This window comes from Ranitomeya imitator, chromosome 8, assembly GCF_032444005.1.
Source record: "Ranitomeya imitator isolate aRanImi1 chromosome 8, aRanImi1.pri, whole genome shotgun sequence".
NCBI lineage: Eukaryota > Metazoa > Chordata > Amphibia > Anura > Dendrobatidae > Ranitomeya > Ranitomeya imitator.
Window position 1 is genome coordinate 42093777 of NC_091289.1, and position 144179 is coordinate 42237955.

Below are 144179 nucleotides of genomic sequence, written 5' to 3' on the forward strand. Positions count from 1 at the left end.
GCTTCCTCACTGTGCAGATTTATACTTCGTTGGAGCCATCCTTGTATATGCCCTCATCCTTGCATATGCTCCCCTATCCTTTTGTATGCCCCCTATCATTGTATATGCCCACCAACATTGTCTATGCCCTCCATCCTTGAATATGCCCCATTCTTGTATATGCTCCCGAACGTTGTATATGTCCCCATTGTTGTATATGCCCATCCATTCTTGTATGCTCCCCATCATTGTACTGTATATGCCCCCCATCGTTGTATACAGTATGCCCATCCATCCTTGTATATGCCCCATCATTGTATATGCTCCCCATCCTTGTATATGCTCCCCCATTCTTGTATATGCCCCATCCTTGTATAAGCCTCCCATCCTTGTATATGCTCCCCATCCTTGTATATGCCTCCCATCCTTTTATATGCTCCCTGTCCTTGCATATGCTCCCCATCCTTGTATGCCTCCCATCCTTGTATATGTCCCCCATCCTTGTTTATGCTCTCCCATTCTTGTATATGCTCCCCTATCCTTGTATATGCCCTCCATCGTTGTACAGTATATGCTCCCCATCCTTGTATATACTCCCCATCGCTGTATATGCCCCCATCCTGGTATATGCCGCCCATCCTTGTATATGCTCCACATCGTTGTATATGCCACTATCCTGGTATATGCCCCCCATCCTGGTATATGTCCCCATCATTGTACATGCTCCCCATCCTTGTTTATGCCCTCTATCATTGTATATGCCCACCATCGATATACATGCCCCCATCCTGGTATATGTCCCCCATCATTATACATGCACCCCTTCCTTGTTTATGCCCCCTATCATTGTATATGCCCCCCCCCCATCGATGTACATGCCCCTATCCTGGTATATGTCCCCCATCCTGCAGGCGCTGCTCTTGTTCAACGCATAGAGAAAAAAAAACACAATAAACACTCCTACTCCCCTTCCTTCATTTCTCCTGCCGCGCCATGTCGTCTTCTGAAACCGGCAGCTGACATTAGCATTTAAGTGATGGGGGAGCATGACATCACTGCCATGCGACCAGTCACGTGTACGCTGACGTCAGATGCTGGCCTCTGACTGGCCGGCAGTGTGTATTGCGGAGCATGGACTCTGCAAGTCCGTGCGCTGCAATACACTTCAGCAAGATGTTCGCCCATGGTTTATAGGTTCGCCACCACTATGTTAGACTATGGGTTGAACTTGATGTACTTAAGTCTACCTTCAACCTTGTAAACTATGAAACTATTTATACTGCTCTACGCCAGTCCATACACCATGCCATTTGTAAGAGAGTTTATAGATATTGTGAACTGGTAAAAAATAACTGAACTTAGTTCTTTAAAGACTCGTTGATGTAAATCACGTGCTCTCAATGCTTCTGTTACATATACGTTATTAAACTTTGCTTAAAGAGAACTTGTCATGGGATTCATGAGGCCAAAACCACAGGCAGCGTGAATCACAGCCTTGCTGCACAATTGCCACCATGAGCAAGACAAAAAAACAGATGGGAATCTGGAAAAAATGGAGTGTAAAATGTTATGAACTGGGGATTCAGAACCACAATGGACCTGGTGAATACGAGCACAGAAAATGACCTGATAGTTGCTAATCACATAGGACGAGCTCTGAGACGTGGGAACTCTGCTGACCGCAATCCCTAATCCTATCACACCACACTAAAGGTAGCCGTGGAGCGCTCCTGACCAGACCTAGGCGCCTCGGGCACAGCCTGAGAAACTAGCTAGCCCTGAAGATAGAAAAATAAGCCTACCTTGCCTCAGAGAAATTCCCCAAAGGAAAAGGCAGCCCCCACATATAATGACTGTGAGTAAAGATGAAAATACAAACACAGAGATGAAATAGATTTTAGCAAAGTGAGGCCCGACTTACTGAATAGACCGAGGATAGGAAAGATAGCTTTGCGGTCAGCACAAAAACCTACAAACAACCACGCAGAGGGCGCAAAAAGACCCTCCGCACCGACTAACGGTACGGAGGTGCTTCCTCTGCGTCCCAGGGCTTCCAGCAAGCAAGACAAACCAATATAGCAAGCTGGACAGAAAAAATAGCAAACAAAAGTAACACAAGCAGAACTTAGCTTATGCAGGGCAGACAGGCCACAAGAACGATCCAGGAGAGAGCAAGACCAATACTGGAACATTGACTGGAGGCCAGGAACAAAGAACTAGGTGGAGTTAAATAGAGCAGCACCTAACGACTTAACCTCGTCACCTGGGGAAGGAAACTCAGAAGCCGCAGCCCCACTCACATCCACCAAAGGAAGCTCATGGACAGAACCAGCCGAAGTACCACTCATGACCACAGGAGGGAGTTCGACCACAGAATTCACAACAGTACCCCCCCTTGAGGAGGGGTCACTGAACCCTCACCAGAGCCCCCAGGCCGACCAGGATGAGCCAAATGAAAGGCACGAACCAGATCGGCAGCATGAACATCAGAGGCAAAGACCCAGGAATTATCTTCCTGACCATAACCCTTCCACTTAACCAGGTACTGGAGTTTCCGTCTCGAAATACGAGAATCCAAAATCTTCTCCACTATATACTCCAACTCCCCCTCAACCAAGACCGGGGCAGGAGGATCAACGGATGGAACCACAGGTGCCACGTATCTCCGCAACAATGACCTATGGAATACATTATGGATGGAAAAAGAAGCTGGAAGGGTCAAACGAAAAGACACAGGATTAAGAACCTCAGAAATCCTATACGGACCAATGAACCGAGGCTTAAACTTAGGAGAGGAAACTTTCATAGGAATATAACGAGACGACAACCAAACTAAATCCCCAACACGAAGTCGGGGACCCACACAGCGCCTGCGGTTAGCGAAACGTTGAGCCTTCTCCTGGGACAATGTCAAATTGTCCACTACATGAGTCCAAATCTGCTGCAACCTATCCACCACAGTATCCACACCAGGACAGTCCGAAGACTCAACCTGCCCTGAAGAGAAACGAGGATGGAAACCAGAATTGCAGAAAAACGGCGAAACCAAAGTAGCCGAGCTGGCCCGATTACTAAGGGCGAACTCAGCCAAAGGCAAAAAGGACACCCAATCATCCTGATCAGCAGAAACAAAACATCTCAGATATGTTTCCAAGGTCTGATTGGTTCGTTCAGTTTGGCCATTTGTCTGAGGATGGAAAGCCGAGGAAAAAGACAAATCAATGCCCATCCTAGCACAAAAGGCTCGCCAAAACCTCGAAACAAACTGGGAACCTCTGTCAGAAACGATGTTCTCCGGAATGCCATGTAAACGAACCACATGCTGGAAAAACAATGGCACCAAATCAGAGGAGGAAGGCAATTTAGACAAGGGTACCAAATGGACCATCTTAGAGAAGCGATCACAAACCACCCAAATGACCGACATCTTTTGAGAGATGGGGAGATCCGAAATAAAATCCATAGAGATATGTGTCCAAGGCCTCTTCGGGACCAGCAAGGACAAAAGCAACCCACTGGCACGAGAACAGCAGGGCTTAGCCCGAGCACAAATCCCACAGGACTGCACAAACGAACGCACATCCCGCGACAGAGACGGCCACCAAAAGGATCTAGCCACCAAATCTCTGGTACCAAAGATTCCAGGATGACCAGCCAACACCGAACAATGAACCTCAGAGATAACTCTACTCGTCCATTTATCAGGGACAAACAGTTTCTCCATTGGGCAACGGTCAGGTCTATTAGCCTGAAATTTTTGCAGCACCCGCCGCAAATCAGGGGAGATGGCAGACAAAATTACCCCCTCTTTGAGAATACCCGCCGGCTCAGGCAAACCCGGAGAGTCGGGCACAAAACTCCTAGACAGGGCATCCGCCTTCACATTTTTAGAGCCCGGAAGGTACGAAACCACAAAGTCAAAACGGGAGAAAAACAGCGACCAACGAGCCTGTCTAGGATTCAACCGTTTGGCAGACTCAGGATAAGTCAAGTTCTTGTGATCAGTCAAGACCACCACGCGATGCTTAGCTCCTTCAAGCCAATGACGCCACTCCTCGAATGCCCACTTCATGGCCAGCAACTCTCGATTGCTAACATCATAATTACGCTCAGCAGGTGAAAACTTCCTGGAAAAGAAGGCACATGGTTTCATCACTGAGCCATCAGAACTTCTTTGCGACAAAACAGCCCCTGCTCCAATTTCAGAAGCATCCACCTCGACCTGGAACGGGAGCGAAACATCTGGCTGGCACAACACAGGGGCAGAAGAAAAACGACGCTTCAACTCCTGAAAAGCTTCCACAGCAGCAGAAGACCAATTGACCACATCAGCACCCTTCTTGGTTAAATCAGTCAACGGTTTAGCAATACTAGAAAAATTATTGATGAAGCGACGATAAAAATTAGCAAAGCCCAGGAACTTTTGCAGACTCTTCAGAGATGTCGGCCGAGTCCAATCATAAATGGCCTGAACTTTAACAGGGTCCATCTCGATAGTAGAAGGGGAAAAAATGATACCCAAAAATGAAATCTTCTGAACACCAAAGAGACACTTTGACCCCTTCACAAACAAAGAATTCGCACGCAGGACCTGGAACACCATTCTAACCTGCTTCACGTGCGACTCCCAATCATCCGAGAAGACCAAAATATCATCCAAGTATACAATCAGGAATTTATCCAGGTACTCTCGGAAGATGTCATGCATAAAGGACTGAAATACTGATGGAGCATTGGAAAGCCCGAATGGCATAACCAGGTACTCAAAATGGCCCTCGGGCATATTAAATGCTGTTTTCCATTCATCGCCCCGTTTAATACGCACAAGATTATACGCACCACGAAGATTTATCTTGGTGAACCAACTAGCCCCCTTAATCCGAGCAAACAAATCAGACAGCAGCGGCAAGGGGTACTGAAATTTGACTGTGATTTTATTTAGAAGGCGGTAATCAATACAAGGTCTCAACGAACCATCCTTCTTTGCCACAAAAAAGAACCCTGCCCCCAATGGCGACGACGACGGGCGAATATGACCCTTCTCCAAGGATTCCTTTACGTAACTCCGCATAGCGGCGTGCTCAGGCACCGACAAATCAAACAGTCGACCTCTAGGAAACTTACTACCAGGAATCAAATCGATAGCACAATCACAATCCCTATGCGGAGGTAGGGCATTGGACTTGGGCTCATCAAATACATCCCGGTAATCTGACAAGAACTCTGGGACCTCAGAAGGGGTGGATGACGAAATAGACAGAAATGGAACATCACCATGTACCCCCTGACAACCCCAGCTGGACACAGACATTGATTTCCAATCCAATACCGGGTTATGGACTTGTAGCCATAGCAACCCCAACACGACCACATCATGCAGATTATGCAACACCAAAAAGCGAATATCCTCCTGGTGCGCAGGAGCCATGCACATGGTCAGCTGGGTCCAGTACTGAGGCTTATTCTTGGCCAAAGGCGTGGCATCAATTCCTCTCAATGGAATAGGACACTGCAAGGGCTCCAAGAAAAACCCACAACGCCTAGCATACTCCAAGTCCATCAAATTCAGGGCAGCGCCTGAATCCACAAATGCCATGACAGAATAGGATGACAAAGAGCAGATCAAAGTAATGGACAAAAGAAATTTCGACTGTACTGTACCAATGGTGGCAGACCTAGCGAACCGCTTAGTGCGCTTAGGACAATCGGAGATAGCATGAGTGGAATCACCACAGTAGAAACACAGCCCATTCTGACGTCTGTGTTCTTGCCGTTCAGCTCTGGTCAAAGCCCTATCGCACTGCATAGGCTCAGGTTTATGCTCAGATAATACCGCCAAATGGTGCACAGATTTACGCTCGCGCAAGCGTCGACCGATCTGAATGGCCAAAGACATAGACTCATTCAGACAAGCAGTCATAGGAAATCCCACCATGACATCCTTAAGGGCTTCAGAGAGACCCTTTCTGAAAATTGCTGCCAGAGCAATGCCCCCTGACGAAGGTTGTTTTCCGAAATGCGCGTTGGGGCGGAGGCGTGTTCCAGGAGTGTCTTCCCATACTGCAGTGGGTAAACATCGATATCTGTCTCATTATTCTATTATTTCTGCTGTGTTTCTCTTTGATTGTGAAACGGCTTTCATTAATGACTAATGGCTGCAGTGCACGGCTCCCACTATGAGTGTGATGCAATATCTGTGTGAATCCCATACCTATAGTGATTAATGTTTAATTGTTGGGTATATATGACTTCATTATTCCATCTTTCTTGCCCATATAATTAGTGTAACAATATGTTTGGTAGGTGACATCCGGGGTGGGATTACATCTTGACCTCCTGTCACATGCCTCCTGCCATTGTTTATGCAGCACTGTTTTAGACATCGCTCTGTGTATTACCTCTTTATACCTGTTGTCATTTTTTAATAATAAAGTTTTGATGTTTTATATTTCACTATCAGACCTAGTATCATCCTTTTTTGGGGTATATATTCCACATTAGGGTGATCAGTATAATCCATTCAGAAAGGAAGCAGTTAACGGCTGCTAGATTACACTGTGCGGGTCTCAGTTTCATGGCTTAGAAAGTGTAACACAATCTTCGTTATATGAGAGGGACTGTCACACAACCATTGTGGAGCATCTCTACAGCAGACGCCAAAGAAACTTTCACAGGTTCCTATAAAGCAGAAGTAGAGCACGTAACGGTAGGTAAGTCTTATTACTTTTTAGGAATAACTGTTGTATGATGTAATCTAGGGACAATGTTTAGTAATAAACACAGTACCAGTCATTCTGTTCAGAGGGATCTATAGTTTTGTAAAGTGGGGCTCCTTTCTCAAAGCACTACAGAGGATCTAACTTTACTATATTTTTTATTTGAACGGCCTTCATTTCGATCTTGAGCCATGACGACTTGATGGATGAATGCTCTGTCGGAAGATCTTGTGCAAACCTAGATAGGTTCTTCAGGGTCTTCTCCATCATCATCTTGATTGTATCAAGACATCGGGTTGCTGGTCTTCCTCTTCGCCTTGTTCCTTCTATTCTTCTGACCATGATTTCATTCTCCAGTGATGTGTCAAGATTAGGCAAGTAATAATTTGGTGATTCTTGCTTCGATTGATATGTGTGGCTTGATTAGTTCCAAAACTGATTTGTTTGTTCTTCTTGCCATCCAGGGTATTGATAACATCCTTCCCAAGCACCACATTTTGAAGGCTGCAAACCTTCTTCTGTTTTGTTTCTTTATCATCCATGTTTTGCTTCTATATGTTTCTACAGAAAAGACCGAGCTATGGTCTATTTATTTCATACATATTGTCAAAATGACCTAGAGATGGGTCAAATGATGAGGGCTTGTCCATATAACACTGTGTATGGATGTGCGCTTCTGTAGGCGCCATTAATCTCTGCAACTAGCCCTATTTTATAAAATCATTAAAATATGTTTATGTAACGTAAAGAGGACCCTGATTAAAAGGTTTTATTAGCAAAACGTAACAATGGAAATTTGTCATATTTCTTTTGTAAATTTGCACCTCTTTTTCAGTTAACTCTTGGGTTCATTTGCTTTTTGTGTCTCGTTATTGGCGTGGTTTTGTTTATACAAATGTAATAGCCTAATTTATCATTTGTGACCTTTTCAAAATATCGTGAAATTTTGTCAACTGACCTTCAGTTACCCCAATAAAGTGCAAAACGTGTTATTATTTTAAAGTTTATTGATAGAATTCTGTGACTTTTTACTAGATAAAAAAAAATAATAAAGCATAAGAGGAAAAATAAATAGCATCTTTGAATTTGCACCAATACATCAAACATTGGATGCTCATTTTAATTAATTTGGCTTAAAATTGAACAGCACAAAAATAAAAGCCAGAGCAAAAAATGACTTAAAACACCCTAAATAATAAATGGGCCCTTATTTTTGTTATTGAAATTAGTCGTAAGTGCACAAAAATGCTATTCATCTTGATTTCAGTCATCATATAATACAAAATTTATTATACCAATTTTGGAAAACATTTTTCCCTTTAATCAATACCTAGGTTAAGGAAAATTAGAAATGCATTCCTGACATCTAAATTGACACAATGAGTTATGTCTTTCCTAAGTGAAGTTTATTTCCTATTGTTTGATACTTGACAATGAATAATAATTACATGAGTCATTTTTCAGCTAGACATTTAGACATCGATTCCTCCCCATCACCCACTCATGATGCATGATCATAGGTGGGCATTATTCTCGAAGGGTCTGCTCTAGCATTGTTTGTGATCAGTCTGGTCTCATGCATTTTTTTTACCCGCAGTAGCCAGATGGTAGGTGGCTGTGGGCTGGAATTAAAAAAAAAACTCTATTCACACTATGAAACACAAAACCACTTGATTTTTGGGGGGGAAAGATGGATTTTTTTTTTCAGTACACAGTGTTCTGTATCCTTTTGTGGGAAAACCACATGCAAAATCCAGTAATTGAGCCAAAATGTCTAAAGAAATCAATGCTTTATAATTCATAGCACTTTTTGGGTAAAGTGGTGTCCTAATGAGTTATCAAGGCTCCAAATACAGATGATTTGGTAATTATTGGGATTTTTGTCTAATCTGCAGATTACTGTACGTATTTTGCAACATAACAATATATTATCCATCCCCCCCAGAACAAGGTCCTTCTGTTCCATATAAAGGGGGTTTTCTTTGCTGTCAGTGTTTATATCGTATGATCACTGATATATGAGAAAATAAATCCGCTATGTTTCTTGCAGGCCACGGTCATTTGACTTCTTTGTTATAACATGGAGTATTGTTATTTGCAAACTCGTATGTTATCGATAGATTTTTCTACCAAGTCCATCATAAACATGCATGTCAGGTTCAGGTTTATTTTTATGGGTTAGCAGACTAAAAGCCCCCATGTTGAGGTTCACTCTCTCTAGTAGGCATTAAGCCTTAAGTAGCGTTCACACAGGCAATGCAGTTTTGCTTCAAACACGTAGTTTTTATTTCACTGCACAGGTTGCAGAGCACCAAAACAAACTCATAGACATAAATCCCTAGCCTTGTAAAAGCGCAAAGTAAACAGTACAGACCCTGGCTACTCAGACACGGCTGAACTAGCTCCAATCCAGTCAAATAACACAGCAATTGTCCATAGCAACCACTGATACTTGCAGTTCTCTGCACACGGCCTGTGCAAACTCTTCTCAGAGAGGGATTCCGTCCTGTCTCTCTCCCCAAGACACATCCAGTCTGGTCAGCCTCCTCAGCAGACTGCCTTAGATGATCACCTGGCCTGTTTATATACAAAGATAACCAAAGATTACCTGGCATTGCTACACCCCATACACATGTTGTTGGCTGAACTGTTGTTTGGCTGACAACTATCTTCTCCAACTCCTCCATATGCAAGAACGCTCAGTTCAGCCGCTTCTCTATGAAAGAATCACAGACAGACCCCTCAAACAGTGGCTTATCTCACAGAGAACAAAAAATTGGCTGTTGGAAATCTAACGGAACAGATCCCTCTATTCCGGACATCATCTGTCAAAGGAGAGTTGGGAGGCCCTCATGCACATTAAACTGTTGGACGATCCCACCAATATCAGTGGGCTCAGCAAAATTCAGTCTAAAGTACCATCACACTCAGCAACTTTGCAACGAGAACGACAACGATCCGTGACGTTGCAGCGTCCTGGATAGCGATCTCGTTGTGTTTGACACGCAGCAGCGATCTGGATCCCGCTGTGCCATCGCTGGTCGGAGCTAGAAGGCCAGAACTTTATTTCGTCGTCAGGTCGGCGTGATTCGTCATGTTTGACATCAAAAGCAACGACGCCAGCAACGTTTTACATGGAGCTAACAACCAGCGAGAACGATAAGTGAGTCGCCGTTACGTCACAGGATCACTCCTGCATCGTTCTGGAGTTCCTGTGTTTGACGTCTCTACAGCGACCTAAACAGCGACGCTCCAGCGATCGGCTCGTTGTCTATATCGCCGCAGCGTCGCTGAGTGTGACGGTACCTTAATGTGAATGGGGTTTCCCGAAACTCCCCCTTGACAAACGATTCTGGGATAGAGAAGGATCTTGACACTTTAGATTTCCAATAGCTGATACTTTGTTCACTGGGAGATAAGAAACTGCAAGACTCCTCTAGGCACAGGCTTATCTCCTTGGGAAACAAGTGATGGAGCATGTTGAAATTTGCATGTCCTATTCCTTTTCCCTCTCAATCTATTGTTAATGGACAGTTGAGAGACCCATGTACAAATACAAGTACTCATACACCCACATACACCATATGTATGACATTGTTGCCTAAGTAAGCTGATATCACTAGGATATGGAATGTTGAAATTCAGCATGCCTTGTCCTGCTTTACCCTACAGATCCCTATATTTACGAAGTTGTCTTACAATTGTCAAATCTTATTTTATAATTCAATACTTTATTTCTTTTTTAACGACCTTCAGCTCGATATCGAGTCATGGCGACTTGATGGATGAACGATCTGTAAGAATATCAATCTTGATCAAGTCTAGATAGGTCTATCAGGGTCTACGCTGCCATTATCTTGATAGTATCAAGCCGTCAAGTTGGTCTTCCTCTTCACCTTCTTCCTTGAACTCTCCTTAACATGATGTCCTTCTCCAGTGATTGCTCTCTTCATATGATGCATCTAAAGTAGGCAAGTCGTAGTTTGGTAGGCAAGTATACCTCACTGTACAAGGGGCAATTTTTATTTTTCACATTAAACAAAAAATTGTCATAAACTTTTTGTTCCATGTTTAGCCTGGTTCTCAGATACGCCGAAAAAAAGCTTTGGACCAGACCTGTAACTTATAACACCTCCCTTCCCATGTAGCTTTATTTAGGGTCTTTGAACTCTATTGGTCCTAGGACTTCTGTGCATATAGGTTCTCCAGAAAGGTACTGAGTACAAGGAACAATGCTAGGGAGCGTTAAATGGATCAGTACTCTACGACTCCTAATTACCTAGCAGAAGAAGATCCACAACGACATGTGCAATGCAAAAACAAAAAACAGAGGCGTAGTGCCAAACATCCAGAAGTTAAGGGCAGTTAAAAGGCAAAGGATAGAGCAAGTGAACACAAATGTTATATGGGCAAAATCAGTTGCTGCATTCTGTACGCATAGAAATTAACAAAAGCATGGGACTAGTGCACAGTTATGAAAGTAGTTTACTTTTTATGTTTTGCTTTAACATTGGAAAATTGATAATTTTACATCCATGCAGGTATCTACAAATAAACATGTGACACGTGCAGGAGTGAACATACATTACTCATAAATTTTCATTGTTTTCCAGGCAGTACAAAGTGACAAGACATGGAAAGTGCATTTGCATTATGGGAGACAGATGTCCCTTCCGATACTGATACTGAACCCGTTACTGTACCGATAGAGGATGAGATAATCATTGACCGAGATGGTTCAGCATCCCTGACTGAGGACGCAACCCAACGTTTTGAAAACTCACTGGAAATAAAGATGAGGGACATGATGAATCTGGACACTACTGGTCAAGACTTTGTGATTCTTCAACATTCTCATGTACGAACAGGCGGGAGAGATGATGAAGTTACATTAGAAGAAGAACCCAAAATGTGCAATGAAAGGACAGCCACATATTGGACAGGAGGTGGAGCGGAGAACCTAAACGAAGAAGAATTTCCAACGTTCGTAGATGACACAAAGTTGGATGTTGACGAGACAAATCCCCAACTCACAGAACAAATGGAACCAGTACAAAGCAATGCTAGAATTTACCTTCCACTTAAAAAGACTTTGAGAAACCTCAGACTTCTTGACTTGAAGCTGAAATACAATACTCAACATTTATCTCATCCAGAATGTTCAGTATCAGAATGTAATAATGACTCATCTTCAAGCTCAGACGAAAGTGAATCAAAGTTCCCAGAGCCAAGAGAACTAGAAGAAAATCCACGGGGAAATGACGGCGAGGCAGACAATTCCTACATGATTGATCTACTTTCCCAGTGTCAATTCAAGCTAGTACAAATGGAAGAGCTAAAACATTACTGCCGGAAACTCAGTAGTCGTGTAAGTTTGGTTTTCTTGTTTTGGAAACCACACACACACTCAAAAAGTCATTTTCTTGTATCAATGATGTTTCTACTGATCTTTTGATCAGCACTTTGGAAGGGGTTAGAAGTGTAAAGCCAGCCACATGCATAAGATAGTTTGGCAAAAGTGTCTTCAATGAAGAGAAAAGAGTGAGCCACTGCCAGATACTTCTGGCAGTAGCTTTTTTCTTCATGCCAACAAAGGTACCAACATGTTGAAATCCCCAAACCTTCCTCCCACTGACATCTATCTTAGGGTGCTGTTATAAATGTTACATCAATGGCCAATCCTATTGGTACAATTAACTTATTGTCGACTTTTGATTTTTTTTTTAATATGCACTTCCACTGCCGGTCCCAAACTGCCACTAGAGTGATATGGACGTGGTCCTGTTGTACACTGTTTTATGTTGCACAGTAACATTCCTGTATTTTAAAATTAACTTTTATTTTACAGTGTTTCATATGTTAATGAGGTAGGAGTAGTCTGGTAAGACATCTCCCCCCCTCTCCCGGACTAGTCCTGCTTTGGATATTCTAATCACGCCTCCCTCCCCCTGATCATGATTGACAGCCTGCGTTCAGTCCTCATTACAATAAGATCTTCAGCACTCGAGCGCATGCGTGAGTTTTTAAGCTAGAGTCAAATGGATGCACCAGAAACATGGAGGATGGCAAAACAGGTTTATTATTTGTATACCTGAAAGTGTTGAAGGTCTTATGGTCGATGAACTAATAACAATAATCATTAACAGTTAATGTAGTTAAACTCACTTGCATATTTTAATGTTGATTTTTTTTTACCTTCATAACCAAACATGAAAGGCCATACTCTTATTTGCACTGGTTTTTTTAAAGTATTATTCTAAAAACAATTTTTTTTTACATTTCCTACCATGTTGATGCTGTAAAGTCTGTGCAGCTCTTTTAGGTAGCAGGCTGTGCTGCTGTACTTCTGACAGTACACCTCTACCTCTGATTTCTGACAGTTCTGCTGTCCGCTCTATATTCTGTCTTCCACTTCCCTTCTCTCGGTGTTAGAGAAACCAGTGTGGAGGATGTTAAAGCTAATAGTGAGAAAGCAGTGGGTCTTTTTAAAACATTTCCAAATATTTGGTTGATGTAAAGTCTTTGCAGCTTCTTCACTTAGCTGCTGGTCCTGCTGTCTCTAACACTGAGAATGGAGGGAGAGCAAAGAGACGCATCGATAGCAGTGATGCGTCTCTTTGCTCTCCCTCCATTCTCAGTGTTAGAGATAGCAGCAGGGAGGCAGAGAAGATTGTAAATGGCAGGGTCGAGTGTGTGGGGAAGAAGGAAAGCATCTACATCTTCAGGGATGTCAGACCACACAGGAGTATAGCGATGACAATGTACACAGGTAAATCTGTAGAAGAGAGAGGATGATGACGACAATCTGTCTACCAATATAGAGAGTGGAAAACACCCATGGCAGACACTATAGAGGAAAAGGGAAACCACACACTCCTCCACATCTGTGTCTATCAGCACAAAGTAGAGGAGTTCCCTCTTGGGTTGTAGATGGGAAAAGCAGCACAGGAATGAAGCTGTGCTGCTGCAAACAGATCACATCCAGCATGTATTACAGATAGTGACGCTCCCACAAGAGAAAAGTCAAATACTAGAAGCAGGCTGAAAACTATCTATAATGTTATCTCAAAGTTATTAACTTAAATTGACATCTTATACTGAAATCTTTTCCTGTGTCAAACTTATCCATAGCCTTTATTCATGTATAAGTAGTTTTACTGTGTGTTCATTTAGCAGGAAATAAGATTAGAGAATTACATAAATAACCAGATACTAAGATGTAAACTAAAATAATAAGATGTAAAAATAATAATTTCATACATCATTCTCAAAATGGTAGCTAATGGAGGAGCATGTAAGCACACTTTTCTTTCAATGTAAAAATTGCTTTCTCAGTTGGAGTGTAAGGCGGTGGAGAGCACTGAAGGTCGAACTTTGAACATCGTACGGGGCTGGGCATCTGCCATGGTGACCAAGAGACACAAGTGAACATGGCCATTGCTTCCAGTGTAGACATGCGGTACAGAGTGTGGGGAGCACACATAGAATATTAAGTTGCTGTTAAAAACTTGTGGTCTAGGGGGAAAGACCGGTGACCCTCGTTCGTGCCAGTATAGTAATCGGAACAGCTTAAAGAGCTATTGTAGTGACAGACCTATCGTTGTGAGTGCTGCCCATGAAAGTTAAAGCGGAAAGGCATTATAGCGCCGTTCGTGCTGAACGACCGCTAGATAAAACAGAATAATACTGAAACTGAATTATCACCATTATTGCTAATAGTGTATGACTTGATACCCTCTACCCGAACAACTGACTTTGCATAATTAACACCTTCGTTTCAGTGTTGGCAACAAAAATAGCTTAGTTGGTTACTTCTCTCATCTCATCCTGCGTGTTGCGTTCTAGTAACCTGTTCGCAGTAGAACAGTTCGGTCACATGCTTCTTCATCAAATGCCTTGTCCAGAACAGGAGTGCTTTGCAGTGTATGGCCGGGGTCACACTTGCGAGTGCAATGCGGGAAACTCGTGCGAGTCTCTCGCATCGGTGCCCGGCACTGCCGCCGGCACTCGGGATCGGACTGTGCGGCTCCATGTATTTCTATCCCGATTGCCGGGGACAGTGACGGGCGTTGATGCGAGGGACTCACGAGTAACTCGCATTGCACTCACAAGTGTGACCCCCGACCTAAAAGGAAGACTCTATTCTAGTAATGCATTTGTAGACTTTGTAATGCATTTGTAGACTTTACACGTGCTGCGCCGATTCTTTGGAATGCACTACCTAGGTTAATACGATTAATCCCCAATCCCCACAGTTTTAAGCGTGCCCTAAAAACTCATTTGTTCAGACTGGCCTACCGCCTCAATGCATTAACCTAACGATCCCTGTGTGGCCTATTTATAATAAAAAAAAAAAAAAAGGTTCCTCGCATCATGTTCTCATACACTTTATGCAGTATTAGCCCTCTGTGTCTGTACTGCTACATACTTAGGCAGGTAACTGGTTCATGCAGCTTTACATGAACACCTGAGCCTTACACTATAGCTGGTCCGAATAACTAAAGCAATTGTTACCATCCACCTCTCGTGTCTCCCCTTTTCCTCATAGTTTGTAAGCTTGCGAGCAGGGCCCTCACTCCTCCTGGTATCTGTTTTGAACTGTATTTCTGTTATGCTGTAATGTCTATTGTCTGTACAAGTCCCCTCTATAATTTGTAAAGCGCTGCGGAATATGTTGGCGCTATATAAATAAAATTATTATTATTATTATTATTATTAAATATAAACACTTCCCACGGCGACAGCTGGAGTACTCCCAGTAATAGGTCTTGCCAGCATGTTTAATTCATGCAAAAAATACACACTTACTTTATCCTCTAGCCTGGCTCAAGATTTCTTTTTTTCTTGAACATAAAAAATGGACCTTTTTTCATTAATCTTTGGCCCATGTATCCGCTTGTACCATCAGTGTGGAATCCGTTTTTCTCTAATGGAAGAACAAAATTCCAAGCTTTAAAGGGAACCAGTCATCAGGAATAACGCTGTTAACCTGCAGATAAGAGATTAATCTGCAGGTTAACAGAGTTATTATGCTGCCCGGTGCCTGCATGCAGACGAATGCAGTGGGGAGAAAATGATCTTTATTCTTCCCGCCAGCATTCGGTATTCAGTCATAGATTCATAACTGCGCCCTAGATCTGACTGACAGCCGGCAGCAACGTAGAGCCAGTGTCCGTCTGGGCCGGGGGCACAGTCACAGCAGCCGCTCTGTATACTCAGAACGGTGACTGAACCGGCGCCGCCCCGCCTCCATGACTGAATACCGATGGCACCTTTATTATTCTATCAACTTATCAGTGTCTTTCCCTTCTTGAGTGGGAGAGTTCTAATAACTCACCCGGTGAGGAGGATTCTCTAAGACGTAGGTCTGCATGAGCAGCACGGCCAAAGGAAGTAGTGCAGGGGGAGCAGGTTTTGATGGATGACATGTTGATCAACAAGGACCAAAACAACAAGATATGCAGGACGGCAGACAAACAAGCAGAGCAGTTAGCACAGATAAAACAGAGCTAGGTGTGCGGATACACACGAAAAAAGTAAGAGTATAAGAAAGTGGTATCTTCCTGCAGGCATACAGTTAATCACAGGAATGCAGTCTGATATCTTGCAGCACAAGCAATGGTTAATTAGGAATGACCGAGAAATAAATGCAGTCTGGTGTTTTCCAGAGGGCAATGGTTAACCACAGGAATAACAGAGAAGTAAACACACTAGGATATCTTGCAGCATGGAGAGGTTAATAGCAGCAATTTTTGCAAACTAGGACTTATTGAAAGGAAATGGTTAACCGTAGGATAGCAGTGAATTATAGGCAAACTGGAGACTTACTTGAAGAGATACGTTACCTTGATTGCTGCAGTCAGGAGTGAACAGGACTTATAACAAATTTTAGTTGGTAACTTGCTTGCTGAGAATTATTATTATTTCATGAAAAAACAACACAAGAAATAGACCATAAAAGGGGATCACCCAAGGCAATGGATTAAATATGAAAATTACAAATTTTATTAGAATAACACTCATGGACATAGGAAACAACCACATGGAGCACACAATTAAAAGCATTTAAAATTGGTCACACATAGGACCTAGAAACATGAACAAATGGCCCATAATAGAACCCTCCTCCTAGATGCGATCCCTCCCCAAACACACTGTAATGGCTAATAATAATATATAGTACAGTGTAAGATGTCTGCATGAACAGCACTATTGGAATATAGGGTAAAGCAACACAACCTAAGAAGTATAGTTGTGACCATGATATATAATGCACTGACGAAGCCACTGGTGTGGCGACACGCGTAGGGTCTCTGCTCCTCCTGTTGATACCCCCCTTGGCTATGTACAGAGCTTGAACAGCTCCTGGGTTTGCATACTGGTTTCTTGTTATTGGTGATCTGAATCCTCACTCCTCAGCAGATCTTTTTATTTCCCTTACTATGGGAGCTTTTGCAATTTAATGGCACAGGTTATATACCACGTTAGACTAGACCAGTGGAAGCGCTACACAACTAACTCTGCATTATATACAACTCTATACCTTAATGGAGTAGACCTACATGCTATATGTGTGGTTTGGGATCAATCTGATTCACTGTGTATGCTTTATTAAGCTTTTGTCTATGTCTTATGTTATTGCAAAAAGGTTATTTTTTTTTATTTTTTTTTTTTGCATATCTGCTTATTTGTGTTACATAGGTAATCCTGCTGGTGTGAGGTATTCACAGACTGGTGCATTATATATCATGGTCACAACTATACTTCTTAGGTTGTGTTGCTTTACCCTATATTCCAATAGTGCTGTTCATGCAGACATCTTACACTGTACTATATATTATTATTAGCCATTACAGTGTGTTTGGGGAGGGATCGCATCTAGGAGGAGGGTTCTATTATGGGCCATTTGTTCATGTTTCTAGGTCCTATGTGTGACCAATTTTAAATGCTTTTAATTGTGTGCTCCATGTGGTTGTTTCCTATGTCCATGAGTGTTATTCTAATAAAATTTGTAATTTTCATATTTAATCCATTGCCTTGGGTGATCCCCTTTTATGGTCTATTTCTTGTGTTGTTTTTTCATGGCTTAGTATAGTATAGACCAGGTTGGATCCCCGTTTCCTATGTGGTGCCCCCGCTCTAGTTATTAGAATTATTATTATTTATTATAGCACCATTTATTCCATGGCGCTTTACATGTGAGGAGGGGTATACATAATAAAAACAAGTACAATAATCTTGTACAATACAAGTCACAACTGGTACAGGAGGAGAGAGGACCCTGCCCGCGAGGGCTCACAATCTACAAGGGATGGGTGAGGATACAGTAGGTGAAGATAGAGCTAGTCGTTCAGAGGTTTGGTCGATCGGTGGTTACTGCAGGTTGTAGGCTTGTCGGAAGAGCTAGGTCTTCAGGTTTTTTTTGAAGGTTTCGATGGTAGGTGAGAGTCTGATGTGTTGTGGTAAAGAGTTTCAGAGTAGGGGTGATGCGCAAGAGAAATCTTGTATACGATTGTGGGAAGAGGAGATAAGAGGGGAGTAGAGAATGAGATCTTGTGAGGATCGGAGGTTGCGTGCAGGAAAGTACCGGGAGACGAGGTCACAGAAGTATGGAGGAGACAGGTTGTGGATGGCTTTGTATGTCATGGTTAGGGTTTTGTACTGGAGTCTCTGGGTAATGGGGAGCCAGTGCAGGGATTGACAGAGGGGAGAGGCCGGGGAATAGCGGGGGGACAGGTGGATTAGTCGGGCAGCAGAGTTTAGAATAGATTGGAGGGGTGCAAGAGTGTTAGAGGGGAGGCCACAGAGCAGGAGGTTACAGTAGTCGAGGCGGGAGATGATGAGGGCACCCGCATGGACTAGGGTTTTTGCAGATTTTGGGTTTAGGAATGTACGGATCCATGAAATATTTTTGAGTTGAAGGTGGCAGGAAGTGGAAAGGGTTTGGATATTTGGTTTGAAGGAGAGATCAGTGTCAGCGAGAATCAAGTGTGGACAACACCAAGAAAGCTGGGGTGAGCTTGTAAATAATGTTAGCTGTAGCATGGAAGTCAGGCGTAAAAGATGAGATGACAGACGCCTGTTGGGAGCTGAGCCTAGTAAAGTAGTAGCAAACTCCTGACAATTTGAGCAGCTGTAGAAAATGCTACATAATACCCAAGCAACTAAATTCTGCCTGACAAATGAAAAGACTATAAGTCGGCACCACCAGTAATTGCAATCAAATTAATGGAGTAACATATGGACATAATTATCATTGTTCAAGTCCTGAGTGAGATACAACATAGCCACATGTGGTGCTCAGCAGGAGAAATTCAACATCAAAAATTGGCACCGAAAAAAAACCTGTCGCACTCACCCCGTAGCCAAAAGGTTTTCCTTTATTACTTTCCAGGTGGAGGATACAGATAGACAGAAAAATAGAGCAATGGTCATTTCACGCTGCCAAGTGCTTCATCGAGGATCCAAGTCCTAAATGAAGCAATTGACAGTGTGAAACGGTCGTTGCTCTTTTTTCTGTCTCCTCTACCCGGTAGGTAATAAAAGAATAACTTTTTAGTTGTAGGGTGAGTGTGTAAGTTTTTTCTCTATTCCAAATTTTGAACTCTGCCTAAGTCGACTTCAAAGGGATTAGGATATTGATCTCAGAGGAGTTTGCTGGTTACATGAGAAACCCAGTGTGGACTATTGCTTGGGTGTCCGGCCATACGACAAGGGATCAAAGACCAGCGCTGGAGCCGGGACCGGTGAACATACCATGAAAAGACTAGAATTCTGTACTCAACAGAGAACAGACTGCAGTATTTGGCAGTCTGGATTCTGATGAAGGGTAATAATAGATATAGTAGATATTCGATGTACTTGATACACTTTAATATTTTTTTTTATCTTAGTAGCCTCTAAATCTTCACATCGCAGATCGTTTAATCTTCTGGGGTTTTTTTGTTGCAGTTATGGGAAGCTCAGGAAACTATCGAGTATTTCAAAGAAAAAGTAGCCGAGCTTCACCGAGAAAATGTAAGGAAAGAAGAGGACGTTTTCCTGCTGACGGAAGAGGTCATAAAATACCGCAGCCTCTTATGCCAGATATCTGAGAAAACACCGATTGGCGACCATGGAGAGACCCGACAGACACGGCACGAAATTGCCTCAATTTACAAAATAAATGACCAGTTATCAGAAATGACTGAAACCGGAAAAAAAAACAATTCGAAGATCTGTGTGATTTTGTAAGTTTTGTTAATACATTTTTTTTTCTTTTAGAAATAAAATATGTTCAATTTCTAAATCGATGTTTATCATTTTTCTTTTTAATCTATCAGCTGTATTTGAATTACTATATTCCTCAATTAATGAAAATTCAACACCAAGAAAGAAAAGTAGAATTATAAAAATTACAGGATGGATAGATATGGTAATGATGAAAAAAAATGGAATCAAAATTTTCTAAACGTCTTGATTTATTCAGTGAGAGCCACATGCAGGAATCCCCGCGCTTACAGCCTTGGCTGCTATTAGTTATGAGGTTATTAATGGTTCTGCTACTCTGAGGGCACTTGGGCAAATCATCAAGATCCGCTGCTGGCAGCTGCCTTTGTAATTACCCAACAATGACATCCCAGATGTGCTGGGTGGGAGACAAGTCTGGAGACGCTGCAGGCCACGTTTAGGCCATACAGGCTGCTCACAGTAGTACAAGCCACATGCAGCCTGGGGTTATCGTGTTGAGAAAAGCTCTTGGGGCACTTTGGAGAAATAGCCGTATCACAACCAAATCAATGGTTAGTGGACTTGGAATGAAGACTAGAGAGGTCCGGCTACCTCCAACCATGCAGTTTTTGAGGCAGATATCTGAGCCAAACATGGGAATAGAGGAAAAAGAGAACAGTATTCGGCTTTCTTTAATACTTTTTTGTCCTCCTAGATCCATTTCTGGCTCAAAAATCAGTAACAAAAACCACATGATTCCAGCTTTAAAGGGCTTGTTTCATTAGAGCTTGTGTAAATCAGATTTTTATGTGAACTATAATGAAAAAAAGGGTCATGTTTTTTTTTTTTTTTAATTTTCCATATCACAGTTTATTAGAGATGTTGCTAATTGGTTCATCTGTCGGGTCAGTGATCTGTGGCCACCGGACGGGAGCCCTGAGAGCCGCGTCCTACCTTCTAGCATTCGCGACTCTTCTTTTGGCATGACATTATTATTATGGAGTGATGCACATGTGATATCGCAACAGGTCGACTAACTAAAACAAAAAGCCACGGATGACATCAGTAAGGAGGTGATTCTCACAGTTCCCACCCTGCAGACACAGATAACTAACATGGCAGCTGGACTGGATCATGCAAACCGATTTACCCCAAATCTACGATTTATACATAGAAATATCAGAATTCTTAGGCTGTGTGCCCACGTTGCGTTTTTTATGCGTTTCTGCCACGTTTTTTGCTGCAGCGGAAACGCATAAAAACGCTTATAAACCCATTCCCATGCAATCCTATGGGATTCCGCAGTTGCTGTGCCCATGCTGTGGATTTTCCTGCTGTGGAATCGCATAGCAGTAAAATCTGCAGCATGTTCATTATTTCTGCAGAATCGCGGCGATTCCTCAGCCATAGGATTGAATTCAATGCTCACTTTACGCATGTGGCTATGCCCACCATGCGTAAAGTGAGCGCTTCATGTGCGGATGGTACCCGGGTCTGGAGGAGAGGAGACTCACCTCCAGGCCCTGGGTACAATATCCCTGGAAAAAAAAAGAATTAAAATAAAAAAATAGGGTTATACTTATCTTCTGATGGCCCCCGGAGTCCTCCCGCTTCTCTGCGGTGCACACAGCGGCTTCCGTTCTCAGGGATGCATTGTGCGAAAGGCCTGAGATGACGTCACAAAGGTCCTTCGCACACAGCATCCCTGGGAACGGAACGCACCGGGCGCGCCGCTGAGGAGAGTGAGAATAACCATATTTTTTATTTTTTTAAATTATTTTTAACAATCTTTTACTATTGATGCTGCATAGGCGAATTCCGCATGCGTTTTACCCGCGGCAGGGAGTTGCGGAAATGCTGCGGACATTTCCGCAGCATTTCTGCAACATGGGCACATAGCCTTAAAGTTTTCACATTGGCCTTTAGGCCTTATATTAGACTCATACTTCCAAGATCTGCCATTCATAATAGACGATAGTCACCAAATGTAAGGTTATAGACTGAAAAAATAAACTGCACAATTATGTACTAAGTGTTGAAACAATGGGATAAACGGTCACTAATAGAAGACTTAGGGCTCATTCAGATGTCTCTGGACCTCGGTCTGATCATGGAATGCAATGCATGGGCTGGCCACGGGTCGCCTGACATGACATGTATTTTTATGAGGCTGTGATGCTCCAGTCAGGAGACGCACGGCCAGTCTGTGCAATGTGGTCTGTGATCGGAACCAAGATCCACGGACGTCTGAATGAGCCCTTAGACTTAATATACACGAGCAGATATTCTGTTGAACGATCAACGATCATATCTTATGATGAGTAAAAAACTATGTCAGACAAGTATTCATTCTAAAGGTGCGAAAACGTCGGAGTTTGTTTCTAACACGCTTCCTAGGTCTCCAGTCCCCGTATTCGTACCCAGTATAACTGTCCTGTACGTCAGCCCGCCTGCCTGTCTGTACCGAACCACAGTGTGCGCTGCTTCCTTATTTGGACTACTACATGCAAGGTTTGGTATATGCCTGTGGAAGCTCCATTGCACCCAGACTCTTCCCACACTGAACGTGCTGCTCTATTTTTCTATTTCTTAGCTAGTTAGATAGATGATAGATAGATAGATAGATAGACAATAGATAAATAGATGGCTAGATGATAGATAGATAATAGATAGATAGATATGAGATCGATAGATGGATAGATAATAGATAGATATGAGATCGATAGATGGATAGATAATAGATAGATAATAGATAAATAGATGGATAGATGATAGATAATAAATAGATAATAGATGATAGATACAATAGACAGGAGACAGATAATCAGACATAATATTCTCTACATAGAATGAATACTGTAGTAAGCAGTGACTCTGCACTGCACTATTACTTGCCGGCAGCAGATGGCGCTGAGCCCGGCGGGAACAACATGACTTCATCTCTGTGCGCCGCCCTTGTGTCGTCATTTCCGGTGCGCCGGTCCGGCTCTGTGCGGCTGCCGAAGCGCTGCTGTCAGTGTTCCGAGGATGGTAAGCTGTGACTGCCGGTGTACGGGCACTGTTCTCGGTGATAAGCGGCTGCGTGGGACTATAGGTCTCAGCATGTCCTGATAACGCCGGCTGTCATTGTGCGGGTGACCTTCGCCTCTGGTCGCCGTTCACATGTGTTATACAGCTCTGTGTACCATTCAGCTCTCGGTGTCTGCTGTACCCGCTGATACCGGGGACCCTCCGCCGTGGCTGTAGTGTGGTACAGAGAGCAGCCGCGGCCACAGATTTAATTCTTTATAGACCGCAACATTTTCTTTGTTTTGCGTTTTCGTATTTCCTCACCTTCTGCCCATAACCTGTGGTGACCTGTGCGATGGCGTGGAAACCGTGTACGATGGCGTGGCACCCTGTGCGGTGGCGTGGCGCCCTGTGTCGGCCTGTGCTGTGGCGTGGCGCCCTGTCTCGGCCTGTGCTGTGGCGTGGCGCCCTGTGTCGGCCTGTGCGGTGGCGTGGCGCCCTGTGTCGGCCTGTGCGGTGGCGTGGCGCCCTGTGTCGGCCTGTGCGGTGGCGTGGCGCCCTGTGTCGGCCTGTGCGGTGGCGTGGCGCCCTGTGTCTGCCTGTGCGGTGGCGTGGCGCCCTGTGTCTGCCTGTGCGGTGGCGTGGCGCCCTGTGTCGGCCTGTGCGGTGGCGTGGCGCGCTGTGTCGGCCTGTGCGGTGGCGTGGCGCGCTGTGTCGGCCTGTGCGGTGGCGTGGCGCGCTGTCGGCCTGTGCGGTGGCGTGGCGCGCTGTCGGCCTGTGCGGTGGCGTGGCGCGCTGTCGGCCTGTGCGGTGGCGTGGCGCGCTGTCGGCCTGTGCGGTGGCGTGGCGCGCTGTGTCGGCCTGTGCGGTGGCGTGGCGCCCTGTGTCGGCCTGTGCGGTGGCGCGCTGTGTCGGCCTGTGCGGTGGCGCCCTGTGTCGGCCTGTGCGGTGGCGTGGCGCCCTGTGTCGGCCTGTGCGGTGGCGTGGCGCCCTGTGTCGGCCTGTGCGGTGGCGTGGCGCGCTGTGTCGGCCTGTGCGGTGGCGTGGCGCGCTGTGTCGGCCTGTGCGGTGGCGTGGCGTGCTGTGTCGGCCTGTGCGGTGGCGTGGCGCCCTGTGTGCCAGTGTAGTGTTCGGTGTTTTTGTCTTTCCATAACTTCTTATTCTTCCATTCACCTGGCAGTGTGAGGACTGGTATTATTGTGGGACGGGTTGTTGTTTTCAGTGACGCTCTTCATTTTACCATTTAATGTGCTGAGAAAGAGGTAAAATAAGTCTTAAAGGGCCACTGTCCCCCCCTCCAGCCGTTATAAACTTAAAGAGCCACCTTGTGCAGCAGTAATGCTGCATTCTAACAAGGTGGCTCTTTTAGTTCTTGGTGCAGTTATTGCCAAAATAAAGCGTTTTATAATTTCGCCAAAATACCTTTCTTTAGCCAGGGAGGCAGGTCTTAACCCCCTGCTGGAGATGCCACACTGCCGTCACTCAAATCTTCAGGGGCTCCGGGCGCCGCCCCCTCCGCGCTGTTTTCCCATGAAATCCGGCGCCTGCGCTGTTTAGTACTGGCTGGTGCAGGCGCAGTGAGTTCTGGCCGTCTGACATCACATGCAGTCTTGCAGACTGCGCCTGTGCGGCCAGTACTCTCAAAAGATAAGCATCACATAGCTTCACTCACTAAAAACTGAACACGCTGTGTGTCCCAGAAAATGGCGACACAACCCCCCAAATTAATTTTACAAGCTTCTGGACATGTTTGGTATCGCAGTAATCATACTGATGAGAAGAATCATTTTGCAGGGTTGGTTTTAGCACACAAAGTGCACAGTAAAAACTTATTCCCAAAAAACAGTGTCAGAATTGCACTTTTTTTCACAATTTCATTGCACTTGGAACGTCCTTTTCCCATTTTTCAGTACACTGTGGTAAAATGAATGGTGTCCTTCAAAAATACAACTCAAGCCCTCATGTATGTGGACACAAAAATGAAAAAAAAAAGGTGTGGCTCTGGGAAAGAAGGGGAGAAAAAAAAAACAATGATGCAAAAATTAAAATTGGCTGCATCAGGAAAGGGTTAATGGTTAGGCAGCAGTGACCAGAGAGCTATGGTCAGATGCTACAACATAACAGAGCCCCTATGTATGGACTCGACCCGGCTGCTGGACCTGCGCCAGACTCCCCCAACCTGACATAGAACAAACTAGTACTGACTAGGGTTGATGAAGAAATTGCATGTAACTGTAATGATGCATTTTCTCCTTGAATTTTCTAATTTTTGTTTATTTTTTTCCTTCCTCAATACCAGGCTCGCAATGCAGAGAAAGCCATGTAAGTGTCTGATTACTTACTATTCACATCTTCAGAAAGGTAGATTTGGGCAGGTCGTGTGTCTTTAGACTAAGGTCACCCAGTGTGCAATGTGAATGTTGTAATTCTCCAATAGGTTTCATGGCGTCCTGGTTGTTTATAAAGTCAGCACTAGTGATGAGCGCAAGTGCTCGATACTCAAGTTTGCTTAGGGTGCTCAGGTTTGCACGGAGTATCGTGGGTGCTTGAATTACATGTTCGAGATCCTGCGGCCGCATGTTTGGCGGATGTTAGACAGCTACAAAACATGCAGCCGCGGGGACTCGAACATGTCACTTGAGCACCCGCATTACTTGGTGCATGCCCGAGCACTTGCGCTCATCCCTATTCAGCACCCTCTTTACTGCCTTCTGGTGCTTTAGCCCAAATTCACTACCTACCTCGATAGGACCTTAGTCCAGAAGGGGCTTTGCTGATTTTATAATGCCTGTAGAATAGTTATGAGGGAACGTACTGGGATAAGGTGTTATCTGAGCATGCTCAGGTGCTGAGTGTCTTCAGCGTGCTTGAAAAATATGTTCAAGTCCCCGCGGCTGCCTGTCTCGCGGCTGTTCGACAGCCACAGTACATGCAGGGATTGCCTAACAAACAGGAAATTCCTTCATGTGCTGCGGTTATCTAACAGTCGTGAGACATGCAGCCGCGTAGTCTCGAACATATTTTTCGAGTACACTGAAGACACTCGTTTAGCACCCGAGTATGCTCAGATAACACCTTATCCCAGCACGTTCGCTCATCAATTGCAGAGCTTTTTGGAAGCCCCACCAAGCGAGACACAAGTTTGTTGTCCTCCCTTCTCCTGATTAGTACACATGTGGGAACCTGTAGATATGAGATACTTAGAGGAATAAATGTCTGAGTTGGGAATAATATCCCTTTAACCTCTGCTAGACAAGTGAAATCTGCTGATTAGCTGCTTCAGCCATCTGCTCCAGTTCTTACACGTCAGACACTGTAGATTTTGTCTTTTTCAAAAGCGTCTTGTATTATACTAACTGATTAAACTTTTTTCTTGCAGGACGGCTTTGGCGAGGTTTCGCCAAGCCCAACTTGAAGAAGGGAAAGTTAAGGTAAGGCTGTGAAATTGTTTCTGTCAGTAGATGAAGACTTGGATAAGACAAGTGACGATTTCAGACGTACTCCATTGGAGTACGAGTGATGTTGTGTTACTTGGCACCAAAAGTCTGTGAGCCCCACAGAAAGCTGCTAATTTGTCTGGAGATAATGTAGGCTGCATAGCACCTGCACTGGGATATGTGCTATTACATGGCGTCTGTCTGCTCTGGCTCAGAGGAGGTTTACATTTCAAGACAGCTAGGTTTACATGGTACTGTAAACTCATGGAAAACAGCTGCGAAGCCGCAGCGTCAAAATCCGCAGCGTGTGCACATAGCCTTAATCTCCGAGCAGTCATAAATACTCGGAGACCACCTGAGCATGCTCGGTAAACCCCGAGCAACGAGTACACTCGCTCATCACTAATAAATAAGCGCGTCGCACAGAGCAAACAAATAAGTTTTCTCCAGTGGTTAAAATAACTCTTAAAACATTTATGACGATTTTAAGAATTCTTGTGAGAGCTAGAGTAATCGGTCTTTATTGGGATAATCGCCCGTGGACAAATAACTTCTGAAGATGGAAATAACCTTTAAAGGTGGAAACAAGCTCATATCGCAGATAATGATGATGACTGCACGGTGCCTGTCACACAGTTGTAAGAGAGAAAATCACAGTTCAGCCTCCCTTACTAAATACTTATGAACTACTAGGTTATTTAGGAGAATATAAATGGAAAGATAAATCCATTTCCTCCTTTACTCTGACTGTTTTACGGGAACATGAAAGAAATCCTGAAGACTGAAATCGTGGACAAAATTCTCTTGTTTAATTGCATTTTTTTATTTCCAGGTTTAGTTCTTTTTTACACAGTTAGCAAAACTTTTGGGTTATTCACACGGGATGGAAATGTTGCAGATTTTCCATATCTCATTTAATGCTATGTAAAAAAACAAACTGTAGCATAAATTTACGTTTGATGCAGATTTTTGTCACCGATTTCGCCCTTTGCAATTTGAGTAGGTAAATCAGCAGCATTGCTAGGATGAAATTCAAAGTAAAAGTGGCATGTCCGGCGTGGACATACTATTAGGGTGTGTCGGCTCCTTCTGTTATCTTATTCCTGGAAATACAATTAAAATGCTGTGATTGGGGTTCAGTCTCTGATATACGGACTGAAATATATTCCTGCCAAGTTGTAATTGTTTTCTCAGCATAATCATTTTCTTCAAACAGGAAAGGCGGCCATTTCTTGCCTCTGAATGTAATGAATTGCCAAAAGCAGAGAAGTGGAGACGACAGGTATGTGATCTGCTTTTTTGTATGGTTAAAGGAGGTATAAAAAAAACTCAATCTGACTCTTCCAAGGGAACAAATTCTGAATATCCGTCGTATGAGCGTATAATGAATGAATTTAAAAAAAAATCTGTTAAATGTGGGAATGAGTTAAAAGGGTCGTCCAAGACTTTAATATCGAGGAACTTAGGATGGGTCATCATTATCTGATTGGTGGGTATCTTACACATGATACCCCTGATATTTAGCTCTAAGCACTTCCCATGACTTCAAGATGTTGACTGTGTACGACGCCCGAACGCCCCAGCTGTGCACACTGTGTAGTGGCCATTTTCCAGTGCTGCTCCTGCTGAAATGCGTGGGAGGTGTAGTACCGCAGAATGGCCACTAGATAGTGTTGAGAGCTACGCACACACTGTACAGCTGGCTTCTGTGGGAGCTTTTCTCATTAGAGGGGCCGTCAGACACCCACTCATCTGATAGTGTTGACCTATACTAAAGTGGAATGAGTTGGAGGATGTATTCTGGTGAAAGATGCAGAAATTTCTCATGGCTGTTTTGCTGGAGAGTAAAACTATGTTCCCACGATGAGCATTTGGTGAATAGTTTTTACCATCAGTGTTTAATCAGGTTTTTTTTTTTGCATACAAGAACGTTTTTCAGGCTTCTGCTATCAAACATGGGGCCTAAAGGGTAACATTTCTCCTTGTGGAGAGTGACAAGCCAAGCCCGGCATGTCAGAGTGAGGAGACTTATAAGCCATGCATGCTCCTCTGGGAAATTAACTATGCAAACATGAAAATTGGAGCGCACTTGGGTGCAATTAGTATGGCATCCGAGTGCTGCCCGAGCTTTCCCAGGGCTTATACACTCGCATTGGCCTGTTTGAACGTATTAAAGGATCAAAAACTATACGTCCCTTTTTGTTTTTTTTACCCAGACCACAAAAAAAGTGAGTGTCTAAGTTCTGTCCGTGGGGATCGTGGGCGTCTGAATGAGCCCTTTGTGAGATTTTTTGCTTTTCTCTTCTAAATTTGACTAATATTTGTCTACTAATTTAGATCATTGGTGAGATCTCAAAGAAAGTGGCACAGATTCAGAACGGTAAGATTCTGTGGAACACGCAATGTTATATTTTTTTGTATTTAATGTTTTGTTTTTTTTTATATTTGATTTCTTTAAACAAATTTTCACTTTTTCATGACCGTGTTACAAAACTCAACACTGAAAATATTTTATAAATTGAAAACATTTTAATTATTTGTACCCATCTCTAACAAGTGTTTTTTTTTTTTATTTAGTCCAAGATTTTAACATTTTCAATATAAACGATAAATGAAAACGAACATTTTTTTTTTTAATTTTAAAAACAAGACATCCACAAATGAAATATATTTTTACATGTTTGATTCAAAAGAGAATAAAACTGACCATTACAGGCAGGACCATGAACGTCCAAGTCCCTGGATCCCACAATGCTATCCTACCTCCTGAGTCATATGTGGTGTCCGGATATGAGATCTTGCGGCTTTGACTAAAGGAACCCTGTCTGAAGCATTAAAGCAGCAGTGACTGATCAGAAATGAAGATGACATCAAACCTGCAAGATCTCTCATTGTGACATCAAATGCCGGCGTGGAGACTAGAATTGAGCGAATATGTTCGGAACCGGTCACCGAATCTGAATTTGCCATATTTGTGTCATATTGGTAGCCTATTCGTGCCGACTTTGTTTGATGATCGATTCCGAACATATTCGTTCATTTCTACTCCCATTGACTCCAATGACGTTCAGCTGTGTTCGGCGAATTCAAAATACAATATTTGCCGCCAATTGGAATCAAATTTAGAAAATTTGCTGAACTGTAATGGAGACTTGCGGGATGCCTGTTAGCATTCTGGGATCCCACAGTCCGTTTGGTTTGGGGCTGCCCATTTGTTTCTTTCTGCCACCAAATTTCAAGCGCAAGTCCACAATAACATACCCACGTGTAACACTATAATTTTGCAGCATTTCCATGCTGCTACACGATAGGTGGTTAATAGAAATTGTCAAGTTGCAGATTTTTAACAGATACAGGAGGAGCGAGGTCTCTGCTCGCAAACTTATAATCTATCCTCAGTGCAGTGACCAAGTGCTATTAGGTGCATGGAGGATGGGGAGACAGATGAGTATGAGACATCAGATTCTGAGTAAAATTTAGAAAGAGGTAATGGGCGAGTTAGGTTAGTATAGTGAGGTGATGGGCTTCTCTAAAGAGATGTTTTTAAAGCACTCTTAAAAATATGGGGACCATGTATTAGTTGGATTGTTTGGGGTTGTACATTCCAGAAAACTGATGCAGCGCGGGAGAAGTCTTGGAGATGGAATTGCAGGTTCCGATTATAGAGGATGATCGTCTAAGATCAGTTGTGGAGCTTGGAGCACGGGTAGGGCGAGAGACAGAGAGGAGATATAGGGTGGTGATGTGTGGAGGGCTTTGTTGGTGAGTGAGATGAGTTAGTATTGTATTCTGTAGTGAATGGGTAACAAGTGCAACGACTGGCACAGGGTGGAGGCATCGGTGTAGCAGCTGGACAGAAATACGACTCTGCCGCATTCAGGATGGATTGGAGATGGATTAGTAGAGTTGCAGTAGTGCAGACGAGCGACTTAAAGAGTTTTTTTTGCAGTTTCAAAGGTGAGATTTTGTTGTGCATTTTACCTGCTCATATATACAGGTAAAATGGACAGCATTCCTGTCTCTTGTGGGTCTACCCTTAGGGTATATTCACAAACAGAAAATGTGACCTGTTCTGTACATCTGAACGGTTTTGTTTCTGCAGCACGTACATGGATTTCTGAAAGCCTCATTTAATAAATGAGCTGCAGGAATGTTTGCTACGTGGATTTGGCCTTATAGCGCTAAAGCTTTAGTTTGTAGGTAACATGATGTCTCTGAGATTGCCCCATCTGCTTTCAAAGGCAACCAACTGGATTTTAAAAGCAGCTATGGGCGCAAGTGTAGAAAAAATACACATGAAAACCCCTTTTACAAAAAACAAAACACAAAACTAACCCCAAAACTGCAAAGTTACTAAAATGTGCTTGTAGATTTCGCCTAAGAGATGTTGTGGTCTGATTACACTGCACACGTCTCATCTGGTTTGTCTCATCTGGTTTCTCTCGACACCACCCAGCACATTCTTCAGATTGCTCTTCTGAATTTTCTACATTCTTTTGCTCCTCGGGTCTTGGAATTTAAGATGGACTGTTTTCTTCTTATAAATGTCAATTTTAATTTTATTTTTTCTTGCGCAAACACATATCAAATTGGCAAGCCATTAATATAGAATATTTTGCAGGATGAGCTGTAGTTTTTGGCCCATTTTAGGGTGGATACGACCGTTATTCGTGATGGAATATTTTGTGTCCGTTTTTTTTTAAATAGCTAAGGGTATCTTTAGAAAAGTTAATGTGTGTGTATGTATACATAATGTGTGTGTGTGTGTACACTGTGTATATATTGCTAAAAACTTAAGGGAACAGAAAAAAAGCACATCTGGTCTCTGAGTGAGAGCGGCAGGTTGAAAATCTTTACTGATATAAATTGTGTAAGTCAATGAAAAAGATGACCTGTCAATGGAAACAAAACTAATTAATCAATAGATGTCTGGATTGCAAATCATCCGAAAATTTTGCTAAAAACTTGAGCTCACCGGCAGATCCAATCTGAGTGCATTTGATTGTAGCAGCTCATTATGTGACTAGTAGTAATAATGGTACATATGAGTGTCGCTGCCTGGATGCCCCCCTGACATGGTCTGTTGTCCGGTCATTTTTACCGCAACATGAAAACTAAACCCAAAAGACCATTACTAATGAAGCGATGTGTCCAACAACGGTAACTCTCCGCTGTAATACTATAATTTGTCTCTTTTCTTTTAGCTGGTCTTGGAGAATTCAGAATCCGTGACCTAAACGATGAAATAAACAAGCTGATCCGAGAAAAGGGTCACTGGGAGTCCCGAATTAAAGAGTTGGGTGGTCCTGATTATTGGGTAAGTAAAACTTACACTGGCCGCACACAAGGAGATGTTTCTGCAGATAACCTGTAAGATAAGGGGAGTGTATATCTTACAATGACTGTCTTATAAAGACCTTGTCTGTCCGTTTGGTATATTGGGGCATTCGGATGACACGGTAGGAGTCGTCCTTCCTCCTGCTCAGCATCCACACTAGGAGTCCAACCTCAGCATCCCCACTAGGAGTCCCCACTAGGAGTCCGTCCCCCCTTGCTCAGGGTCTCCCCTCACCTACCCCCAGCTCAGAGTCCCCACTAGTAGTCTCCTCAACAGGGTCCCTGCTAGAAGTCCTATTCTGGCACACTCAGTCTGTTCCTGTGATGGTACAATTTTGCCGAAGGCGTCTGTGGTGACCGTGTCTACATACATTGTATGTGTGACATTCATGACTTCAGATTAAAGTTCTTTCTGGAAATAAAATAAAACTAATATATATATATTTTAACCCCTTCTCGGCCCTAGAAACAAAAAAGCTGAAGCCTTGATCTAAGGCTGCAACTTGCAGGACTCCAGCTTTTGTGAAGCTGCAGCTCCCGGCATGCCCTCGCTATAGGCCGTCCGATGGCTGTAAGGACATGCTGGGAGTTGTAATTTCACAACAGCTTTAGTGCCGCAGGTCGTTGACCTCTGGTCTAAGGAAATTTCTTTAGAGAATTGTCTTTATCTGAGCTTTAAAACGTAAGTTGCCATGGTTAAAGGAGTTGACCTGGGTTAGAAAAACATGACTGCTTGCTTTCTTTCAGCAACAGCACCACCCCTAGGTTGTGTTTGGTATTGCAGTTTACTTCTATTGACTTCTATAGGGCAAAGATGTAATATCTGACACAACCCACTGTTGAAGTTTATGCTGAAAAAAAAGTCTTAGAAACCCCTTTAAGTATGTTCTCTAGAAATTCTTTGATGACATGCTATGTACAACATGCACTGAAGAATGCAGAATTCTGCATGAAGGTGCAATATGGCTGTCTGATCTGATTGCTGGAGATGTCTTTGACAGCAACCTCTTCCCACCCATACTGCCCGATCCTTATCTTCCTTCCATTATCTGTCATGGAGAGTCAGGAGGTTCCCCGTACAGATGGTTTGCCAATCGCCCCAAAACCAGCAGCTAAGGTTGTGTATGGGGGTCCGTAATGTGATCCCAAACTGTGTCATATCTACTTTACCGGTGTGAAAAGAGCATGCGTAGGAACGCTCATTCCCAATCATCGGCTCGTCTAAACAGGGCAGAAAATGCTCCATAAACAAGTAAAAATGCAAGTTAAAAATTGTTACACTCGGCAGCACATTGATAATATGAACAGTTGCATTAACGATCTATCTGTGTTCACAGAGGTGCGGTCGGACCGTCTAAGCAGGCCATGAAACGACCGGCAGTCAATCAGTGGTCGTTATAACTAAATCCATCATGTACTTGCACCCTCTGGATCGAAGTTCAGAGAATGAATCGAGACGCATGTCCAGATTTGCAATCTACTCTGTGCTCTTAGTATTATTTATAATGCCTTGGGGGACAGAACGTCTTGTGAAAGATCTTCAGTATCTCGTTCGTTTTATTGCTGGTCGTCCCCTTTCAAATGTTGTACTACCTTTTGGTTGCAGAGGTCTAAAATAAGAAGCGCAAGCTGTATTTTGTTGATCGGTTGCAGAGGTGTCTTTATCACTCATAACCGCTGCAGTAAATCACTGAACTCGGTGGTTAATGCAGTCTACATCAGCAGAATTGCTGAGCCCAGTGATTGGCTGCAGCGGTTATTAGCGAGGTAGATCTGATCTTAGAGATGCAGCCAATCAATACAAGCGGCAGCAGAGAGAGAGAGCGTTGGATCCTGTGAGGGTGAGTAGCGGCCCCGATTGTTAGTTTAGACCTTTGCAACGCTTTTTAGAATATTTTTAATGCTCCGTCTCCTTTCAGGTGTCCATGTTGCTTGAATGTCATCCAGATCCACCGATTGTGGGCCGAACCAGTGCTCACTTAATGTGTATGGGGGGTGTCCTAACTTCCCTAATATGTGTTTAATCTGCAGGTCTCTGGCAACATACACATCATGCTCAGCCGGTCGTTCCCCCTTTGATGTTTGGCTATTACAGTGCCACATTTATCTTAATTTTGCTCTTTCATGTTAGCGCATAGGTCCCAAGATGCTTGACCATGAAGGCAAGGAAGTGCCAGGGAACAGAGGCTACAAGTACTTTGGAGCCGCTAAAGACCTGCCTGGGGTTCGGGAGCTGTTTGAAAAAGAACGTAAGTCTTTTTAAGGCCCATTTAGACAAGCCGACGGCAACCATTAATCACCTGTCCATTGACTATAGTGAAACCGATCGGCGGTCGTGTACTGGCCGTACACATGAGCTGTGTGCACAGAACGATTGTTAATAAGATCGTTCTGCGCGTACAGAAGATTATCATTGGCAGGACGTGGCCTGTTTACACGGACAATGTGCTGCCTATAATGATTGCTTTCGAACAGTCCCCTCCCCTGCTTGGGCCACCCACTAGAAGTCCCTGAGGTCCCCTCTCAATGAATCCACATACTCCTCGTTCGTTGTATTATTGCCGGCCTGTTCCCAATAATCAGGAACAAGTGTACTATGAATTGTCGCTTCCTGATTCTTAGCTTGTTTACAGGGGCTCTTAGATTTCAAAAGTAGTCACCGACACATTACAATCCATCGTGAGTACATCCGCAACATATGTACCAATGCTGAGATACAGGCTGTCTTACAGTCCAGAGCTGCACTCGCCATTCCTTGCTGTCTCTATGGCACATGCTCTGGTGATTGGCATATGGTGTGACATAGTACACTTTATTACTAGCAGTGAAGGGGGATTCACGTCTACCTCCATCACAGAGTTTGGGAAAAATACAAACGCATGCAGCACAATTTTCTTTTCTGGTAACATAAGACCTAACAGGCCCCATTACAGTCATTGAGGACCTGCGGACCTCAGTCATGCTACAGATCTGGCGCTGATGTTACTTTAGGCTTTCTATTCAAACAATGGAACAGAAAACCAAAAATATGACGACGCGGATGTGATCTCAACCTTGCATTTTTCTGTGCTTTTTATTCCCCTCCCCATCCGTCTAATGGCCCCATACACATTAGTGTAAAGTCAGACGACCCTGCTGATATTGACGGGTTCAGTCGACCATCTGAATATGGGGGTCCTCGATAGACTGTGTTGGGGGAGGTAAGGATCCGGCCTATCCGACTTTAGAATTCCAATCCTTTTGTGGTCAGAGTTCTGGTAACATCCGTTCCAGCATTTTAATTAACATTCCTCGAGCTGTAATACAATCATGTGATTTTAATTGGATTAATTAAAATTGAATGGTTTCATTTGTCCACTATAAGGAAGTTTATTATTGAATTTGGATAAAACAACTATATTGGATGAGCCGCTCGCTGATTGCCGAGATGCTGCATCACGCTGGACATTTACTGCAACAGCTCTGTCACATGAGACAGTGACCTTGTCATTAGTCCACTAATCAGTATGGTCCTACAACTCTTATACATAGTTATTGGAGGGATCCCAGGGGAACAAAGGCATTTTAGGGACTAGTGTAAGGTGCGACGTATGTACATACAAGGGTTAGGCTTGTGCACATAGGCTTCAATATGTCTACAAAGACACTAACCATTCCCCGCACCTACAACAGATTGGATAAACTGCAAGAATACCCTGCAATATTTTGGTTCCTATCCTGCTGTCAGGTCCCCAGCAGCACCAAGACTGATATGTTACATACGTGCCCTAGTTTGTGCTACTGGCCATTTTAACAATGCCCTGACAGTAAATTTGTTCCAACTTTTTTTGGCAGTAATTCAATTAAACTTTGAGCCTGAATGCATAGATGTGATATCTGCAACCTTTGGATCTATGCGGGTCACTTTTGTAAGTGTTGTCCTTAATTAGTGCATACGGTCAGCATAGAGCGGGTGGAACCCTAATCCAGGACACCACTCTATGAGCCTGAGCTCACAAAAAACAATTCTCGCTCTATAGGACCCATATACTCAACTAGCGGGTACATTTTCCCTGCAAATTCCATTGCAGTTGGCCAGACACCCCTTCCCCTGCTAATTCCAGCTGATAATAGGTGGGTTTCAGAAGCCAGATTTTCTATAATCTGCTTATTTATATGAAAAAGAAAAGTGTCTTGATGAGGCGGTGTTACATAACACTCAGCTAATTGTAATCGCCACTAGTGCCCCCCGGGGTCTTTCATACTAAATGCAAGTGTGTCTTTTAAAAAAAAAAAAAAAAAAAAAAGTAAGACTTTGTGAAATGGTGCTTCTTGTCTTCCTTGTGTTGTAAACCACAAAAGCCTTGAAGCTGTTACTTTTTTATTTTTAAATAATTAACTGTCTTTTGTATATGATTGTATTTTCTATTTTAGCTGCTCCTCCACCCCGGAAAACTCGTGCTGAGCTGATGAAAGAGATTGATGCAGAATATTATGGGTACAGAGATGAAGATGATGGTGTGTTGGTCCCTCTGGAGCTGGAGGAGGAGAAGCAAGGTACAGTAATGCTTTTCACACTGTGGATGCTCAACATTCACAAAGCTTCAAAACATCATGGCAGGAGTTCTGATACTTAGGTTTTCCATCTTCCTCGCAGAATGGCAAAAACGTTATAATTGAGACTTTTTTGTGTATGTATAGACACTTATTTTAGCTTATTTAGCTTGTTTTTCAGCTATAGCTCAGGACGTGGAAAAATGGAGACTAGAGAAGGAAGCCCGTCTGGCCTCTGGGGAGAAGAATGAGGAGGAGGAAGAAGTGAATATCTATGCAGTGACTGCTGATGACGTAGGTGCACTTTTCAGTTTAGCTCTTTCATGACCAATGACATATTTACATCATTGTGTCCTTGCCTTTGATGCAGGCTCACGCGCTGAGCCCGCGTTTTTCCCCTCACTTGCTGTCTGATTTAATCAGCCATCAAATGCCTCTAACTGACACTGTTAACCAGTTAAATGCCACTGTCAATCACTGACAGTGGCATTTAACAAGCGCAGACAGGAAGCTCGTCATTGATCTTGCCCATCGGCGGCCCTGTCGCATGATTGTGGAGCGCCGATGGGTTGTCATGGCAGCCGTAGGTCTTCTAAAGACCCCTATGCCTGTCATCATTATCTTCCTGTGAACGCCGGCCCCTGGCCGGTGTTTGTAGATCGTAAATTTTGCTATACATAGCAAGGCTGAAAAACTGCTATGTATGGAAGAGAGGCGATCAGATGATCGCAGCTTCAAGTCTCCAAAGGGGATTATTGCAGTCTGTAAAAATCATCCGATTTTGGCCCATTAATAAAGTGTTAAAACATTTTTAAAAAAATACACATTTGTTATTGTTGTGTTCGTAAAAGTTCGATGTATCAAAATATAAAGTAAATTAATCTAATCGGTAAACGGTGTAACGAGGAAAAAATCTAAATGTCAGAATTACGTTTTTTGGTCACCGCAAAGTTGCCATAAAATGTAAAATGAGGTGCTCAAAATGTCGTGTCTACCCCAATACAGTATCAGTAAAAATGTCAGCTCAAGGCACCAATAATAAGCCCTCAGAGCCGCAGATCCCGAAAAATGAAACCATTACGGGTCTCTGAAAAATGGCAACAAAGGCGAATTTTGTTTTTGACAAATTTCTGAGTCCTTAAGAGGTTAAACATTGGGAAAAGACCACATAAAGTTCAGTTTAATAATGAAGGGTTCATTCCGGGAGAGGAAAGAGGCGAGCGTATGCCTCCAGTTACTTTATTATGTTGTCAGTGGCTGCTATAAAATCAGAATCTGCTTTACGGAATAATAATGAAGTTACATGCAGCCAGGGGTGGATTAAGGGTAGGCAGGGCCTCGGGCTGTTCAGACACTGTGGGAACACCCGGTCATGTGACGGGGGGTCATGTGATGGGGGTCATGTTATACCTGAACCAGATTATTCCAGAAAAATGGCCGGGCCCTACTCTACTGTAACCTATTAAATATTTGTTAAAATCAGCAATACAATGTAGGTATATTTTGACCAATAATATCACATACAAGGAACAAATACCACTGCACCATGTCAAGACCACATATTACCACCACTTGGTGACCAAATAGCACATACAAGAGACAAATACCGCAACACCACTTCCAGACCACATATTACCACCACATAGTGACTGAATACTACAATACTGATCAGTAGTGTTGAGCATTCCGATACCGCAAGTATCGGGTATCGGCCGATATTTGCGGTATCGGAATTCCGATACCGAGATCCGATACTTTTGTGGTATCGGGTATCGGTATCGGATACATAGAGATGTGTAAAATAAAGAATTAAAATAAAAAATATTGATATATTTACCTCTCCGGCGGCCCCTGGTGAGTCCGCGGGTAACCGGCAGGCTTCGTTGTTCAAAATCAGCGCTTTTAGGACCTGAGAAACACGTCCCGGCTTCTGATTGGTCGCGGGCCGCCCATGTGACCGCCACGCGACCAATCACAAGCCGCGACGTCACCGCAAGCTATTAGCGCGCTCATTTTTGAAAAATGAGCGCGTTAATGACTTTCAAAGACGTAGCGGCTTGTGATTGGTCGCGGCCACGCGACCAATCACAAGCCGCGACGTCACCGCAAGCTATTGACGCGCTCATTTTTAAAAATGAGCGCGTTAATGGCTTTGAAAGACATAGCGGCTTGTGATTGGTCGCGTGGCCGCGACCAATCACAACCCGCTACGTCTTTGAAAGCCATTAACGCGCTCATTTTTAAAAATGAGCGCGCTAATAGCTTGCGGTGACGTCGCGGCTTGTGATTGGTCGCATGGCGGTCACATGGGCGGCCCGCGACCAATCAGAAGCCGGGACGTGTTTCTCAGGTCCTAAAAGCGCTGATTTTGAACAAAGAAGCCTGCCGGTTACCCGCGCTGAGTTCAGGGGCCGCCGGAGAGGTAAATATATCAATATTTTTTATTTTTATTCTTTATTTTACACCTCCCTATGGATCCCAGGGCCTGAAGGAGAGTTTCCTCTCCTTCAGACCCTGGGAACCATGAGAATACCTTCCGATACTTGATGTCCCATTGACTTGTATTGGTATCGGATATCGGTATCGGCGATATCCGATATTTTTCGGGTATCGGCCGATACTATCCGATACCGATACTTTCAAGTATCGGACGGTATCGCTCAACACTACTGATCAGTAATAAAAAAACAAAAAACACAATACTATCACCATAAGTGCCAGTATTCACAGGAGATCTGTACTTAGTATGCAGTGTCTGTGTAGAGGTAATACAGAGATCACTGGTGATATTATACACAGGAGCTCTATATAGTATACAGTGTATAGTGTCAGTGTATAGGTAACACTGACTCACCAGTGACGTCTCTAGGTGAAGTCCTTCATCTTTCATCCAGCACAGACCGCCATCATTTCTTCCAGCCAGGACTCGTTTCTGCAGGAAATAACACAGCTATCTCGAGCTCCGCTTGCAGAACACATTATTTAATTTTTCACAACTTCTACATTACACCACATGAAGAAAAAAAGGCGATATAGTGTCACTCTGCACAGTAACAGGACCACCCCCCCCCCCCCATTTAAAACAGTATACTCAAAAAATAAAATAAATACATCACTGCAGTAATAATATCCCTTAATTAGCCCCTATGGTAATAACATTCCCCATCCTGGCCTTGTGTGTCTCATTCCTGGCTCCAGCCATATGTTCTCGCATCCTGCCCTCATGAGTATCCATTCTACCCCATATGATCTCCCCATCCTGCCCCATCTGTCTCCATCGTATCCATCCTGCCCCATGATCCAATCCTGCCCCATGTCTTTCATTCTGCCCTGTGTCTCCAATCATGTCCCGTATCTACATTCTGCCCATTCCTCCAGTCCTACCCCCAGTGTGTCCAGCATATTACCCCCAGTGTGTCCAGCATATTGCCCCAGTATGTCCAGCATATTGCCCCAGTGTGTCCAGCAATCTGCCCCAGTGTGTCCAGCAATCTGCCCCAGTGTGTCCAGCAATCTGCCCCAGTGTGTCCAGCAATCTGCCCCAGTGTCCAGCAATCTGCCCCAGTGTGTCCAGCAATCTGCCCCAGTGTGTCCAGCAATCTGCCCCAGTGTGTCCAGCAATCTGCCCCAGTGTGTCCAGCAATCTGCCCCAGTGTGTCCAGCAATCTGCCCCAGTGTGTCCAGCAATCTGCCCCAGTGTGTCCAGCAATCTGCCCCAGTGTGTCCAGCAATCTGCCCCAGTGTGTCCAGCAATCTGCCCCAGTGTGTCCAGCAATCTGCCCCAGTGTGTCCAGCAATCTGCCCCAGTGTGTCCAGCAATCTGCCCCAGTGTCTCCAGCATTGTCCCAGTCTCTCCAGCATTGCCCTAGTGTCTCCAGCAATCATCTGCCCCAGTGTGTCCTCCAGCATTGCCCCCAGTGTCTCCAGCATTGCCCCAGTGTGTCCTCCGGCTCCAGCATATTGCCCCCAGTCAGTGTCCAGCATTCTGGCCCGCCCGGATTGCCGTTAGGTTATCAAAAAACAAAAAAACAAACAAACAGAGTTCTCCTCACCTGACCAGCGCTCCAGGCGGCCAGCTCCCTCCAGCAGCGCGCACTCGCCAGCGACTGACAGTGACGTCAGATGCCTGCGGCCGACTTCAGCTGCCAGCCTCCAATTGGCTGGCGGCTGTTAAGTATTGACGTGCGGGCGCGCGCCCGCATGTCAATAGGAAACCGCCGCAGCGCCGGTAGGGGCCGGGTGAGCAGATGAGACTGGGCCCCCTCTCTCTGCCCACCGGGTCCGGGGGCCCATAAATGACCCGCCAGTCTGACAGGGGCACGTGCAGTAATGCCCTGATGGCGGCGGCCGGCGGGAAATCTGTGCGGTAGCCCAGGGCCCCCCCCCCCCCCCCCACACCACTGGGTTCTGGGCTACCGCCCAGATTGACCCTCTTATAATCCGCCCCTGCATGCAGCTCATGACCGGGAGACAGCAGCTTCTTGCATGTGTTGATAGAACTCACTGTTGGGTTATGTGCACACAACATCTTTCAGGCAGGACTGCTACGAGACCCACCTGAAAAAGTGCCCAGAAAACACTCAAAAGAATGAACATACGCATTTGTATCAGACTTTTGAGGGTCTTTTAACCATCTTGACCATTCTTCAGGTGGCTTCTGCTTTAAAGAAAGCAATTTTAATATTGTTGGAGATAAAAAAAAAAAACAAAGAAACTTATGGAAAATGTCATTTGAGACGATGCAGCAAAAAAGTTGCCAGCAGTCAGAAAAGTGTTCAGGAAACCAGCAAACTCATCATAGTTTCTTCTTGAATAAGTCGCCGTTCAGCCCCCTGAGATGAACTACATGTGCTGCACATATACATAGGCTTCGTTCACATACGAGTGATATCGGAGTTTTTCACAGATACAATGCATACCTATTATAGTCCATGGGTCTGTTCACATGTTCGTATACTTATGCGGACTGAGTGATTTGCACCAAAAAATTTAGACGTCTAATTTTGATCCATGTCATGGATGAAACCACCCAATGCAAGTCTGTGGGTCTGTGAAAAAATCTGACAGCACTTGGATGATTTCCTTATGCTATCCATGTGGTGTTTTTCAATGATGGTTTTAATATCAAGATTCTCGATAACAGGACAGGGTTTTATATTAAAGTTTGCTCCTAAAAATGGGCTATGGCTGATTTTCAGGCGATGTCGGTTTTTTTCCCCCATGAGTAACAATCCACATTTATTCAAGAACAAAAAAAAAAATCAACATTTATTCAAATATAATGTTAAAATTGCAAAAAGGAGAATGGGCCGATGCAAAAGTTTGAGCACTCTGCATGATTAGTACCCAGTACAGGACTTGTTTAAAAAAATGCATCAGGCTTGTTTAGATGTCCTTTTGCATGCTTCAGAGTCTGAATTTTATGGTGAGGACGCAGAAGAGGTTTTCTTCTGATGACTTTTCCATGAAGGCCATTTTTGCGCAGGTGTCTCTGAACAGTAGAATAATGTACCATAACTCCTGAGTCTGCTAACTCTTTCTGAAGGTCTTTTGCAGTCAAGCAGGGGTTCTGATTTGCCTCTGTAGCAATCCTCCCGGCAGACCTCACTGAAATTTTGCTTGGTCTTCTAGATCTTCTCTTGACCCCCACTGTTCCTTTTAACTGCCATTTCTTAATTACATTTCAAACTGAAGAAAGGGTGACTTGAAAATGCTTTGCATCTTCTGAAAGCCTTCTGCATTGTGGGCCTCCACTGTTTTCATTTTCAGAGTTTTGGCAGCTGCTTAGAAGAACCTACAGTTTGTATGGAAAGTATTCAGACCCCTTTAAATTTTTCACTCTTTGTTACATTGCAGCCATTTGGTAAATTAAAAAAAAACTTCATTTTTTTCACATTAATGTACACTCTGGGCCCCATCTTGACTGATAAAAAACAGAAATGTAGAAATTTTTGCAAATTTATTAAAAAAAAAAAAAAATCACATGGTCATAAGTATTCAGACTCTTTGCTCAGACACTAATATTTAAGTTGCATGCTATTTCCTTGCGATCCTCATTAAGATGGTTCTACTCCCTTCATTGGAGTCCAGATGTGTTAAATTTAAACTGATAGGACTTGATTTGGAAAGGCGCACACCTGTCTATATAAGACCTCACAGTTCATGTCAGACCAAATGAGAATCATGAGGTCAAGGGAACTGGCCAAGGAGCACAGAGACTGAATTGTGGCAAGGCACAGATCTGGCCAAGGTTACAACAGAATTTCTGCAGTACTCAAGATTCCTAAGAGCACAGTGGCCTCCATAATCCTTAAATGGAAGAAGTTTGGGACCAGCAGAAGTCTTCCTAGACCTGGCCGTCCAGCCAAACTGAGCAATCGTGGGAGAAGAGCTTTTGTAAGAGAGGTAAAGAATAACCCCAAGATCACTGTGGCTGAGCTCCAGAGATGCAGTAGGGAGATGGGAGAAAGTTCCAGAAAGTCAACTATCACTGCAGCCCTCCACCAGTCAGGCCTTTATGGCAGAGTGGCCCAACGGAAGCTTCTCCTCAGTGCAAGACATATGAAAGCCCGCATAGAGTTTGCTAAAAAAAACACATGAAGGACTCTCCGACTATGACAAATTAGATTCTCTGGTCTGATGAGATGAAGATAGATCTTTTTGGTGATAATTCTAAGCAGTATGTGTGGAGAAAACCAGGCACTGCTCATCACCTGCCCAATACAATCCCAACAGTGAAACATGGTGGTGGCAGCATCATGCTATGGGGGTGTTTTTGGCTGCAGGGACAGGACGACCGGTTGTTATTGAAGGAAACATGAATGCGGCCAAGTACAGAGATATCCTGGATGAAAACCTCTTCCAGAGTGCTCTGGACCTCAGACCTGGCCAAAGGTTAATTTTCCAACAAGACAATGACCCTAAGCACACAGCTAAAATAACAAAGGACTGGCTTCAGAACAACTCTGTGACCATTCTTGACTGGCCCAGCCAGAGTCCTGACCTAAACCCAATTGAGCATCTCTGGAGAGACCTGAAAATGGCGTCCACCAACGTTCACCATCCAACCTGACGGAACTGGAGAGGATCTGCAAGGAAGAATGGCAGAGGATGCCCAAATCCAGGTGTGAAAAACTTGTTGCATCATTACCAAGAAGACTCATGGCTGTACTAGCTCAAAAGGGGCTTCTACTCAATACTGAGCAAAGGGGCTGAATACTTATGACCATGTGATATTTCAGTTATTTTTTAATACATTTGCAAAAATTACTACATTGCTGTTTGTTTTTTTGTATATTAATGAGAAAAATATGAATTTTTGAATTTACCAAATGGCTGCAATGAAACAGAGTGAAAAAATTTAAAATGAAAAAAGTGACAATGTACGTACGTGTGTATGTATGTGTGTGTGTGTGTATATATATATATATATATATATATATATATATATATATATATATATATAATTATTGCCCAGCCACGTAGTATATTGCCCAGCCACGTAGTATATTGCCCAGCCACGTAGTATATTGCCCAGCCACGTAGTATATTGCCCAGCCACGTAGTATATTGCCCAGCCACGTAGTATATTGCCCAGCCACGTAGTATATTGCCCAGCCACGTAGTATATTGCCCAGCCACGTAGTATATTGCCCAGCCACGTAGTATATTGCCCAGCCACGTAGTATACAGCACAGAGCCACGTAGTATATTGCCCAGTGACGTAGTATATTGCCCAGTGACGTAGTATACAGCACAGAGCCACGTAGTATATTGCCCAGCTACGTAGTATATTGCCCAGCTACGTAGTATATTGCCCAGCCAGGTTTGTCACAGTTTAAAAAATAAACATATACTCACCTTTCCGAGGGCCCCCTGTAGTCCACGGCAGCTTCCGCTCCCAGGGTTAGTATGAGCGCAGGACCTGTGATGACGTCGCGGTCACATGACCGTGACATCATGGCTGGTCCTTCTCGCGCAGGAGTAAGGAGCGGCCATTTTCTTCCGGACTGTGCCCGTCGCTGACTGGTCGCGGCAGCCATGACAGGCAGCTGGCGACACCAATCGGCGAATGAATAACCGTGATAGAAAGACGGAAGGGACCCTTAGACAAATATATATATAATTTATTTGACTTTTGACCGGGAGTGCCCAAACGTTTACATGTATATTTTTATAATATTATGTGACCTGTGCTGTTTCCTGATGGAGTCTTGAACTCTGAAACGCGTAGAATAATAAAGCCACATGTACTAATAATTCTGGAATTTTAGTGATTCGGCAGCGCAGAAATTTACCACAATTTTCCCAATAGATATCACTGAATGAAATATTTCAGTTGTAAATCTTTATTCATTACATAGTGGAATGTGTTGAGAAGAATAAAACCTAAAAATGATCAACGTAAATCACAACTAATATCCTACGGAGGTCTGGAGTTGGAATGATGCTCAAAATCAAAGTGGAAAATGAAGTTACAGGCTGATCCAACTTCAGAGGAAATGCCTCAAGACAAGGAAATGATGCTCAGTAGTGTGTGTGGCATCCACATGCCTGTATGACCTTCCTACAACACCTGGGCATGCTCCTGATGAGGCGGTGGATGGTCTCCTGAGGGATCTACTCCCAGACCTGGACTGAAGCATCCGCCAACTCCTGGACAGTCTGTGGTGCAACTTGACGTTGGTGGATGGTGCGAGACATGATGTCCCAGATGTGTTCAATCGGATTCAGGTCTGGGGAACGGGCGGGCCAGTCCATAGCTTCAATGCTTTCATCTTGCAGGAACTGCTGACACATTCCAGCCACATGAGGTCTGGCATTGTCCTGCATTAGGATGAACCCAGGGCCAACCACACCAGCATATGGTCTCACAAGGGGTCTGAGGATCTCATCTCGGTACCTAATGGCAGTCATGCTACCTCTGGCAAGCACATGGAGGGCTGTGCAGCTCTCCAAAGAAATGCCACCCCACACCATTACTGACCCACTGCCTAACCGTTCACGCTGAAGGATGTTGCAGGCAGTAGATCGCTCTCCACGGCATCTCCAGACTCTGTCACATGTGCTCAGTGTGAACCTGCTTTCATCTGAGAAGAGCACAGGGTGCTAGTGTAGAATTTGCCTATCCTGGTGTTCTGTGACAATTGCCAAGCGTCCTGCACGGTGTTGGGCTGTGAGCACAACCCCCATCTGTGGACGTCAGGCACTCAGACTATCCTCATGGAGTCGGTTTCTAACAGTTTGTGCAGACACATGCACATTTGTGGCCTGCTGGAGGTCGTTTTGCAGGGCTCTGGCAGTGCTCCTCCTGTTCCTCCTTGCACAAAGGCTGAGGTAGCAGTCCTGCTGCTGGGTTGTTGCCCTCTTACGGCCCCCTCCACGTCTCATGGTGTACTGGCCTGTCTCCTGGTAACGCCTCAGGACACTACGCTGACAAACACAGCAAACCACTTTACCACAGCTCGCATTGATGTGCCATCCTGGATGAGCTGCACTACCTGAGCCACTTGTGTGGGTTGTAGAGTCCGTCTCATGCTACCACGAGTGTGAAAGCACAACCAACATTCAAAAGTGACCAAAACCAGCCAGAAAGCATTGGTACTGAGATGTGGTCTGTGGTCCCCACCTGCAGAACCACTCCTTTATTGAGGGTGTCTTGATAATTGCCAATAATTTCCATCTGTTGCCTATTCCATTTGCACAACAGCATGTGAAATTGATTGTCAATCAGTGTTGCTTCCTAAGTGGACAGTTTGATTTCCCGGAAGTTTGATTTACTTGGAGTTAGTTACATTCTGTTGTTTAAGTGTTCCGTGTATTTCAAGCATACTCCAAAAATCCTGTAAAATCATGCTAGGACTTATTTTCAGTGTAGATCTTATTTTCAGGGAAACAGGAATGGAGCAGACTGAACAACACAGTAAAACTCGGCCCTTAAGTTGGGTGCTGTGGCGCACACCTGTAATCCTAGTTACCATGAGAGGCTTGGGCTGTGGGATCACTGGTGCTTGTCAGTTCTGGTCCTACCTGTGCTGTGTGGATCAGGGGTCTTCTCTGTCCTCAGCATCAATATGGTGACTCTGGGCCAGCTGCTTGGAAGACACTAAGTTGATAGAGGAGAGGGTGTCCTTGATAAAAAAAAAAAAAAAAATCCCATAATGGATGATAAAAGCACTTAATAGATATATTAACCACAGACTGGTCTTATCTGTCTAATGCTGAAATCACAATTTATTTCACGTCATATTGATGGCCTGGTATGTGAGCATCCCTTATCTGGGAACATAATGACATCCAGATGCTCTATGCGAAAAAGAGGCAATATGACTCTGTGTATGCTGAAAATCTTGGGTCCTGGCTTTATATAGAAGCTACTGACCTACATCAATGTCCTAAACATTCAGACCAAGGACACATGGTCCTAATGGCACTGGCCAATTTCAGTAGAATAATGCAGCCTAGAAAAAGTCAGATCACCCCCTCCCAACAGATGATCGAAATGAGTCTAAGCAAAACCTTTGCCCTTTTAGGAGTATTGTAGCACAGGTCGCCAGCCCCGAAAAGTCATGTGTCCAAAATGTGATTCTGAACGTAACACAAAGCACCGACACAGGTCATAGAATTAGGGCACAACGTGACCAGAACGTGAACCCAGAACAAAGCTTCATGAGACAGATTGACACGATGGTCATGAAAATGCTGCGTGTCCATCAGTTACTCAATGTTTATTGATCCTAAGACTTAGGCAATGTGTATGCCATGCTTTATCTCTTATTGTGTGCACTATATGGATGTATGTTTACCGCAGCCCACATGACCAAAACTAAACCACCTGGGCTCCTGTGAAAAGTCCACAGTGATATTGTAGAGAGTTATAGAGACTTTCCTGTAGAAGGCCAGGCTCACACATCTTGCGTCACGCATGAGGGCCCGACCCCAGTTTAGCGCTTCTCGCACATTCCTAGAAGCGCTCCACATACTCTCGGCGGCCATCTTGAATACGAGGAGCTTCAGGACGCCAGCTGCACCTTCTCCTCCCCGTCACAGTGCTGCGACAGGACCTGGGTAGATGTGCTGCACACTGACACAGGCCCTCCAACTCCTGCACACAGTGCTCAGCTTTTTTAGCTGCACAAGTTCCCCACATCAGCCCTGCACGGAGGTTAACAGTACAACATGTCTCTGCCTAAACCCTCCAAGAAATCTGCAAAAACACATACGGTGTTCTTCACTTCTTGTACCTGCTGTCAGGCTGCGCTACCAAGCGGGCATACTGCTCCACTCTGTAATGCTTGTTACCCTAAATGCGCTCAGGAGCCCCCGCCGCAAATGAGCGCACGGTGACCAGACCCCCTGAGTGGGCTTTGTCACTTTCGCAATCTATGGCTTCTTTGACTAAAGCTATCGAGTCCCTTCAGGATCCAACCAGGAGCAGGACCACTAATCTGCCTATTCAGGAAACTTCACCTACGGCTGCGGAATGTTCAGCCTGCAGGGGCCGCTCTCATTCTAAGCACAAGTGGCCATCTAGGAAGCGCGTCCGTAGCTCGTCCACCAGGCCCTCTGGTGCCTCGGCGTCCATTAGCTCCACTTCCCGCTCTCGCTCCCCAGGCACCTCTTCCGACCAGGACTCTGAATCTGAGTCTGATGGGCCTCTTGATCTGGAGTCGCCAGGTTATCTGAGCACTATAGATAGTCTCATTGAGGCCGTCAACCAGTCCCTTCAGGTTGATGAGGAATCGGCAACCTCCCGTACAGATAATTCGGTGTCCTTCAAAAGGACCAAACGTACTCATAGGGTGTTTGCCAATCACCCGGAGTTCCACAACATAGTCCAGCGACATAGGGAGCGTCCGGACAAACGTTTTGCAGGCAAAAGATCTCTGGAGTCCAAATATCCTTTTCTCCCTATTTCCGCAAACAATGGTCAGAATCCCTACCTGTGGATCCTCAAGTTTCACGTTTGTCCTCTAAAACTCTCCTATCCGTGCCGGATGGATCTTCTATCAAAGATCCCACAGATTGCCTAGTGGACAGTCTCACCCGTTCAGCCTTTGAGGCTTCAGGCTCGGCACCCTTTCCCTCCTTCCCTGCTACCTGGGTAGCCAAAGCCGTGACTTGTTGGGCAGCCTCTCTGCATAAGGCCTTACAGAACAGTGATCTTCCTTCTGACATAGCAGAGCTAGCAAATCAAATTTCATTGGCTGGCGATTACTTAGTAATCGCTTCCCTGGACGCAGCGAAATGCTCTGCACTTACAGCTTCAAACGCTGTGGCGATTAGGAGAGCACTATGCTTGAGGAACTGGCGAGCGGACTCAGCATTTCAAAAGTCCCTCACGTCCCTGCCATATCTCGGTGGCCGACTATTTGGTGAAAAGTTGTACAAGCTGATTTCAGACACTACAGTGGGAAAAAGTACTTCCCTTCCCCAGCAGAGATTCAGACAAACGTTCCGACGACAGCTGCAGGCTCGCTTTCGGCCCTTTCGTGGAAATTAAGCATGGCATTCCTCGGCCAGTTCCCCTAGTTCGGGGTGCCGCGCCGGCAGAGACAAAGGCCCTCCGGCCTCGTACAGGCCCAACCATTCCTGGAGGGGCCGCACCACGCAGTCTAGGTCCAGGGGATCCAGACCCCAACCATCTTCTAAATGACTCACAACCTCGTCCAGACGACACCAGCAAAGTAGGCGGATGCCTTCTCTTGTTTCGTCATGCCTGGCTCGCAGTCGTACAGGACAAGTGGGTCAGGGATCTGGTGTTCTTCGGTTACAAAATCGATTTTTCTCCCCCCCCCCCCAACTCGGTTTTTCGCTTCCCACCCTCTGGCTTTTTCCCAGGCCATCGAGTTGCTCCGCCAAGACGGAGTTATTGTCCCTGTCCCAGAGGACGAATGGTTCCACGGTTTTTATTCAAATCTGTTCATGGTCCCCAAAAAGGATGGAACAGACAGGCCCATCCTGGATCTAAAGCTTTTGTACAGATTTGTCAAAGTCCGTCATTTCAGGATGGAATCCCTCCATTCCGTCATTGCCTCGATGGAACAAGGCAAATTCTTAGCATCCATCGACATCCGGGATGCGTACCTCCTCATCCCAATATAGTAACATAGTAACATAGTTAGTAAGGCCGAAAAAAGACATTTGTCCATCCAGTTCAGCCTATATTCCATCATAATAAATCCCCAGATCTACGTCCTTCTACAGAACCTAATAATTGTATGATACAATATTGTTCTGCTCCAGGAAGACATCCAGGCCTCTCTTGAACCCCTCGACTGAGTTCGCCATCACCACCTCCTCAGGCAAGCAATTCCAGATTCTCACTGCCCTAACAGTAACGAATCCTCTTCTATGTTGGTGGAAAAACCTTCTCTCCTCCAGACGCAAAGAATGCCCCCTTGTGCCCGTCACCTTCCTTGGTATAAACAGATCCTCAGCGAGATATTTGTATTGTCCCCTTATATACTTATACATGGTTATTAGATCGCCCCTCAGTCGTCTTTTTTCTAGACTAAATAATCCTAATTTCGCTAATCTATCTGGGTATTGTAGTTCTCCCATCCCCTTTATTAATTTTGTTGCCCTCCTTTGTACTCTCTCTAGTTCCATTATATCCTTCCTGAGCACCGGTGCCCAAAACTGGACACAGTACTCCATGTGCGGTCTAACTAGGGATTTGTACAGAGGCAGTATAATGCTCTCATCATGTGTATCCAGACCTCTTTTAATGCACCCCATGATCCTGTTTGCCCTGGCAGCTGCTGCCTGGCACTGGCTGCTCCAGGTAAGTTTATCATTAACTAGGATCCCCAAGTCCTTCTCCCTGTCAGATTTACCCAGTGGTTTCCCATTCAGTGTGTAATGGTGATATTGATTTCTTCTTCCCATGTGTATAACCTTACATTTATCATTGTTAAACCTCATCTGCCACCTTTCAGCCCAAGTTTCCAACTTATCCAGATCCATCTGTAGCAGAATACTATCTTCTCTTGTATTAACGGCTTTACATAGTTTTGTATCATCTGCAAATATCGATATTTTACTGTGTAAACCTTCTACCAGATCATTAATGAATATGTTGAAGAAAACAGGTCCCAATACTGACCCCTGCGGTACCCCACTGGTCACAGCGACCCAGTTAGAGACCAATCTTCCCACCCCACCAAAGATTTCTTCGCTTCACCGTCAGAGAGGAACATTTTCAGTTCACGGCCTTGCCTTTCGGCATCGCCACCGCCCCCAGAGTTTTCGCGGCGGTCATGGCCATTCTGCATTCTTGGGGTCTAGTCGTGCTTCCCTACCTAGACGACTTACTGGTCAAAGGCCCATCTTTCCAAGCCTGCGAGGAGTGCGTCCACATCTCCTTAGATACTCTTTCTCGGCTGGGCTGGTTGATCAATTTAAAAAAAATCATCTCCTGTTCCGGCTCAACGGATCTCCTTCCTGGGCATGACCCTGGACGCCTCCCTAGGGTTGGTGCGTCTTCCTCGGGACAAGGTCCTGGCTCTTCAACAGGGGGTCTGGAAGCTTCTCCAGGCATCCCCCTGTACCATCCGTTTTGGCATGAGGATTCTCGGGAACATGGTGGCCGCAATGGAGGCGATTCCATTTGCGCAACTACACCTCCGTCCCCTTCAGCACGCTCTGCTGGGCGCATGGGACGGGAGTCCATTTTCCCTCGACCGACTGTGTCCTCTCTCTCCTCGGGTCAAGCAGACACTCCAATGGTGGATGATCCAAACCTCTCTTCTCCAAAGGAGGTCCTTCCTCCCAGTCCATTGGCTTGTAAACACTACCGATGCCAGCCTCCTCGGCTGGGGAGCGGTCTTTCGCCATCACACTGCGCAGGGAACCTGGACTCATCACGAGTCTCGCCTTCCAATCATTATTGTGGAGATACGTGTGATTTGGCTGTCCCTAAAGCGGTTCCATCATCTCCTAGCAGGCCACCCCATCCATATTCAGTCGGACAATGCCACGGCTGTGGCTTATATAAATCATCAGGGGGGCACCTGCAGCAGTGCTGCAATGCCGTGGTAGAGCACATCCTTCGCTGGGCCAAAAACAACCACTCTGTCATATCGGCTGTTCACATTCCAGGAGTGGAGAATTGGGCCGTGGACTTCCTGAGCTGGCAAGGTCTTGCCTCAGGAGAGTGGTCTCTCCATCAGGACATATTCCAACAAATCTGCCTTCGTTGGGGTACTCCGGACGTAGACTTGATGGCTTCCTGGTTCAATGCCAAGGTACAGGGACCCGAGAGCAATCGGGGTGGATGCGCTGGTTCTTCCTTGGAGTCAGTTTCGCCTTCCTTACCTGTTTCCCCCCCTGCCACTGCTTCCCAGAGTCATCAGGAAGATCAGGGCAGAGGGTGTCCCGGAGGTTCTCATCGCCCCGGATTGGCCTCACCAGGCGTGGTATGCAGAGCTGGTCTAACTCATCGCAGACGTTCCTTGGCGCCTACCAGATCGTCCGGATCTACTTACTCAGGGCCCTGCGTTTGATGGCTTGGCCGTTGAATCCTGGGTTCTGACTCAAGCAGGTTTTTCCCGTGAGGTAGTTTCCACTTTGATCAGTGTCCGAAAGCCGGTGTCATTGCGCATCTACCATCGGACCTGGAAGATCTAATTTGAATGGTGCAGAAGCAGAGGTCGCCCTGTTTTTTTTCGACATCCATACCATCCTGGATTTCCTCCAATCCAGTCTGGACTTGGGGCTTTTGCCAAATTCCCTTAAAGGGCAGGTCTTGGCCTTGTCAGTCCCTTTTCAACGGAAAATTGCTTCCAAACCCCACCTCAGAACATACTTTCAGGGAGTCTCTGACGTGGTGCCTCCCTACATAGTACCTCTAGAGGCTTGGGACCTTAATCTGGTCCTAGGTGTCCTGCAGGAATATCCCTTCGAGCCGTTGCAGGACATCTCTCTACGTCTCCTTTCATGGAAGGTGGCTTTTCTGGTCGCTATTACCTCGATCAGACGAGTATCGGAGTTGGCTGCCCTTTCCTGTCGGACGCCATTCCATACATTCCACCGAGACAAGGTGGTCCTCAGACCATCTTCTACCTTCCTCCCAAAGGTGGTGTCTTCCTTCCACCTCAACGAGGATATCGTGCTTCCGTCATTTTGTCCTTCTCCAATGCACCGTGTGGAGAAGGCTCTTCACTCCCTGCATCTTATGAGAGCTCTCAGGAAGTACATGTCTAGGTCGGCACCTTTTCGACAGAAGGAAGCTCTGTTCGTGCTCCCGGCGGGACACCGGAAGGGACTGGCCGCTTCTAAGTCGACAATCGCCAGATGGATTCGGTCGACTATTCAAGAGGCTTACCGCATCAGAGGCAAGCCTATCCCTGCAGGCCTCAGGGCACACCCCGCTCGGTCGGTGGGTGCTTCCTGGACCATTCGGAATCAAGCGTCTGCAGAGCAAGTTTGCAAAACTGCGACCTGGTCTAGCCTGCCCACTTTCTCAAAGCATTACAATGTCCATAATCGGGCATCTTCAGATGCAAGCCTGGGTAGGCGTATTCTGCAGGCAGCGGTAGCTCACCTGTAGACAGCAGGTGCCATAAATTTACACTGTTGGGTTGTTATTTCCCGCCCAGGGACTGCTTTTGGACGTCCCACGGTCCTGTGTCCCTCAATGTGGTGATGGAGAAATGGGGATTTTTGTGTACTCACTGTAAAATCCTTTTCTCCGAGCCACTCATTGGGGGGACACAGCACCCACCCCTGTTTGGCTTGTTGCCTATGATGAGTGTTTTAGTCTCTGACATGTTGTTCCTACGGTTAAATTTTGTTAATCTCCTACTGCTTTGCTACCGAACTGGTATTATCCGGAACCAATGGGCGGTGTATACTGTAGAGGAGGAGCTAAACCTTTTTGTATTTACTTAGTGTCAGCCTCCTAGTGGCAGCAACATGCACCCACGGTCCTCTGTCCCCCAATGAGTGGCTCGGAGGAAAGGATTTTACGGTGAGTACACAAAAATCCTTATATTTATGGTGCTTCTGCATTACAAAAAGTGAAATTTGCAGCACAGATTGACCTACATGATCTCGTTTCTCCAAACTTCAACTACTTTTTTTTGCAACTGTTATTTACTGCAGATTTGTAAATCCAGACATACAATCCTCATTCTGTCTACCTTGAGCCAAGACGTTACCTAGTGCAACTAGATAGATAGATAGATAGATAGATAGATAGATAGATTGATTTTTGCCAAGTGGCCTGAAGCTCGTTTTGAGGATGGTGCTCCATGATTTTCCTAATTAGAAGTATAAAGAAAAAAAAAATCATTTACCAACAGCCATGTACATCGGACATCTTGTAACTAACAGTCGTATTATAAATTGTGTTTCAGTCTGGAGAAGACAGCGACAATGACAATGAAGGAGACGAGGGACAGCAGAAATTCATAGCACATGTTCCAGTACCTTCTCAAAAAGAGGTAAGAATCTCAAATGATCATAAATGGGTAAAATGGCTTGTAAAAAAACTTTGCAATTTAGGTATGTGCACACAACGTCTTTCGCGCAGGAAGACGCCTGAAAAAGCACTTAAAGGGAACCTATCGGCAGGTTTTTAGACCTTACACTAATAAATGTTGATAATGTTTATTCCTTTGTATTATAAGACTGTTTCTCTGTTTTCTAGGAATCTGTTGGCAAATTTATGCAGATGAGGTCACAAGTGCAGGGGCTTGGACCGTAAATACAGCTCACCGACGTGTCCAGCCTCTTTCTCCTCCCAGCGCCGGCCTCTAGTCTGTGATTGACAGGTCACTCTTCTCTGTGACCAGCCCGAGATCTCGCACAAGTGGCGCATGGGAAGTAAGATCCTAATGACATTACGAGATCCAGATTATTGACCTGCGCGTGTGTCGCCCTGAGGAATGACAGCACCTGCGTGAAATCTCGGGATAGGGAGCAGGTCACAGAGAAGAGTGACCTGTCCATCACTGGCAGGAGGAGAAAGAGGCTGGGGAGCTGTAATTGCAGATCAAGCACCCTGCACAAAAATTCACCAACGTATTCCTAGAAAAGTGACTTTTAATACAAAGGTATAGACTTAACATTTCAGATGCTTTCCATAGATAACCTTTGGGGTCTAAAAACATGTTTTAATAAAAAAAGAAAAGAAAAAAGGCTGAACACATTCACTGTAATGTCAAAGCGACTTGCTGCGCACATGTTTAGTCTTTCAAGCTTCTTTTAGTCCAGACTTTGAAAGCCTTGAAGCGTCTAAAAGAAAGAAGAAAGTAAGTGACCTGACGATTCTACTGCTCTGATCACTAGTTTATATATAAAGTTTAAGAAAAAAAGCCGCTGTCAGCAGGCCAGCTGACCAGATAGATGGCAAAGAAGATGCTTCAGGAAAAACTCCACCGACTTCAAAAACCCAGCCGATGTGCCGGCATTAAAGTTACATTGTGCACAAACCTTATTGAAAATGTCCTGTTTTTTTATTTTTTATTTTAAAGCTTGCAGCCTACGTTACCGGCCCAAGCTGCTATTTCAGAGGTGGCCGGTTTCCTAGGCAAGGAGCGCAGTGCTTGTAAGCATTGCATCCAGTTCCAGAGCCCCTGTGCACCTTCTAGGCTGCAATTTGCAGACTGATAATCAGCGAAGAAGCTGTCATTAACTTCCATAAAATCATTGTTGTCTGCCTCTTATCCCCCCCATGAAAACAAAGATGTGCTGCCGACAATATGCAAAATGTGCGGTGACAGAACAATCACAGTAACGATTGTGCTGCCCCCATACAGTTATTGGTCTGTGTGAATGGACCTTTAAACGAGCGAGAAAAAAAGAGAAAGAAAAAAAAAACACAAATGTGATCATTCTTGCCAAATACTCCTGTACCTCTTTTTTTATTTAATTGCATCATGTTGGCTTTCAGTTGGTTATTGGCAGTTAAACTCCACATTAAATATAGTAATGATTAATCTAAGTTTGTTCTTCTATATTTACCATCAAATAAAGATCCAGTGCTCTATTTTCATTCCAGTAGTCATAATACATTTTTTAAGTGAACAAATTTCCTTACAGAGAACCTGTCGCCAGGTTTTTGCTTCCCCATCTGAGAGCAGCATAATGCAGAGAGAGACCCTGATTCCACAGATGTGTCACTTACTGCGCTGCTTGCTTTAGTTTTGATTATCTGCGCTGACGAAACATTGATTTTATCACTAGAGGACTAGTGAACCCGCTGCCTTGTAGTCCTCCATATTTATGAGGGATGTATCACCCCGCCCCCACCGCTGATGGACAGCTTTCTGCCTATGCACAGTGTTCATGGAAAGCTGCCAATCGAGGTTGTGGGTGGGGTTATACAGAGCTCCGCATTCAGAGAACTGCTAGATCTGCAGCAGAGAAAACTTTGATTTTATCAAAACTGCAGCAAGCAGCCCAGTAGGTGACACCACTGGAATCAGGATCTTTGCCCCTACATCATACTGCTTTCAGGTAGACTAGCCAGAACTTGGGGACAGTGGGGCTGCTCATCACCAGGGAAATCAAAGGATCTGATGGGTACAAATCACACCTGTTTGATCCATCTTTTTTTTTCTATGTGATGATGCATATTTAAAGGGTTTTCTGGTTTTGGAAAACAAACGTGTCTCAGCTGAAGTTTGTGTAACCCCTTTCTGCCAGCTGACGGAATAGTACGTCGGCTGGCAGTATTCCCCTCTTTGAGGTGGGCTCACCACCGGTGAGCCCACCTCAAAGCCACGACATATCGGCTGTTTTCAACAGCTGACATGTGACCGCAATGGGTGGTAGCAGAATCGCGATCTGCCCGCACCCATTAACTAGTTAAATGTTGCTGTCAAACTCTTGACAGCGGCATTTGACAAGCGCTGCCAGCCACGCGGCCGGAAGTACGAGTACTCCTGACCCCCGCCACATGATCGGGGGTCATCGGTGCGTTGCCATCACAACCAGAGGTTCTCCTGAAGACCTCTATGGTTGTTGATGAAGGATTGCTATGAGCGCCACCCTGTGGTCGGCGCTCATAGCAATGCTGAAATTCTGCTGCATAGAGGTGATCTGTGTATCACCTCTATGTAGCAGAGGCGATCGAGTAGTGGATGCCTCTAGCCTCCCATGAGAGACTACTGAAGCATGCCAATTTTTTTTTAAAAAGTATTTAAAAATATAAAAGTTCAAATCACCCCCCTTTCGCCCCAATCAAAATAAAGCAATAAAAAAATCAAACCTACACATATTTGGTATTGCCGTGTTCAGAATCGCCCGATCTATCAATAAAAAAAGAATTAACCTGATCGCTAAACGGCGTAGCGAGAAAAAAAAATCAAACAGCCAAAATTAAGTTTTTTTTGGTCGCCGTGACATTGCATTAAAATGCAATAACGGGCGATCAAAAGAACGTATCTGCACAAAAGTGGTATCGGAAAATTGCGCAATTTTTTTATTTTTTTATTTATTTATTTATTAGAAATTTTGGAATTTTTTTTTTTTACCACTTAGATAAGAGAACCTAGACATGTTTGTTGTCTATGAACTCATAATGACGAGGAGAATCACACTGGCAGGTCAGTTTTAGCACTTAGTGAACCTAGCAAAAAAGCCAAAAAAAAAAACAAGTGTGGGACTGCACTTTTTTTTTTTTTTTGCAATTTCATCACATTTGGAATTTTTTTTCCTGTTTTCTGTTACACGACATGGTAAAAACCAATGGTATCAATCAAAAGTACAACTCGTCCTGCAAAAAATAAGCCCTCACATGGCCGTATTGATGGAAACATAAAAAAGTTATGGCTCTGGAAAGAAGGGGAGCGGAGAATGAAAAAACAAAAAAAGCTCCGGAGGTTAAGGGGTTAAAAAAAACACAAAACCAAAAAAAATTCTGCCATACTTAGTTTTGGGTCCAGTACTAAATCTCTGCAGCTGCTCCCCATGTCCATTATTGCTAGCAACAGATGACCGGCTTTGCCATCATCTCAGGTAGAGCCGCAGAGCTCATCAGTGTGACCATTATCAGACATTCAGAGAAGCGATGGAGACTCTGCACTGGACCCAGGGAGGGTGAGTAAAGCACAGGGTTATATATATATATATATATATATATATATATATATATATATATATTTATATTGCATCTGGAGGACAGGGGATTACCAAAGCTGGAAAACTCTTTGAATTATTAAATGCAAGCAATCCTCTTTACATCGGCCATGCTTGCTGATCTCAGCTAGACCTGACAATCTTCTGTCGTGGGCGAGTCAGGAGGTCCTGTACACAACATTTCACCAGGGTAATGAAGGATCTACCACATTGCAGTTTACTGCCTTTATTATTTTTATTCAGCCATATATCCTTTAAAAACGTGCACACTCGGTCAAATTACAGGGTTGTTCTCATCTCCAAGATCCTATTTTAATATGTAGTAGGTTCAATAATAATATTGGCATATATCTCCAATTAGAAGTGTAGTGTAGTTCTTCTGATTCGCTATGTCGCTTACCTCATGAGCAGGAAGCTTAGGTATCCATGGATACGACCACTAACAGCTAACTTACTGTCACTATATGAGTGGTCGTAACCATGGGTACCTAAATTACTGCAATGCCTGCATGTGGGGTAAGCGACATAGCGAATCAGAAGAACTATACTACATTTCTAATTGGAGGTATTTTCTAAAATTATTATTACACCTACTACATATTAGGATATTTTAGGTGGGAATTGACCTTTTTAGTATGCATTTATATCAGGGGGAAAGAACTTGTCAAAGGTGCCTTGGTGCCTAAAGAAAATAAGTGTCTACAGATCTGATAATAAATGCTACTGATCAGTCAGTTTATGAATGGGTCGTGCAGAAATTTCCATAATGTGTCATGTGAACATGCGCTAGTTGTTACCGCTCTGCACACACATGTGATGGAGATGCATGCGTGGTAATAGATGACAGTCGCACGGTGTGTATGCTCCTGTACAGTGATCCTGTGCGTTATTCTTCCAGATCGAGGAAGCCCTCCTCCGACGAAAGAAGATGGAACTTCTCCAGAAGTACGCCAGCGAGGCGCTCATGGCTCAGAGCGAAGATGCCAAACGACTTTTAGGCGTCTAAAATTGTAAATACCTGCAGCTGCCCCCCAGACCCCTGTAAATTCCCATTTTGTTACATTTTGTACAGAAAATTAAAAATATAATACTGATTTTGTACAAAACCAGTTTGGTCACATGGGTGATTATTGTGGTTGAGGGGTGATATCAGGTACGGTCTCCCAGCGGTGCCTGCGCAAGCAACATGGTGATGTGGTGATATGTAATATCAGCTGCGCAGCAAGAACACCACCGAAAATACAACGCTCGTGCGTTTAGGAGGTCTAGGAGTGTAAACATTGACTGAAGCTTGCTAATAAAAAACTTAAGTCGCTAATCATATACAGCACTCCAGAGCTTAAAGGGGTTTCCCATCTCCAAGATCCTCTCCCATTATGTAGTAAGTTGTAATATGCATTCAAATAAACATGTATAGTTCTTCTGATAAGCTATGTTGTTTACCCCATGTGCAGGGCATTGCAGTAGCTTAGGTATCCATGGTTACAACCCTCATATAGTTAGTTATTAGTGGTTCTAACCATGGATACCTAAGCTACTGCAATGCCCAGCATATGGGGTAAGTGACATGGTTTATCAGAAGAACTGTACCCTATTTCTAATTCAAGGTAACCTTGCAGGCTGCAAAATGCTTATCTGTCGGGTGAAACGATTTTTAGGTTTACCCAACCAAACAGGAGCCGAGCTGCTGAGAACAATGGACTGGCAAATGTTACTGGTCGGCGGTAGTGTTGGCGTTGCTCCTCATGCAGTGTAAATGCACCCGAAAGCCAAGTTTCCGCAGTGAGTACTCTGTGCCTTTTTGATGCTGCAGAGTTTTGCACCTATCAGCTAATTTAGGCGACTTTTTTTTTCGCAGTGAATTTATTATTTTTTTTTCTACATTTGTTTTTTTGATAAAGCTGCTTTGCTTTGGATTCTTCCTGCTACTTTGCTTCAATAAAACTGTGTGGATTATTTGCGGCTTCACTGCATTTCCGCTATGGATATGCACTAAAAGCTAATATATATATATATATATATATATATATATATATATATATATATATAATTATTATTATTATTATTATTATTATTATTATTATTATTATTATTATTAAAATATATATATATATATATATATATATATTTATTTATTTATTTATTATTATATATTTTTTTTTTTTATTTGTGGATTTTCTACATCTTGTTCAAGTCAATGGGGAAAATCCACAAATAAAATGCACATTTCCTGCAAGAGAAAGTGACGTGTTACCATTTACAAAACTGCACCTCTGGTCAATTAATGCAGTATTACAAAAAAAATAAATAAAAAGTAAAATTTAAAAAAACCCCACAGTGGCCACGTGATTTACATAGACCTTATACACTTTCCCGATGCTGTAATATGCAGAATTTTTTTGATAGCAGGTAAAAATGCACCAAATGTTCATTGTGGGAACGAAACCCAAGACTCCTTGCATCCAATACAGGCAGACGGGTTACTAGACGGCTCATGTAGGTTTGTGTATGGAAGGGTGGACAGGGCCAGGAACTGGTATAAAACCAATTCTCGCTGCGCCGGCCGCCTCGCTGCCCGCCGTCCAGTCTTCTTCCTGCTGAGGGATATCTCGCCTGGTGGCTTATGTCCATGAGAATAACACGATCGGCAGTCTGAAATCGGACAAGCCTGATCAGCGTCTTCCCCAATAATATATTATCCAGGGTGCCCATAAACTTTACATTGTCCACCAAAGCGGTCAATATTGGCGGAGGGTGGGGGGTCCGCAGACACTTGTCTATTCTGGGATGTAAGTGGGCAGAATATACCAATGCTGATTACTCTGACAGACCTTCAGTCCCCCAATGTTCCACAGCTTTGTCTCCTTTTCACCCCCTGCAGGTATCTGTGATAAGGAGATGCAGATCATAGCAGGGATGTGGCCTGGTGGTCTCGCACCCCTGTGTGATCGGAGCCCCCCTGCTGTGTCCGCTCACTACCATCACAGGATTAAACATTTAACATCTGGACGGAGTCTTTACAATGGACCTTTCTTTTAGATTATTTCTGTTTGTTCCTCCCATCATGGTAATTTCAGGGGTTGTGGAATTACATCTCTGTCCTACAAGGTAGAGTTTAGAGCTGAAGGATCGCTTTCCAAAAACATGTACAAAAGTAATGATCACTCTTAAAGGTACAGGCTTGTCCTGCTGTAAAAGTGTTGGTATGGCATGCGCTTTTGATGCGTTAACGCACTGAAAATGCGTGTGTGTATATAATATATTGGAGTGTGTGAGGGTACATACATGTAGTGTGTATATATATATATATATATTGATATTTGTTGCATTTCGCCTCCGTTGTCCTCCCGTGGAGGTGCACAGAGCCGTGACTCCGGGACCGCTGCTGCCCGTCACCTCCTCCCGCCGCCGCCGCTGTTATTGTCTCTGGCGGAAGTGTCTCCCGTCCCCATATAGGGGCTGGTTCTGGGCGGGACCCGTGTGCGTGCTCTGATTGGTTGGTTGTAATCGTGCAGTTGTCGCTGATTGGCTGGGGTCCGCGCACAGCTGAGCTATATCCCGGGAGTCGCTACACATCAGCAGCAGATCAGTGACCCCGATCACACCGGGACCCCGCTCCCTCCCTGGTAACGGCGCTGATATCGGAGGCTCCCGGGGTCGCCTGCTCAGACACGGAGCGCTACAGTCTACAGAGCCCGGAGGTGAAGGCGTCCCGCACAGGATGAAGGGGCTGTGGCCTTACTGTCGGGGGCTGCGGCTTCTCAGTACACGTGGAGCCATTACGGGGCAGCCCCGGGCCGGGATCTGTCTGGCCACCGACGAGCCGCAGGTAACGCCGACGGGTGTAGCTCCATTCACCATCCTTATAGCTCAGATATACGAGGTGAGGGAGGGTCGGGGGCTTCCGGCTATCGCGATAGTGAGATCGTTACTGACCTGCAGGAAATGATGCGTTGTAGTATGGGGGTATAGAGTATAAGAGCAGTGTGAATGATGTCCGTGCACAGTGAGAGCTGGTCCTGTATGTACAGAGCTCAGGATCCAAAGAGGTGATCCTGGTAATGGGGTATAGGCAGGAGAGGGGCAACATGCCGTGCCTGGGACCACCACAATACCCCCGGCCAATGGTGCCATGTCCGGGACCACCATAATGCCACAGGCCACTTGTATTGTGCCCCGGACCACCGCAATGCCCCCCTGCCAGTGGTACCGGGACCACCACATTATCGCCAGTAATGCCATGCCTGGGACCACCACAATACCCCCGGACAGTGGTGCCATGTCCGGGACCACCATAATGCCACAGGCCACTCGTATTGTGCCCCGGACCACCGCAATGCCCCCCTGCCAGTGGTACCGGGACCACCACATTATCGCCAGTCATGCCATGCCCGGGACTACCACAATACCCCTGGCCAGTGGTGCCATGTCCGGGACCACTGCAATGCTGCAGGCCACTCGTATTGTGCCACGGACCACCGCAATGCCCCCCTGCCAGTGGTACCGGGACCACCACATTATCGCCAGTAATGCCATGCCTGGGACCACCACAATACCCCCGGACAGTGGTGCCATGTCCGGGACCACCATAATGCCACAGGCCACTCGTATTGTGCCCCGGACCACCGCAATGCCCCCCTGCCAGTGGTACCGGGACCACCACATTATCGCCAGTCATGCCATGCCCGGGACTACCACAATACCCCTGGCCAGTGGTGCCATGTCCGGGACCACTGCAATGCTGCAGGCCACTCGTATTGTGCCACGGACCACCGCAATGCCCCCCTGCCAGTGGTACCGGGACCACCACATTATCGCCAGTAATGCCATGCCCGGGACTACCACAATACCCCTGGCCAGTGGTGCCATGTCCGGGACCACTGCAATGCTGCAGGCCACTCGTATTGTGCCACGGACCACTGCAATGCCCCCCTGCCATTGGTACCGGGACCACTACATTATCTCCAGCCAGTCAGGCCGTGCCCGGGACCATCGCAATACTCTCGGCCAGTGGTGCCGTGCCTGGGACCACCACAATACCTCCGGCTAGTGGTGCTGTGCCCAGGACCACCACAATACCCTACCCCTGCCAGTGGTACCGGGACCACCACGTTATCTCCAGCCAGTCATGTCGTGCCTGGGACCACCACAGTACTTCTATCAGACTGGGACCACCATGGTACCCCTGGCCTGTAATGATGCTCCCTCTACTGCCCATAGAAAGGTGGTCTTCCTTAGTGCCCTTATACATGTTAGAGATCAGCCCATAAGTCCTTGCGACCCTGCAGTCTCTTTGATGCCCCCAGTCCGCCTGCTGATATCTCGTCCTCAATTTAAATTGATTGAAAATTGCCAATTTGTCATCTGGCCAGAGGTGATAACAAGTGATTGGTGGGGTGGTGGATGGCGTGACCTGTAGGATGACCTACCCTGAGGATAAATCATCAGTATTGTGAGGCTGAGACAGCCCCTCTAAGCCCCCAATAAGCCTCACACTGCACCGGGGGCTCTGCTGATAATCTAACACTCATGGGGGCGGACATGTCATTGGTGCAGCAGCTCTGGGGCCCATGAGATAAGGGGCCATTACCCCCTCAAGGCAGCGGGAATTGCACAGTATGAGTTATGGGACTGCACAGGGCCCCTATACTGTTCTTGCACAGGGGCCCTCTGTCTGTGGCTGCTCCTGGGCCATCACAGTTGTCAGATGTCAGCGGGTCTTCCTGCCTTGTTAAAAGGATCGGGGCAAGAGCCACTGATGGTGCTGAGCTGAGGGACATATGTTACTGATCGTAGTAAATGTCCTTTGTAATGATGCAGTCAGACGGCCGTATAAATCTGACCGTGATGGGAGCGCAGTACTCGGACTGGCCGGCGGCTCTACCTACCCGAGCTTCATAGATTTCTGTCTCTATCGGGCCGGGAGAGCCGCCGGCCAGTCCGGTTATTGTGGTCTGATTTTTATATGGCCGTCTGGCTGCACCGTAATGGTTAGTAATGAAATGATTGACGGTTGTTTTGTAGGTCGTGTCTTTCCACTTCGTGGGCCGGCTTTTATTTTTCTGTGACCTGTGATGTTTCCAGCTCTGACATCTCTTCTCCGGGAGGTTCGTCTCCCACCGGACAGTAATTATGTAATCTGTGACATCGGCAGGTTGTAAGGAGGCCGAGCATCTCCCGCTCTGACAGCCGCTCGCCTCCGATCAGCGTCATAGTCTGCACATTACAGAATTGTTTAGTGAACTAACAAGCGTCATCCAGATCTTCACTTCTATCCAAAGAAAATACCTGATTTATCCAAAATAGACCCCCCCCTCCCCCAATCATTCATGCAGTGAGGACCCCCCACCACCAGTAAGTGATTCACAGCTGCCTCTATATATGTGCCCTCAACAGTAACATACCCCACATGAAGTATGATGCCCCTCAGCACCCCACATAAAATAGGATGTCCCTACAGCCCCCCCCCCCCCCACATCGTTGTCTCAACGCACAGCATGATGCCCTCACAACCAACCCCACACAGTACGATTTCCCCTCCAGGCACGATATCCTGCAACCCAGGAGCAGAACGAAGTAGTAATCTGATGGCTCCCGACTCCACCATTGTATTCATCTGTATCTGTATGCTAAGGACATAAATGTTCACTGCTCCGAAAAATAAAGGGAACACTCAAATAACACATCCTAGATCTGAATGAATGAAATATTCTCATTGAATACTTTCTGTACAAAGTTGAATGTGCTGACAACAAAATCACACAAACATCATCAATGGAAATTTATTAACCAATGGAGGTCTGGATTTGGAGTCACACACAAAATTAAAGTGGAATGTAATGTCCTTAAAACAAGTCAAAATGATGCTCAGTAGTGTGTGGCCTCCACGTGCCTTTATGATCCTGATGAGGCGGCGGATGGTCTCCTGAGGGAGCTCCTCCCAGACCTGGACTAAAGCATCCGCCAACTCCTGGACAGTCTGTGGTGCAACGTGACGTTGGTGGATGGTGCGAGACATGATGCCCCACATGTGTTCACTCAGATTCAGGTCTGGGGAACGGGCGGGCCAGTCCATAGCTTCAATGCCTTCATCTTGCAGGAACTGCTGACATACTCCAGCCACATGAGGTCTGGCATTGTCCTGCATTAGAAGGAACCCAGGGCCAACCACACCAGCATATGGCCTCACAAGGGGTCTGAGGATCTCACCTCGGTACCTAATGGCAGTCAGGCTACCTCTGGTGAGCACATAGAGGGCTGTGCAGCCCTCCAAAGAAATGCCACCCCACACCATTACTGACCCACTGCCAAACTGGTCATGCTGAAGGATGTTGCAGGCAGCAGATCGCTCTCCACGGCGTCTCCAGTGTGAACCTGCTTTCATCTGTGAAGAGCACAGGGCGCTAGTGGTGAATTTGCCAATCCCCGAGTTCTGTAGCAAATGCCAAGCGTCCTGCACGGTGTTGGGCTGTGAGCACAACCCCCATCTGTGGACGTCGGGCACTCAGACCATCCTCATGGAGTCGGTTTCTAACAGTTTGTACAAACACATGCACATTTGTGGCCTGCTGGAGGTCATTTTGCAGGGCTCTGGCAGTGCTCCTCCTGTTCCTCCTTGCACAAAGGCTGAGGTAGCGGTCCTGCTGCTGGGTTGTTACCCTCCTACGGCCCCCTCCATGTCTCTTGGTAGCGCCTCCAGCCTCTGGACACTATGCTGACAGACACAGCAAACCTTCTTGCCACAGCTCGCATTGATGTGCCATCCTGGATGAGCTGCACTACCTGAGCCACTTGTGTGGGTTGTAGAGTCTGTCTCATGCTACCACGAGTGTGAAAGCACAACCAACATTCAAGTGACCAAAACATCAGCCAGAAAGCATTGGTACTGAGATGTGGTTGTGGTCCCCACCTGCAGAACTGCTCCTTTATTGAGGGTGTCTTGATAATTGCCAGTAATTTCCATCTGTTGTCTATTCCATTTGCACAACAGCATGTGAAATTGTCAATCAGTGTTGCTTCCTAAGTGGACCGTTTGATTTCACAGAAGTGTGATGTACTTGGTTCTGTTATTTAAGTGTTCCCTTTATTTTTTTTGAGCAGTGTATTTGGTGTGGATACATGCGCCCTTCATAATGACCTTTGCACACGCTCATTAGATGCTTCAATGTAAAACGCTTAACGAAGGAAACTTTGAAACCATTTCCTTTCTGTGTAAGTCATGATGATTTCCTCCTGTCCGTTCCTTATCTGGGGCTTTTACTTTAAAGCCATCTGATCTTCTCATGTGATTGGATTATAGTAATATTCATTGCCTTTATGATCTTTCCTGCAGTGATCAAGAGATTACTACAGACTATTAGGGATTATTGTAACAATCTCAAAGCAAACAACCACCTGTAATGAGACACAAGTGTGTGTCAAATTTAGAAATCTTGCAAGTTTTACATTGCGATTTCTTAGATTGATTCTTGTGTCAGGAAACAACACATGTACATGACAATGAAGAGACTCTTGCCCTGTCTTTTGCATTGAAGTATGTAATGAACTTATGCAAATGCCATTGTGAAGGGAGGAGGAGCTGTGACATCCTGTGTTATCAGTCATTGTAATCCTGCCTCTGCTGACAGTGAGCCTGTTAAACTTCCTGAAATAGCAGAAGAAATTCGCCAAAGTTTATGAAAAATACACGTAACACAAAAACCTGCTTTAACTTTCTGATCTCTTCCTTTAATGGTCATTTATACCGGATGACCCCAGCCATTAAAGGGAACCTGTCACCTGAATTTGGCGGGACCGGTTTTCGGTCATATGGGCGGAGTTTTCAGGTGTTTGATTCACCCTTTCCTTACATGCTGGCTGCATGCTGGCCGCAATATTGGATTGAAGTTCATTCTCTGTCCTCCGTAGTACACGCCTGCGCAAGGCAAGATTGACAGAGAATGACCGAAAACCGGTCCCGCCAAATTCAGTTGACAGGTTCCCTTTAAACAGCTGACTATCTCCTATAGATGGACAGAACATTCGTTGGTATGATCATTATCGCCTGCTTACATGGGACAAAATGCTGGCGATAACCATTTTAATATTGGCGTGAATGATCCAATCACCTAACAAAGGAGCGTTTTGTTCCTTCATTGGGTGACTGCTAACATTTTATACAAGCGTTCCTGATTCTTGGCTCTTCTAATTAGGCCTTTCATTTATTCCATCACTAACTTTTTTTTTTTTTAAACTTTATATAATTTGAGGCTTTTATTTTCCCAAGAAGCAGACAATCTTTTGTAAAGGCTGTTTCCTTTCTCAAATATTCATAACTCTACTGGGAATATCTGTGTCTACAGTTAGGGCCAGAAATATTTGGACAGTGACACAATTTTCGCGAGTTGGGCTGTGCATGCCACCACATTGGATTTGAAATGAAACCTCTACAACAGAATTCAAGTGCAGATTGTAACGTTTAATTTGAAGGGTTGAACAAAAATATCTGATAGAAAATGTAGGAATTGTACACATTTCTTTACAAACACTCCACATTTTAGGAGGTCAAAAGTAATTGGACAAATAAACATAACCCAAACAAAATATTTTTATTTTCAATATTTTGTTGCAAATCCTTTGGAGGCAATCACTGCCTTAAGTCTGGAACCCATGGACATCACCAAACGCTGGGTTTCCTCCTTCTTAATGCTTTGCCAGGCCTTTACAGCCGCAGCCTTCAGGTCTTGCTTGTTTGTGGGTCTTTCCGTCTTAAGTCTGGATTTGAGCAAGTGAAATGCATGCTCAATTGGGTTTTGATCTGGAGATTGACTTGGTCATTGCAGAATGTTCCACTTTTTGGCACTCATGAACTCCTGGGTAGCTTTGGCTGTATGCTTGGGGTCATTGTCCATCTGTACTATGAAGCGCCGTCCAATCAACTTTGCAGCATTTGGCTGAATCTGGGCTGAAAGTATATCCCGGTACACTTCAGAATTCATCCGGCTACTCTTGTCTGCTCTTATGTCATCAATAAACACAAGTGACCCAGTGCCATTGAAAGCCATGCATGCCCATGCCATCACGTTGCCTCCACCATGTTTTACAGAGGATGTGGTGTGCCTTGGATCATGTGCCGTTCCCTTTCTTCTCCAAACTTTTTTCTTCCCATCATTCTGGTACAGGTTTATCTTTGTCTCATCTGTCCATAGAATACTTTTCCAGAACTGAGCTGGCTTCTTGAGGTGTTTTTCTGCAAATTTAACTCTGGCCTGTCTATTTTTGGTATTGATGAATGGTTTGCATCTAGATGTGAACCCTTTGTATTTACTGTCATGGAGTCTTCTCTTTACTGTTGACTTAGAGACAGATACACCTACTTCACTGAGAGTGTTCTGGACTTCAGTTGATGTTGTGAACGGGTTCTTCTTCACCAAATTAAGTATGCGGCGATCATCCACCACTGTTGTCATCCGTGGACGCCCAGGCCTTTTTGAGTTCCCAAGCTCACCAGTCAATTCCTTTTTTCTCAGAATGTACCCAACTGTTGATTTTGCTACTCCAAGCATGTCTGCTATCTCTCTGATGGATTTTTTTCTTTTTTTTCAGCCTCAGGATGTTCTGCTTCACCTCAATTGAGAGTTCCTTTGACCGCATGTTGTCTGCTCACAGCAACAGCTTCCAAATGCAAAACCACACACCTGGAATCCACCCCTGACCTTTCAACTACTTCATTGATTACAGGTTAACGAGGGAGACGCCTTCAGAGTTAATTGCAGCCCTTAGAGTCCATTGTCCAATTACTTTTGGTCCCTTGAAAAAGAGGACGCTATGCATTACAGAGCTATGATTCCTAAACCCTTTCTCCGATTTGGATGTGGAAACTATCATATTGCAGCTGGGAGTGTGCACTTTCAGCCCATATTATATATACAATTGTATTTCTGAACATGTTTTTGTAAACAGCTAAAATAACAAAACTTGTGTCACTGTCCAAATATTTCTGGCCCTAACTGTATATGCCGGGCTGGCCTCAGGTGGTGAGATGATGGACACGGCTTGGTGCATTGCGCTGCACTGCTTCCGTCTCACTGTCCACTTGTGGCCGGCATACAGACACTGATATTCCTTTTTGGCCAAGAATCGCTGGTGTTGAGAGAAACCTTTTTTAAGGTTCTGTAAACACACTTACACTGTGGATTACATTTTTACAGTGGAAACCACACGGCATTGCCAGATTCACGTACGATGGACCCAAGTGATTTCTGCCTGGCACCGCCAACACAGTCTCAGATAATATTGTGTGTATATATATATATATATATATATATATATATATATATATATATATATATATATATATATTTTACACACTCTAGATAGTGGCCCGATTCTAACGCATTGGGTATTCCAGAATATGTATTTATGTATGTATATAGCAGCCACATGGTATAGCACAGGCCACGTAGTATATAGGAGCCATGTAGTATATAGCAGACAAATACTATGTGGCCTGTGCTATACACTATGTGGCTGCTATATACAAACATATTGTAGAATACTCGGTGCGTTAATACAGCCCACGCAGTATGTAACAGCCCACGCAGTATATAGCAGCCACGCGGTATCTAACACAGCCCACGTAGTATACAGCAGTGTGGGCACCATATCCCTGTTAAAAAAAAAAATAATAATAATTAAAATAAAAATGGTTATATACTCACCCCCTGGGATCCACCGAAGCTTTGGCGATACGCGCGCGGCTGCCGCCATTTTCCATTCCCAAGATGCATTGCGAAATTACCCAGATGACCTGGCGGTCTCGCGAGCGCATCGTCGGACGACGGCAGGTGAGAATAGCAGGTTTTTTTTAATTATTATTTTTAACATTACATGTTTTTACTATTGATGCTGCATAGGGAGCATCAATAGTAAAAAAGTTGGGGACACACAGGGTTAATAGCAGCGGTAACTGAGTGCGGTACCCGCGGCCCGTTCCCGCTGGCATTAACCCTGTGTGAGTGCTGATTGGAGGGGATTACGGAGCGGGGCCGGGCACTGACTGTAGGGGAGGGACTAATCAGACTGTGCCTGTCGTGGCTGCCACGACCAATCAGCGACGCAGGATTTCCGTTACGGAAGTTGCCGATAGAAAGACGGAAGTACCCCTTAGACAATTATATTTATTACTCCCCCACTCAACCCAGATCATTACATGAATGCAGAACCAGAACAACTGTCAGTACATGTGTATTTCACAGAATACCTAGGGATGGATTGAAGTCGCACATCCCATCTATTTATATCCTCCACCACTATATATACTCTCCAGGAGTGTGACCTCCTCACATTACAGGACCTTTGCTCCAGGGCTGGTTTATGACGTGGGGGGGCTGCTGCCATAAAGGATTTATGTAACTTTGAGGCCTAGTAAAATAGCACCCAAGGTAATGGTTCACAGGTGGAAATGCTGGGAGAATGCAGCCTACAAATTGTGTGATCAGTTCAGTGCACTGGTTTCCTTTCCATAGAACAAAAGAACATTTGTATGTCGGGTCTGGAGCTCTGTGTATATACATATGCAGCATCAATAGTAAAAAGTTGGTCACACATGGTTAATAGCTGCGTAACTGGAGTGCGTTACACCGCGCTCCGGTAATGCTGGCATTAACCCTGTGTGAGGGATGACTGGAGGGGAGTATGGAGCGGGCACTGACTGCGAGGAGGAAAGAGCGGCCATATTCCTGCCGGACTGTGGTCGTCGCTGATTGGTCGTGGGCAAATCAGCGACTTGGATTCCATGACAGACCGAGGCCGCAACCATTGAATATCTGTGACAGACGGACAGACAGAAAGATGGAAGTGACCCTTAGAAAATTATATAGTAGATATTGAGCCTTATTTTTCAAGACTTCTGCCCTTCGCCCTGATACCTGGATATCATCTTCTGGGCCAAATCCTGACTGATGACCGACCGCCCATTCTTGCCTAATCAGTGCTTGGAGTTTGACATAACGTTGGCACAAGCTAATGTATCCATCCCAGGAACACTATGTATCCCTCCCTAAACTATAATAGTATAATTTACACCAATTAGTACAAGTCAAAGGGTTCAAATAATGCAATGCTTGGATTTACAGGTTTCCTTCTAATTACATAGTAAACCACTTTACCCTGGAGTCTCGTACATGATGATTGCCAAATTAGGATTTATCAAGGCCAAGTGCACTCGAATCACCCCAGAAGACACGATCATGTACAGTCATGACCAAAAGGTTAGAGACTAAGTTTGCTGCTTTTGTGATTTAAAAAAAAAAAAATCTTCTAGTTGGATGTTTCTTTGGTAATTGAAGTACAATTATCAGAATTTCAAAAGATTTTACCACTTTATCCAACAATTTTATGTAAAAATGAAATATTTACTGTGTTGACCGTCCTTTTTCACGACTTTTGCCCTTCGCCCTGACAGTGGGATTGATTATCATCTTCTGGGTTAAATCCTGACACGGAGTTTATCACCATTTCTGTATTTTTGTTTGTCCATGGTCATTCTTACAGATGTCCCAAACAGTCTGAAGGGGGCTTCCTCAGAGAAAATAACTACTCTATTCCAATCTCTGTGCTTCCTGAAAAGTTATTGTCTCTCCTATAGCCCCCTTCAGACTGTTTGGGACATCTAGAGGAATGATTGTTCGGAGAAGGAAAGATGGGCGATACCATGAGTCCTGTGTCATTCTAACAGTTAAGCCTCCTGAGAACATTCATGTGTGGGGGCTTTTCATCCATGGAGGAGGCTCGCTCACAATTTTGCCAAAGATCACTGCTATGAATATAGAATGGGATCTAGGCCTCCCCCAAGAGCAACTTTTCCCAACGATCCAGCAGCAATTTGGTGATCAGAGATGCTTTTTCCAGCACGATGGAGACCACGTCACAAAGCAAAGGTCATAACTGAGTGGCTCGGTCAACAAAACATGACATTTTAATTCTAACCAGAAAGGTCCCTTTGAGAACCTGCAGTCAATCTTGAAAAATTTGGTGGACAAACAAAAACACCGAAATTGTGGTAAACTCCAAGCAATGATGAGACAAGAATGAACGGTCATCAGTCAAGATTTGGCCCAGAAGATGATATCCAGCTTCCAGGGCGAAGGGCACAAGACTTGAAAAATAAGGAAAAAGACTGTAAATATTGAGGCTTTGCATTGTTAAAGGTTTAAATGCTTATAAAATGCTGATAATTGTACTTCAGTAACAATAAAAACATCAGAGTAAAAGATCTAAGAACATCGAAGAAGCAAACTTTGAAAACCAAGACTTTGTCCGTCTCTCCTTTTGGCCATGACTGTACATGATTGTGTCTTCTGGGGTGATTCGCGTGCACTTGGCTTAGGAGCCTTGAGATATCCTAATTTGGCAGCTATTGTGCACCAGGCTCCAGCGTAAAGTGGTTTAGTCCGGTTTACTATGTAATTATAAGGAAAAACAATCATTATATATTGCATTATTTGAACCCTTTGTCTTGTACAGATTGGCGTAAATTATGTAATTCTGTACGGATGCATGGTGTTCCTAGGATGCGAACATTAGAAGACCTGAGAATCCAAAAAATGTATCCTTATGGATGAATAGACTTTTTGAAGGATGTAGGCAGGTCAGTACTGCAGGTAATGAGGCGCACAGGGCTATTGATCAGAAATGTGAAAAATGGCATCAAACATTGCCTCACTGATGACCCATTATGGCATATGCATGTGAGACCCTCCCCCGTCTTGTAGGCTAGCCGTACACCTAAGATTAATGTTGGCTAAGCCCATTAATTTTGCCTTGACCAGCCACACATCGAAGTGTACAAGGGCTTCCTAACTGTACCGTAATGGCCGATATTGGGGGAGAGGACAATTCACCTGTTGGGTTTCAACCTGCCCCCCTCTCTTAGGAGCGGTAGGCCATGTTTTTTTGTTTTTTCTTTCCCCCTTTCCAATCCAGAATACATACACTTTTGGCCGTTATAGGCAAGAGGGAGATTATGATTGCCAGCTGAAGTAGCCAACAGGTATCTAATGTGCATGGTTGGACTTTTTAAGGTGAAGAACCACAAGCAAAGAGAAGCTCCGAAATCTGGTGACTCCCACCTTTCCATAGACTTATGTAATGCTGGATTTTAATGGCTGGCATGTTATTGTACTTTGTTGTATGGCCAACAGTAGTTTTCCCTGGCTACGACCGTTGACCCAAGGCATTTGTTTATTTTCAGTCAAGTTTCCAGCCGACGTTTGGACTGTTATTTGACATTGATGGAGTACTGGTCCGAGGAAAGACCCCAATTCCTGCAGCAAAAAAAGCCTTTCAGAAGTTGGTGAACAGCCAAGGACAATTCTTGGTGCCGGTCGTCTTTGTCACTAATGCTGGAAACTGCCTTCGTCAAACCAAAGCCGATCAGTTGTCGGACATACTTGGTGTGCCGGTGAGTGGATCTTCTCACCTTCATTGTGTAGAAGATGAGATATGTAATATGAGTTGCTTTGTTCATAGGCCCACAGCTTAAAAATACAGGTGACTTTTTTTTTTTCAACTACAAGACCTATACAGTATTTTTTTTTTTTTTTTTAAGTTTTACATTAGTTTGCACTATTATATATGGTTGTGTGATATCACTGCTTATTATTGTTTCTTTTACTACTTCCAGATTTCACAGGATCAGGTGATGATGTCTCACAGTCCTCTGCGCATCTTCAGACAGTATCACGATAAATGTGTACTGGTGTCGGGACAAGGACCCGTTCTGGATATTGCAAAGTAGTATCCTTTCTTCTGTGGGATCACATGAGCAAAACTTGATTTAGTTGGTTGTACTTGTTGGCCACCATACCTTGTAAATGGGGGGGGGGGGGGGTAGTTTCCTGCTAGTTCCGGAGACAGATATTTATGTGGAGAATTTGTCATCCCTACGGACAAATACAGTATTCTGTTATTTTAAGATCTACTATATGCACGCACAAGACGTCCTGTTCTGTTACAAGGTTGTTTTCAAGATCCATGAATCTTCAGGAGCAAACCGCTCCCCTGCCTCCCGGCTTCCTGCTGGCCTGGGGGCAATGTGCTTCTGAAGATTGACTGGCTAACAACATGGCTGAGCTGCTGGCCTGTATTGTGTCCTCTCCAGTGCTGCTAGTAGGGGAGTCATCGGAGACCATATCCAGCCAGTTTCAGAGCTGCGCTTGCATGCTGTATAGCAAGTGCTGTGCTCATTGCCGTCCGTCTCTGCTAGGCTGCACAGGCGGCCAGTAACCTATGTAACAAGTAGTAAATAGTGATGAGTGTGCTCAGATGAAGTGTTATCCGAGCATGCCCAGATGCTCTATCCCTTTTTAATATTATCCCCCCCACATTCAGCAGAAAGCTAGACCTGTCCGAGAATGACACCTGTTAACCGTCCTCCCGCAGCATTGCCGTCATGGTTGGCCTTCTAAAAGAGAATTTGCTATATAATTTCTCACATCACTTATGACAATTAAACTCTATAGTCATTGTTTGACCCTAACCTGGGGGATTACGTTAGGAACATTTGGGGTCTGCGATGCTTTAAAACCTTTGGTTCCCACAGGTTATGCCAAGATTCTCCCATTGGGACCTGCATCTTATCTGGTGAGCAGGGCCTTATCGTGCACCACCAGGATTGGAGAGTAGGTGGCCACCAATGTGTGTGTGTGTGTGTGTCTGTCTTCATTCTCTTGTATGGGAATTTTGAAAGTCATCCGGCAAGTGTGCTCAGAAATGGAGAGAGCTGACCATGTGTGGACACCTTCACTGATGACTGAGCATGATGGGGCCCTGTTCTCCAAAAAGGTGTAAGACCTTCAAGTATTTGGATTCAGGCTACCACAACCTCTGCACACTGATCATAGACCACCTTGCCTATTTATTATGAAGTATTCTTTATACTCACTGATTCTTGGCCTACAGATGTTTGATTGACCTTAAATGATCTTAACCTCCAATAATAGAAGCAGTGTGTTTTGGGAGATGACCTGTCGACCCATGAGTGATGTCCTCTTCCAATCTCACATTAATCCTCCTATGGATCTCCAGACATGGCAGTGTAGACTACTGAGCAAGTATTGACATGGAGACCGTCACGGGTCAGTCGCTGATCTAGATTTCCCGGGTAATAATCTCTCTAAGTCCTAAACAAATGAGGATAATCCTTCTTTTTTTTCTAGTGAACATTTACGAGAAGTGGTAAATTCCAGCTCTAATGGTCCTCGTGTCTCCAAGCTTTAGAGTTCCAGCAGCTGGGAGAGGACAAGGTTCAAGTTTTTCTAAACCAATTCTTGGAGGACTGTTCCACGCTTGCGGTCGAGCTGTAGGTGGCCACTAGGCAATCCTTGCATGGGTTGCGTCTGCCGAACAGCTGCGGGGACTCGAACATATTATTCGAGCCTGCTGCAGACCCTCGGTTAGCACCCGAGCATGCTCAAATATCACCTTATCCCAGCACGGTCGCTCATTAGTAGACGCCACCAATTGCCACATTCCACCTTCCCTTGTTTTCCTACGGAAACAAGTGATGAAACTCTGGTAAAAAGTGACACTGATCAAAAAACACTGACACTCAACTTATTCTTAATTTTTTTTTTTTTTTTTTTTTTTTGCATGCGAGAAAAATTATCGACGTGAATGAGTCAATAATCATCACTGCCATCATCTGTACTCCACAAGAGTTTGCTCTGATGTCAGTGCAGCTAAAGGAAGGCAAATAGACTGCGGAAAGTCAGGGTTTGGAAGCCACTTGCATTTGTGTATTATTATTTTATTTTTTTTTTGTTTTATTTTTTGCCTGCATCCGTTTTCCTTAATCTATCATTCAGTTTAGGATTTTCGAATCCTATCACAATAGACTCTGTGCGGGAGTCTTACCCCTTCCTGGACATGGTGGACCATAGGAGACGACCTAAAATTCTGGTGAATATTGAGCATTTCTATTTTTCATCTTTTGGATGACGAATCGTTCATACCATGCCCCCCATGTGTGTTTGTGTCTACCTTCTTACATTGCCGTTTCTAGTTTTCAGTGTCGCTGTGACCTGGTGCCAGCCGGATTCTCAGCCTTGGACATAATTTCGGTTCCCCTCAGGCTGTGACCTTTACTTTAGCCATAAAACCTGTTCTGTTTTGTGTGTTTAAAAAAGCAGAAAAAAAACCCAAAACTTTTTAACATGTTCATGAGAAGTAACTTGCCTTGATGTCTCTTGTGTTTTGTCTTTGAAAGCCATCTACAGCGGTGGAACTTCCCAAAATAGAAGGTATGCTATTCTTGTGTTTTTCTTGTTTGTTTTTTTAATTTTTATTAATCTATCAATTGTTCTTGATCCATAAATATTATTCATTTTTTTTTGTTTGTGCAGTTGCGTTTTGTGTCGAAATGAGCGCACAATGTTGGATGCAGTGGTACAAGTTCAAATGCTTTTTTTGGGGGTTTGTTTTTTTTCTCGGGTTTTTTTTTTTTCTAATAGGTTTTTTTAAAGCTTAAAAAGTAGGGAAAAAAGTAGATCACTAGGGAACCGGAATAGAATTACGCACAAATTTAGCTGCATTTTGAAATGTTGCACATGATGGAAAAACATCAGGGTAAGCAAAACCCAGCAACTGCAGAATGCAGAACAAGCAACAAAAGTAAAAAAAAAACAAAGTTAACTTAAAAAAAAAAAAAGAGTGAATAAAAAAATAAAAATAAAGCACAAAGTCAATATTGGAACCAATTTTACTCCACAAAATAAAGTTGTACATGCAATGAAGAATGGGCCCCATAGTACTAAAGTGTGTTGTCCACCTATGGGGACTCCTTTTTGTTTTTCTGGGGGGGGTAATTTTTTTGTAATTGGGTTTTGTTAACTTTTGCACTGTTTAGCTTTTCTAGGCTTTTTGTTTCGCTTTGCTGTGGTTATAAATGAGCTGAGAGAACATCTGGAAAAGACAGATATAAAAGGGTATTTCTCTCATTGGAAAGTCAGAGTGCGCTTACTGAGGGATTCTCAGTTAATTCATTCTGCAGCCAGCAATATACAATGCAACACAGAGGCCATAAAAGGCAAACGGGGCAAAATTTGCACTTGAACCCAATTACAAAAAGCTTAATGTTAGCCCAAAACTTATCCACAAGCTCCTGATACCAGGAACATATTAACCATAGGGATGATTATAATCATGCTAATATCTGGTGGCAATGACAGAGCTACACAAGGAGCTGTGTTATTTTAGGCTTTTAAAACCTTATTATTCTCTGAGTTTGGTCTATTACCAGTATCATTACTTCTGTTGTCCTCAGCAAGACGGAAAATATGTGGAATTGTGTAAATCATAGGATGGATAGATATGGTAATGATGGTCAAATGAAACCATGGAAACAAAATAATAAAAAAAAAAAATGTATGGAGTATGAGGGTCACATGTAGAAATCACCGCACTTACAGCCTTGGCTGCTTTCAGTGAGGATATTAATGGAAGGTTCTGCCACACTGAATCATCAAGATCTGCTGCTGGCAGCTCCTTTTGCAATTGCTGACCAAGGACGACCCAGATGTATTTGATGGGAGACAAGTCCCGGAGACTCTGCAGGCCATGGTAGCATGATCAGTGGGCACAGGATGCTCATAGCAGCACGAGCAACATGCAGCCTGTGGCGGTAATGTTGAACAATGGCTCCTTGGACACTTTCATGTTACCTCGTGGAGGCCTGTTTATGGCCTTGTTCACGTGATCTGCTATCATCACATCCAAGACAATAGCAGGACTACTTGTTGAAGAGTACAGACCTCCCACTTCAGCCTCCATTGCCGTCTTGCTCTCCACCCTGAAGGCATCTGAGATCGGTGGTGGGAAGTCAATGGAGAACCTGTAGATGGACGTCTGGCTCGTAGCCTAATGTCATGTAAACTGCTTCTGATGGTTTGTGTGAACACTGATACCCCATGATTGGTATGTGACGTCCAATTGCAGTGCAGAATGGATCAGTCGTAGAACCAGTAGTACGGCTTCTTCTCCAAAGTGTCCCAGGAGCCTTTTTTATTTCCTTATTTTTTCAACACGACAACTTCTGGTCGCATATCGCTGGTGCTACTGCGAGCAACCTGCATGGCCTAAACATGCTACCATCCCCTGCAGCGATTCCAGACTTGTTTCCCATTCGTCTGCGATTGCAAAGGCAGCTGCCAGCAGTGGATCTTTCCTATTCAGTTCCTTGTGTTACGGTTTTCAATTTTTAGGCATATATAATCTTTTATTTTTTTACCATACAATCGTGCCTAGTTATTAATTCTGGTCATGTTCTGTTCTCTTCTTTCAGCGGTGATTCTTTTTGGAGAGCCTATTAGATGGGAAACCAACCTTCAGATAATCATTGATGTTTTACTGACTGGTGGTCACCCCGCCAACCCCCATCAACCTGATAATAATCCACACATCCCTCTACTGGCTTGTAATATGGATCTGATGTGGATGGCTGAGGCCCGTTCACCCAGGCAAGAGTTTTACCAATTATAGTTAGTTACTTTCTGTGACTATTTTATCAAACTCTTCTTTTTAAAAGGAGTTGTCTCGCTATACTCAAGCAGTGAAAACCACCTGGGCCGTCCATCACAATGCATCTGTTCTACAACTTGTTTCTCACCCCAGGCACTCTTGTAGGACATCCCATGATTTCTAAGTCCCCCAATGAGGTTTCCAGGAAAAGAGAATTTTTCCTGTCACCCATGACAGCACCAATGAATATAAGGGTGCTGTCATGGGTTCTGTAAAAACACATTACCAGTAAGTAATATACGTGTTTTCCTGTCATCCATGACAGCACCCTTATATTCATTGGTGCTGTCATGGGTTCCGTAAAAACACATCACCGGTAAGTAATATACGTGTTTTCCTGTCACCCATGACAGCACCCTTATATTTGTTGGTGCTGTCATGGGTTCCGTAAAAACACATTACCGGTAAGTAATATACATGTTTTGGTACTCTCCCATAAAAATCTTCCTTGTAGCATTCATTGGGGGACTAAGCACTCTCCTTTGTTTGCCCGTTTTCTTTGCGTGCATTAGCATTTCTCGGTCTCCCATGACAGCACTACGGAGAGAGGGGATCCGCCCTTCAGGGACAGGAAACCTACAGATAAAAGGGCGGTACCTCTCCCTCGCATCAGTTGGTTTCCTGTCCCTGAACAGGGAACCTCTTTCCGGTGGTACCTGTATGAAGACCGATGGACCGGGACCAGGCGGTCGAGTACCGGCAGCGAGGAGGCTCCTGCCGCGGCTTGTCCGGCTCCCGAAGCCGCCACCGCTGGAACCGAGGGGTTCTCCAGGGTGAGCGGAGGGAGAACGCCGCCGATTCCGAGGGATGAAGGGGCGCTGGATCACCCGGAGCTCCTGTGCCGGTAAGCGCACGCTCCGGGTGTACTAAGATGGCCGCCGCTCCGGAAATGCGGCTGGACTTCCGGGTCATCGCCGCGCGCCTGCGCGGTAGCTTCTTTTCTCCCTGGACGTGACGCAGGACCGGAAGTGCGGGGGAACGCCGGAGGTGGCGCCAAATACAAATAGGGAGATGGTGCACACACAGTTGTCGCACCATCTCCCTGTAAATCATGGAGGACAGCGATCCACAGGAGCTGCAGCCTAGGCAGCAGCACCACAAGAAGACAGACCCTAAGAGCGCCAGGAGTGGGTCTAGCAGCCGTTCTACACAGCGCAGCAGGTCTGCTGCGAAGACTAGTTCACCTCCTCGGGAACCTTCCATTCCAGACCCAGGGCCCCCTCCAGAACCAGTACCTGCCTGCACGTCCGAATGGTGAGTTGATCTTCGTGAATGTATTATAACAGGGCTCCCTCTTCTCCCTTAATAGGGAAAGAAGAAGCTGGAGAAAAGGAAAAACAAATCCTGCCCCATCTGTGACAAAGCTTTACCAGTAGCCTGGGACAAAAAGCTTTGTAAATCCTGTATCCAGCGTGTGCTATGTGAGGAGACTCCCGACTTTGCATCAGAGCTAAAAAATATTATTAGATCTGAGGTTCAGAATGCTGTATCTTCCTCCAAAAAAGGAAAAGATAAAGTAAAGGAAACAGTACAATCCCACTCTGTCCGATCCTCATCTGATGACGCAGATTCGGACGATTCTGACTCCTCCCTATCCTCCTCCGAGGAAGATTCAGGCCGACATTGTTTTCCTCTCGAGGAAGTGGATGCCTTAGTGAGAGCTGTTAGGGCTACTATGGGGGTGGAGGAGCCTAAACCTGACAAAACAGCCCAAGACGTTATGTTTGGTGGCTTGGGACAAAAAAAACGGAAAACCTTCCCTTTAAATCCCAATGTCCAATCCCTAATTAAAAAAGAATGGGAAAAACCTGATGGGAGAAACTCTTCAGTGCCCTCGCTTAAAAGAAAGTATCCCTTCGATGATGACGCATCCACTTCCTGGGATAAGGCACCAAAGTTGGATGTAGCGGTGGCAAAAGCCTCGAAAAAAATTTGCGCTCCCGTTCGAGGACATGGGTACCCTCAGAGACCCTTTAGATAAAAAAGCAGACACATTTCTTAAAGGGGCATGGGAATCGGCTGGGGGTAGCTTGAGGCCTACTGTTGCGGCTACTTGCACCTCCAGATCTCTGATGGTATGGATCGATCAATTAGAGAGTCAAATTAGAGACGGGCTACCCAGGAATAAATTACTAGATTCTATCCCTGCAATCAGAGCAGCAGCAGCATTCCTGGCGGACTCCTCGGCAGACTCCGTACGGTTAACATCTAAGGCCGCTGCTCTCTCCAACGCAGCCAGAAGAACCTTATGGCTCAAAAGCTGGCCTGGGGATCTCCAGACAAAGCTGAAGCTATGTTCTATTCCGTGTGAAGGAAATTTTCTGTTTGGAGAGACCCTGGATGACATTCTCCAAAAAGCAGGAGACAAAAAGAAAGGGTTTCCAAATCTGGGCCCAGCCCCATTCAGGCAGTCCTTTCGGAATCGGAGATTTTTCCGCCGCAGACCACCCAGGGAGCAGAATAAATGGGAAGAAGGCAGGAGAAGGGATAGAGGTTACCTCTTTGGCAACACCTCTCGTGACAAAAAACCCGCCAAATGACATTGTGCCTACGGTAGGGGGAAGACTCACATCTTTCCTTCCCGCCTGGGAGAAAATATCCAACAACACCTGGATTCTAAACATCATACAGTACGGTCTAAAAATAGATTTTATTTCTTTTTCCTCCCCGGAAGTACATAGAAACAAAAATAAGATCTTCAGTGGCAGAACAAGCAGCTTTAGAGAAAGAAATCATTTCCCTACTGCAAAAGTCTGTAGTTCAAGAAATCCCTCCTCAGGAAGTAGGAGAAGGGTTTTTCTCCCCTCTTTTTTTGGTACCAAAACCCGACGGGTCCTTTCGGACCATTATAAATCTAAAAAACCTGAACAAATACGTAAAAAATTACAAATTCAAAATGGAAACAATAAAGTCCACCATAAAAATCCTGTTTCCAAATTGCTACATGGTCGTGATAGACCTAACCGATGCATATTATCATGTGCCCATCCACAATCAGTCTCAAAAATTCCTGAGATTGGCAGTTCCCATAAAAGGACAATTAAGGTTTTTTCAGTACAGAGCTCTTCCGTTCGGAATCTCTATAGCCCCTCGAATATTCACGAAGGTAATAGCGGAAATGATGGCCCACATAAGGGAACAAAATATATTAATAGTCCCTTACCTAGACGATTTTCTCATCGTAAGCAACTCGGTCCAAAGTTGCAAAGAACAGAGGGACCGGGTGATGACTATTTTGACGGACTTGGGGTGGCTCATAAACTTAAAAAAATCAAAGTTGGAACCCTGTCAGGCACAGGAGTTCCTAGGTCTGACATTAGACTCCCGAGTCCAAGAATGTCGACTTCCAAACCCCAAAAAAGACAACATATTAGCCATGATAACGCAAACTTTTCACCATCCTTCCATGACTCTAAGGAGAGCAATGTCGCTACTAGGCTCTCTGTCCTCATGCCTACCAGCGATACCCTTCGCACAGTTCCACACAAGAGAACTTCAGTGGCACGTGCTCGAATGGCAGTCAATACTAAAGGACAACTTGGAAGGTCGAATCACCCTGAATTCCTCAGTTATTCATTCCCTTCGTTGGTGGGGGGAGACCCAAAACTTATCAAAGGGAGTTCCTTGGGTGACACAAATATCCCGGGTGATAACAACCGATGCGAGTCCCACAGGGTGGGGGGCTCACATGGGAGACAGAGTGGCTCAGGGAACCTGGTCAGTCCAGGAGCTATCAGCATCCTCAAACCAAAAAGAACTTTGGGCAGTGCTTCAGGCTCTTCTTTCTTTTCTGACCCATATTCAGGGACATCACGTCCGAATCTTTTCGGACAACAAAGTGACTAGCGTATATAAACCACCAGGGAGGAACAAGGTCTCAGGCACTCATGAGTTCTTCGGCCAAAATTTTCAACCTGCGGAAGAAAATCTATTATCCCTCTCTGCGCTACACATTCAGGGTTCAAACAACGAGAGAGCAGATTACCTGAGTCGATCACTGTTAAAACAAGGCGAGTGGTCCCTAAACCAATCCATCTACGATCAGATCACAAAAATGTGGGGAACACCGACAATAGATCTATTCGCAAATCACAAAAACAAAAAGGTGAACAAATTCTGCTCTCTGAACCGGGTAGGGAATCCACAGGCTCTAGATGCCTTTATGATTCCGTGGACTCAAAAATTAACTTATGCCTTTCCTCCAACTATTCTGATCCCGGCAGTCATTCGGAAAGTCAGAGAGGACAAAGCGAAAATGATTCTCATAGCCCCGTTCTGGCCAAAAAGGACATGGTTCTCCTGGCTGAGGATGCTTTCGATCTCGGACCCATGGGTCCTGCCGAATATTCCAGACCTTCTACATCAAGGGCCGATCTTCCACCCACAGGAATCGAACTTACATTTGACAGCCTGGTTTTTGAACGGGGACTATTAAAAGAAAGGGGTTTCTCAGATAACTTAGTCTCCACGTTGTTAAAAAGTAGAAAACCCATCACTACTAAAATATATGGGAAAACTTGGAAAAAATTTCTGTCCGTCTCCAAAGTAAAAGTCCAAGATGGGCCCTCAATTCCTAAAATACTGGAGTTCCTACAAAAAGGTCTGGAACAGGGGTTGTCGGTTAGTACTCTTAAAGTACAAATAGCAGCTCTAGGAGCACTCTATAACCATAATATTGCGGCCAACCCATGGATAATTAGATTTGTTAAGGCGGTGACAAGATCAAAGCCACTAGTCGCTCAGAAAGTGCCCTCATGGGACTTAAATTTAGTCCTCTCGGCGTTAACGGGTCCTCCATTCGAACCCATAGAGACGATTTCCATTAAAACTCTATCACTTAAAACCATTCTCTTGGTAGCGTTAACATCCGCACGCAGAATAAGTGACATTCAAGCCTTATCCTCTAATCCACCCTTCACTAAAATATTAGATGATAGAGTCACTCTTAGACCTGACCCGGCCTATTTGCCAAAAGTGGCATCAAAATTCCATAGGTCACAAGAAGTCTCCCTGCCATCCTTTTGTCCAAACCCAAAAAATGAGAAAGAGCAAAACTTCCATAATCTAGACGTCAGAAGGTGCCTAATCCAATACTTAGATTCCACCAGAGAGTATAGGAAGGAAGGCTCTCTGTTTGTCTGTTTCCAGGGTCCCAGAAAAGGTTTTCGGGCATCCAAGGGTACTTTGGCGAGGTGGATAAAGGAGGCGATAGTCTTGGCATATTCATCCTCGGGGAATGAGATCCCAGATGGTATAAGAGCACATTCCACAAGAGCAGTAGCTACCTCATGGGCTGAAAGGTCAGAGGTATCAATAGAGCAAATCTGTAAAGCGGCCACCTGGTCATCACCATCGACCTTTTTTAGACACTATAGATTAAATCTAGCCTCTGTGTCTGACTTAACCTTCGGACGAAGGGTTCTTGAGGCGGTGGTCCCTCCCTAAGCTTAGTCTCTGCAATTCTCTCCGTAGTGCTGTCATGGGAGACCGAGAAAGTCGTAGTTACTCACCGATAACGGTGTTTCTCGGAGCCCATGACAGCACTCGCTTATTCCCTCCCATCACGTGTGCGGTGAGCACCTTTAATTACATATAATTTATATACTGTATATAGTTTGAGTATAGGCACGGGGTTCCTCTTTTAAGAAATGTTGTAATATGATTTTTTCTCTGTTGTAAACTAACCTGGAGGTCCTCCGATGCTCTGTAAACCAACTGATGCGAGGGAGAGGTACCGCCAGGAAACATCTGTAGGTTTCCTGTCCCTGAAGGGCGGATCCCCTCTTTCCGTAGTGCTGTCATGGGCTCCGAGAAACACAGTTATCGGTGAGTAACTACGACTTTTTCTCCTCTGGGTGGTTGTCTTCTTTCGTTCTCTTTCTTCTTCTACTACTTTCTTTCTAATGTAGTAGCCAGTAGGCCAGATGTAGCTGTGCGGTAGCTGACTTTTTTTTTTTTTATGTATATGCTTAGTGTTAGCCTTCTGGTGGTAGCAACCCTTACCCATGGCTCTTGTAGGCCCCAAAGAAGGCCATGAAACAGCATTTATAGCGAGTACCAAATATGCTATTTCTCTTATGGCTATGCAGACAGGTAAAAAAAAGTCTCTTGGAAGAAGGGGGGGGGGGGGGGAGGTGAATGGGCAAAAATTAAAATTGGTTCAGTGGAAAGGGGTTAAAATATTTTAAGTTTCCAATATACTTCGTATCAAATCTTAGCGAACAACATTTGAAGAAAGTCTCAAGCTGCTAATTTTTCTTGCAGGTTTGGCCATGGGATCTTCATGGTTTGTTTAGAGAACATCTATAAGAAGATAACCGGGAAGGAGCTGAAATATGAGGCCTTGATGGGAAAACCCAGCGAGGTGACTTATCAGTATGCAGAATACCTCATCCGGACCAAAGCCGCGGAGATGCAGTGGGATAAGCCTGTCCAGACCCTTTATGCTATAGGGTAATTAGCTATGTAAATGCTAATCTGCTTCACAATGTCACTATTCCATCTAGATCCAGGGGCTCATTTATCATTTACAGGCCCAAGACAAAGCAGTGGCCAAGTCATGAGGCTTTTTAATTTCTTGAAGTGAATGGAACTGCTACTGAAAGAAACCAAATAGCGCCTGGCTGCCTGGTGACACCATTTAGTAGTGCTTCAGACACTTTGTGGTTGGCTGGCTTGCAGGTTTTGGTTGCCCCCCTCCTATCTCAGTGGTTGTCAGGCATGCAGCTTTTTATTGCCCCTTTCCCCTAGTGGTTGGTTGGCTGGCTTGCAGCTTTTTGTTGCCCCTTTCCCCCAGTGGTTGGCTGGCTTGCAGCTTTTTGTTGCCCCTTTCTCCCAGTGGTTGGCTGGCTTGCAGCTTTTTGTTGCCCCTTTCCCCCAGTGGTTGGCTGGCTTGCAGCTTTTTGTTGCCCCTTTCCCCCAGTGGTTGGCTGGCTTGCAGCTTTTTGTTGCCCCTTTCCCCCAGTGGGTTGGCTGGCTTGCAGGTTTTTGTTGCTCCTTTCCCCCAGTGGTTGGCTGGCTTGCAGCTTTTTATTGCCCCTTTTCCCCTAGTGGTTGGCTGGCTTGCAGCTTTTTGTTGCCCCTTTCCCCCAGTGGTTGGCTGGCTGGCTTGCAGTGTTTGGTTGCCCCTTTCCCCCAGTGGTTGACTGGCTTGCAGCTTTTTGTTGCCCCTTCCCCCAGTGGTTGGCTGGCGTGCAGCTTTTTGTTGCCCCCCTTTCCCCCAGTGGTTGGCTGGCTTGCAGTTCTTTGTTGCCCCCTTCCCCCAGCGGTTGGCTGGTTTGCAGCTTTAGGTTGCCCCCTGTAGTGGCCATCCAGCTTTTTTGGGAGCCCAGTGGCGGTTACGATGGGGAGACCCTTTGCCCGCCAACATGCTTTTTTGGTAGCCCATGTTGTGCGCATATTGTTACGGGGGTATGAATGTTAGGTTATAAACTTTCTTTCCTCGTTTCTATCCTGCAGGGACAATTTAATGACTGATATCTATGGTGCTAACCTCTACAACCGCTACCTTCAGAGCAGGAACTCTAGACAAGGCTCCAAGACGTTGGTACAAGCCGGTTCCGGAGGCCGAGTGGCCACAGTGCCTCAGGAGACGGAGGCAGCTTGGGAGAGCGAGCTGGACTTTCCCAGCGCTACTCGGTGTAAGTCCGTCCTTGTCTGCACCGGGATCTACAATCCTCATGCCGAAGTGCCTGCCGATCCGTCACAATCCGTTACCGAAACAGTGTTTCACGGTCATCGGGATTTCCGGATTGATCCAGCCTTGGTGGAGCCGGATCACCTCGTCCCTGATGTCAATGCTGCCGTTGACCTGATCTTCGAGTTAGAAATCTTTGTGCCAACCAGTAATAAGAGGACATGATAGAGATTTCTTTATACTTCTATATATCAGGATATAACTCAGCAAACCTCAGTTTTGTTTTTATTTTTCTGCACTTTACCAGCTCCCAACTCCTATCTTTTTTTTTTTTTTTGCCTTTTTGAAATCCTTTTATTTCTACTCCTTTTTAATAACCATATTTGGGCAAGTTTTTAAGACTTTTTTTTTTTTTACTTTTATTTATATTGTTACCCGCAATAGGAAGACTGTACAATATAAGTTACCAGAACACTGCACACAAGGGTGAGGGTCTATGCATAGGATTATATACTTTATTCGGTTAGTATATAGATGATATACTAAGGGCGGCTTACAGAATACATTGTCCACTTGGTCTATTGACTGTGTACTCTCCAGACCTGTATTCACCACACACTGTTTTTTTTTTTTTTTTTTATTTGCTAGAAGTCGGGACTCGGGATCAAATATTGAGCAGTTGCATTCTTTTTTTATTAATTCCCTACTTTTGCCATATTGGATAAATCCTAGATTAGGGTCTCTAACCTGTTGACAAGCTAACGGGCGACAATAATTGATTTCCTTGCATCTTTCCTGCTGCAGCTGTAAATTGCACTCTTTGAGAAGGAATTGGGGCATTTCAGAAGAACTCTTAAATATTTTATATAAATATAAAGGTTTTTGTTTTTTTTCTTTCTTTTGCTCCAATGCATTAACAGGAATCTGTCAGCAGATTTTTGCTATCTTATCTGAGAGCTGCATGATGTAGGGGCAAAGTCCCTAATTCCAGCGGTGTCACTTGGGTGCTTGGTGCAGTTTTGATACAATCACAGTTTTCTCTGCTGCAGAGCTCGGAATACTAAGCTGTGTATAACCCCGCCCATACCACTGATTGGCTGCTTCCTGTGTACATTTTCAGCCAGCTGCCAATCACAGATGGGGGCGTGGTTACACAATTGCCTGGACTGTCTGGCACGTGACACCTAGTCCTGCAGTGATAATCTCCGGCTATAAGACACCTGATTGTATTGAAATTACAGCACGCAGCGTAATAAGTGACACATCCCTGGAATCGGGCTCTCAGCCCTTATATCATACTGCTCTCAAATAGGAAAAACTGCTGATGGATTCCCTTTAAAATACTCTACTTTGTGTACCGGTGTCTCCCGGGCTGTAGACTGTAAGCTTTGTATAGTCTCATCCTGCAAAGTTTTACTCCCTTCTATCTGTCCTATGATGGTCGAAAAGGGGCAGATGGAAGGAAATAACATTACTGCATGGTGGACTACATCAATCTCGTGCAAATGAGACACACAGGAAAACATGGAGAGTCTGTGGCCAGAGGCCTGCGAACTCCGTCCTACCTGTAGGCCTCTTCGATAGCTCTTCTGATAATTAGGAGCGGTGCAATAACACGCGGCATGGTGCCACCATGATGACCAAGCTGCTGATACCAGCAGGTAGGAGGAGATTGGCAGAGCTTTGGGCCAACATGACCAGGGCCCAGTATATGTTAATTACAAATATCCTAGAAAGTTTGTGTTTGCTGCAGAGTTGGGCATAAAGATTCTTCTAGTTACTGTATCTTTTTAGGTGCATTGGCACCCTAGCAGACATGGTCACAATGATGACCTTGCCCAATGATGGGTGCAATAGTGGATGTGCCAAATGTTGGGTATGGATACGACGTAGCTATACTGCATGGCCAATCTTCCAGGTAGACAGTCGGCCAACGTACCCGAGCCCTAAGGTTATTTTATGCACAATCGCGCTGGTGGCCTATGGAAACTCTAGTCCATAGTCGCCGGTGTACAGTATACCAAGGTGGTGCTGGATACTTTACTGTGTAGAAACAGAGCTGCTTCTGCTCCACAGCGGGATTTTATGACCACGTTGTAAGATACTGAGACAAATGTTTCAGTGCAATATTTCACACGAATATTTTATGCAACGTTTTTCACTATTTTTAAAGGGCATTTTAAATTATACTGAAATATTGCCTTTTTTTTTACTGTATTTCTGACATAATGGGCAACACATGCCCGGGTTGTGACTTGAATTATTCGTGTTGCCTGCCTTTTTGTTTTGTGCATGTTTATGTTAACAAGCAAAATCCATGATGTGTATTATTCTTTTTCAGTCTGTTACAGAATATTCTCTCCATACGGTTGTTGTAATAAATGTGTCTTATACAAATACTGTGATTTTTAGTTTTTTCTTCTTTTCCACCACCTTCTGTCTCATCCCTTCGGAAACGATGCCTCTAAACTCCATCATACACATTAGACTAAAGTTGGATTATCTAATGTGCATGGTCGGGCCTCCTCGCTCTCCCCCGACAGAAGATCTGGCGTAGAGAACTTTTGGGCACCTTGAATTCAATCCATTTTCTCCGAGAGGAGATTAGTGTGGTCAGAAATGTGTAAAGAGAGCCTGTCCTCCTGTCCTTCTTGACTGAGCTGATTGTCCATTTGTATCGGGTGGGGCAGATCGGAAGGGATTGTTGTTGGCAGTATGCCTATTCATCCGACAGTCAAGATAAATGCTTTTCTTGGAATGAATTGTTACAAATGTCATCTGACAAAGTAAACCACAATATTACAATTTATCATCTGCATTACACCTCTACGGAACAGGACTTGCATCAGTACATGGTTCCACGTTGGCCAAAGTCCAGTTCTGTTGGGAGTGAAGGATGTCTGGTTGTTCTGGCTACAAGAAAGATGATCAACTTATTTCCTATAAGGCATTATTCATATATATTTTTTTCCACTATTGTATTCATCAGAGTACAATCTGCTGAGTTTTGGGGTGCCAGTTAATAATAATAAACAAAAGTTATTAGATCTTTAAAGGGGATTTATTACAAATGAGGTATTTACAATGGCATACATAGGGGGAACCTTTTCTAAGGTGCAGGGAAGAGGGAAATGTAATAGAAAGTGGTGGATGTTGGGAAGTGCCTAACTTTATATCACATATGCAAATTGTCTCCAGCCATAGAGGACTTGAAGTCTAGTGCCACCTATTGGATGTGGCAATGTTAAAAGTCACTATTGAGCCTTGTCATGTGACTAAGGATAAAAGCCAAACTAAAATCTCAATTTGAAGATGCGTGTTTCAGGCTATTGCCCCTCGTCAGGGAAGGAGTCTGATTTGGCTCAACGAGGGGCCTCTGAGAAGCCTCCTTACCCTGGCTTGTCACTCTGCATTTAGAAGAAACATTTCCTTTTGTATTAGCCACACATGGTACATCCCTGTTAGGCTACGTTCACATTTACGTTCTTGGGCGCAGCGTCGTCGACGCAACCCACAACGCATATACACAACACTGCGTTTTTTTTTATGCATGCGTTGACATAAAATAGTAATGTTCATGAATTTTGGCACAGGGAAACCGCTACAAGTAGCGTCGTCCGCGCCCTGTCTGGTACGTCAAATTGACGTATGCGTCGTAAAACGCAATACAACGCATACCGGCGCATGTCCATGCGCCCCCCCCCCCCCATGTTAAAGATAGGGGCGCATGCGTCGACGACGCTGCGCCCAACAACGCAAATGTGAACGTAGCCTAAGACATTTCTCCATAATAGTGTGGGCACAACAGCCCACCAGAGTTGATGTGCAAGGCCGGATTAGAGATGTGATGAACGAGATCGGAGAACCGATACAGTGTCCAGCAAGGGATTCCACATTAAATGAAATGCAGGCAGGGTTTATACCACAAACAGAAAAGGCTTTATGCCACGAAGCAACCACTGTTTTTTGGGATTTCGAGAGATGCGTCTAGGTGTCTGGTTTGATTCAGTTTCTCGGGCACCTGGAATGTGTGAAGGTGCTACGTGATAGATTTAGACCATAAAATGGGGACTGAAGACAAAATCGATCCCGATTTCTCACAACAGTATCATACGGTCAGCTCAGAGTCTTTCAAGTTCTCCAGGAACATGCACAAGGATGAAGGTGGTGTTCTCAGGTTTCGAATGGGTTCCAGGATTCTTACAAAAGTGGTTGCAGTGGTCTTCACTTCCTATGAATGGAGTCCTTACATTTAAGCAACGTCTTTGTGCCTGTCCCCAGGCCTTTTCATACAAACTCCATTTGGCCTGGAGACAAGATGTAAATCTCCTGAACAATGGATTATATTCCAAAGCCACAGGGATTGTGTGCAGATGGACCAGAGACAAGATGTCTATCTCAGGTGGAATTGCACTCTTTATCATCAGAACAAAAGGCAATACAGCAGAGGGGAACCAATTATCTCTCTGCCTCACAGGTTTTACAACCCCATGGCCTATGTCGTGGATGTAGGCCTTTTGATGACCTAAGGGTATGTGCACACGTCAGGATTTCTTGCAGAAATTTCCTGAAGAAATCCGCATTTTTTTTTTTTTTGCGTTTTTTTTTTTAGCATTTTGCAAGCGTAATTAGCTTGCAGAATGCTAAAGTTTTCCAAGCGATCTGTAGCATCGCTTGGAAAACTGACTGACAGGTTAGTCACACTTGTCAAACATAGTGTTTGATAAGTGTGACCAACTTTTTACTATAGATGCAGCCTAAGCCGCATCTATAGTAAAAGATAGAATGTTTAAAAAATAATTAAAAAAATGGTTATACTCACCCTGCAGACAGCCGATCTCCTCAGCGGCGTCCATTCCTATAGATGGTGTGTGTGTGTGCAGGACCTTCCATGACATCGCGGTCATGCGACCAATCACAGGACCGCGACGTCATCGCAGGTCCTTCACACAGACCATCTATAGGAACAGAAGCGGTAGCATGCACCGCTGAGAGGCGGGAAGACACCGGGGCCATCAGAGGGTGAGTATATGACTATTTTTTATTTTAATTCTTTTTTTTACTAATTATATGGTGCCCAGTCCGTGGAGGAGAGTCTCCTCTCCTCCACCCTGGGTACCAACCGCACATAATCTGCTTACTTCCCGCATGGTGTGCACAGCCCGATGCGGAAAGTAAGCGGATCAATGCACTCCTAGGTGTGCGGAATCACCGCAATTCTGCATTTTTAATGAACATGTTGCTTTTTTTTCCGCAATGCGATTTCTTCGCGGAAAAAAAAAGCAACATTTGCACTAGAAATGCAGAATACACTGTAATTAATAGTAGGCATATGTAAGCGTTTTTTTTTTTCATGTTTTTATAGTGAAAAAAACGCGAAAAATACTGAACGGTTGCACATGGCCTTAACGATCTCCAGATTTCGTGGATCTAATTGTGAGTTCATTACACATAGGCAATAGTAATATAATAATAGTCCATGATGGCTTCCAACAATCAGTGTGTCGGAAAAGATTTTCATTAGCGTTTGGACTTTATTTGCAAAAAAAAATTGCAAGGCTTCGATGCACTACCTTAAAAAAAAAAAAAAGGACCGTACACACTGGCGATTCATGACTTTCACGGACCCATAGACTTGTATGTTTTTTCTTTGTCTGATTCCGATTAATAAGACATCTGATTTATTTTTGTGAACAGCTCCATAGGTTTTACTGGGTACGTGTTCTGTCCATGAAAACAACAGAACCCGTATGGACTTTATGGATGTCTAAGACCATATGACTTCCGACATCCATGAGTCACATAGCCATTGAAATCTTTGAGGCTGTTCACATGTCCTGTACAAAAGAGTAGCTTCATGTAGGTGCTGAGATACCAGTTCTAGCGATGTTTCACGTCGGTTTTTCATTTCAGTTTCAATAAAATCAGTGTTTTATCAGCAGGAGATTCATTACAAGACAAGGTGTCTTGTGCCTCCTAGTCAACTGATCTGTATAACCCTACCTCTACCATTGATTGTAAAGTTGTCAATTTGTAGAGCCCCTCACCACTACACACTCCAGTGATTTGTCAAGCACACCAGGATGGATGCAACAATATTTTCATTGAATTTCCTTTCTACATAAGTTTGTCAGAAAATCCAAGGGAGGTTACATAAGAGGTGCTGTCATGATGGGCCACTGGAAACACCATTACCGGTAGGACTAATTTATATTTTCCCAACAGCACCACCAGGAGAAATACCAAATAACTTTTTAGGGCAGGTTTACTAACTTGTTGGACTTTCCTCCCAAAAGTCATCTGTTGGTTTGATAGAACGTCCAAATTTATAATATCTGCAAAAAGTATTTAAACTTGACCGATATGATCCACTAACACTCCTGCTCTGTCGATATTGCTCTCAATGAGTGAGCTCTGATGTTTTCCTTTGGAGATTTTCCTATGGTGACATACGCTGAGCAGAATGTTGACTTAATCCACCAATTCCGATGATTGGGTTTGGTCCCGCTTGTATGTCTCCCATTTGTAATGCGGGTGCTCCACACTGGAGACGCCGGTACCCAGCCCAGATATCCAAGGGTGCGTGCCAGTCACGTGACATCCGGCCTGGGTACACAGTCCCAGACGTCACATCACAGGAGGACGCACAAGTGACTCGTACCGGTGTGCCTGCTCTGACCGGAAGTACGTCTGTGAGCTTGCACCGCCTCGTGCTTCCTGTACAGGTGCACATCAGACATGGCAGCAGGAGCCCTCCAGAGAGGGATGCAGCCATTTCTAGGAGCACAAAGCTCGACCGGAAAGCTGAGGGACCCTTTTCAGAGAGGCGTCATCCCGCCTCTTGGAGCAAAGGTACGGAACCTGCAGAGTGTTATCTTAGTAAGAAATCCTCCACAACTCATGTATGTCCTTGTTGGGACAGGAATAAACACTGGAGGTTGGTGGTGAGGGGCTATTGAGCCTCTGTTCCTGTCCCTATCAAGGATAAGAAGGACTAACACTTGGTGGTGCTGTCAGGAGGGACATCCTGGAAATAAGCCGGATTACGTACCGGTAATGCTCTTTTAATGAGTCCACGACAGCACCCCACATGAGAGAGAGGGATCTGCCCATAGGAACAGGAAACCTACAGAATAAAAGGAGGCGGTCCCCTCTCCTCCTCAGTTTAGTTTACAGAGTATAAAAAGGGAACCGCAAAAGTGTTAGTATTCATTCTTATTCAGTAACATAAAATTCTTAACCCTATACAACCATTACTTTTTGAACTTAAAGGAAAGAACTGCACAGAATTTAGGGAGGGTAATACATGGGTGCTGTCGTGGACTCATTAAAAGAGCATTACCGGTACGTAATCCGGCTTTTTACTCTTCGCCACGACAGCACCCCACATGAGAGATTTTCAGAGATTCATTATTTGGGTGGGATTACTGCACTAAGAACAGCTCTACCAAAGGTTAAATCAGAGGAAGCAGAAAGGTCAAGTCTGTAATGGTTGTAAAAGGTAGAAGGTGTGGACCAGGTTGCGGCCTTACATATCAGATGGATCGGTACATCCGCATGCTCCGCCCAAGAGGAAGCCATGGCCCGCGTGGAATGCGCCTTTATCCCCACTGGCGGGATTTCGCCCTTCGATGTGTAGGCCAGATAGATAGCTTCTCTGATCCATCGAGAAATGGTAGCCTTTGTGACCCCATGTCCTTTCTTGCGGCCCTGAAAGGAGACAAGCAGAGCCCTACTCTGCCTCCATGTCTGAGATCTCTCTATATACGTCAGGATGGCTCTTCTGACATCTAAGGTGTGCAACTTATGTTGTTCTGGGGTTACAGGTGTATTAAAAAAGGAAGGCAGAATTATTTCCTGAGATCTGTGATAGATGGATGCTACCTTAGGGAGGTATGAGGGATCAGGTTTTAGGACAATTCTATCCTGAAATACCATTAAGAAAGGTGGGTCCACCGACAGGGCCTGGATGTCACTAACCCTTCTAGCTGAGGTTAGGGCTACTAATAAGGCGACTTTGTATGTTAGGACCTTTAGAGGTATGGCATCTAGTGGCTCAAATGGGGAGTCAGTTAAGGCTTCCAAGACTAAATTCAAGTCCCACGGAGGTAGACGGGGAATATGGACCGGATTGGAACGTTCACAGGATTTAATAAATCTGGAGCCCCATTTGTTAGCTGCTATGTTGTCTCCATACAGGGCTCCTAAAGCTGAGACTTGAACCATCAAGGTGTTTACTGATAGACCTAATTCTCTACCTTTTTGTAGGAACTCTAGAATAGGAACTACCGGAATTTATTTAGTAAATGGTGTTGTATGAAAATTTAAGAATTTTTTCCATACCCTACTGTATAATAGGGTGGTAGATCTTTTCCTACTTAACAACAAGGTGTTAACTAGTTGTTCTGAGAACCCTCTTGACTTTAATAACTGCCTTTCAAATTCCACGCCGTCAAGTGAAGACCTTTCACTTGCGGGTGGAAAAATGGGCCCTGAGACAGCAGTTCCTTGTGTAAAGGAAGGATCCATGGATCGCATAGAGACATGCTCTGGAGACACGAGAACCAAGGTCTTTTTGGCCAGAAGGGCGCAATCAAGATTACTCTGGCTTGGTCCCTCATGATCTTCCTGATCACTAGAGGTATCAGAGACATTGGAGGAAAGGCGTACGCTAGCTTGAAGCTCCAAGGATGGTGAAGAGAGTCCAACATGTCTGGGTGATCCATGAGGTTCAGGGAAGCAAACCTTTTTACCTGTCTGTTGTCTCTTGTGGCGAACAGATCTATTTGGGGTACGCCCCATGCTTTTGTTATCATCCTGAATATGTCCCTGTTTAAAGACCATTCTCCTTGGCGTAGCTTGTTTCGACTGAGGTAGTCTGCCTTGGTGTTTTCTGCCCCCTTGATGTGCAGGGCTGTTAAGGATGGAAGATGAAATTCTGCCAACTGGAGGATGTTTGCTGCTACGTTCATCAGGGTTCCTGATCGCGTACCTCCCTGACGGTTTATGTACGCCACTGTGGTGGAATTGTCCGAAAGAACTCTCACATGCGTTCGTTCCCTGAACCTGTGGAAGAAAATGACTTGGGGCATATTCTACTGCTTTTAATTCTTTCCAATTTGAAGAACACATTAATTCTGCCTGATTCCAGGTGTTTTGGACCAGACTATCCTCCATATGTGCACCCCAACCCATAGGGCTGGCGTCAGTAATAATTGTTTTAGAGGGATTTATCATCCATGGTACCCCTCTTGAAAGGTGATCCATGTCTAACCACCAGTTTAGGGATTCAATCACGTCTCTGGAAAGATTAATTTTACTCTCTAGATGTTGCACCTTCCCCTGGATTGACAATATTTCATACTGCAATTGACGGGTATGATATTGAGCCCACGGCACAGCTGGTATACATGAGGATAACGATCCTAGCAAGGACATAGCCTTCCTCAGGGTCATGTAGGGTTTTGATATTGCCTCTGACACCTTTGATTGTATAATTATTCTCTTTGAATGCGGGAGGAAACTTTTCTGACTTACTGAATCTAGTTGAATTCCTAGAAATATCTGGATGGTGTCTGGATTCAGCCTGGATTTTTCGTAATTCACGATCCAACCTAATTCCTGCAGGGATGAGATCGCATTAGATAACCGCATTTCACATTGGGTTATGGAATTTCCTATAACCAGAAAATCATCCAGGTAGGGTATTATGAGAGTGTTCTGCTGGCGTAAGTGAGCCATCACTTCTAGGATCACCTTTGTAAAGATGCGGGGAGCCATAGAAAGCCCAAAGGGCATTGCTACATACTGGAAGTGACGAACCTGTCCTGCCAGGATGACTGCTACCCTTAGGTACTGCTGGTGTTCGGCATGTATGGGAAGATGATAGTAGGCATCTTTTAGGTCTATTCCGGCCATGACACACCTAGGGAACAAAAGCTTGATGGCAGAACTAATGGATTCCATTTTGAAAGTATGGTTACGCAAGAAGGAATTTAATTTCTTTAAATTTATGATGGTTCTGAATGAACCATCTGGCTTACTGATCAAAAACAAAGGGGAATAGAACCCCTTTCCTTCTTGATCTTGGGGAACCTCTATCAAGACTTTTTTAGATAGAAGAGATAGGATTTCTGTTTCTAGAGCTTCTTGTTGTTCCCGACTTTTTGGCGATGTTACAATAAAAGAATCCTAAGGGATTCTATTAAACTCTAATTTTAATCCGTATTTAATAATATCTAGAATCCAACGGCTAGTTGTTATTTGTTCCCATCTGGAAAGGAAGAATTTCAATCTACCGCCTACTTTATAACTAGCGGTATCTGCCACGTTTTGAATTATAGGATCCGCTAAACAGAGCACCTCTTTGTTTAGGATCCTTTGTCTCCCAACGATCCCTTTGCTCAGTAGGTCTGTTCCTGGTAAAGGGTCGTCTTCTGAAGGCTCTCCTGTAAGACGGAAGATACTGGTTAGGGAAACCCTTCTTCCGCTCTCCCGCTTTATTTAGGAGTTCATCTAGTGTCTTCCCGAACAGGAACTCACCCTGGCAGGGGATCGCACAAAGTTTTGCTTTGGCCTGTGCGTCCCCTTTCCAGTTCTTTAACCAGAGTGCTCACCGGGCTGTGTTTACTAGGCCGGCTGACCTGGCTGCTAGGCGTAGTGAATCCACCGAGGCATCGGCTAAGAATGCTACTGCCTCTTTCATTAGAGGGATTTTCGATAAGATTGTACTTCTTGAAGATCCACCTCTAATCTGCTCCTCCAGCTGCTCCGTCCATACTAGCAGTGATCTTGCCGTGCAGGTACCAGAAATAGCTGGCCTGAACGCCCCCGTGTTAGTCTCCCAGGATCTCTTAAGTAAGGCCTCTGCTTTACGATCTAATGGGTCAGTTAGAGAACCCGAGTCTTCCACAGGCAAGACCGATTGCTTGGAAGTTGAGGCTACTGCGGCGTCAACTTTTGGTATTTTTGACCAGGAATTTAGCTCTTCATCGCTAAAGGGATAGCGTCTTTTAGCTGACGATGGCAAGAAACCCCTTGTATGTTGTTTTTCCCACTCTTTTAACAAGTTCTTTAATTGTGGGTATGACAGGGAAGGATCTACGCTTTTTTTTGTCCTAACCCCGCAAACATAATGTCCTGAGCCGACTTCTTCCCTTTCTCGTCTGGACACCCCATCGTATTTCTAACAGCTTTTACTAAGTTGTCAACGCTGCTATTGGGCAGACACAGTCCCCCTTCATTTTCGGATGAACTCGGCTGAGTTTCATCTCCCTCTGAGGATCTATGTTCTGACTCCGAGCTTGCTGGAGATTGGGACCTGCTTGGCTGGCGGGTACTGGTGCTACCTGCATGCGCCAAACCCTGCATCTCTTCGCGGATAATGGCTCTAACGTCAGATGGAGTCATTACATTTTCTTGACGTAAGGTCAGTATAATGCATTCTGAGCATAGCCTTTTTGTATAGGAGTCCGGGAGGGGTTGCAAACAAAGCACATTCTCTGTGTTTGGTCTTATGTGTCCTTTTCTTAATCTAGAGGGGATATAGGAGGAGCATATATCAGCATATGGGAAGAGACTTTTTTAAAACCACTCACCCAGTGAAGCTGTCAGGTACCGGTTCTGGAGGCGGATTCTTTAATAAAGGATCCTTTTGTTTGGTGGCAGATCTTTTCTCCTGGGATCGCTTCTCCCCACTTTTAGTGCTGCTTCTGGCGCTTTCCTCCTTACTAGGAGAGCGCTCTGTCACAGCAAGGTGCGTTTCGTCGGCCGGTGAAGCCATACTCACATCCACACACCGGCCGACGCTAGCGCTGCACTTTTGAAAGTGGCGCCGAATCTCCTGCCTCCCCGGACCCAACCCGCAAGTGCTCCGGCGACTTCCGGGTTAGACACGCCGCTCCTTCTCACCATGCGGCGGCTGCTGATAAAAAGCCGGCCGCTGAGCGCGCGCGTCCTCATGGAGCCGGGCGGACCAGCGGCACCGACCCCGGACCATGGCCATCCATCAGACGAGGGGGGAGGCTGCAAACAGTGGCTCCCCCGACGCTGCTTCTGGAACCGCAGCCCCTGCCGTTCCTCCAGAGACTGACGCAGGCGGGTGCATGGCCCAGGGATCCTCTTCATCTGTAGGTAAGCCGGGTCCCTGTAGGAACAGGAAACCTAAACTGAGGAGGAGAGGGGACCGCCTCCTTTTATTCTGTAGGTTTCCTGTTCCTATGGGCGGATCCCTCTCTCTCATGTGGGGTGCTGTCGTGGCGAAGAGTAAAACCCATTTATGAACATGGGGGCAGCACGGTGGCGCAGTGGTTAGCACTACAGCCTTGCAGCGCTGGGGTCCTGGGTTCTAATCCCACCCAGGACAACATCTGCAAAGAGTTTGTATGTTCTCTCCGTGTTTGCGTGGGTTTCCTCCGGGCACTCCGGTTTCCTCCCACATTCCAAAGACATACTGATAGGAATTCTAGATTGTGAGCCCAATCGGGGACAGTGATGATAATGTGTGCAAACTGTAAAGCGCTGCGGAATATGTTAGCGCTATATAAAAATAAAGATTATTATTATTATTATGGGACCAATGCTTCAACATGAAGAGCTTGGGTTAAACATGCGGGTCATTTTCTGATAGCTTTTACTTTACAAACAGTGGAATATTTTTTTTAATTTAAATAATTTTGTAATTAAGATGCATGAATACTAATAAAACAGACTTTAAGTGTATCATTTTTTTTTTTTATTTCAAATTTCTTTGCCGATAAATATATCTATTTAAGAAAAGAAATACAAATTCCTAAGAAAATCGGTTACAAAATATTTTTTTTCCTGAAATGTTAAATTGCATCTTTACAGGATTGAAACATTGCACATTATTCCCAGTCTTGAAATGTTCTGTGGTTTTAATCAAAGTTCATAAAAATTAAAGGAATGACTTCATGTGATAATAGGCAAGAGAGGTCTGTCCGACGAGAATAAAATAGACTTTTCCCTCTTCAAGTTTTATAACACTTTAGAAAAAACAAATTTGCAAAAAAACTGCAAGCGCTCTTACGTGCAATATTTTGTGGCCGTTTGCCACGATTTAGAATTACTTAATAGTATTAAAAGAAAGAACAAAAACAAGTTTCACGTTAGAGGAACATCTGGGGTTCTGAACTTTCAGAACAGCCCATAGGTTACAAGGCATTTGGTGTGGTTAATATACAAACTTACAGTGCACACGTCTCCTAAACACAATCTACATCACTGACTCGTGTGGAAACCAGTTCCACAACTTATTTTGCCGTTGTCCCCCACATGGTCATCAGCTCAATTTAAGAAAATTTCAGGTACTTTTTTTATAGAAAAATTGAACACACATGACAGAGCTCTGCCGATGTGACGCAACAAGAGGTGTAGCTCCTTAACTGGCATGTCCGCGTTATGCTCATGTAATCTATGATCAGATTAATTGCAGGTAATTTCAAACTAGCTACCTAACAGACATTAGAAGAAAAAAACAAACAAAAAAAAAAACAAAAAAACACAATTATCAACAAGCACAATTCCAGGAGTCTCCGGCCGCCATGTCTTTGCTGTCAAGTTTTATGCCGTCTGTGGCTTTTTCACTGAAGACTGGACCGCCATGCCTCATCATCAGCTCAGTCGCCATCTTCACAAAGGCTTCTTCCACGTTACTGGAATCCTTGGCAGAGGTTTCAAATGTGGTGAGGTCATAATGTTTGGCCAGGTTTTCAGCTTCTCCAAGCTGGACTTCTCGAAATTCATGCATGTCCGACTTGTTTCCTGTAGAGACAGCAGTTCGTGAGATAGACATATTCCATGCCCAGCAATGTATGAATTGGCTACTGAAATTCACAATCACATTAGGATAGGTCCCCAGCAAAGGTCACCTTGTCGTGGCTGTTGGGCATGCATAAATTTTCCAACTTATTTGCCCAGTATCCTGGTTGCTACGGGGAGGAAAGACTTGATAAAAACCCGTGTAGCCGAGCAGCTGATCGATTACAAGAGTAAATTGGGAGACGTCGTAGAGAATGGCCGCTTCTCGTCTTCCAGAAACGCCAAGTCTTGGGCCGTCCGTGTTCTAGATCTGGTATTGCAGCTTGGGCCCTCTGAAATGAATAGGGCCTAGTGGCAATACCAGACGCCTCCATGGACAAGAGTGGCGCTGTTTGAAGAGGGGGAGGGGAGAGAAAAAAAAAAAAAATTTCTAAACTAGTATTTGGCCGATTACCTTTACCCTAGACCCTTCTTTTAATACAGCAGATATTTGGCCATATCCTGGTGTCCTTTAATGTCAGTCAGCAGAAATGGGATGTAGAATCCATAAGGGACCCGGCCTCTGCAGGCGACCTGTAATTACTTCAGCTTAACACCCCCCATCATTTCCATCACAACAGGCCACAAAGACCAGAAGCTGACACTACAGGACTGGGGGTCCATACCAATTATCCTCATGTTAACCATTTGTTGGCCAGTTTACAAACATCCTCCCACTTTGGAGCTGAAGACGTCCCGGAGCTAAAGGCCAAGATATTCTGTCCCCGTCCGATCCCCCATTCTGTCCTCCGTTCTCAGCGAGTGCCGGGGTAACACAATGATGTCTGCAGGAATCCCATATGGGAGGGAAAGCGGGGGATGGAAAGCTTTAATAGTGAAGGGGTAGGAAGGATTTCAGCTCTGAATATTACAATTAAAGTCCTAAATGGGTAAAAATGCCAAGTACTTGTAAAAACAAGCAAAAACTCAAGAATGGAGGGATTTTTTTTTTTTTTTTTTAAATGCTATTATGTACTCCTCATTGCCTAGGTTACAGACCACCACTGCGGTGTATCCATAGGTACGGTCACTTAACGCACAAGTGCAAGTCAGAGCGTGTTCACTTATCACTAGACTTTGAAACTTCTGGGTCCACTCTTTTCTAAAAGTTATAAAGTCACAAAGTACTCGCCCTCCTTCCCCGGGTCCAGCACCAGCTCTCGGCTGTAGCTCTGGTCGTTGAGTTTTGTTTGCAGTGGTGATGATATTTCAGCAGCTCACATCACCGCTGCAGCCAATCACTGAGCTCTGCTGTTATATATGGCACTAGGAGCGGAGCGCCTTGATTAGCTGCAGCAGTGATGTGAGCTGCTCACTCGTCATCACCACCGCAGCAGCAGAAAGGTGTTGCTGGACCTGGGGAGGGCGAATACGTTATTTTATTTTTTTTTTATTTTACATTTTGCAGTCCACTTTCTAAAGAACCCATCTGGCGCCGTACGGTTCCCTATATACCGTGACTGCTCTTAGTAAAGACGAAGAACGCACCGATCAGCAGCTGCACGATGTTGGAGCCGGCGTATTTCCGCACATCCTCTATCCAGCGAGGAACAGATTCGAATGACTTCTTCTTGGAGATGTCGTAAGCGATGATGGCTCCATTGGCGCTTCTATAATAACTCTGCGTTATGGTCCGAAAGCGTTCCTGTCCAGCGGTGTCCCAAATCTGCAGCTGGAGGAGAAGAAGAAATCATGTTAAAAAGCGAGTCCCATGCACGGATTCCCATAAAACTACAGGTAAGGAACCAGTGGTCCAGATGGGTCTAAATTAAAAAATAAAAAATAAATTATAAAAAAATTAAAAATAAAAATCATCCAGAAATACAAATGTCTGCGACAATATGGAAAAAGTAATGAGGAAAATTGCAGTTCATTCCTTTTTTGAAAGACCCATTCACTTGAATTGGATAATCCATAAACATGGATTAAAAAAATAAAATAAAAAAATAAAAAATGCGTAAAGGAAACAGACATCTGAGTGGAAAAGGATTTGGAGAACATGCTACAGGACCCGACAGCCATAATGCCCCCTTAAGACACATATACCCACAATGAGCTTTTGAGGTTGCAGATTTTCCATCCCCATTAAGTAAAATTGGTTACTTGATTTTTCAAAATGACAGTGTAAAAAAAAAAAACAAACACAAAAAAACCTAATTGTGGGAATGTAGCTCTAGAGACTGAAGGTACCCCTAAAAAGTGATCTGTTAGGGTATGTGCACACGTCAGGATTTCTTGCAGAAATTTCCCTGACAAAAACTGGACATTTCTGCCAGAAATCCGGATGCGTTTTTTTCGTGCATTTGACGCGTTATTTCCCAAATGCATAGAATAGCGGGAAAAACGCAGAAAATCCGCAAAATTAATGAACATGCTGCTTTTTTTACCCCAATGCGTTTTTTTTCACGGAAAAAAACGCATCATGTGCACAAAACATGCAGAATGCATTCTAAATGATAGGATGCATAATGTGTGCGTTTTTCATGAGTTTTTGTAGCGTTTTTACCATGAAAAAATGCAAAAAAACCTGAAAGTGTGCACATAGTCCCATAGCACAAAGGATCCCGCTAAATCAAGCCCTAACAGGGTGAGACAGCAAACAATGGCCTCAGTCTGCATGGTATCACAAAAGGTCAAAGGTCCAGGGTCATTTTTTTTTATTTAATTTATTTATTTATTTTTTTTACACTTGCATAGTTTATGCAAATCCATCAAAGTGGCCAAAAATCCATGTGTTTTCTTGGCAATTTGGTGACATTTTAAACCTTGGGGTGGGGGATCGGGGGAAACAAAAAATAGAAAATAAAAAACCTTTTAATACACAAAAAAAAATATAAATAAAAATTATATGATGGGGCAGTGGAGAACATTTGCACAAAGTGTGATATTTAAAAAAAATAAAATAAAAAAAAAAGTATAGTAAGTGCTGATAATAGATGTCCTTCTCGATTTCTCAATATAAAAATAATGGGTTTTGGCTTCAAACCGCGATGTGGAGATCTAAATCCAGACACAGGATTACACAGCAGGAAATGGTGGCGAGAACAACGCAAATGTTACACAAGAGTCGTGCAACTTCACTGTTCAGCAAGACGCCAAGATGTATCGGCGAGATTATGTGAGGTCTGTTTAAAGAGAGAAAAAGGAGCGACAAGTCCGTATATAAAAACCACAAATATTTAGAGGGTTGCCAGCAACCCATAGCAAAAACTTAATATCAGGAATCCAGAAGTAAAAAAAAATAAAAGTGAGAAATCTCAAACCATAACACTGACAAGTGATTTAAATAGGTACGCGTGCAAATTACTGATGTGTTCCATGTATATCACTGCGAGGGGGGGAAAGCAGTAACTTTCAATACAATGCTAAAAGTCCCACCTAAATAGCAATGACACAAACATTAATCCCCCCAATTGCAACACAAAAGAGAAATTAGAATAAAAAAAAAAAATATAAAAAAAAAATTAAAAAAAAAAAAAAGGACCCATTCCCCAATGTGTGTTTCGCCAATCTTTATCAGGAGGTGAATGAAACGTTCAGCAATTTCATTTCCTAAGTGCTCTATGCCCCCATTTAAAGAGCAGCGGTCACCAAGTGAACAGTGATCAGTTTTTGCTTCGTTTATTCCCGCTGCATATTTGAGTTTTTAGTTTTTTTTTTTATTTATTTTATCTGATAGAGCTTCAGAGATCTGGGCCTTTTCATTTCATGAGCGTTTTTAGGGTCTTTACCAGTGATGAGTGAATATACTCGTTACTCGAGATTTCTTGAGCACGCTTGAGTGTCTTCAGAGTATTTTTTTAGTGCTCGGAGATTTAGTTTTTATTGCCGCAGCTGAATGATTTACATCTGTTAGCCAGCATAAGCACATGTGGGGGTTGCCAGGGAATCCCCACATGTAATCAAGGTGGCCAAGTGGCGCGGGCCAAGTGTGCGTTTTAGACCCTTGTACCCACTTCTGAAGTGTCTGCTTAGTACAATGCCAAGAGCTGTACGGTGTACTAACTTTATTAACTCCATTCCTTTATTTGACAAAAACAATGGTGTAAAGCACAGACGGCGTTGGTGTAAGGAAAACTTCACGATGCCTAGTACGTTGCGCAAAATTTTGCAATTCCGTGTCCATTATTATGATACGTTTGTGGAATTTATTGCAGCAATATTTATAGAATCTATTGTTACTATTGTTATGTCAATAAGAACTCAAGCGTTCAGCCTCATTCACACGTCATGAGGAAAGAAAAAAAAAACAAAAAAAAACGAACCACCAAGTTGCATCAGTTTTTCCCCCTTGTACATTTATTAAAAAAAAAAAAAAAAAAGTTTGCCCACTTCTAAGTCCATTAACATTGGGCCACACTTGGATGGCATCTGAGTGCAGTTTTTTTTTGTTTTTTTTTTATTTTTTTTTTTTAAATCAGACCCATAGACTTGCATTGAAGATTTTGATCAGACACTCAACGCGATTTTGCGTGGTCCGCTAAACATCACAGACCTACCGTATGTGCATTGAACATACCCTATACATCTGATGAAGGGTCTTCACCCAAAATGTAAACCTAATACTATACTCCCCCTTATGACAGATGATTAAATGTATCACCTGTCCTCAGGACAAGAGACAAGCGGATAACTGGGGGGTTTAAAAGAACTAGGACCTCCACCAATCACAACTGGTCCCCAGTCCTCTGGAAATGGGGTGCTAATTAATGTGACGGTCCCATCATTTGGAACTCCAGTAATCAGACGCATATCCTATGGGGCGAAGTTGGAAAATCCCTTTAAATGGAACCAATTTTAAATGTAGCGGGAAATCTCTTTAAAGGGTAACTAATAAGAGATCATGTGATCTTTTCTTTGCCAAGTAAAACAATAAGAAGAATTCCGAGCCGCTAACCCTAGAACACCTGTCCTGAAGGCCCGGTCCTGGGGAAATGTGCAGAGTCACAGCAGGAAGTGTGCTGCGGATTACACGCTGCCGAGCAAAAACAATCAGAAGCTACAGGACACATGGAGAGGGGCACATACACCTGCAATGGAGGATCTGAGCTTCACAAGGGGCATTTACCCCAAAAACCTGACCAAGTAGTCAAGATCCTTCAGAGAAAAAGTTCTGGTAGAACTCCAGAGTCAATATTGGGTTTGCATCAGAACGCAGGACTGGCTCCAGAAGTTCGGACTGAACCCATCACCAAGGATTAAAGGGCCTCATACACCTTAGGGAAGGGTCAGCCGTGCTCAGATCTAATGTGTATGGGGGTCTCCCGACTGTGTCCAGCACAATGTTAAACCCAACAAGTCAGATCCTAGTCTCACCCCAATGGTTGATCATTTTCATTGGCGCAGAAAAAAAAAATAAAAATCCACTGCCACAGGAGTCTGGCAGCGACCCATAGAATGGGACAATTGGGGGCTGAACGATGAGCAACCATCTAATGTTTATGGGGGCGCTTCACGGTGGTATGAGACTTTCCCACCAATCACATTCATCATGTATCCACAGGATAGATCATAGATGGGTCATCGTGGGGGTCTTTACCTGATCACCACATGAATGGAGCGAGTGCCCATCAATGGAAGGAGATAACAGCCACACCACAATCATGGGGGGTCCCAGCAAATAGACCCCCACTGGTCTCATCTGTGGAGAAGGGATAAATGTAGATTTGTGGGATAACCCCAACAGGGGTCTCTAGCAGCTTCCCTAGATAAAGGCAAGTAATCCCCCCCATCCTCCGGGCAGGTGGTAAACGCAGGATGGGAGGAGGGGGTCCCACCTCTGCTGTTTGCTCCATTTATATGTAGATTGTGCATTCCCATTGTATTATTGGCCACAGATTCAGATGACCTCCCCCCACAGCCCTAGGGTCAGCCATACTGTAATGGAGGGGAACTCCAGCTGATTGCATCACTGACACCTTGGAGGGGGAGGGGATCTGCTGCTTATCCCCAAAGTAAAGGGACACAGCCTATGGGAGGTGCAGGGGCTGCGATCCTATCTGGCCCCAAAAGGCCCCTATGGACAATACAGAAAACCATACTATAATGGTTGGGGGTCCCTGACTGACATTGTGCATTGGGACCCCCAGGATTCACGGTCAGACATTGCTCTTTAGCACGGATTTCCACCAAGTGAAGACCCCTCCAGCAGCCCCCGATACAGACCAACATGAATCATGATAAATAGAAGATCTCACATCCCCCAAAAGTCACAATTCATCAGTAATGGTTCGCTCAATCTGATCGGCCGATAACTGACTGCAGAGGAAACCGTCACACACAGCCGATTGCATGGGAACAATGAGCAGAGTAAACAACTGGGACTTGTAGTTCTACCGCAGCGCACACCCACGTCAGCCCCCGGAGCGGCGACATCGGCTTTACCTTAACCCGTTTCCCTTGAATGTCCAGAGTCTTCATAGTGAAGTCCACGCCGATCGTGTTCCCCTGCCGCTCCACGAACACCCCGCTCTTGAACCGCTGCACCACGCACGTCTTCCCCACCCCGGCATCTCCGATCAGTACGATCTTGAACAGGAAATCATAGGCATCGTCCGAGTCTATTGGAGCGGACATGCCGGGGTCCCGGGAACCGAGTCCTGCGTGTGCAGCCCGTGACGTGGTGCGAACAAGCCGAGAATCTGACAACGCGGAACTGCAACAGCTTTCTAGAGAATCAGAAGGACCCCGGGGCTGCCCATTGGTTGCGCCATAGTCCAGGTACACTGCAAGTAATACACCACTTGCACATAGCTGCCCGCTGTGATGCCTGTCCGGATTATCATGGGATAGATACACCACTTGCACATAGCTGCCCGTAGTTATGCCTGTCCGGATTATCATGTGATAGATACACCACTTGCACATAGCTGCCCGCAGTGATGCCTGTCCGGATTATCATGGGATAGATACACCACTTGCACATAGCTGCCCGCAGTGATGCCTGTTCGGATCATCATGTGATAGATATACCCTCTACATAGCTGCCCGCAGATATACATAGTAACATAGTAACATAGTTAGTAAGGCCGAAAAAAGACATTTGTCCATCCAGTTCAGCCTATATTCCATCATAATAAATCCCCAGATCTACGTCCTTCTACAGAACCTAATTGTATGATACAATATTGTTCTGCTCCAGGAAGACATCCAGGCCTCTCTTGAACCCCTCGACTGAGTTCGCCATCACCACCTCCTCAGGCAAGCAATTCCAGATTCTCACTGCCCTAACAGTAAATAATCCTCTTCTATGTTGGTGGAAAAACCTTCTCTCCTCCAGACGCAAAGAATGCCCCCTTGTGCCCGTCACCTTCCTTGGTATAAACAGATCCTCAGCGAGATATTTGTATTGTCCCCTTATATACTTATACATGGTTATTAGATCGCCCCTCAGTCGTCTTTTTTCTAGACTAAATAATCCTAATTTCGCTAATCTATCTGGGTATTGTAGTTCTCCCATCCCCTTTATTAATTTTGTTGCCCTCCTTTGTACTTTCTCTAGTTCCATTATATCCTTCCTGAGCACCGGTGCCCAAAACTGGACACAGTACTCCATGTGCGGTCTAACTAGGGATTTGTACAGAGGCAGTATAATGCTCTCATCATGTGTATCCAGACCTCTTTTAATGCACCCCATGATCCTGTTTGCCTTGGCAGCTGCTGCCTGGCACTGGCTGCTCCAGGTAAGTTTATCATTAACTAGGATCCCCAAGTCCTTCTCCCTGTCAGATTTACCCAGTGGTTTCCCATTCAGTGTGTAATGGTGATATTGATTCCCTCTTCCCATGTGTATAACCTTACATTTATCATTGTTAAACCTCATCTGCCACCTTCCAGCCCAAGTTTCCAACTTATCCAGATCCATCTGTAGCAGAATACTATCTTCTCTTGTATTAACTGATTTACATAGTTTTGTATCATCTGCAAATATCGATATTTTACTGTGTAAACCTTCTACCAGATCATTAATGAATATGTTGAAGAGAACAGGTCCCAATACTGACCCCTGCGGTACCCCACTGGTCACAGCGACCCAGTTAGAGACTATACCATTTATAACCACCCTCTGCTTTCTATCACTAAGCCAGTTACTAACCCATTTACACACATTTTCCCCCAGACCAAGCATTCTCATTTTGTGTACCAACCTCTTGTGCGGCACGGTATCAAACGCTTTGGAAAAATCGAGATATACCACGTCCAATGACTCACCGTGGTCCAGCCTATAGCTTACCTCTTCATAAAAACTGATTAGATTGGTTTGACAGGAGCGATTTCTCATAAACCCATGCTGATATGGAGTTAAACAGTTATTCTCATTGAGATAATCCAGAATAACATCCCTCAGAAACCCTTCAAATATTTTACCAACAATAGAGGTTAGACTTACTGGCCTATAATTTCCAGGTTCACTTTTAGAGCCCTTTTTGAATATTGGCACCACATTTGCTATGCGCCAGTCCTGCGGAACAGACCCTGTCGCTATAGAGTCCCTAAAAATAAGAAATAATGGTTTATCTATTACATTACTTAGTTCTCTTAGTACTCGTGGGTGTATGCCATCCGGACCCGGAGATTTATCTATTTTAATCTTATTTAGCCGGTTTCGCACCTCTTCTTGGGTTAGATTGGTGACCCTTAATATGCCTGTCCTGATTATCATGGGATAGATACACCACTTGCACATAGCTGTCTGAATTGAAGCCTGACTGAAATAGAACGTAGCTCATACACCACTTGCACATTGCTGCCTATAATAACGCCTAAAGAACATATTCTAATATGGAATGCCATAGAAGAAGAGAAGTGAAGGAGGATCATACGTATAAAATATAACGACCAAAAAGAGAAAGAGAGAGCGGCACAGCTCTAAAAAATAGAGAAAACCGGTGACAAACCAACGAGGTGTGTAGCAGTCTAAGAAATGAACCAGGAGGTGCAATCTGCAGAAAAATAGTCCATGACAATCCAGAAAAAAAGAGAAGAAAGCAGATGCACTCACCAGATGCAGTTACAAAGCGTCCTTTATTTCAGTGCCAGTCGGCACATAATTCACGGCACGGGAGAGAGGGAAGTGGACAGGGAGAGTGCGACAGGTAAGACGACGGCCGTTTCGCGCTGCCTGAGAGCGCTTCTACGGGTCCATAGTCAGACGGGAAATGACGCTAGGCTAAGTAGGCAAACACATGCGAACTACACCTGCCTCATTAACCCGCCTGACACCAGAAAAAGTGCACAGGTACATTAAAAGCAATTACAATTAAAAACAAATGCATAGTACTGCCAAAGAGAAGAGAAGCATATAATCTAGACTTCCAATCAATATGAAATGTTGACATATAACATCGTAATTATATCACGAATTTCCACGATATGTATAACAGGGGGAGCAACATCAATACACCTTTTAGTGTTAATTATCCAAACAGTATGATAGAAACATATAACTCTATTACATCCACAAGGGATCAGATGGAACAAAACGAAAAAATGAAAAGGAGGAGACAGAACGAAAAAAGGTATATATGTATATATATCCGAGCTACAGAAATACCGCCATATCAACTCTATCATTAAGGCCGGCGGGGCCAGTCGCTCTTGTTCGCAAAATCCATTTCGCCTCCTGTCTTAGGAGAATCTTATGGAGATCGCCCCCCTGTGCTGGTAAAACAATTTTTTCAATGCCTGCAAAGGTTAAAACCTCCGGATTGCCATCATGATTTTCTTTTATATGGTCAATTAGTCTAGGAACACCTTTGCCGGTGGTAACAGATTTAAAGTGCTCTCTAAACCGCACATATAATCTACGGATGGTTTTACCTATATAGAATCGTCCACAAGGACAAAAGACAACGTATACTACGAACTCTGTTTTACAGGAGATGAATTGTCGGACCTGATGTATCACTGGTCCAATATGCAGGGTCTGACCCAATACATGATACCGGCAGTACTGACACTGTCCGCACCGGTGATTACCTGTTGGAATCGCTCGCTCTAACCAATTAGATCTATCTTTTGTGACTCGATTACGTACGAGGACGTCCCTAATACGGGCTCCCCGCCTATTTGACACTAAAGGTCCTCCTGCCGTTCTACTCGTCAATTCTCTGTCCCTCTCCAAGACATGCCAGTGCCTACGGAGAGTAGCTCTAATTTCCCTATCTAAGGGACCATATTGAAAGCAGAAAGAAAAACGCTGTGATACTGCACTAGCAGAATTTTTTACTGATCCTGAACCTGTTACTTCAACTCGATCTAATGTCAGATTTAACAGGTCCTCCGGGTATCCTCTTTTGCGGAGCCTCTCACACAGCTCCCCCGACTGTCGCCTGAAGCCCTCTTGAGTATTATTTACCCGACGTGTCCTTAATAACTGGCTATACGGTAAGGATTTTTTTGTGTGGTGAGGGTGGAAACTGTCAAAATGTAAGATGGAATTTACCGCAGTGGGCTTACGAAATATGGAGGTACACACCTTCCCTTCAATCACCTCCACCCATACGTCCAAAAATTCCAACGTCAGGCCCCCAAATTTATATGTGAAGGACATCCCCATCACATTACTGTCATTGAGGTAATTTACAAAGAGTTGGAAGTCCGTCTCAGTGCCGTCCCATATCAGGAACAGGTCATCCACAAACCTCAAAAGCAACTTGATATGTTTCAAAAAAACATTAGAAGTGGAATAGATATAATCCTCCTCAAATACCGCCATAAATAAATTGGCGAAAGTACATGCAGCCGGGGTCCCCATGGCAGTCCCGGTGGTCTGCCTGTACCAGGTGTCCAAAAAGGTAAAAGCGTTATGGGTTAGGATGAAATCCAATCCCCCGCACACAAAATTAATATACTCCTGGCTTTTATCGGTAGTATTCAAAATACGTCTGATAGTCTCTACGCCTAAATTTTGAGGTATATTTGTGTACAGACTGACCACATCGATAGAAGCCATGGAGAACCCCGGCTGCCAAACAAAATCCTGAATATGATGGAGGAAGGAATTTGTGTCCCTGATATAGGACGGCACTTTAACAAGCAACGGTCGCAACAGCCAATCAATATATTGTGAAAGAGGCTCAGTGAGGGAGCCCACCCCCGAAACAATAGGTCTCCCGGGGGGAGCGATAATAGACTTGTGAATCTTTGGCAGATAATACCAGTGTGGTCGTATTGGAAAGCTGGGAAGTAGTCTCTCTGCCTTTCTCTGTGGAATTACCCCATTCTCTACAGCCTTCCTGAGAAAAGAGCATAGTTCTCCCTTAAATTTGTGGGTGGGATCACCCTGCAACTTTACATAAACCGAAGTGTCTGACAATTGTCGATTAGCCTCCGCTATATATGATTCCCTTGGCAACAAGACCGTACGACCCCCTTTGTCAGCGGGGCGTATAATGACATCGGTCCATTTGGCTATCTCCTTCAGAGCTTTAGTTTCATTGCCAGTCAGATTGGGGGCAGCCCTTTTATACAAAAGCGCCTCCATATCTTTAAGGACCAAAGTTTCAAATAAATCAATCATGTTGCCAGGGGAGACAGGTGGTACAAAAGTAGAGGGAACTCCTCCCAAAAAGGGACCATATTCCTCCGAACTCACAGTCACTTCAACGGGTCTCTCACTAGTAAGGCTAAGTAGACGTGCTGCATCATCCTGCAAATCTGCCAAAGATCCCCCTTGGGCATTAGCCATAAACCCCAAAGGCCCCACACTGCAGGGGCGTTCTCCTTCCAAAACTCTAGGGACAGTCGGGTTACAATGAAAAAACTTATATAAATGCATCTTTCTAGTCGCTTTGAACAAGTCCACCTGAAAGGAAACAAAATCAAAAGAATCTGGGACACAAAAATTCAAGCCTTTAGCCAACAAAGTTAATTGATCAGAATTGAGGCTGCGCTGTGTCAAATTCACGACGCAATCCTCTTGGGGAACAGTTACAGTCGTTCTTGTCTCCATGAAACAAATTTCCTTTTGCGCTGCCACATCGAGCTTGTGTCTGCGCTTGCCCCTCCGTGTCTTTCTCCTAAAGGGACAGTAGCGGAGCGTTGGGTATCCAAGTGCGTCTCCTCTGATGAACCCGCATTAGTAGAAGGACCCTCGCTCAAACTGGAATCCGACTCAGTCGTTAGATATTCTCTCCCACCTTGCTGATTAAATTTTCTTTTCTGATGGGAGTAGCGTTTCCTTTGTTTTGATCTTTTATTCTGAAAAAACGCAGACTGATTGTCTTTTGACATTCTGTTCCAGGAAAAAATATTACCAGTCTCATAGTCACCTTTATCACGCAAAAATTTGTCTCTTTTACGTTGTTTCGTTTCTGCTTGTATGATGATTAATCTTGAATCCAGTTTTTTATTTAAGGCAGCCCACTGGCTGTCCGTCAACCTACTTTGTAGCTCAGTTTGGGTTTTCAATATATCTGCGTTCAACAAATCATAACTGTTTATATTGGATTTTAGTACCAATTCCAACAGGTCTTGGGAGCATTTAAGCATTATCTTCTCCCACTCATTTTTGAAAGACGCATCATTACTGTGATGTGAGATGTCTTTCCATACCCGCAAGCCTCTCGGGACTCTCTGATTATCAACATATGATTGTAACGAATTGTTCGTCCAAAAAAGTCTTACTTCCCTTTCGGAAAGATTGGTCAGTTTGTATTCTAAAGCCCTAGTGCTCAGCATATGCACTTCATCTGTCTGTTCACACTCTTTGAAATAGTTTCCAGCGTCCTCCCGGCCGGCTTGCAAACTGCCACGCACAGGTGCCATATCTGACTGCATGATTAGGTAAAGCTACACAGCAATTCCACCTTCAAAAAATTCCACACCGATTCTCAAAAAAGAGCGTGCCTGCTCTAAAACATATATGAATATAACGACCAAAAAGAGAAAGAGAGAGCGGCACAGCTCTAAAAAATAGAGAAAACCGGTGACAAACCAACGAGGTGTGTAGCAGTCTAAGAAATGAACCAGGAGGTGCAATCTGCAGAAAAATAGTCCATGACAATCCAGAAAAAAAGAGAAGAAAGCAGATGCACTCACCAGATGCAGTTACAAAGCGTCCTTTATTTCAGTGCCAGTCGGCACATAATTCACGGCACGGGGGAGAGGGAAGTGGACAGGGAGAGTGCGACAGGTAAGACGACGGCCGTTTCGCGCTGCCTGAGAGCGCTTCTACGGGTCCATAGTCAGACGGGAAATGACGCTAGGCTAAGTAGGCAAACACATGCGAACTACACCTGCCTCATTAACCCGCCTGACACCAGAAAAAGTGCACAGGTACATTAAAAGCAATTACAATTAAAAACAAATGCATAGTACTGCCAAAGAGAAGAGAAGCATATAATCTAGACTTCCAATCAATATGAAATGTTGACATATAACATCGTAATTATATCACGAATTTCCACGATATGTATAACAGGGGGAGCAACATCAATACACCTTTTAGTGTTAATTATCCAAACAGTATGATAGAAACATATAACTCTATTACATCCACAAGGGATCAGATGGAACAAAACGAAAAAATGAAAAGGAGGAGACAGAACGAAAAAAGGTATATATGTATATATATCCGAGCTACAGAAATACCGCCATATCAACTCTATCATTAAGGCCGGCGGGGCCAGTCGCTCTTGTTCGCAAAATCCATTTCGCCTCCTGTCTTAGGAGAATCTTATGGAGATCGCCCCCCTGTGCTGGTAAAACAATTTTTTCAATGCCTGCAAAGGTTAAAACCTCCGGATTGCCATCATGATTTTCTTTTATATGGTCAATTAGTCTAGGAACACCTTTGCCGGTGGTAACAGATTTAAAGTGCTCTCTAAACCGCACATATAATCTACGGATGGTTTTACCTATATAGAATCGTCCACAAGGACAAAAGACAACGTATACTACGAACTCTGTTTTACAGGAGATGAATTGTCGGACCTGATGTATCACTGGTCCAATATGCAGGGTCTGACCCAATACATGATACCGGCAGTACTGACACTGTCCGCACCGGTGATTACCTGTTGGAATCGCTCGCTCTAACCAATTAGATCTATCTTTTGTGACTCGATTACGTACGAGGACGTCCCTAATACGGGCTCCCCGCCTATTTGACACTAAAGGTCCTCCTGCCGTTCTACTCGTCAATTCTCTGTCCCTCTCCAAGACATGCCAGTGCCTACGGAGAGTAGCTCTAATTTCCCTATCTAAGGGACCATATTGAAAGCAGAAAGAAAAACGCTGTGATACTGCACTAGCAGAATTTTTTACTGATCCTGAACCTGTTACTTCAACTCGATCTAATGTCAGATTTAACAGGTCCTCCGGGTATCCTCTTTTGCGGAGCCTCTCACACAGCTCCCCCGACTGTCGCCTGAAGCCCTCTTGAGTATTATTTACCCGACGTGTCCTTAATAACTGGCTATACGGTAAGGATTTTTTTGTGTGGTGAGGGTGGAAACTGTCAAAATGTAAGATGGAATTTACCGCAGTGGGCTTACGAAATATGGAGGTACACACCTTCCCTTCAATCACCTCCACCCATACGTCCAAAAATTCCAACGTCAGGCCCCCAAATTTATATGTGAAGGACATCCCCATCACATTACTGTCATTGAGGTAATTTACAAAGAGTTGGAAGTCCGTCTCAGTGCCGTCCCATATCAGGAACAGGTCATCCACAAACCTCAAAAGCAACTTGATATGTTTCAAAAAAACATTAGAAGTGGAATAGATATAATCCTCCTCAAATACCGCCATAAATAAATTGGCGAAAGTACATGCAGCCGGGGTCCCCATGGCAGTCCCGGTGGTCTGCCTGTACCAGGTGTCCAAAAAGGTAAAAGCGTTATGGGTTAGGATGAAATCCAATCCCCCGCACACAAAATTAATATACTCCTGGCTTTTATCGGTAGTATTCAAAATACGTCTGATAGTCTCTACGCCTAAATTTTGAGGTATATTTGTGTACAGACTGACCACATCGATAGAAGCCATGGAGAACCCCGGCTGCCAAACAAAATCCTGAATATGATGGAGGAAGGAATTTGTGTCCCTGATATAGGACGGCACTTTAACAAGCAACGGTCGCAACAGCCAATCAATATATTGTGAAAGAGGCTCAGTGAGGGAGCCCACCCCCGAAACAATAGGTCTCCCGGGGGGAGCGATAATAGACTTGTGAATCTTTGGCAGATAATACCAGTGTGGTCGTATTGGAAAGCTGGGAAGTAGTCTCTCTGCCTTTCTCTGTGGAATTACCCCATTCTCTACAGCCTTCCTGAGAAAAGAGCATAGTTCTCCCTTAAATTTGTGGGTGGGATCACCCTGCAACTTTACATAAACCGAAGTGTCTGACAATTGTCGATTAGCCTCCGCTATATATGATTCCCTTGGCAACAAGACCGTACGACCCCCTTTGTCAGCGGGGCGTATAATGACATCGGTCCATTTGGCTATCTCCTTCAGAGCTTTAGTTTCATTGCCAGTCAGATTGGGGGCAGCCCTTTTATACAAAAGCGCCTCCATATCTTTAAGGACCAAAGTTTCAAATAAATCAATCATGTTGCCAGGGGAGACAGGTGGTACAAAAGTAGAGGGAACTCCTCCCAAAAAGGGACCATATTCCTCCGAACTCACAGTCACTTCAACGGGTCTCTCACTAGTAAGGCTAAGTAGACGTGCTGCATCATCCTGCAAATCTGCCAAAGATCCCCCTTGGGCATTAGCCATAAACCCCAAAGGGGGGCGATCTCCATAAGATTCTCCTAAGACAGGAGGCGAAATGGATTTTGCGAACAAGAGCGACTGGCCCCGCCGGCCTTAATGATAGAGTTGATATGGCGGTATTTCTGTAGCTCGGATATATATACATATATACCTTTTTTCGTTCTGTCTCCTCCTTTTCATTTTTTCGTTTTGTTCCATCTGATCCCTTGTGGATGTAATAGAGTTATATGTTTCTATCATACTGTTTGGATAATTAACACTAAAAGGTGTATTGATGTTGCTCCCCCTGTTATACATATCGTGGAAATTCGTGATATAATTACGATGTTATATGTCAACATTTCATATTGATTGGAAGTCTAGATTATATGCTTCTCTTCTCTTTGGCAGTACTATGCATTTGTTTTTAATTGTAATTGCTTTTAATGTACCTGTGCACTTTTTCTGGTGTCAGGCGGGTTAATGAGGCAGGTGTAGTTCGCATGTGTTTGCCTACTTAGCCTAGCGTCATTTCCCGTCTGACTATGGACCCGTAGAAGCGCTCTCAGGCAGCGCGAAACGGCCGTCGTCTTACCTGTCGCACTCTCCCTGTCCACTTCCCTCTCCCCCGTGCCGTGAATTATGTGCCGACTGGCACTGAAATAAAGGACGCTTTGTAACTGCATCTGGTGAGTGCATCTGCTTTCTTCTCTTTTTTTCTGGATACGTATAAAATAGTCAATTTATTAATAAATATTAAAACAAGTTTTGACAAAAAGAACAAATAAATTGGAATAAGAAGGGGAGAAAATACCACCAGTACTAAAGGGGAATATAGCAAGGCACAAAACCAACAAGAAATATCAATGGATTAACCAGTACCCATATATGCAATGCAGAGATGGCGGCTATGTATTAATAAATAAGTTATAAAGGCACAAAAACCAAAGAGAGTATTAAATAACCGATACCAAATATGCAAGGCAGAGCTGGTGGTTATATCTGTGACTGGGCAGTAAGGGCACGGCGAATTCTAAGTAAACCTTTACAGGAGTTACACCATATGTATGTGAGTATGTCCCTAAAAGTTAGTGGTCTCTTAAAGAGGAGGCAATAAAAAAGGCACATGTCCAGAAAATACAACACCAGGTTGTTAATATGCTGGAAAGTGAGAGCTACACATGTCAAAGGATGCCAGAAGAAGAGGGGATCACATGGTGGGGGTAAATTACCTGTAGTAGGGGTATAAATCAGGAGGGACCGTGCCTCAGAGTGTGAGTGCCTGTGCTGTTATCCCAAGCCCGACGAGTGCCGTTTCGCAAATGTTTCTTCCGTTGGGGCAGCCTCAGAATTATACATGGGAGAGGCGAGAAGGGAGGGGTGGATATAGAGAGAGTGCCCAGAATGTGATAAAGGGCAGGCGAGCTGTGAGAAAGCAGAAGTTAAAACAAATAAGAAGCAGATTGATATGATCAATGCATAATGTAGAATGACTGACCAAGAAACATGATTGTGGGAGTGGTGGGAACTCGACACCTAACAATGTGTTCACAGGAAAATGTGCTGATTTCCTATTTCGAAGACTTGTGAAGAGAACAATTATCTAAGTAGAAGGGCAAAATGAGCAATTGTAAGCACACAGCGCTATATGATGAACGCAATATTTTAAGAGGTGGAGTGCTTCTTTAACTTTACCTGGGTATCTTTACCCCTCCACACTGTTTTAAATTGCAAATGAATCTTATTTCCCTCCTATTCCAGAGCCCTGCACCATGAAATAGATATACCATTATCTTCAATCCACTTCTATGGAGGCTCCTTTGAATCTCTCACATGGCTCTTAAGGTACCTTCACACTGAGCGACTTGTCGCTTGTCGCTGGAATCCCTGCAGACATCGCTGAATCGGCGTGTGTGACGCCGATTCAGCGATGTCTTCACTGGTAACCAGGGTGAACATCGGGTTACTAAGCGCAAGGCCGCACTTAGTAACCCGATATTTACCCTGGTTACCAGTGTAAATGTAAAAAAAAAAAAACACTACATACTTACATTCCGGTGTCTGTCGCGTCCCTCGGCATTCTGCTTCCCTGCACTGTCAGCGCCTGCCAGCCGTAAAGCAGATTACAGCGGTGACGTCACCGCTGTGCTTTACGGCTGGCCGGCGCTCACAGTCAGTGCAGGAAAGCAGAGCGCCGGGGGACAGACACCGGATTGTAAGTATGTAGTGTTTTTGTTTTTTTACATTTACACTGGTAACCAGGGTAAACATCGGGTTACTAAGCGCGACCCTGCGCTTAGTAACCCGATGTTTACCCTGGTTACCAGGGGACTTCGCATAGTTAGTCGCTGGAGAGCTGTCTGTGTGACAGCTCTCCAGCGACCACACAGCGACGCTGCAGCGATCGGGATCGTTGTCTAGATCGCTGCAGCGTCGCTAAATGTGACGGTACTTTTAACCCCTTAATGACCGCCAATACGTCTTTTAACTGACCTGAGATATAAGAGAATAGCCTCCCCATACAGGTAACAATCCAGCATCTGTTGGTTGTACACTATAGCTGACAACTTGCTGTATCAGCCACGATCAGTATTTGCACCGTCCAAATCTGTTTAACCCCTTAGATGCTGCTGTCAATAGTGACTACATCATTATAAATGGTTAACAGAGTGTGGGGGCTTCTTCTTTATCCCAATTGGTGCCCTCAGATCATGATTTTGTGGTCCTGATGTTTGCGATGGCAATTCATGACCAAATAGTGGCCTTAGAGTCTGCCGGCTGTAGTAATCTGTTTAGAAGTTAGCAACATTTAGGTGGTAAAAATACACATTTTCATTTCTGTCATGCCACTTTGCATTAATAACTGTAAAGCACCTGAAGGGTTAATAAACTACCTGACAGCAGTTTTCAATATGTTTAGGGGTGCTGTTTTTAAAATGGTATCACGTTTGGGGGTTTCCCAATATATGGGACCCCTAAAGTCACTTCAAACATGGATAAGTCCCTAAAAAAATAAATGTGGTAAATTTCTTTGAAAAATTGAAAAATTGCTGCTACATTTTTAAACCTCCTAAAATGCTAACAAAATAAAATAACATTTTACAAATGGTGCTGATGTAAAGCTGACATGTGGGAAATGTTATTTATTAATGGTTTGCTGTTGTATGACTATTTGGATTAAAGGGATAATCATTCAAATTTAGAAAATTGCTAATTTTTTAACATTTTTCTCAAATTTTTTATATTTTTTATAAAGAAACACAAAAAATGTTGAACTAAATTTACCATTATCATAAAGTATAATGTGTCACGAAAAAACAGTCTCAAAATCACTGGGATTTGTTGAAGCGTTGCAGAGTTATTACCACATAAAGTGACACTGGTCAGATTTCAATAATTTGGCTCGGTCACTAAGGGGTTAAGCTATGATCCTTCTTCAAAGGGCTCGTTCACACAAGGCGTACATCGGACGACTGCTATCTGATGTTTCATTGGACAGTACTGGGACCAATGTTACTCTATGTAAGAAGGAAGGAGAGAGTTAGCTCATCTGCTGTTAGGAGAATCACAATGGAGACATCGCACGGAGCCGACCAGGAGTAAGGGTGCCGTCACACAGTGGCACTTTGGTCGCTACGACGGCACGATCCGTGACGCTCCAGCATCGCACCATTATCGCTCCAGCGTCGTAGACTGCTGTCACACTTTGCAATGTACGATGCTGGAGCGATAATTTCATGACGTATGTGCGATGTAGAAGCCGTTGGTTACTATGCGCACATCGTATACAATATCGTGCACACCTTTGTTACACCATGCGATCATGCCGCCACAGCGGGACACTAGACGACGAAAGAAAGTTTCAAACGATCTGCTACGACGTACGATTCTCAGCGGGGTCCCTGATCGCAGGAGCGTGTCAGACACAGCGAGATTGTAACTATATCGCTGGAACATCACGAATCGTGCCGTCGTAGCGATCAAAATGCCACTGTGTGACGGTACCGTAAGGCTTCTTGGCTGAATTTAGCATGTGATATGAGGTAGCCGTAGTATTTTTAACGTACTACTAAATGTGAAGTTTTAAAACTTACCTTGCTCCATTGCTGGAGGACTTTCCTTTCTGATGTTACTCTATAGGGCAGTGCAGATCTGAATTGTTTTTCTCATACCGATGAGAACATATCACAGCATGCTGTAATTTGCAGAGCAGATAACATGGCATGCACTCATTCAAGTTTATGGGTGTGTAGAAGTCATCGGACTGCACTCGGATGACATCTGAGTGCAGTCCGACTTCCGCGTTCTAACAAAATGGAGAAATCTTGTTCTCCATCTTCTACACCTGTGCTACGATCCTCTCATCCAAGAAACTTCTCTATCTGTTATATTTACCGAATAAACAGTTAAAACATCAATTGCACATAACTCAAGTGGTTTCGCCTTATTAGGCTTCCTCAAGGGTCTGTATCACAAACATCCACATGTGGTATTTTAACACACCCGGGTTAAGGTTCTTACGATAAATAAAGAAAAGAAAGCCTTGACCTGGATATAACTTTATTTTTTTTGCAGGGTGAGTTGTATTTTTGAATAACGCAATTCACTTTACCATACAATGTACTAAAATAATGGGAAAACAATCCCAAGTGGGGTGAAGTGGTGAATAAAATGCAATTCAACCACTATTTTTTTTCCCCCAGCATTCACTTTATGGGTAAAAATAAGCTTAGAACATGATACTCGAGAACATTACATTCACATTGATCCCAAAGTTACAAATGAAATGTTTTTTTTTTGTTTTTTTTAAAATAATAATAAATTGATTTGCATCAGTATTTTCAGAAACACAATTTTTGTTTAATTTTTCCTTAGATGAAGCTTTTGGTTTACATTATTTTGATTGTGGGGGGACACCCATCCCCCACTCATCAATGTACAGGGAGAGACTCAGAGACCCATAAGGAGAGTTCTGACCCAGTGTTTCCAGTTGTAAAGATACATTGTCTATGGAAACCCACCAAGAGCCCAAACCTTCTACTCAGTCACATTAAAATATGACATTATAAGACCCTAATTACTTATATTGAAGTCTGTTTTCATTGATTTGCCGACAAGAATAATGCTGCATGCTGTGCTACACCTGCTGACAAAAATGGTGGACCTCCGATGGAGTCTCTGAACTGAACCCTGAAAGGTAAAGTGCCATCCCAGCCGTAGCAGGACAATTTTATTACAAGAATGTACTGTATTCATAGTCATTATTCACACTTTAAATTTACTGAGCACCACTAGCGTAACTAGCGTTCGATGGGCCCCGCTGCAAAATTTGGACCTGGACCCCCATCTACATGTAGGTCAGATGCATTAGCCCTTGTTCTAAATCCTAAAAAGACATACGCATCCTGTACTAATGTCACCCATCTTGTACCCCTTCCTCCTATCCCATAATGAGCCCCTTTCTGCAATAATGACAATATTCTGGCCCCTTTCTGGTATAATGTCCCCTTTCCTGGGCTATTTCCAGTAATAATGTCCTCCATCCTGGGCCCCTTCAAGTAATAATATGACCATCCTGTGCCTCTTCCTTGAATAATTTCCTCCATTGTGGGCTCTTTCCGGTAATAATGTCCTCCATCCTGGTGTAATGTTGCCCATACTAGGCCGCTTCCTGGTATAATGTCCCCCATCCTGGGCTTCTTCCAGTAATAATGTTCCCAGGGGCTGGCTGGCATTTTTCAGCCTGGGGGGCAATCACAAGGCAGTGGCCCTACAGAGATAGGGGAGCAGAACCGAGCTTACTACAGAAATAAGGAAGCAGAACCGAGCTTACTACAGAGATATGGGAGCAGAACCGAGCTTACTACAGAGATATGGGAGCAGAACCGAGCTTACTACAGAGATATGGGAGCAGAACAGATCTTACTACAGAGATAAGGGAGCAGAACGGAGCTTACTACAGAGATATGGGAGCAGAACAGAGCTTACTACCGAGATATGGGAGCAGAACGGAGCTTACTGCAGAGATATGGGAGCAGAACGGAGCTTACTGCAGAGATATGGGAGCAGAACCGAGCTTACTGCAGAGATATGGGAGCAGAACCGAGCTTACTACAGAGATATGGGAGCAGAACCGAGCTTACTGCAGAGATATGGGAGCAGAACCGAGCTTACTGCAGAGATATGGGAGCAGAACCGAGCTTAGTACAGAGATATGGAAGCAGAACGGAGCTTACTACAGAGATATGGGAGCAGAACCGAGCTTACTACAGAGATAAGGGAACAGAACCGAGCTTACTACAGAGATAAGGGAACAGAACCGAGCTTAATAAGTCTACTACATGGAACCAAGCCTGCTACATAGAAACTGGAGCAGAACCGAGATTACGGCATACATACGGTACCATAATCTAGATTACTACATTGATACAGTACTAGAACCAAGTTTACTGTGGAGCGCCCCCAGACACAGGGCCGCAGGTTATTCGGTACCGGTCCTTTCTGTCTCAGTTCTTGGATTGTCACGGTGGCTGGACCCGGTCCGTGACCCTGCTAAGGGGCGTCCAATAAAAGGGGTGATGAAAGTCGGCTAAGGTTTCGTGACGCCACCTGTGGTATTCGGTCAGGGTGACCGACGCTGCTTGGGGTCCACTGGGGTGATGTGATGGCAGCTAGATGGTATACCTTCCCGCAGGTGAAGTATATCCCCAGGGCTTCCCAGTACGGTAGGTGGTGATGGTGTGAGGAACAGTTAATAACGAGGACACAGGGTTGCAGTCTCTTTACCTTTTACTGAAGACTTCAGGATCCTCAATCCAGAGCACTGCTAACTGGGCTGTCTGAAACCGGCCGGTCCGAAGGCACATCCAGAGTTCCCTTTGCAGGTGGAAATCAATGCCTACCACTAGCGCCTGTGTGTTGTAGTTCTTCCCTGCTGAGCATTCTGGATAGTCCTCACAACTCTCGTGTTCGTTCTTTCTCTCTCTCTCTCTCTCCGTCCCCCAAGTTTATCTGGATAGGACACACCCGTTTGACGGGAAGGCTCGGAGCTATTCTGGGACCCTAGAGACGCCCCTCTCCACGCTTGCCCTCTATGTCTTTTTAGGTGATGTAAGGTAGACAGCCAACCTATAATCAACTGTCCTGCGGTATTTGAAGTAGTGCTTGGAGTCAGTTACTTCCTCGGTGTTCCGGTCACCGGCTACGCGCCTCAGTAGGATGTTGCCGTTCTCGGGGCACGACTCCTACTGGCTCTCCTTTGTGCTTTGATCTCGTTTCTCACTTTTCCACAATATCCTTCTCTTCATGTCCTTTCTTAGGATACCGCCGCAAGGTAGTGCAGGCGCGGTTCCGTCACTCTCTATTCTTTCTGCTAGGCCCCTGTCAGGAACCCACCCCTGACAGGTCCTCCCTGGAGCTCTCCCAGGCTGCGTTCTGTTCTAACTTCCTATCCGACCCCTAGTTTTACCAGTGTGAGGAGTGGCCTAATACATAGTGCTTTTTGCTCCCCCTAGTGGCCATAGTGGGAAGTGTAATGTGTGCTTGTAATACCTGGTCAGGTGAACTCCTTTAGTGCAATCAGACGTAACGTCACTCCCCTTAGTGGCAGAGCGAAATTACTTCAACGACCAGGACTCTGGGGCGCTGCAACTGCTTAGATACTGTATGGTGCCATAACGGAGCTTACTTACAAACATACATACAATACGGCTACACAGTGCCTACTACTGTCACCACTACACAGCGAATACATAATATTATAATATCACCATTACCTCTATATGAAACTACATTCTATACAAAGACCAATGATATCACCATACACCCTTTACTATGACTGAATTACATTTAGCTGCTACTAAATTTAAAAAAAAATGTTACCTAAAAAGAGCAATATTACAACCTAACAGTAACCGTATATTGGTAGATACCAGCTCTGCAGAACATGTGATTACAGCACAGTTATATATAGTAACTTACACATGACGTTCTTTCTGATTCGGATCGTTCACATTTCTATCTGGCCCAGACCGACATGACAACTTCTCCAGCCAGGGCTCATCTGCACAGATTACAACAAAGGTACATTTGACTTCTCACATTTCCAGCGCCGTCCCCATCTATTCCCAACCTAAAAAAAACTCCCCACTTTGTGTGCACCTGCAGTGTGGACCACTGACCCCAATATTTAATCAATTGTGTCACTACTAGGATTACTCCCACCCCCCCCCAAAAAAAAAAAAAAATTAAAGTATCCCACAAAAAGTAGTAATGTCCCTACTGTGCAACGACATGTATGGGCCTTTGAAGGATATAGTATCCCAAGTCCCCCCTTCCAGCAACAAATACCCTTGAGTGCTCACTTAAAGTAACACTGTCCCCCCAAAAAAAGGATCCTGAGTGCCCCTATCAAAACTAATAATGTGCCCATTCATAACAAATAATGTCCTCTGAGCACCCACACAGCTCTGTATATACAGAATGATGGTCCTACAGCCCCCAATACCCCTTTATTATACATTGAGGACCCCAAAACTCCCTATGTATAGTAAAATGGCTACATAGCCCCTATATACAAAATGATGTCCCAACTGCCTCCTATATATAGTATGAGACTTTAAAGTTTCCTATATATATACTATAGCTCCCTTCAAATAGTATGTCTCCAAAACCCCCTATATATAGTATGATGGTCCCCTACAGCTCTCTAAAGCTTGGTTCACACTGCGTTCAGTGTCTCCGTTAAACGGACTATGTTACACTGTGGCATAACGCGGTGTAACGTAGTCCGTTAGTGCCGCCATTTAATGCAATGTCGGACGCATCGCTAGCGCACACCCACAATGGGCGTGCGCTAGCGATGTGCCATCATTGAGCGACGGAGCCGAGACGCGGGCTGCAGCGTTTCTGGGTCCGTCACTGCTAGCATAGAGAGATCATGGCGGGAGCAGGAGCTGTGCACCCGTCAAGGCACAATGGGCGTGCGCTAGCGATGTGCCGTCATTGAGTGACGGACCCGAGACGCGGGCTGCAGCGTTTCCGGGTCTGTCACTGCTAGCGCAGATGGAGCTAGCAGATGCTCTATCTGCACTAGCGCTGTGCCAAAGTCGGCACTTGTGTTAGCGCAGTCCGTTTAACGTATGTGTTGAATGGACTGCACTAACGCAATGTGAACCTAGCCTAATTGCGATATTATGCACCTCACAGCTTCCTATATATAGTAGGATGATCCCGTATCCCCCCTATATATAGTATCATGTCACTACAGCCCCCTATATGGAATATGGTGGCCCCACAGCCCCATATGATGTATGATGATATATATAGTATGAAGGTATCCCACTGCCCCACATATATAGTATATGTAGTGCGATGGCCCCAGTTCCCACAAAAATATAGGACGATGGCACAAGTTACTTATATATATATATACAGACTGTATAAATATATATATATATACAGTATAAATATATATATATACAGTATATATATATAATATGATGGCCCCAATTCTCCCCAAATATGTAGAATGATGACCCCAGTTCTCCCCATATATATAGTAGGATGGCCCCAGTTCTCCCCCATATTTTTCTCTTCCGGTAAGCTGAGCGGCATGAGGCAATAATGTAATCGCGCCGCCTGAGTGAGCACACTGAAGTCTCAGGAAGCTGTGGTCTGCAGCTTATTAGACAGACCAGGGTTTCCACTAGGAATACTGGCAACATTTTCGGGTTCCCTTGAGACTCCGCCCAGGCTCCACCTCCACCTCCACTGTGCCACTGCTCATTCTTGGAAAAACTCAACTTCTCCACCACATCCTCACCGATCGGATATTAACAGTTCCCATCAAACACCAGATCACATTAATAACCAGCAGCTTTTGTTCTGGCCAAAAGAATTTTTTAGTTGACACCACGACACGGTAGACTCTTTCGGCTGGGCCCTACTCTACTATATACTATTAAAAATAAATATATTTTTATGGGTTTTTCTTTAAGGGAATGAGTGACATACATTTACATTTTGTTTTAAACAACCATAAATACCACATACAGTACAAGGGACAAATATCGTCACACCATGACCAGACCACACATTACCACCACAGTGACCGAATAATATCACATACAAGGAACAAATACCGTCACACCATGACCAGACCACATATTACCACCACATAGTGACTGAATAATACCACTTACAAGGAACAAATATAGTGATGAGCGAGTATACTCAAGATTTCCTGAGCACGCTCGGGTGTCCTCCGAGTATTTTTTAGTGCTCGGAGATTTCGTTTTCAGCGCCGCAGCTGAATGATTTACATTTGTTAGCCAGCATAAGTACATGTGGGGGTTACCTGGTTGCTAGGGAATCCCCACATGTAATAAAGCTGGCTAAGAGATGTAAATCATTCAGCTGCGGCTCTGAAAACTAAATCTTCGAGCACTAAAAAATACTCGGAGGACACCCGAGCATGCTGAGAAATCTCGAGTAACGAGTATATTCGCTCATCACTAGTCTTTACCAAGAAGACGTTGCTCACAGGGTAATTCTATAGAGCAGCTTTCAGTGGGAGGATTCTAAAATCCTCCATGTGTAATACATGTGCTTGGGAAATCTCGAGTAACGAGTATGCTCGCTCACCACTAAACAAATACCAACGCACCATGTCCAGACCACATATTACCACCACATGATGACCAATAATACCACATACAAGGAACAAATATCGCCACACCATGACCAGACCACATATTACCACCACATAGTGACCATTAATTTTTAAAAATACAACACAATACTAAGTGCTATTGTATACAGGAACTCTGTATTTACTGTCAGTGTACAGGTAATACAGTGATCACTGGTGACATTATACACAGGAGCTCTGTATATAGTGTCAGTGTACAGGTAATACAGGGATCACCAGTGACATTATACACAGGAGCTCTGTAAAAAGTGCCAGTGTACAGGTAATACAGTGATCACCACTGCCAGTGACATTATACACAGGAGCTCTGTATATGGTATACAGTGTATAGTGTCAGTGCACAGGTAAAACACTGACTCACCAGTGATGTCTGCAGCTGAAGTCCTTCATCTTTGCTTTTCTCATTCATGCAGCACAGACCGCCGTCGCTTCTTCCAGCCAGGACTCGCCTCTGCATAAAATAACACAGTTACCTAGAGCACTGCTTCCAGAGCACATTCCCCACTTTTTACCTTTCTTCTACACTACACATCTGAATACAGAGGTCCACCCACAATCAATATATAATTGGTTATTATGCAACCTCATAGATTGCAAGCTTACGAGTCCCCCATCATGTGCAGTCCCCCTTACCTCCCACTTCATGTGCAGTCACCCTTACCCCACTTCATCATGTGCAGCCCAACTCCCCCACTTCATCATGTGCAGCCCAACTCCTCCTTCATCATGTGCAGTCCTCCTTAACCCCCAAATTCCATCATGTGCGGCCCCACTCACCTCATCATGTGCAGTCTCCTTAACCCCCAAACTCCATCATGTGCGGCCCCACTCCCCTTCATCATGTGCGGCCCCACTCCCCTTCATCATGTGCATTCTCCTTAATCCCCAAATTCCATCATGTGTGGCCCCACTCCCCTTCATCATGTGCAGTCTCCTTAACCCCCAAATTCCATCATGTGCGGCCCCACTCCCCTTCATCATGTGCAGTCTCCACAACCCCCAAATTCCATCATGTGCAGCCTCCTTTAACAGGGGCTGGCTGGCAAATTTTAGCCTGGGGGGCAAGCGCACAGCAGCGACCCATCCTTAACCCCTTCATGACCCAGCCTATTTTGACCTTAAAGACCTTGCCGTTTTTTGCAATTCTGACCAGTGTCCCTTTATGAGGTAATAACTCAGGAACGCTTCAACGGATCCTAGCGGTTCTGAGATTGTTTTTTCGTGACATATTGGGCTTCATGTTAGTGGTAAATTTAGGTCAATAAATTCTGCGTTTATTTGTGATAAAAACGGAAATTTGGCGAAAATTTTGAAAATTTCGCAATTTTCACATTTTGAATTTTTATTCTGTTAAACCAGAGAGATATGTGACACAAAATAGTTAATAAATAACATTTCCCACATGTTTACTTTACATCAGCACAATTTTGGAAACAAAATTTTTTTTTGTTAGGAAGTTATAAGGGTTAAAATTTGACCAGCGATTTGTCATTTTTACAACGAAATTTACAAAACCATTTTTTTTAGGGACCACCTCACATTTGAAGTCAGTTTGAGGGGTCTATATGGCTGAAAATACCCAAAAGTGACACCATTCTAAAAACTGCACCCCTCAAGGTACTCAAAACCACATTCAAGAAGTTTATTAACCCTTCAGGTGCTTCACAGCAGCAGAAGCAACATGGAAGGAAAAAATGAACATTTAACTTTTTAGTCACAAAAATTATCTTTTAGCAACAATTTTTTTATTTTCCCAATGGTAAAAGGAGAAACTGAACCACAAAAGTTGTTGTCCAATTTGTCCTGAGTATGCTGATACCTCATATGTGGGGGTAAACCACTGTTTGGGCGCACGGCAGGGCTTGGAAGGGAAGGAGCACCATTTGACTTTTTGAATCAAAAATTGGCTCCACTCTTTAGCGGACACCATGTCACGTTTGGAGAGCCCCCGTGTGCCTAAAAATTGGAGCTCCCCCACAAGTGACCCCATTTTGGAAACTAGACGCCCCAAGGAACTTATCTAGATGCATAGTGAGCACTTTGAACCCCCAGGTGCTTCACAAATTGATCCGTAAAAATGAAAAAGTACTTTTTTTTCACAAAAAAATTCTTTTAGCCTCAATTTTTTCATTTTCACATAGGCAACAGGATAAAATGGATCCTAAAATGTGTTGGGCAATTTCTCCTGAGTACACCAATACCTCACATGTGGGGGTAAACCACTGTTTGGGCACATGGTAAGGCTCGGAAGGGAAGGAGCGCCATTTGACTTTTTGAATGAAAAATTATTTCCATCGTTAGCGGACACCATGTCGTGTTTGGATAGCTCCTGTGTGCCTAAACATTGGCGCTCCCCCACAAGTGACCTCATTTTGGAAACTAGACCCCCCAAGGTACTTATTTAGATGCCTAGTGAGCACTTTAAACCCTCAGGTGCTTCACAAATTGATCTGTAAAAATGAAAAAGTACTTTTTTTTCACAAAAAAATTCTTTTCGCCTCAATTTTTTCATTTTCACATGGGCAGTAGGATAAAATGGATCATAAAATTTGTTGGGCAATTTCTCCCGAGTACGTCGATACCTCATATGTGGGGGTAAGCCACTGTTTGGGCACTCGGCAGGGCTCGGAAGGGAAGGCGCGCCATTTGACTTTTTGAATGGAAAATTAGCTCCAATTGTTAGCGGACACCATGTCGCGTTTGGAGAGCCCCTGTGTGCCTAAACATTGGAGCTCCCCCACAAGTGACCCCATTTTGGAAACTAGACCCCCCAAGGAACTTATCTAGATGCATATTGAGCACTTTAAACCCCCAGGTGCTTCACAGAAGTTTATAACGCAGAGCCATGAAAATAAAAAATAATTTTTCTTTCCTCAAAAATGATTTTTTAGCCTGGAATTTCCTATTTTGCCAAGAATAATAGGAGAAATTGGACCCCAAATATTGTTGTCCAGTTTGTCCTGAGTACGCTGATACCCCATATGTGGGGGTAAACCACTGTTTGGGCGCACGGCAGGGCTCGGAAGGGATGGCACGCCATTTGGCTTTTTAAATGGAAAATTATCTCCAATCATTAGCGGACACCATGTCACGTTTGGAGAGCCCCTGTGTGCCTAAACATTGGAGATCCCCCAGAAATGACACCATTTTGGAAACTAGACCCCCAAAGGAACTAATCTAGATGTGTGGTGAGGACTTTGAACCCCCAAGTGCTTCACAGAAGTTTATAACGCAGAGCCATGAAAATAAAAAAAAAAAATTATTTTCTCAAAAATGATCTTTTAGCCTGCAATTTTTTATTTTCCCAAGGGTAACAGGAGAAATTTGACCCCAAAAGTTGTTGTCCAGTTTCTCCTGAGTACGCTGATACCCCATATGTGGGGGTAAATCACTGTTTGGGCACATGCCGGGGCTCGGAAGTGAAGTAGTGACGTTTTGAAATGCAGACTTTGATGGAATGCTCTGTGGGCGTCACGTTGCGTTTGCAGAGCCCCTGATGTGGCTTAACAGTAGAAACCCCCCACAAGTGACCCCATTTTGGAAACTAGACCCCCAAAGGAACTTATCTAGATGTGTGGGGAGCACTTTGAACCCCCAAGTGCTTCATAGAAGTTTATAATGCAGAGCCGTGAAAATAATAAATACATTTTCTTTCCTCAAAAATAATTATTTAGCCCAGAATTTTTTATTTTCCCAAGGGTTACAGAAGAAATTGGACTCCAAAAGTTGTTGTCCAGTTTCTCCTGAGTACGCTGATACCCCATATGTGGGGGTAAACCACTGTTTGGGCACATGCCGAGGCTCTGAAGTGAAGTAGTGACGTTTTGAAATGCAGACTTTGATGGAATGCTCTGTGGGCGTCACGTTGCGTTTGCAGAGCCCCTGATGTGGCTAAACAGTAGAAACCCCCCACAAGTGACCCCATTTTGGAAACTAGACCCCGAAAGGAACTTATCTAGATGTGTGGTGAGCACTTTGAACCCCCAAGCGCTTCATAGAAGTTTATAATGCAGAGCCGTGAAAATAATAAATACGTTTTCTTTCCTCAAAAATAATTATTTAGCCCAGAATTTTTTAATTTTTCCAAGGGTAACAGGAGAAATTTGACCCCAATATTTGTTGTCCAGTTTCTCCTGAGTACGGTGATACCCCATATGTGGGGGTAAACTACTGTTTGGGCACATGCCGGGGCTTGGAATTGAAGTAGTGACGTTTTGAAATGCAGACTTTGATGGAATGCTCTGCGGGCGTCACGTTGCGTTTGCAGAGCCCCTGATGTGCCTAAACAGTAGAAACCCCCCACAAGTGACCCCATTTTGGAAACTAGACCCCGAAAGGAACTTATCTAGATGTGTGGTGAGCACTTTGAACCCCCAAGTGCTTCATAGAAGTTTATAATGCAGAGCCGTGAAAATAATAAATACGTTTTCTTTCCTCAAAAATAATTATTTAGCCCAGAATTTTTTATTTTCCCAAGGGTTACAGGAGAAATTGGACCCCAAAAGTTGTTGTCCAGTTTCTCCTGAGTACGCTGATACCCCATGAGTGGGGGTAAACCACTGTTTGGGCACACGTCGGGGCTCAGAAGGGAAGTAGTGACTTTTGAAATGCAGACTTTGATGGAATGGTCTGCGGGTGTCACGTTGCGTTTGCAGAGCCCCTGGTGTGCCTAAACAGTAGAAACCCCCACAAGTGACCCAATTTTAGAAACTAGACCCCCCAAGGAACTTATCTAGATATGTGGTGAGCACTTTGAACCCCCAAGTGCTTCACAGACGTTTACAACGCAGAGCCGTGAAAATAAAAAATCATTTTTCTTTCCTCAAAAATTATGTTTTAGCAAGCATTTTTTTTTATTCACAAGGGTAACAGGAGAAATTGGACCCCAGTAATTGTTGCGCAGTTTGTCCTGAGTATGCTGGTACCCCATATGTGGGGGTAAACCACTGTTTGGGCACACGTCAGGGCTCGGAAGTGAGGGAGCACCATTTGACTTTTTGAATACGAGATTGGCTGGAATCAATGGTGGCGCCATGTTGCGTTTGGAGACCCCTGATGTGCCTAAACAGTGGTAACCCCTCAATTCTAACTCCAACACTAACCCCAACACACCCCTAACCCTAATCCCAACTGTAGCCATAACCCTAATCACAACCCTAACCACAACCCTAATTCCAACCCTAACCCTAAGGCTATGTGCCCACGTTGCGGATTCGTGTGAGATATTTCCGCACCATTTTTGAAAAATCGGCGGGTAAAAGGCACTGCGTTTTACCTGCGGATTTTCCGCGGATTTCCAGTGTTTTTTGTGCGGATTTCACCTGCGGATTCCTATTGAGGAACAGGTGTAAAACGCTGCGGAATCCGCACAAAGAATTGACATGCTGCGGAAAATACAACGCAGCGTTTCCGCGCGGTATTTTCCGCACCATGGGCACAGCGGATTTGGTTTTTCATATGTTTACTTGGTACTGTAAACCTGATGGAACTCTGCTGCGAATCCGCAGCGGCCAATCCGCAGCCAAATCCGCACAGTGTGCACATAGCCTAATTCTAAAGGTATGTGCACACGCTGCGGAAAACGCTGCGGATCCGCAGCAGTTTCCCATGAGTTTACAGTTCAATGTAAACCTACGGGAAACAAAAATCGCTGTGCCCATGCTGCGGAAACACTGCACGGAAACGCAGCGGTTTACATTCCGCAGCATGTCACTTCTTTGTGCGGATTCCGCAGCGGTTTTACAACTGCTCAAATAGAAAATCACAGTTGTAAAACCGCAGTGAAATGCGCAGAAAAACCGCGGTAAATCCGCCATAAATCCGCAGCGGTTTAGCACTGCGGATTTATCAAATCCGCAGCGGAAAAATCCGCAGAGGACCAGAATACGTGTGCACATACCGAAACCCTAACCCTAACCCTAGCCCTAACCCTACCCCTAACCCTACCCCTAACCCTAACCCTACCCCTAACCCTAACCCTACCCCTAACCCTACCCCTACCCCTAACCCTACCCCTAACCCTACCCCTAACCCTACCCCTACCCCTACCCCTAACCCTAACCCTAACCCTACCCCTAACCCTACCCCTAACCCTACCCCTAACCCTACCCCTACCCCTAACCCTAACCCTACCCCTAACCCTACCCCTAACCCTACCCCTACCCCTAACCCTACCCCTAACCCTACCCCTAACCCTAACCCTACCCCTAACCCTACCCCTACCCCTAACCCTACCCCTAACCCTAACCCTACCCCTAACCCTAACCCTATTCTAACATTAGTGGAAAAAAAAAATTTCTTTATTTTTTTATTGTCCCTACCTATGGGGGTGACAAAGGGGGGGGGTCATTTATTATTTTTTTTATTTTGATCACTGAGATATAATCTATCTCAGTGATCAAAATGCACTTTGGAACGAATCTGCCGGCCGGCAGATTCGGCGGGCGCACTGCGCATGCGCCCGCCATTTTGGAAGATGGCGGCGCCCAGGGAGAAGACGGACATTAGTATTTCCAGCCATGGCCGATGATATTTCAGCATCGGCCATGGCTGGATTGTAATATTTCACCCGTTATAATAGGTGAAATACTACAAATCGCTCTGATTGGCAGTTTCACTTTCAACAGCCAATCAGAGCGATCGTAGCCACGAGGGGGTGAAGCCACCCCCCCTGGGCTAAACTACCACTCCCCCTGTCCCTGCAGATCGGGTGAAATGGGAGTTAACCCTTTCACCCGGCCTGCAGGGACGCGATCTTTCCATGACGCCACATAGGCGTCATGGGTCGGATTGGCACCGACTTTCATGACGCCTACGTGGCGTCATGGGTCGGGAAGGGGTTAAAGGGGTTTTCGGATCTTAAGCTACATGTCTACAGACACTATGTGTAAATCCTCATATCGTGAGCACTGTGATGATTCTCTGGTGCCGGCGCCGGGAACAGGTGGTCTTGTTACTGCAAGCATGTGAATATATAATATATATATTTTGACACACACACGCACAGTCCCACTGTATAATGAGACAAACACAAGGCCGGACTGGGACAAAAAAGCAGCCCTGCCTGCCACACAAACCCATATCCATTTAAATGGGTTTTCCAATATTTTTTTTTTTACTTTCCCATTAAAAAAAACCTGAAAATAATAAACCAGTATTGACCTTCCCAAAGTCCAAAGTCACCTCTCGGACAATAGAACAGGAGGAGTGGTACTGTGCAGTGTATATATACAGGACAGGAGGAGTGGTACTGTGCAGTGTATATATACAGGACAGGAGGAGTGGTACTGTGCAGTGTATATATACAGGACAGGAGGAGTGGTACTGTGCAGTGTATATATACAGGACAGGAGGAGTGGTACTGTGCAGTGTGTATATACAGGACAGGAGGAGTGGTACTGTGCAGTGTATATATACAGGACAGGAGGAGTGGTACTGTGCAGTGTGTATATACACAGGAGGAGTGGTACTGTGCAGTGTATATATACAGGACAGGAGGAGTGGTACTGTGCAGTGTGTATATACACAGGAGGAGTGGTACTGTGCAGTGTATATATACAGGACAGGAGGAGCGGTACTGTGCGGTGTATATATACAGGACAGGAGGAGTGGTACTGTGCAGTGTATATATACAGGACAGGAGGAGCGGTACTGTGCAGTGTGTATATACAGGACAGGATAATTGGTACTGTGCAGTGTATATATAAAGGACAGGAGGAGCGGTACTGTGCAGTGTATATATACAGGACAGGATAATTGGTACTGTGCAGTGTATATATACAGGACAGGAGGAGCGGTACTGTGCAGTGTATATATACAGGACAGGAGGAGTAGTATGTGCAGTGTATATATACAGGACAGGAGGAGTGGTACTGTGCAGTGTATATATACAGGACAGGAGGAGTGGTACTGTGCAGTGTATATATACAGGACAGGAGGAGCGGTACTGTGCAGTGTATATATACAGGACAGGATAATTGGTACTGTGCAGTGTATATATACAGGACAGGAGGAGCGGTACTGTGCAGTGTATATATACAGGACAGGAGGAGAGGTACTGTGCAGTGTATATATACAGGACAGGAGGAGTGGTACTGTGCAGTGTATATATACAGGACAGGATAATTGGTACTGTGCAGTGTATATATACAGGACAGGAGGAGCGGTACTGTGCAGTGTATATATACAGGACAGGAGGAGTAGTATGTGCAGTGTATATATACAGGACAGGAGAAGTGGTACTGTGCAGTGTATATATACAGGACAGGAGGAGCGGTACTGTGCAGTGTATATATATAGGACAGGATAATTGGTACTGTGCAGTGTATATATACAGGACAGGAGGAGCGGTACTGTACAGTGTATATATACAGGACAGGATAATTGGTACTGTGCAGTGTATATATACAGGACAGGAGGAGTGGTACTGTGCAGTGTATATATACAGGACAGGAGGAGCGGTACTGTGCAGTGTATATATACAGGACAGGAGGAGTGGTACTGTGCAGTGTATTTACAGGACAGGAGAAGTGGTACTGTGCAGTGTGTATATACAGGACAGGAGGAGCGGTACTGTGCAGTGTATATATACAGGACAGGAGGAGTGGTACTGTGCAGTGTATATATACAGGACAGGAGGAGTGGTGCTGTGCAGTGTATATATACAGGAGGAGTGGTACTGTGCAGTGTATATATACAGGACAGGAGGAGTAGTATGTGCAGTGTATACACAGGACAGGAGGAGTGGTGCTGTGCAGTGTATATATACAGGACAGGAGGAGCAGAACTGTGCAGTGTATATATACAGGACAGGAGGAGTGGTACTGTGCAGTGTATATATACAGGACAGGAGGAGTAGTATGTGCAGTGTATATATACAGGACAGGAGGAGTGGTACTGTGCAGTGTATATATACAGGACAGGAGGAGCGGTACTGTGCAGTGTATATATACAGGACAGGATAATTGGTACTGTGCAGTGTATATATACAGGACAGGAGGAGCGGTACTGTGCAGTGTATATATACAGGACAGGAGGAGTAGTATGTGCAGTGTATATATACAGGACAGGAGGAGTGGTACTGTGCAGTGTATATATACAGGACAGGAGGAGCGGTACTGTGCAGTGTATATATACAGGACAGGATAATTGGTACTGTGCAGTGTATATATACAGGACAGGAGGAGTGGTACTGTGCAGTGTATATATACAGGACAGGAGGAGCGGTACTGTGCAGTGTATATATACAGGACAGGGGGAGTGGTACTGTGCAGTGTATATATACAGGACAGGAGGAGTGGTACTGTGCAGTGAATATATACAGGACAGGAGGAGTGGTACTGTGCATTGTATATATACAGGACAGGAGGAGTGGTACTGTGCAGTGTATATATACAGGACAGGAGGAGTGGTACTGTGCAGTGTATATATACAGGACAGGAGGAGTGGTACTGTGCAGTGTATATATACAGGACAGGAGGAGCGGTACTGTGCAGTGTATATATACAGGACAGGAGGAGTGGTACTGTGCAGTGTATATATACAGGACAGGAGGAGCGGTACTGTGCAGTGTATTTACAGGACAGGAGAAGTGGTACTGTGCAGTGTGTATATACAGGACAGGAGGAGTGGTACTGTGCAGTGTATATATACAGGACAGGAGGAGTAGTATGTGCAGTGTATATGTACAGGACAGGAGGAGCGGTACTGTGCAGTGTATATATACAGGACAGGAGGAGCGGTACTGTGCAGTGTATATATACAGGACAGGAGGAGTGGTACTGTGCAGTGTATATATACAGGACAGGAGGAGTAGTATGTGCAGTGTATATATACAGGACAGGAGGAGTGGTACTGTGCAGTGTATATATACAGGACAGGAGGAGCGGTACTGTGCAGTGTATATATACAGGACAGGATAATTGGTACTGTGCAGTGTATATATACAGGACAGGAGGAGCGGTACTGTGCAGTGTATATATACAGGACAGGATAATTGGTACTGTGCAGTGTATATATACAGGACAGGAGGAGTGGTACTGTGCAGTGTATATATACAGGACAGGAGGAGTGGTACTGTGCAGTGTGTATATACACAGGAGGAGTGGTACTGTGCAGTGTATATATACAGGACAGGAGGAGTGGTACTGTGCAGTGTATATACACAGGACAGGAGGAGTGGTACTGTGCAGTGTATATATACAGGACAGGAGAAGTGGTACTGTGCAGTGTATATATACAGGACAGGAGGAGCGGTACTGTGCAGTGTATATATACAGGACAGGAGGAGTGGTACTGTGCAGTGTATATACACAGGACAGGAGGAGTGGTACTGTGCAGTGTATATATACAGGACAGGAGGAGTGATACTGTGCAGTGTATATATACAGGACAGGAGGAGCGGTACTGTGCAGTGTATATATACAGGACAGGAGGAGTGGTACTGTGCAGTGTATATACACAGGACAGGAGGAGTGGTACTGTGCAGTGTATATATACAGGACAGGAGGAGTGATACTGTGCAGTGTGTATATACAGGACAGGAGGAGCGGTACTGTGCAGTGTATATATACAGGACAGGAGGGGCGGTACTGTGCAGTGTATATATACAGGACAGGAGGGGCGGTACTGTGCAGTGTATATATACAGGACAGGAGGAGTGGTACTGTGTAGATATACAGTACAATACAGAAAAAGCCACATTCACACTAGCAGTATTTGGTCAGTATTTCACCTCAGTATTTGTAGCCAAAACCAGGAGTGGGTGATAAATGCAGAAGTGGTGCATATGTTTCGATTATACTTTTCCTCTGGATTGTCCCACTCCTGGCTTTGGCTTACAAATACTGATTAAAATACTGAACAAATACTGAATGTGTGAATGTGGGCTTAATACAGGTACTCATTAGGGTGGAATCACAGTAGAATATGGAATCGGATGTGATATGCCAACGATACCCGGCTCTTGCTCTGCTGCGAGCGTAAGCCAAGTGTCAGTGCTCCAATGCTCTTGCAGCATAGATGTGGAGGAGAAGGAGAAATTAATTTCTCCATCTCCTCAATGGTCTGACTCGCCATGTATCGGACTGCAACATCTGCTGAGAAAAAAAAGACTGCACACTGACAGCAAGTGGGAAGAAAATTGTACCACTTTTGTGGAAGAAAATGGAACCAATTTTTTTAATACTCTTTCTTAGCCCATGTGGCAACATTTCACTTCCATATCAGAGAAATGTTCAGTTATGGATCCTAAACATTGCCACATGGGCCAATAAAGAGTCTGAACTTAATCAGGCTCCCTCGTTCCTGTATCCATGGCTCCTTATCCTCATCCTTGAATGCATGGTTCCTTATCCCCATTTTTGTATGCATGGCTCCTTATCCCCATCCTTGTCTGCATGGCTCCTTATCCCGGTCCTTGTCTGCATGGCTCCTCATCCCGGTCCTTGTCTGCATGGCTTCTTATCCCCGTCCTTGTCTGCTTGGTTCCTTATCCCCATTTTTGTCTGCATGGCTCCTCATCCCCATCCTTGTCTGCATGGCTTCTTATCCCCATCCTTGTCTGCATGGTTCCTTATCCCCGTCCTTGTCTGCATGGCTCCTTATCCCCGTCCTTGTCTGTATGGCTCCTCATCCCGGTCCTTGTCTGCATGACCCCTTATCCCCGTCCTCGTCTGCATGGCTCCTTATCCCTGTCCTTGTCTGTATGGCTCCTTACCCCCGTCCTTGTCTGCATGGCTCCTTATCCCTGTCCTTGTCTGTATGGCTCCTTATCCCCGTCCTTGTCTGCATGGCTCCTTATCCCTGTCCTTGTCTGTATGGCTCCTCATCCCGGTCCTTGTCTGCATGACTCCTTATCCCCGTCCTCGTCTGCATGGCTTCTTATCCCCGTCCTTGCCTGCATGGCTTCTTATCCCTGTCCTTGTCTGCATGGCTCCTTATCCCCGTCCTTGTCTGCATGGCTCCTTATCCCTGTCCTTGTCTGCATGGCTCCTTATCCCCATCCTTGTCTGCATGGCTCCTTATCCCCATCCTTGTATGCATGGCTCCTAATCCCCGTCCTTGCCTGCATGGCTCCTTATCCCCGTCCTTGCCTGCATGGCTCCTTATCCCCGTCCTTGCCTGCATGGCTCCTTATCCCCGTCCTTGCCTGCATGGCTCCTTATCCCCGTTCTTGTCTGCATGGCTCCTTATCCCTGTTTTTGTATGCATGGTTCCTATTAAAAAAAAACAAAAAAACATCCTACTTACCTTCACTGCATGCCTTCGCAGCATCTCGTTCCGGTGCCAACAGCTCCTGTGGCCGGGTGATCACGTGTCCCCCGCTCATTAAGGTAATGAATATTTACTTCACGCCTATGGGAGTGGAGAGGGGTGAATACTCATTGCCTTAATGAGCGGAGGGCACATGATCGCTCGGCCTGAAGAGCTGCTGGCGCAGGAACGAGATGCAGCGAGGGCGCGCAAGGAAGGTAAGTAGGTTGTGTGCTGGAAGCAGGCAGCTGTGCACGCTATAAGAGAAATGAATATTCATTGCCAGCGCAGTGAATATTTATTTCTCTTTAGCAGCGGCACAGGCTTTAGCCACAGCCACCGGCTCCTGCCTCTGTGACCCACTGCTCCCCCTCCATCTTTCTGAGACAATGACTCGTGTATAAGTCGAGGGGGGCGTTTTTAGCACAAAAAAAAAATGCTGAAAAACTCGGCTTTATACACGAGTATATACGGTATACTACATTCTATTATATACACAGCTGCATATTATATACCGTGTTAAGGAATATAGAGTGGTGTAAATATTATACAGTGTAGAGATGTGGCAGTGTATATAGTGTGAATTCTACACTATATACATAGCGCCATAGCGTCTATTGTAACTATGTTACTATGTTACTATGTAATGTCTGTCTGCTATTTCATCCTTCTTTTCTGCTCGTTTTCTAAAACTGAACATGGACAAAACAAAATTCATCATCTTTCCCCCACCTCACTCTACCCCTCCACCCGACCTATCCATCAATGTCAATGGCTGCTCACTTTCCCCGGTCCTGCACGCTCGGTGCCTCGGGGTGGTCCTTGACTCTACCCTCTCTTTCAATCCACATATTCAAGCCCTTGCCTCCTCCTGCCGATTCCAACTCAAAAACAATTCCCGGATCCGTGCATTCCTTGACCATGAAACCACAAAAACACTAGTACATGCCCTAATTATCTCCCGCCTCGACTACTGCAACCTCCTACTCTCTGGCCTCCCCTCTAGCACTCTAGCACCACTCCAATCCATCCTACACTCTGCTGCCCGACTAATCTACCTGTCTCCCCGTTACTCCCCAGCCTCTCCTCTCTGCCAGGCCCTTCACTGGCTTCCTATTGTCCAGAGGCTACAGTTCAAAACACTAACAATGACATACAAAGCCATCCACAACCTGACTCTTCCATACATCTGTGATATGGTCTCCCGTTACCTACCTACACGCAACCTTCGATCGTCTCATGATCTCCTTCTCTACTCCTCTCTCATCTCTTCCTCCCACAACTGCATCCAAGACTTCTCCCGTGCTTCCCCTATACTCTGGAACTCTACCCCAACACATCATGCTCTCGCCTACCACGGAAACCTTCAAAAGGAACCTGAAGACCCACCTCTTCCGACAAGCCTACAATCTGCAGTGATTCCCAGTATACTGAAACGCCACATGATCAGCTCTACCCTCTCCTATTGTATCCTCACCCATCCCCTGTAGACTGTGAGCTCTCGCGGGCAGGGTCCTCTCTCCTCCTGTACTTGTGTGTGCCTTGTTTTACTCATGTTTATTGTACTTGTCTATATTTGCCTCGTTCACATGTAAAGCGCCATGAAATAAATGGCGCTATAAAAATGTATAATAATAATAATGTCCATTGTGGTCTCTTTCCAGTAATAATGTCCTGCATCCTGGTGTAATGTCCCCTATCCTAGGCCCCTTCCTGGTATAATGTCCCCCATCCTGGGCTCCTTCCAGTAATAATGTATCCATCCGGTGCCTCTTCCTTGTATAATGTCATCCATTGTGGGCCCTTTCCAGTAATAATGTCCTCCATCCTGGTGCAATGTCTTCCATCCTAGGCCCTTTCCTGCTGTAATATTCCCCATCCTAGGCCCCTTCTAGTAATATATGTCCCCCATCCTAGGCCCATTCCTGGTATAATGTCCCCATCCTAGGCCCCATCCTGTAATATATGTCCCCATCCTATGCCCCTTCCTGTAATATATGTCCCCATCCTAGGCCCCTTCCTGGTATAATGTCTCCCATCCTAGGCCCCTTCCCGGTATAATATCCCACATCCTATGCCCTTTCCAGTAATATATGTCCCCATCCTAGGCCCCTTCCTGCTGTAATGTTCCCCATCCTAGGCCCCTTCTAGTAATATATGTCCCCCATCCTAGGCTCCTTCCCGGTATAATATCCCACATCCTAGGCCCCTTCCAGTAATATATGTCCCCATCCTAGGCCCCTTCCTGCTGTAATGTTCCCCTTCCTAGGCCCCATCCAGTAATATTTTGTCCCCCATCCTATGCCCCTTCCTGTAATATATGTCCCCCATCCTAGGCCCCTTCCTGGTATAATATCCCACATCTTAGGCCCCTTCCTGGTATAATGTTCCCATCCTAGGCCCATTCCTGGTATAATATCCCCCATCCTAGGCCCTTTCCTGGTATAATATCCCCCATCCTAGGCCCCTTCCAGTAATATATGTCCCCCATCATAGGCCCCTTCCTGGTATAATATCCCCCATCCTAGGCCCCTTCCAGTAATATATGTTTCCCATCCTAGGCGCCTTCCTGGTATAATGTTCCATCTCCTGGGCCCATCCTGTAATAATGCTCCTGTTCTCACTGTTCTCTAGCACATTTAAAAAAAACAACAACAATCTTCTCACTTTCCCCGCGCTCCCACGACACAGACACTTTTTAAAGAGGAACTGTCACTTGCCACAAATATGTAATTCTTTTATCTGATGTAAAATGTCGCTGTTCTTCTGAGTCTGACGTTGTTTTCCATTTGTTCTTGTGTCTCTATGTTCCTGAGATATGACATCCAATTCCCTGTATATGTATATAAATAATTTACCAAGTGGGGTGGTCCTCTTCTCTGTGGGAGTCACCTTGAGGACCACACCCAGTTGGAAGATTTATATACGTTGAAGAGGAGTTCATATCACAGGACTGGAGAGGTGCAGGAACAAAAAGAAACAGCCCTGGATTCAGGAGCACAACAGCATTTACACCAGGTGCCTATAGAATTCTATGGGCCCCAAAAAATATCTCTGTGTTTCGCATCAGTGATATCAAACCCAGAGTTTTTCCTAAGTGCCCGAGGGGTTAAGCTCATTTGTTATAACGGGATGGATTTTATGCGGACATCCATAGAGCAGGTGGGAGGATGTCCACCTTATCTCCGCTCCAGGGTGTGGTCTGGGGCTTAAATAACTGGCTTCCAAAGGCAGCAGTGTTCAGTAGGCCTGGAGTGTGGAGCTCCAGTGCGGTGTGTCCTGTGAAGGAAAGCTGAACCTTTGGATGCTGACTCTGCTGAGTGGGCCTTTTTCCCCGCACAAGAATAGACCGTGTTACACCATTTTGTTTTATTTTCCTGTTTAGGGTTTAATGTACAGGAACAGGAGGCCATATTTCAGGAACGGAGAGGCTCAGGAACAAAAGAAAAACAATGTCGGATTCAGGAGAACAGGGGCTTTTACACCAATTGTGTTGTGCGTACACGATGTGAGGTGTCCATGCTAAAATAGGATATCAGACGGACAGCAAAATGACCGATGTTAGTCAATTGAGCTGGCTAGAAGATTGTTTTTTTCACACAGACCCAGTATCCTTGTGCAAAAAAATTGCAAGATGCACTGGAGTCTTCCATGTTTCAGGTGAGACTCATCTATTGACGTCTATGGGTGCCCCCAAAAAATCAATCGTCCGCTTTTTTCTGCATGAAAATCGTATGATTTTCCATAAGCTCATCCGTACCCCACCTTATGGCAAGCGACACATCCTCTTTAAAGCAAATTGATCCATTCCTAATCCAATTTATACCTCATTGAACAATAGTTAAACGCACTTCTCATAAATGACCACTAGATGGCAATAGCGTTACACTGCAAAGTTCCATAAATAAGAGAAAATTGCTCTTTTTCCCCCTGAATGTTTCTCCACCTCTGTATAATTATGTCAGTATATTTTCAGCAGAGACTTATTTCATTCCCTTATTTAACAAACTGTCAAGTTTGTAAAAAATTAAATTTACCAATTACGTGAACTGAATTCCTCTAGATGTTTAGGTGAAACGTTTTTGTGTTTTTAATAGACAAAATGTAAATGATGTGTTTGTTGCTGATTCACGGAGACTGCAAAGCAAAGCACAAATGTTTTTTTTTTTTTTACTTTATTTGATGCTGATCAACCGAAATATCATATTCCTATCACAGCAATGATTACAGTTATTATAAAACAATTTCATGCAAAATAATTTAACTATTTCAAGTCAACGTAAAAGAGGTTGTCTTGAAGATTTCGGCTGAGCCTCACTTTGCAGCCACCCAGACATTTCTCCTGGAAATGTAAAAAAAAAAGTAATTAAAATGGACAATGTGTCTAGTGTGGTGGCTCTGGGTGGAGGGTCCTAAGTGTGGGACCCCTCCACCATGTCTGTGTCCTTATACCATGCATACCTCCCAACATTGAAAGATAATTAAGGAGGACACTTACTACTATGTGTGCTGTGTCTTTTATATGCCCTCACACAGAAATATTGCTTCCAGTGAAGTATGGTACCATTTCCTTTGCCCTTAAAGTGCCCCTCATACAGTGTTATGCCCCACAGTGCCCACTGTACACAGTATGGACCCCCAGAGTGCCCCCAAACACATTGTGATACCCTCTCAGTTCCTCCCAAACATAGTATGATGCCCTCATAATGCCCCAAGCATAGTAACATGCTTCTGTATTTCTGCTCCTAGTTGATTCCCCCTACAGACTAATGACCCTCAAAGTACATTATCAAACACACAGTATGATGCCTCCAACAGTACATCCCCTCACTGTCCCTCCACATAGTATCATGCCCCCACTTTGCACACCACACAGTATGATACCTCCGGTATGCACACCACACAGTATAATACCTGCAGTAAGAACACCACACAGTATGATACCTCTGTTATGCACACCACACAGTATGATACCTCCGGTATGCACACCACATGGTATAAGGCCCCTAGTATGCACACCACACAGTATGATATCCCCAGTATGTACACCACAGAGTATCATGCCCCCACTTTGCACACCACACGGTATAAGGCCCCTAGTATCCACACCACACAGTATGATACCTCCGGTATGCACACCACACGGTATAAGGCCCCTAGTATCCACACCACACAGTATGATACCTCCGGTATGCACACCACACGGTATAAGGCCCCTAGTATCCACACCACACAGTATGATATCCCCAGTATGTACACCACACAGTATAATGCCCCCAGTATAAACACCACACAGTATGATGCCCCCAGTATGCACACCACACAGTATGATGCCCCCAGTATCCACACCACACAGTATAATGCCCCCAGTATCCACACCACACAGTATGATGCCCCCAGTATGCACATCATACAGTATGATGCCCCCAGTATGCACACCAAACAGTATGATGCCCCCAGTATGCACACCAAACAGTATGATGACCCCAGTATGCACATCATACAGTATGATGCCCCCAGTATGCACACCACACAGTATGATGCCCCCAGTATGCACATCATACAGTATGATGCCCCCAGTATGCACACCACACAGTATGATGACCCCAGTATGCACATCATACAGTATGATGCCCCCAGTATGCACATCATACAGTATGATGCCCCCAGTATGCACACCACGCAGTATGATGCCCCCAGTATGCACATCATACAGTATGAGGCCCCCAGTATGCACACCACACAGTATGATGCCCCCAGTATGCACACCACACAATATGAGGCCCACAGTATGTACATCACACAGTATGATGCCCCCAGTATGCACACCACACAGAATGATGACCCCAGTATGCACACCACGCAGTATGATGCCCCCAGTATGCACATCATACAGTATGAGGCCCCCAGTATGCACACCACACAGTATGATGCCCCCAGTATGCACACCACACAATATGAGGCCCACAGTATGTACATCACACAGTATGATGCCCCCAGTATGCACACCACACAGAATGATGACCCCAGTATGCACACCACGCAGTATGATGCCCCCAGTATGCACATCATACAGTATGAGGCCCCCAGTATGCACACCACACAGTATGATGCCCCCAGTATGCACACCACACAATATGAGGCCCACAGTATGTACATCACACAGTATGATGCCCCCAGTATGCACACCACAC

The 144179-nt window shown here is 44.7% G+C and overlaps 3 protein-coding genes across 4 annotated transcripts; 2 read left to right on the forward strand and 1 right to left on the reverse strand.

The window, feature by feature from the left end:
- The first annotated feature begins 22871 nt into the window (after positions 1 to 22871).
- ISY1 (ISY1 splicing factor homolog) lies at positions 22872 to 58413 on the forward strand. Of its 2 annotated transcripts, none has more exons than XM_069736789.1 (11): positions 22872 to 22934; positions 25213 to 25235; positions 26293 to 26344; positions 27567 to 27632; positions 28688 to 28730; positions 31555 to 31667; positions 33819 to 33936; positions 36101 to 36223; positions 36390 to 36514; positions 53581 to 53667; positions 58206 to 58413. In XM_069736789.1, exons 1-11 carry the CDS (start codon positions 22932 to 22934, stop codon positions 58311 to 58313), a joined length of 861 nt encoding a protein of 286 aa, XP_069592890.1. In that variant the 5' UTR covers positions 22872 to 22931; the 3' UTR covers positions 58314 to 58413. The 2 variants fall into 2 exon arrangements, with proteins under 2 accessions (XP_069592890.1, XP_069592892.1); XM_069736791.1 differs by having other exon boundaries at positions 36402 to 36514.
- A 2446-nt stretch (positions 58414 to 60859) lies between these two features.
- Positions 60860 to 87896, forward strand: LOC138647641 (haloacid dehalogenase-like hydrolase domain-containing 5). The gene is made up of 8 exons (XM_069736792.1): positions 60860 to 61136; positions 72540 to 72749; positions 72972 to 73084; positions 75154 to 75247; positions 75555 to 75588; positions 77628 to 77802; positions 84128 to 84316; positions 85322 to 87896. Exons 1-8 carry the CDS (start codon positions 61029 to 61031, stop codon positions 85722 to 85724), a joined length of 1326 nt encoding a protein of 441 aa, XP_069592893.1. The 5' UTR covers positions 60860 to 61028; the 3' UTR covers positions 85725 to 87896.
- Positions 87897 to 98238: 10342 nt separating this feature from the next.
- RAB43 (RAB43, member RAS oncogene family) lies at positions 98239 to 105978 on the reverse strand. The gene is made up of 3 exons (XM_069736793.1): positions 105702 to 105978; positions 100806 to 100989; positions 98239 to 99281 (listed from the first exon to the last, which is right to left on the reverse strand). Exons 1-3 carry the CDS (start codon positions 105891 to 105893, stop codon positions 99028 to 99030), a joined length of 630 nt encoding a protein of 209 aa, XP_069592894.1. The 5' UTR covers positions 105894 to 105978; the 3' UTR covers positions 98239 to 99027.
- Positions 105979 to 144179: the final 38201 nt, after the last annotated feature.

Bases quoted from the DNA above. Each gene is read 5' to 3' on its own strand.
- ISY1 (XM_069736789.1), top strand. The intron at 25,236-26,292 runs GTAAGTGTCTGA...TTTTTCTTGCAG, and splicing joins CGCAATGCAGAGAAAGCCAT to GACGGCTTTGGCGAGGTTTC. The intron at 33,937-36,100 runs GTAAGTCTTTTT...TTTCTATTTTAG, and splicing joins GGAGCTGTTTGAAAAAGAAC to CTGCTCCTCCACCCCGGAAA.
- LOC138647641 (XM_069736792.1), top strand. From the start codon at position 61,029: ATGAAGGGGCTGTGGCCTTACTGTCGGGGGCTGCGGCTTCTCAGTACA. The intron at 61,137-72,539 runs GTAACGCCGACG...GTTTATTTTCAG, and splicing joins TGGCCACCGACGAGCCGCAG to TCAAGTTTCCAGCCGACGTT. The intron at 77,803-84,127 runs GCAAGAGTTTTA...TTTTTCTTGCAG, and splicing joins GCTGAGGCCCGTTCACCCAG to GTTTGGCCATGGGATCTTCA.
- RAB43 (XM_069736793.1), bottom strand. From the start codon at position 105,893: ATGTCCGCTCCAATAGACTCGGACGATGCCTATGATTTCCTGTTCAAG. The intron at 100,990-105,701 runs GTAAAGCCGATG...CTTCTCCTCCAG, and splicing joins TTCAAGGGAAACGGGTTAAG to CTGCAGATTTGGGACACCGC. The intron at 99,282-100,805 runs GTGCGTTCTTCG...CTGTCTCTACAG, and splicing joins CATCGTGCAGCTGCTGATCG to GAAACAAGTCGGACATGCAT.